This window comes from Cavia porcellus, unplaced genomic scaffold (genome assembly GCF_034190915.1).
Source record: "Cavia porcellus strain 051 isolate PalLab524CR breed Dunkin Hartley unplaced genomic scaffold, mCavPor4.1 scaffold_4, whole genome shotgun sequence".
In the NCBI taxonomy this organism is placed as follows: domain Eukaryota; kingdom Metazoa; phylum Chordata; class Mammalia; order Rodentia; family Caviidae; genus Cavia; species Cavia porcellus.
The window spans coordinates 110,347,293-110,491,471 of NW_026947487.1; the positions used below are offsets into that span (position 1 = coordinate 110,347,293).

At 39.9% G+C, this 144,179-nt stretch overlaps 1 long non-coding RNA gene across 1 annotated transcript in view; it reads right to left on the reverse strand.

Moving 5' to 3' along the window:
* Positions 1–136,719: 136,719 nt before the first annotated feature.
* LOC134475633 (uncharacterized) overlaps positions 136,720–144,179 on the reverse strand; it is a 7,702-nt gene continuing 242 nt past the window's right edge. Inside the window, exon 2 of the long non-coding RNA XR_010046808.1 lies at positions 136,720–140,754. This is a non-coding gene — a long non-coding RNA (uncharacterized LOC134475633). The remainder of the gene's footprint in view (positions 140,755–144,179) is intronic.

Sequence of the window (144,179 nt, forward strand, 5' to 3'; positions counted from 1 at the left end):
TTCAGTATTACAGATTTGTAAAAATGTGATGATGGACACTGCACTAGAAGGTTAGGTAGGGGAATTTATCTAACTTTCCACTCAGTAAACAGGTTTAAAAGTATTTCTCCTCCGTTGGGATTGTACTGCCACCACGTTGCAAGGTCCTGCCAGATTTGGAACAATGTGTAGGCAATCAGTGTGTCCCAGTTTGCCAGCTCTGCAGTGAGTGAGACGCCAGGACGGAATGTGTTCATTCCCGCTCACTCCCCGCTTTGGTCCTTCTCTTTCCCTCTTTCCCTCTTTTCCTCTTCTCTCTGCTTTCTCTCTCTCTCTCTCTCTCTCTCTCTCTCTCTCTCTCTCTCTCTCCTTTTCTCTTTCCTTCTCTCTCTCTCCCTGTCAGTACCACCAAATAATGGTGAATTCTAAAAAGAAAAAAAGGATTTAAATTGCCACTGTAGGCCTTCGTAATCTGATATCAAAATTTTATATTTTCATTTGCTTCGTACCAGCTTTAAATGTACCTGCTATCAAGGGAACACTGCATGTCTGTCTCCATGAAACACTGAGTGTGCCTCCTTCGTGATGCATGCCAAAGCTCTCCCATCTAAGGCTTATTTTTATTATTAATTTCGAGTCTCTAGTTGCCAATCACACGGTAGCATTGGAAAATAAGGCAGCACGTTCTCTTGCCATGAATATCTTCCTAGACCCAGACAGTCCTTCCTGCCATGGTCTCCCTTTCCTTTTCATTCTGCAGGATACCGCATTGAACTGGACAACAGTATTATTGCTTATATTATTTCTCCTCTAGCTTCCAGAAACACCCAGTCCTACAAGTTTGTGAGGCAGCTCAGAACATGTGAATAGAAACAGGAAAAAACCAAACATATGCCAGGGCTCACATCTTACCATGTTGCGGGTGCTAAACGAGATGCTTTATACTGTGTTTAGTTCCTATTCTCAACTCTAAGAGGATTATGATCTTATTTCCATTTTGTAGGTAATTTGGCTGTGACTCAGAATTTAAGTAGTTTCCCCAGTTTAAGCCGTGTGTTGCTTAGCATTTCCTCCTTGTAAGAAATACCCAAGTTAACAGACTTACAAAGAGAAAAGGTTTGTTTTAGCTCACAGTATTAGGGATTTTAATCCATGAGTGGTTTGTGCTGCAGTTTGGGTAACCTGGCCACACAAAATGGAAAGAGGACACAGCACAAATCAGAAGACAGTTCATCTTATCACAGGGAGGAGAGAGACGGGAAGGAAGAAAACTGAATAAATACAAAACAAAACAATAATTAATTTACTGACTTCAAGTTGTGGTGCTTTTAGGAAACTAACAGCATAAATAATTATAAAGCCATTACCTGATGCTATTTAATTCATTTTATGTACTCTCAGAAAGGGAAATAATTACATTATTCAACCCTATTCATCTTTTCTACATTCAAGGAAGAAAATAAGGCGCTCTGATTAATTCCACATTTCCACTTTTCCTGCTCCTGCTTCCTCTCTCCTGCGTGCTTTGGGAAGCTGAAGTTCCCGGAGTGTAATCCCCAAGCTTCCTGCTCTCTGACTTCCAGTTGCACAGCAAATATCAGTGAGAGAAGTAGAGACAGAGAAAGCTGAAGGCAGAAGTCAAGGTGTCTTTGTCCCTGTCCCTTCCCTGTCTGTGATGGTCTTGGCAATGGCCACATTCTTTTATCTGCAGCTCCTGTCACATGGCTGCCCATCCTCCTCACTGCAGTAGCAGCTTCTAGCCACCACAGTCCTTCAGGTTTTGGGGTAACAGCCTCCAGCAGTTACCAGTCCCTTGGTGACTCAGCAGCACATCATTAAACTCTCTTCAACTGGCTCTCTCATTGTGACAACCACCTCCTGCAGGAACCCCTGCCTGTTAGAGTAATGAGCCCCAGAGGTATTCCCAGAGCTCATCCTCCAAGCCATAACAGCATAGGGCTGCTCATGTATTTCATCAGTCCAGAGAATTGCTCCTTGAAGGGGCAAATGGACCTTGGAAGTGTGGCCAGCAGAGGCATTGCTCTGACTTATACCGACAATGCAGGGAGTAGGGGACGAAGGTCAGGTGAAAGTCAAGGTCAGCACTGGGTACCAAACCAGCAACAGAATTCACTACTATCACAAGGTGGGCTACTATTCATGACTGCCCTCGGGAGTGTACAGAAATGGAAAGCTACATTTAAAGCACAGAATTATTAATTCAAATATTGGTGATCACAATTTTGCAAACTTAGTCTGCTGCTCACCCGTATCAGTCCTGCAGAGTCCAGTGTGCAGTGTGCCACTCACCTGTGTTGAAGCAAAGCCCTCATTAAGGGAAGTAAAATCCTGGCACTTGAGATGTGGAATTAGGTGATGCACAATAAAGGTTGAGAGCTCAGACTTTTAAAATCTCTCTTTCCTCAGTAGAAGCACAGAAGTGGAGGATATTAAATTTGGACTGAATTTATTTGTGGCATATACTCTCTTGGGATTTGGTGTTTAATAAACTGACTTTAGCACTCCAACAGGGTATTAACAACTTCTGTGCCTGATTAAATTAATTCCTTCAGTGGTACCTACAGCAAAAGAAGAAAAGGTAAAAGGAAAAATTTCCATGATAAATTGTGAATGAATGGGGCCAAGGCTCAGGGAATGGACCTAACATATGTGAACTACTCAGCTTCCCGTAACTGTACCCTAGAAGGGGCCAGACATGACCTTCCCAGAGCAGTAAATGTTTCAGTATGAGGTCAGCACCACCATCTGCCCAAAGCTTTTCTGGATGGGGCCTCAGTAACCAGATGAACAGATAAGCACCCGTATGCGTGCAGGGCTCCTCCTTCTCCAGTAGCCCCAGTGCTTGCTCCCTCATGATCCCTCATCCACAATGATCCCTCATCCACAGGGGCCATGGTGGCAAGAACAGAGGCCATGAACAACCTCAGTAGCACAAACATCTCTCCACATCTCATTCAGCCACTGCCAAAACTCCACGTCAACCTACCAGCAGCAAAAGCTTATGCTAAAGCCCGATGAGCATCACTCCCCAGATCTACCAGTCACTAACTTAGTGGCAGATTGATTGCATGGAGCTTATTTCATCATGTGAGAACACGACATTTTTTCTCAAGAGAATATATCTAGAGTCCAGATATGGATTTTCCTCCCTGTCTCAAAGGTTCTGCTCAAACCGTAGCATTGCCTCTGCCCAAGGAACTCATTTCATGATGACAGAAGTACAGCAATGGGTTCATCTTGGGTCTTACTTGGTGCCTTATCAGCTAGAGGCAGCTGCATAACAGGATGGTGCAATGGCTGCTGGTAACTCAGCCTCTGTGCAGTTAATTAATGGCAAAAAACTGAAAGGCTGAATGGCCGTGCCCTAAAGCAAGCAAAACGCCACAGATGGGTGGCTCCTGAACGATACCTTAGGTCAGGGGAGGAAGGACTAAAATAGGGGTGTACACATCTCACTTGTATTAAGCAGTCTTCTGATGGAAATTTTGTTTCTTGGCCCTAAAACAGAAGCTCTAAGTATCCGGAGAAGGCAGTGCTGCAAAATAAAACACTTCAAAGCAACATAACCATAATTCATGTTCATCAAAAAGAACAGTTTATGCTTTCGTTGTTTGGTCCTTTTTGGCCATGCCTATATCTTGTAATCTGAGCAACTAATTTGGAGCTAAGACTATGTAATCCATTAGCCATTGCTAATGTCCTATTATTCTGCTTTGAAATTCTATATTATTGTTTTTGGTTTTTTTGTTTTTCTTTTAAAAATAAATGGACTCCAAAACTAAGACTTCTTCCAAAGCGTGTTAGGATCCTCAAATCTTTTATCAAAAGCCATAAGAGGCAGAGAGTGTCTCTCTACTGACTGGAGTGATTGATCCAGCCCTCCAAAGAGAAATTGTGGGGTTGCCCACAATAGGCAAGCAGGTCTTCCTCTGGCATTTAGGAGTCCATGGGGGCACCTTGTAGAAATCAGGAATAGTGGCTACCATGGAAAACCACAGCACACTGAGACAGAGGGCACCACTGAAGACTCGGACTCTGTGAATTTAGTCCTATGTGCTGTCAGAAGACGAGAGAACACAAAATGAGGGAAATAGCGTTGTTAATAGAGAGTCAGGATCAGGGTCACTAACAATGGTGCCTTTAGTAACTTCTTTATGCTGTATTTTCCTGATAAAATGGACACAGAAGAAAGATGGTGAGTAAAGTGACAGTGATCATCTAGAAGAGAGTATAAATGCATGGATTTTTCTGGAAGGAACACAGTAAGAATTGGACATTTTGTGTTTCCCCTATGTGTAACTCTTTTGGTTTGAGTTCATCAATTTACCTGTCTGTCTGTGTCTGCCTAAAAAGAGAGATAGAGAGGGAAACTGAGCAGGTGGAGGTGTGGACCTCGGACTCCCTGAGCCTTTGGCGTCCAGCTGACTCTGACAATTAAAGGTGAGAAAAGAGAGAAGCTGGGATCCTCATTTTCCTGACATCTCCCATGCCAGGCTGTGTTTTGGCTGCAGCTGTCTACCTAGAGCCCTGGCTCCTGCCAAATGACAGTGTCCCCACTGCAAAAGCTCACAGTGACTTCCAGGCCAGACCCTGCCTCTTGCTGCGCAGACCTTGGCCCAGAGACAGCTTCCAGCCAGGACTGTGCTCCGGGTGACTCACCATCGCCTCGCTGGCTTTCTTGCTCACCTGCACACCTGGTCTCTCCGTCATACCCCCTCCGCTTGCCCAGAGTGTGTCCTGCATTTCCTGCCAGGAGCCTGCTGGAGCACGTTGTTATGTCTGTGCACAGCAGGTTAGCTATACACAGATTGATTCAAGACTTTAGAAACGGTGCTGCCTCTGTAGAATATTATTACAAAATATTATGCATGTAAGCTAAAAACATTTTAGGTGTTTGCTCAAGAGATATCTTCATTTCTTCTAACAGGTTAGCATTTGGTGGTTCTGTAGATTAGAATTCACTTTTTGCAATGATTTCTTCAATAACAATATTTACTAATCAACTCCTCAGTGCTTCCTACTAAGGAAACAAAATGCTTACTCTTATGGAGTTTGTAGTTTTGCAGGGGAATTTTGATAATAAATAAGTACTGATGTTTCTGTTTCTGGGAAATGAAGAAGTCGGGTGGTGCCATGGAAACTGGAAGAATCTCCTCCAGTTTTCAGGGACAGGACATGAGTGGGAGGGGCTCGGGAAATGGCCCTCCCTCACTCTTCCTCACCTGCTTTAGCACTCCTGTTGATTTCTCCATGCACTCCAGGAAAATGGCGTATTCCCAGCCCCAGAAGGCAAATATGTAGGGTTTAAATTCAGTTATAGGTATTACATTCACATGACACTGAGAAGCATTCAGTGAGATCTGCATGGGGACCTGTAGTGTGTCTTTCCAGGAGTGTTCTCTTCCTAATTAAACAACAAAAAAAGGTACACAAATGTAAATGCCCCTTATTCGTGGTACAAAAGTCATTATAAACACCTGTTGCATTAGTCATTTTCCCATTGCTGGGGTAAAATATCAAACAGACATAATTTAAAGAACAAGTACAATTTGGCTCCTGGTTTTAGGGCATTCAATCCATAGTTGGTTGGCTCCAAATTAAAAAAATAATAATAATAAAAAAACATTAGAAAGCCATGCTGAAGGAAAGCAGCTCACCATATGATGTCAAGAAGTATGGAGAAGAAGAGAAGGACCTAGGAACAAATCATGCCCTCCATGTCAGCCCCAGTGACACACTTCCTTGAATCAGGCTTCACATTCCAGTGGGTCAGAGGACCCATTTATTAGCACAGCAGAGCCATCATCTAATCACTGCCCTAAAGCCCAGACTCTGAGCTCATCACATATTGGGAGACATTAAAAATCTAAAGCATAATATGTGTGGGCTTTGAAACTGCAGCCAACAACTTCTAGTTCTGAGGTGACAAGATCTGGTCATGTGCTGAAGCCAGCAGAGCAGGAAAGAGAGCAGAGTCAGGGCTTGGGTGGCATCACTAAGCTGATAAACCCGGGACTCTAATCACCTAAGCAACACAGCATGAAGCATGCAACTAGGCAAGACCTCAGTGAAGCCATCATAGCTAAGATGAGACCTGAAAGAGAAAAAAGTAACCAGTAGCTGAGAAATTGAAGGGAAAATTATTCCAGGGTGAGGGAAAGCAAGAATAAAGATAAGATGGCTGGAAAAGACAGGATCTCCGGAGGCTAAGTAGCTAGCACCTAATTGTGTACACCGATTATGTCTATCAGACAAGGATTTAGTATTAATTTTCTAAAATTCTCTCTCTCTAATGTTTGCTACATATATTTTTGCTTTTAATTATATTTGGAAAACAAATATGAAAATGTATAAAAATAAATTCCCCAAATTCCATGACTGCCTCAAGCTCAAGAAATTATTTGTTGCATTATACTCACTATAATTTAAAAACTGGAATCCAAATTTTGTTAGGAAAATATACTTACTAAATTTGTGATTCATCTTAGACCAGTATTTGTGATTGATCTGATTCACTGAAACATAGTCCCATAAATATCTTATTTTCTTTTAATAACTTTATTTACGCTACTGTAAATACAAATGAAATCAGATATCTCAGGTCTCCTTCTAGCTTTTGCCACCTCGAATGGACTCTTATGGAATTTTCCCTATTGTTTGTTCTTACAGTGCCTGTGGGGCTGGCTGCGTCTAGAGACGGCTTCACAGGAAGTCATTAAATGTGCTTACTGCATCCTTTCATGAGCCACCAGCATCATCTCTCTAGTAACCATTAAGGCTCAGAACTGACTTCAGGTTTGTTCTTTGGGACCAGAAAGCATCTAGGTTTTTCAGTAGTAAGCAGAGAGCAGGATCAAGTAGGAAGCTTTTTGAACTCTAATTTCCAAGGTTTAAACAATTCTCAGGTTCCAAAATATCAGGGGAAAAATCATGTACAATAAGGAGTTTCAGGTTTGTGCTAATATTGTTTGAACAAGATACCGTGCCTGTATCTTGTACTCTGAATAACCTACTATGAAGACAACAGTATGCAATGTGTTAATTATTATAACTCTCCTACTAACTTTTTTTGAAACTCTGTTTTATTGTTATTTTTATTTTTTTTTCCTCAAAAAAAAAAAAAAGAGTTTCCCCATCGTGGATCCTCCAGCAGGTCCCCTGATTTAAAACTGTGAGTTTCCGTGTTCTGGGATTTTCTCTGCTGTCCTCCTCTCTGTGTTCTTTGTCTTGTACTTCAGTAAGTGCAGGAAACGTGCTTTGCCTTCACCCTACAGTGATTCCAGCTGTCTAAAGTTCATTACAAATCCAACACAATGTCACTGTTGTATTTCAGATATCTTATTTATGCATTTCAACTTCATAGCTATACAAACTGTTTCCATCTCAGCTATGCAGTAAAAACTTGATGAGGCCCTGTTTAAATCAGGTGTGGTATAAAAAGAGCTATGAACACATTAAACAGTGTTAAACAAACTGCTCCAGGATGTACGAAGGCTGCTCCCTGCATGAGGTAGCTGAGAGCCCAGCCCGGGGTCTCTCCATTAAATCTGCTGTGTTCAGCACTTTATAGCACTTGTATAAAAATTCTGTCTGAACTAAGATGAAGGATATATGGCCTCATTGAAAATGAAAGGTATTTTGGTTTGTTTAAAGCCTTGGATGTTTTGTGTCTTTACAACTTATCAGTTAATGTACATCAACAAACTAGATTGCACGCACCCTGGTTTTGTCTATTTCTTTATGAAAATATAAAGACTTATATGTAATTGATACAAATGTTAAGATCCTAAACAATAGCCTAATATGCTATATTTCTGTGATATTATTTCTTACTCTAAATCACTAGTTATAAAAAGTTTGTCAGTAATTAAATGTAGACATTGCTCTTCAGAAAATCTTCCCCAGCATTTCAGGATGTTACTGCATATACATTTTAGTGAACAGATGCATTCTCCTTCCTTTTTCCTAGTCACGTAATAAAAACTTCTTATCACACTTGTGCTGCTGTTGCCAAATAGCAAACCTCTTAAAAGCCTGCTGGTGAAAACCACACTCAGATTTTTAATTCATTTGTATAATACACAACATTATCCCTGACTTACGAAGAAATGGTAAATAGAAAGACTCAGGATAATACATGGTTAAAGGGCCACACTTGCGGATCTTTGTTCTTTGTAGTTTCATATGAAAACCACCAGTTATCACGCCCTTCTTATTCGCCACATCCTGTAACAATAGCTACCTTTTGGGGTCCATAGTTCCAGTCTCCCCACACCCTCGCCAACACATCCTTGTCATCTGCTGCTGTGCTCAGAGCTGTCCTGACAGGGGAAGGTGGTGCTGTGTCACTGTGGTTAGGTCTGCATTGCCCTGGCAATAGTGACACTGACTACTCTTTCATATGACTCTTGGCTGTTTGTGTGTCTTCTTTAGAAAAATGGCTATTAAGTCGTTTAGCCCATTTTTAAAACATATTATTTAAGTCTTTTGCTATTGAATTGTAGAAATTCTGTATGTATTTGGGAGATGAATCTCTTATCAGACATACTGCATATAAATATTTTTTTCTCTTTCTGTGTGTGACCTTTTGATTCTGTTGATATTGCCTTTGCTGTGCAAAAGCCTGATACAGATCCATTTGTTTCTGCTTTTGTTATCTGTGCCTTAAACTACCATTTTTTTCTCTCTCACTAATTCAAATCACTATTATACTGTGTGTCATGTATAAAATTATACATAATATATTAACATTTAAAATTGCGGGGAGTGGGAAAAAAGCACTAAAACCACATGGGAGAGGGGAGGCAGGACTCAGGCTTCCTGATGGCTAAAGGATCTTCTAGAATGGTTCTTCTTGGTGAAACAGGCATCAGGAACAGTGCAGGCAGGGTGGGAGCTGCAGGGGTGCCTAGGAGCAGCCCCAGATGGTCTTGGGTTCAGGGGTAGGATCCTGTGTGTTCAGGAAAGCCCAGGTGACACTAGGCAGGCTGGGGAAAACACGAAATATTCCCATACCTGGCCAGGAACTTACATCAACCCCAATGTTGACTCTAGGTTGTGAAGTCTCCCCGCTAGATGTCTAAGGTCGTGTTTGCTGATGGCACAGTGCCAGTTCTTTGTCACAGAAAGTGGATTCTGCCCAAGAACTGGACTTTCCCTGACTTCAGCTCACCCACATACACACGATTTTAACTTCTTCTGCAGAATGAGCACCGGCTCTGCATGTTCTCAGAACGAGATTGCTGATAGTGTTCGGAAAGGCCAGTTTTGCCCTTGAGAAGTGCTGGCCTTTAAAAGAGACAGCTTAGGTTTGAGTTCAGAAAACCACCTAAGGAGCAAGTTCCAGAAGTCTAATCATGTGTGGACACTGCTTCGGTGGCCAGAACAGCAGGCACAGTGGGTACAGACTGGACACAAGAAGTAGGCCACTCTGGCTCTTCTCTGCCCTGGGGGCTTAGGGAGGCCTTGAGAGCCAGGCACACTCTGTCCCTGTAAAGTCAGAAATGCAGCCGAAAGTTAAAGTCACAGAGCGAAGCCTGAGTTGTCCACACTTCTGTACAATATTCAAACAAGGACACATCCTGATGTCATGGAGCTGAGTGATCGGAAGGGAAGGAAAGCTTACAGAGGAATCAGGGAAGTAATTCTGCAGGACAAGATGTTTAGATAGAGTGGAAAGACCTACTCCACTTTCGAGCCTCTCTTCCAAAAAATAATTAAAATAAACCTCTGCTTCCAGCCTAATACCATCATGGGTATCTCCCCGGTTACCATGAAAAGTCAGTTATAATTAATTTGTGCCCTAAACTGTTCTTAGCTTGTTTTCTGGGTAAAAATGTTGTCTCCATGATTAATTGAAATCTCCACCAGGACGGTCACAGTGTTGGTCATTTTTCATACTCCCCAGTGTTTAACAATGCTGAAAATAGAAAATTTAATTAATAAACTCTCATTACATGAATGATTGAATCGCATTTTAAAAAAATGTTTGCTGGTATTTTGTGAATGTTGACTTGCCTACTCTGTCACCCTAAGGCAAGAGCGTCTCTTGAAGGGGGTGTAACTTTTAGGCCACTTTTCAGGCTCATCTGCCAAGGTTGTTTGTTTTCTCTAAGCATTTGAACTATAGCTATAATCTAAGACACATAACTCTAGATCCCTCTCAACCAAGAAAGCATTGTTTGCTTAGTGAAGATCTGTAGGGAATGGAATTTCCCACAAGGCTGTTGGTGAGCAGTGGCTGTGTCATGATTGATGTGAAAATGGTGGATTACACCAGTTCCAGCGTGCACATGCCCCACAGGGCCCTCTGCATCAGTTCTCCTGCAAGCTGCCGCAGAATGTTACTCGCTTTGAACTCTCTTTTGTTTCCAAGCTGGTAAATATTTTTAGGCAACAGCAAGAATAATGTGAGCATATATTAAAAAATGGCTGAGTTGGTATAAACAAAATTTATTTAACATCAGAAAATTGCATCTGTGCAATTATCTGATACACTGTGTTTTAACACAAACAGACTATTTACAATTACAAACACCTGTTGACAGATTTCTAAGTGTCAGTGACAGCAGATGATGCTAAATTAATGCTCTATTCCTGAATTTAACAGTTTTTCTTAAAGGAAGTAATTATGGCCATTTTAAAACACAGTCCTGAAATAAAATACTGACTCCTATGGAATGCATGTTGCCTGAAAATAGCATAAATTAAAGTTTAAGAAGAAACCTAACTAGAAGTAGTTGATCAACAGCATTGTCATGCATTCCTAGAAGATTATTTGTGTGACTGGGTCTGGGCAAAAGTTAAAGCCTGTCAGGTATTTTAACATGAGGAAAAATATTTTATTTTGAGATTTACAAAGATGCCTGCAAATTCTTCTTGTGTTTTATTGTCTGTCTGCAACATGTATAATATTTGTAATCTAACAGGCTATATATTTATTGCTCATAAACCCAAGCCATGTCCTATAGTTCACAAGAATTGCTCATGGGCACTTGGACTTTTAACTGTGTAAACTAGAAAATGTGGGTCACTCCTGGACCCTCACTGTTGGGATCCTGTCTCTAACACAAGCACAGTCACCCTCAGGTCAGCTCGGCTGAGACTGTGAGTTCTATTTTTCCCTCAGCAGTTTGCCCTGTTAGGCTTCGCTGTTAGCTGTTTGGAGGAGCCTGCCAGCCCGCAGAAAGGAGCAGGGCTTGCTGTTCCTGGTCCCTGCTCCTGCAGAGCCTGTCTACTTCCTTTTCCGTGGCCCTCACCTCTCCTGGCTTCTTCACTCTGACAGCAGCAGCTCATGTCTGTAGCAGCAACTGAATCACTCTAGGGTTTTTCCAGTGTTTGCAACCTGCCCTAATTTTAATAATCCCGAACAATTCCAAAAAAGAATGGCTGTTTTCTGAAATTGGGGCCTGCAATAGTTCAGTTGTCTCTATTCCTTTTCTTCAGTTATGTAGTAATTAATTGATTGTACCTAGTTAAGAATTCTTTACGTCAGATTTCCTCTATTAAAATAACTAGTAACTTTGTCCCCTAATTGGACCCTGCCTGATAAAACATAAACCTCTATATAATGTCTCATCCTTATTGTAAAGGGCATGTTCACTCCTTTCCTATCCAGCTGCATTTACTCTGGCAGGGCATCTTCTTTGTGCTCAGCACCGTCTTAGACAGTGGACACAAGAGAGTGACTAAAACATACAAGATTATACTGTAGAATAAAGTTTGATTTAATAGTACTAGACACCAGACACTGTCCAGAAATCTTGAGAACTTTCTGGTTGTAACTGATTAGCGTACTTACAGTCAAGCCACTAAAAACAAAGCATATTATACATGGCAGGATAGCCGAGAACTGCAAGAATCTATCTAGCCTCGGAGGCTTCAAAGACAGTGAGAAGTGGAGAGGTTTTCTAACAAGTATTCACTCCTGCAAAGTGCTGCTATGAATTATCCCTCCATTGCAGGGCAGTGAATTTTTTGCCTTAATTTGTAGAAGCTGCCCTGGCTTTCAGTTTAGCTCATTGAATTGACACAAAGAAGGAAGCAAAATAGAAGGAATTCTGAAAAGTTAAAAAAATATCACTTGGAACAATGGAAGAGAAGAGTAATGAGGGCAGATTGCAATGACTAAATGTATTTTTATCTGGTATTCAACTAAACGCGTTTGTGATGTCTAAAAGTAAGTCATGCAGAAAAAAGAAAAAATAATTATAGGAAAGATAATATATAATAATTAACTCGCAAAAAATAGTTTGCTTTAAATAATGGGATACAAGAAAAGCAGGATAACTTGAGCTGATTATACAGACTCAGTTTCTCACATGGAGGTGGAAGGAGCATTATCATTTAAAATTCACAGCCCTTAAAAGATGAACAGACAAAACATGTAATTACTGTCTGCCAACAGTATAAGGAAAATAGTGCAGTGGTGTTTGTCTGTTTTAAATTTATAAATTCTATGTGTTTCTCAAGTTATGCAATCCATTGACTTCTGTTTAATTAAAGGAGTCTGAAAATTTTTGTTCATCTTGGAATTACTGATTATCTTTTACAGTTATACAAGCAGTGGTAAGAGATATGTGTGCATAAAACAATTGCAAAAAGTTAAAATTAAAGACCTTACAGGTACAGAACAATCTCAAAAGAATGTAGATGTGTGGCTTACAAGTACAAAGTATGATCTTTGATTCTAGAACAGTTCACTGTGTTATGGGAATTAAACATAGGTATGGTCAAAATCAAGTAACAAAACTCAGTATTTTGTGGCCATTGGTTCACAAATGGTCAACCTTTGAAGTGACCAGAAAAAGTATTTCACCCAGATACTTTCAATCTTACCAATAAACGTTCTCCAAAACATTTTCCCTATTCCTATATATTCAACCCTTCTCCTGTTTTGGAAGGTGTATGTTCATGTTAATCAGTCTTGTTGATCCTCCGTCTAACCACTGATGGTCTTGAGATGGAAATAATCTTTTAGAAATAGGCCTGCAGGGCTGTCTGTCACATTCAGCATGCAAAGTCCCCTTTGTTACCAGCAGCAAGGAGTCCATTTCGGGTTAGAGTAAAATATCAGGTCACTGTATTTGATTGACAAAGCAATTTCTCAGAGGTTTTATACCACATTTTGACGTTGTTGTTGATGTTCTCTGTGCCACTGTTATATTTTGTCTGTTCTTTGAATGGCTCATCATCTGAAGTTATATATCTTTCTTGATAACTGAAAGCTAAAAAAAAAAAAACCCTGAAGAAACAGCAACTCACAATTATCACTCTGATTTCTAATGTTAAAACTGTATACTTATATTTTAAATAAAAACTATGAAGTTGTTGAGAACATACAGCTTCGAAATAAAAGTATCATGTAGAGCAAAAATTAAACAAAGCTGACCCTAGAGTTATAATCATAGGAGACTGACTTATCTAAAGACTTCCTGAGACTCCTGTTGACTCACGGGGACACTTCTGTCTGGTTAGAGGTCTCCCAGAGTGTCTCAGTGGCATGAGAGCCAGAGTTATAGTTGGCTCTCTGGTCCCACTTTATCTGAGCTGAAAGCATAAAGCTTTAAATCCAGGAATGTCAAAGCTGATTTCTCAGTGGTGATGACTTCACTTTGATGCTGAGAGTAACTTGAATACCACCCTGCAGCAGCCGCTCTTGTTGACCAAGCCAATGTCAGCTTTTGACCTTCAGAGTTCAGTACAGCAGAGAGCCATGCTGCAACCATATAGTGACAGGGTTACAGAAGCACTGTGTGAGGGAACTTGGTACAATACCTCTTGTGGTTTTGGGGATGAAGTGAGGCCTGGAGTCCTTAACTTAATTATCAAAACTCCACAAAGCATTTTAACTAGCAATAACCATAACCTTCGCGTGTGTTGGGTATTCAATGCATGTCAGTCCCTGAGGGATACCCGCTTTAAGATGTAATTCTCACGTTTTCCATGGGATGCAGGCACTGTTAGCATTCTCATAGTACAGGGAAGAAAATAGAGCCACATCTCAGTGGTGGAATTCACTGTAGGTCTCACATCTAGAATACGAAAGGAGTAGAACTGAGACGCTTGGGTCTCAAGGATTATACTCTTAAACACTGTAATATATTTATTCATACCAACCAACAAGAGGTGGGAAAGCACTAGGTCAGTAGTCAGGGACTGAGAGAGCTACAAAGCTCTATCTTTGCTCCACTGAAGATCAAATTCAAATAGAACAATTGGCAGACTTTTTCATCAAAGATCGGATGGTATATAATTCTGGTTTGGAGGCACTCATATAATCTCTGTGATTGTACTCAGTATTGTCATTCTGGCACAGAATTAGCCAGAGAAAATATGTAAAAAGGGATGTCTGTGCTCTAAGGAACCTTTCTGAGTGCTGAGTGCTGAGTACTGTGAGGCTCTGTTTGCTGAGTGCTGATTTTATTCATCAACCCCTGCTCAATCCTTGGTTAGAATTTATATAATTGAGACAGGAGCCCTAATTATGGGATCTAGAAGCCTTGTGGAATCACAGAGAGAGGAGTGATTTATCCCGCCTGAAATATTTAGCGAAAGTAACATTTGAGCAATATATTGAAGCATTAATAAAATAGCATTCAGCTCGCAAGAAGGTAAAGGCATTCTGGGTAGAGAAAAGCTGACAGAGACAAAATCTCAGAAACAAGGCATTGGGAAACAGGTCATTTAGCAAGATTAAGGAGCATGCACGTGCTAAGGGACAGAGGAAGAGAAACAACAGGCCTACAGGGGTTAGGTGGGATAAACAGGGGTGGGAGACGGATACAGGTCTACAGCATTGATAAGGGGTTTGATTTCAGTTGTCAAAAATGGGAAAAGCATTTTTAAAACTCTTAAAAAAGGAAGCATCTCTACACTTATTATTTAAAGAAATGCTTTTTATTCCGGTTTTTTCTGTGAGTCTTTTCAAGGAGAACATATAGAAAATGTATTTTATTTTATTGTACTTTAGTTTTGTTTTATTGAGACTGAGTCTCACTATGTAGACTAATGATCTTCCTGCCTCAGCTGCCTGAATGCCAAGATCACAAGCACGTGCCACCACACTTGGCTGTTAGAACATATTTCTAAAATAACTTCTTCGTGTTGAACCTATCCAAATTTAAAGTTTAACCCCAAGAAATACAGTGTAAGAAGAAACAATGAAAAATTCAAAGCATGATGCTGGCTTTTTAACTTGGGACAATTTTTTTTTACAGTGCCCTCCAGATGTATTTTTAGTTCAATTAGTCTTTCCCTCATGGATTCATATACAGCCTGTAACAGCATTCGTGAGTAGGAAGTCTGTGTAACAAGTTTTCATTTGCTCCAATCCCAATAAAATATTTGATAGAAATTTGCATGCAATCAAGTCTATCATACCATAGCATTTAAAACTGTACTTCACATCGAAAATTTGGGAAAATGATGGATATCATGTTGACGTCTTGTTCTGCTGCCCTTTGGTGCAGTTTGATCTGGGACTCTGGTGACTGGAGCACGTGGACAAAAGTGCCATGGCCTGGGAGTCGGGATGCGGGAGGCTGCTTCAGTGCCTGCCACCAAGGAGCAATTTCACCTTGAGTTTCCTGGTGCTCGGAACAGATTACATGCTACCGTAGTGCATCAGAGTATTTCAAAAGCAAAAAAGTCTGCTTGTACAGGATGGTGGGCTAGCCCAGCCATACTTTTATGACTTCAAATTTATAATCTTCACCACCACACTCACATTTCAAAATGGAAATTTAGGAATTAAAATAAGACCCTTTAATAATTGGAATGTATTAGTGTTTTCTTGTGAACTGGTCACTAGGACAATGTAATGTAAACCTCCTTACAGTCCTAATTCCTACTATTATGGAAAAAGCCACCAATTTTCACTAAGACTCACATAAAGTCACACTGGCATGATATGTTTTTAATAAACCTGCTGGTTAAAATAATTGCCTCTTTATACCATACACTATAGCTTAATGTACTGCTAATTTACACCTGCAAGCATATTGGGTGCCTCATTCTTGGTATTAACAGAGAACTTAATGCAGTATTAATTAGATACAGTCATCTTCACAATAGGAGTCACAACTTGAACTGCAAACAAGTTATTCGTTGTTTTAACTGGATCCTTCCTTCATTTCTCTCGGGATAGGTAGGGTGACTGGAGGAAACTCCTCAGGCCCCTTAATGTGGTAAATTTCATTGATTGATTTGTTTAATATAAAATAAAATCATGTTGGATATATTTCTTGATTCAGGTTCTACTATTGTACCAAGAATTCTTGCAGCTACATTTATATTGAGACAGTAGTCTGTAATTTTTCTTGTAATGTCTTTCATATCTGGGCATTGCTGATCTCATAAATCAAATTGGGAAGTCTTTTCTCTCATCTCTGAGAGAATTTGTATGAATGGCATCATTTCCTGTTATCTGTAAGTGACAGTTTCTGGATTTACAGTGTGCTTGTCTGTGCATATGCATATATTTGAAGGTCTTTGGTGATACATTGAATTTCTTTAGTGAGTGTGGTGCGTGATCAGAGTTTCTATTTCATTTGGTAATACATAAAGTCTGTCTTTTATGAATGTGTTTATTTAAAAAAAAGTTTTCAGACTTATTGTCACATTGGCTTCTGACTTTTTTGAATGAGAAATCAGTCATCATTGATGTTTTTGTTTCCCTTATGTAATGAGGCATTTTCCTTCAGTGCTTTTTATCATTTCTTTGTAATATTCCCTTGTTATCCTATTATCAGTAGCAATCTCTCTTCTCTTACGCTGGTGCTGATGGCTATGTTTTTTTCTTTTTTCTTAATTTTATTTAAAGAAATAAGTAAAGGGTACAAGTAATACTCAATTTCAAAAAAAAACAGTAAGAAATAACTAGTTAATAGATACATATTGTCATCTTAGAAATAGTTGTTCAAGCCACAAAATTATAGCATACACAGTGGACATTCAAACAGACTGCAAACACTTGTGTTCAATGATCCAACAAAAACTTAGTAATATGGTCATATATATTACAAACCTACACACACTTGCAGTTGTATGCTTTAGAGCACTTTGTTTTCCTCTCTTTTATACAATAACAACTCTCACAGTTCTTATTACTTGTTTTTTTGGAAGAGAATAAAACTAAACATGACAAAACAAAGCAGTCAGTCAAAACAAAGGATGGACATAATACATGATGTAAAAACAAAGTACAAGGTGATCAACAGTGGCTACCATAATGCCTCTTGCTACTTCAAAATGAATTGCCTATATTATCAGGTATAATAAAATTAAACAAAACAGTACAGAACAAAACCAATAAAACATAAACAGTGGAGACATTACAGGACTTCTAAAAAAGATAATAGTCAAACCAGAATGGGCATCATATTGAATCTTATTGCCTTCAAAGTAGTTGCCTAAACCCTCAAACTTGACACTATCAAACAAAACAGAATAGAGTAAAATCAGTCAAAACAAGATGGTGAGAGCAATACAGGGCTTCAAATCAAGTTGATAGCAAATCAAAAAAGTTACTATAATATATCCTGCTAATTTTTAAAATTTTTTCCTTAATTAAAAAATAATAAATAAATAAATAAATAAATAAATAAATATTTTTTTTAAAAAGAAGGAGATTGGATAGAAGAGGACATAACAACATAACAATACAGGTCAGAACAGAACAATTTAGGCAACATAGTGTTTCACCACAAGACAACCTGACTTAATAGAAGTTAACATAGTGTCTCTTTCTTTCAAATATTTGAGTGTAACTTTTTATACTGTAGCAGCAAACATATCAAGACAGTGTGAAGCCATTCAAGAGGATGAAAGTATTACAAGGTATTTAGAACCAGCTAACAGAAAACGAAAAATGGTTTCTATAGTATCTCTTTGCCTATAAAAATTTTGTTTATACTATCACATATAATACAATCCAATAAGATACAACATGATAAAACCAATGGAGACAGAAGAAAAACAGTTTGATGGGACTTCAAAACAAGATGATATTAAGTCAGCACTAGCTATTATGATGTCTTGTTTTCTTCAAAATATCGGTTCATATTATCACAGACAATAATATCAAACAGCCCAGAATAAAACCATTCCAATTAATGAGTGAAAACTTCATAAGGCTTCAAAGTAATATAATGGGGAATCATCATTACCACATCCTTTTATGTATTTACATCATTTCTTACACTAGGGAAACTACTTGGTATTCATACATGTGAGTTTGTCTTACTTCACTTATGAGTATGGTCTCAAGCTGTGCCCACTTATTTATACATATCTCAATGTGATCCTTCTTTACAGCTGAGAAGTACTCCATTGTATAAAAATATCAGAAATTTTTATCCATTCCTTGGTTGATGGACACTTGGGTTGTTTCCAAGATCTGGCTATTACAGATTGTGCTGCTATAAACATGGGTACACATGTATCACTGTGGTATGATGCCTTCAGTTCTTCTGGGAATATGCCTAGAAGTGGAACAGCTGGAAGAAATGGGACTTCCAATCTAAGCATTTTGAGAGATCTCCAGACTGAACTCCACAATGCTTGCACCAATCTACACTCCCACCAACAGTGCAGGAGAGTTCATTTTTCCTCACAGCCTCTTTGTTGTTGTTGGTTTTCTTGATCCTGGCCATTCTTTCAGGAGTGAGATGGTATCTCACTGTGGTTTTAATTTGCATTTCTCTAATGAGTAATGATGATGAACATTTTTTCATATATTTATTTGCCATTTGTATTTCTTTATCTGAGAAGTGTGTATTCATCACAGATGCCCATTTTTGGATTTGATCTTCGAATTTTGGGGTCTGATTTTTCTTAATTCTATATATGTTTTAGACAGAAGTTCTTTGTCTGAGGGACAGTTCACTAAGATTTTTTCCCAGTTTGTGGGTTTTCTTTTCAATATGCTGGAGATTTCTTTTGACATGAAGAAATTTTTAATAAGACGTGATCCCAGTTATTGATTCTGGGAAGTATTTCCCATGCAGTTTGAGTCCTGTTCATGAATACTCTACCTACCCCTATGTCTTCAAGGTTTTTACCCAATTTGTCTTCCAATAGATTTAGTGTTTCTGTTTTAATATTCAGATCTTTGATCCATTTAGATTTTAATTAAGTACATGGTGATAAACATAAATCTTGTTTTAGTTTTTGGCATATGGAGAACCACGTTTTCCAACACCATTTATTAAAGAGACTGTCCTTCTTCCAGTGAATATGTTTGGCCCCTTTATCAAAAGGTGGTTGAGTGTGTTTGTAGTTGTAGTTCAATCTTCAAATCTATTTGATTGATCTTCAGCTCTGTTTTGATTCCAATACCATGTTGATTTTACCACAGTAGCTTTGCAGTAGAACTACAAGTCAGAGATTGTGATGCCTCCTGCTTTGCCTTTGCTGCTTAGAACTGTCTTTGCTATTCTAGGTCTCTTCTCACCCCAGATAAATTTTAGGAGTGATTTGTCTATATCTATGAGGTATGTTGATGGTATTTTTATTGGGGTTGCACTGAATCTGCATAAAAGTTTAGGAAAAATGGCCATTTTCACAATATTTATTCTTCCTATCCATGAGCAAGGGATGTTTTCCATTTTCTGAGATTGTCCTCAATTTCTTTTCTCAGTGTATTATAATTTCCCTATATAGGTCTTTCACTTCTTTCATGAGAGTAATTCCTGAATATTTCATTTTTTGGTTGCTAGTGTGAAGAGTGTGGCTTCTCTTATTTCTCTGTCAGTGATTTTGTTGTTAGTGTATAGGAATGCTATTGATTTCTGAGTATTGATTTTGTATCCAGCTACATTGCTGAATATATTCATTATATCTAAGACTCTTTCAATGGAGTTTTGGGGGTCTTCTATGTAGAGTATCTTGTCATCTGCAAACAATGATAATTTAACTTCTTCTTTTCCCATCTTTACCCCTTTTATTTCTCTCTCTTGTCTAATTGCTCTGGCTAGTATTTCCAGTACTATATTAAATAGGAGCAGTGATAGTGACATCCTTGTCTAGCGCCTGATTTTAAAGTAAGGTCCTTCAGTTTTTGGCCATTTATTATGATACTGGCTGTTAGTTTGTGATGGATTGCCTTTATTATATTAAGGTAAAGACTATCTATTCCAATTTTCTGTAAATTTCTTACAAATGAATGTGGGATTTTACTAAAAGCTTTTTCTGCATCTGTAGAAATGATCACATGACTCTTACTATTGGCTTTATTGATATGGTGGATTACATTTATTGATTTACGTATGTTGAACCATCCCTGCATGCCTGGGATGAATCCCTCTTGGTCATGGTGTATAATCTTCTTGATGATTTGGTGCATCCTATTTGCCAATATTTTATTGAGGATTTTTGCACCCATATTCATTAGGGAGATTGGTCTGTAGTTCTCTTTTTTAATTGGGTCTGTCTCAAGTTTTGGTACTAGAGTCACATTTGCTTCCTGGAATGACTTAGGAAAGATCGCTTCCCTTTAAATTTCATTGACAAGTTTGAGGAGTGTCGGCATTATGTCTTCTTTGTATTTCTTGTAGAATTCTGCAGTGAGGCCCTTCTGGGCCTTGGCTTTTCTTTGTAGGTAAGGACTTAATTACATTTTCAATTTCATTAATAGAAATTGGGTTATTCAGAAGTTTTACACTTTCTTGACCTACCTTTGGTACTTTATATGTTTCTAGGACTCTGTCTGTTTCTTCTGTGTTATCAAACCTTTGAGGGTAGAGGTTTTCGAAATAGGTGTTGATCTTCTGTATTGTAGTGATTTTGCCTTTTTCATTTCTTATTGCATGAATTTGAAATTTTTCTTCAAATTTTTAATCAGGTTTGTGGGGGAATTTTCAATTTTATTTATTCTTTCAAATTACCAACTTTTTGATTCATTGATTCATTTGATTGTTTTCTTAGTCTCTAAGGCATTGATTTCTGCTTTGATTTTTATAATTTCCTCTCTTCTTTTGGCTTTGGGCTTGACTTGCTCTTCTTCTTCTAGATGTCTGAGATGTAACATCAGGTTATTTATTTGTATTTGTTCCATTTTTAAGATGTGGAAACTCAGTGCAATAAATTTTCCTCTGAGGACAACTTCCATTGCATCCCATAGATTCTGGTAAGTTGTATTTGTATTTTCATTTGCTTCTAGTTATTGTTTAATTTCTTCTTTAATTTTCCTTGTGACCTACTGATTACTCAAGAGTGTGTTATTCAATTTCCATGTGTTTGTGAGATTTTGCAGTATCTCTTATCATTAATTTCTAATTTCATAGTGCTATGATCCTATAACATGCAAGGGATAATGTCAACTTTTTGGCATTTATTTAAATATGTTATGTTAGCTAATATATGGTCTATTTTAGAGAATGCCCCATGTACTGCAGAGAAGAATGTGTATTCTGATGTTTTTGAATGGAACACTCTGTATATGTCTAACAAGTCCATTTGTTCACAAGTGTGACTCTGTTCTATTATTTCTTTGCTTATTTTCTATCTAGTTGATCTGTCCCTATGTGTCAATGGTGTGTTAAGGTCTCCTGTTATAATTGTGTTACTGCTAATTTGATTTTTCATTTCTGGTAATACTTGCTTTATATAACTGGGTGCTCTGCAATTTGGTGCATATATATTTGAGATAGTTATCACTTCCTCTTGAAGTTTCCTAACCAGTATGTAGTGACCTTCTTTATCTTTTATGATAATCATTGGTTTAAAGTTTACATTGCTTTAAAACAGAATACCTACTATTGCTGTTTTGGGGGTTCCTGTTGTATGAAGTATTGTTTTTCATCCTTTGACTTTCAGTCTGTGATTTTCCTTTTGGGTTAGATGGGTTTCTTGTAGACAGCATATGGTTGGATTTTGTTTCTTGATCCATTCTGCCAGTCTGTTTCTTTTAATTAGTGCATTGAAATCATTTACATTAATGGTTACAACTGTTATACTTTGGTTTATTGTTGACATGTTATCTTTCTGCTGTTGCGTCTTTATCTTTCTGTTCTGTTTAATTGTCTGCTTTGCTTAGTGGTTTTCTTTTAAGTGTATCTAAACTGTCTTTCAGTATTCTTTGAAGAGTTGGCTTGGTGATCATGAAGTTCTTCAGCTGTTCTTTTGTCATGGATGTATCTTCTTTCTCCATCCATTTTGAAGGACAGTTTTTCAGGGTACATCAGTCTAGGTTGGAAATCATTTTCCTTTAGGATCTGGAACACTCCACTCTATGCTCTTCTTGACTTTATTGTTGTGCTGAGAAGTCTGCTGTGATTCTGATAGGTTTTCCTTTATAAGTTCTCTGTCTTCTCTCTCTGACAGCTCTTAATATTATATTCTTATGTTGAATATCTGGGATGGTGATTATTATATTCTGGGTGTAGTTTTATTTTGGTTGTGACTATTTGGAGTTCTACGTGCTTCGCTGATCCTGATGTTGGTTTCTGATTTCATGTTTGGGAAATTTTCAGCTATTACTTCACTAAATATCCTCTTGACATCCTTCATTTTGTCCCCTTCTTTTTCATTTATCCCTATCAATCTTATGTTGTTATTCTTTGCATCATCTTGCAGTTGTTGAATTGTTATTTCCTGATTCCTTGTTATTTTTAAAAGATCTTTCCTTTCCTGTTCACTGACTGCAATCTTGTCTTCGTGGTCTGAAATTCTATCTTCACTTTCATTGAGGCAGTTTTTACAGCTTTCAATGGAATTTTTGATTTCCTGTAGATCTCTTTGCATCTTCTTTATGTATTTTGTTTGTTTCTTATATTGTTCATCCAGGGATTCTATCTTTTTGTTTAGTTCCTCCAATTTTTTAACTGTGTCTTCTTTAGATATGTTCAGCTTCTCCTTCATTTCCTTTATCATTTCTACTTTTACCTGAAAGATTTTTTCTAGTTTGAATTCCTTTAAAGCTTTCCAGAGTAGCTTCTTTATTTCAGTTGCTATTATGGTGTATGGCATATATTTTCTTCTATGTACATAGCTCCTAAGGTTTCTTGGGATGGCCTGGAGTTTTGAGATTGTAATTTGGTCTTTTGTTTTGTCATTTCCCTATATTTCTGTGTTTCAAGTGTTTCATGTGTTATTCCAAGGCTTCCCCAGGTCCTGTTGGAAATCTTCTTCTATGCCCTCAGCTCCTGGGATTCTGGCCACCCAGTTGCTGGATTGAGAGAGGGTCACTAGGTGTGGCACAGGCCAGCTCAAGCCCAGCCTTTGAAATTGTTGGCACCCACTTGCTTAGAACTCCAGAGTCCACCAAGCATGGCTGGTAGCATGCAGGCCATTGCAGGCATGCTCAGAAACCTCTGCAATGGTCCAGTGCACCCAGAAGTCACTAAGTTCCCCGTCTGGTGTCAAGCGAGGGTCCCAAACTAGCTGGACACAAAGGAAAGTGTGGGGCACTCACCCCAGGCTGCCCAGCCTCTGGAGCTGATGGTACTCCCTTCCTTTCTTAGAATTCCAGAGTCCGCCAAGCCTGACCAGGAGTGGGGAGGCTGTTGCAGGCCCACTCAGGACTGGCCACACTGGTCCATTTGGCTGTGTTCTTTATTGTGTGCAATCCTTTTGCAGATGGGTTTCCATGAGAACACTGAGGTCTCAGGTATCCACTGACTACAGTGAATTGCCCTATCATGGATGTCCTGGGATGATACCAGCAATAGCACATCCTTGGAGAGACTGAGAACAGTCCCTACAGTCATTTTATGCAGTGTTTCATCTTCTCATGAAGATTTTGTTGGTAAAGGATCTGTGAGAAGTTAGAGAAATTTTCCTGTGACAGCCTGCTCTTCATAGAAAATGCAAAGGTACCGTAACAGAGTTCCACTGGTCCCTGGTCAGTCATGTTGTTATGTGTGTTACAGGGTATTGTCTTATTAATTGGGCATCATTACATAATTTAAACATTTATGTCTATTAAAAGAATAGAAATACATCTCCCAGTGTCTATAAAGTCTGGCCTTCTCCCTTCATTCTTGGGGTTAATAATGCGGACCTTTTGTTTTCATCATTATCCAGGAGAGCTTCAATATTTCATGTGGTGTTGATCTAACTGCAGCAGATTTCCTGTTATTTAATCTAAAAATGACTTTATATAATCTTCAGTTTTGAAGGGTATAACTAGAGTTATGTATTAAAATTTATACTGATAGATTCTTGCAATGACTTAGAAATATCACACTGCCTTCTGTCCTTTTTGATGAGAAATCAGGCATCATTTTTATCTTTCTTCCTCTCCCATAATGTATGATCTTTCTTTTGCTGCTTTGACTATTTTTTCTCCATTTTTGACTTCTGCAATTGGCCTATCACTTTTTCCTGAAACTTCCCTTTGTACTTAATGTTTTGGTATTTGCCAACATGATGGATTTATACTTTGGTGTTTTTTGCCAAATTTTGGAAACATCCATTATATCATCAGGTAGATTTTGTCACATTTTTTCCCTTCACTGTGTTGATATTACCTTACTCATCACATGCCATTTTGCTTCAAGTGTCCCATCAGTCATTGATAACACTGTTCCTTTCTTTAATCCTTTTTCTTTTTCTTGAGCAGATCAGATTCATGATTTCTGTTATATTTCCAAATTCACAGACCCATTCTTCTGTCTTCTTAAATCTGCTAAGGCCATCGATTAAATTTTCCATCTTATGTATTTTACTTTTTAGATCTACAATTAATATTTGATACTATTTGCAGTCTGCTATCTTTCCCTAATTTCTTCTAATGCCTTGTTAGGGCCTTCTAGACCTGCATTTATGTCCTTGAAAATATTCTTAAATACATATTTTAAAATTCATGTTTGCTAATTAACATATCTGAGTCATCTAGGTGTTTGTCTCTGTGCAAACTTTTTATCATATTTTCCAATTATTTCACATATTTAATATTTTATTATATCTAGGATATGAGTGGTATAAGGATTTTGAAATATGTTGTCTTATGTTACCTTCCCTTTCCAAATTTCAAACCTTGAACTTAATATTAAATCAAATCCTTTTAATGTGCTTCTTGCTTTATACTGCTAATGTTGTGCTCACTTCAGCAGCACAATATACTAAAACCAGGGCTATAAAATTCTAGTAATGAGGATGACCAAAGGTTTCATTATTTGGGGTGAAACTGGGAAGCATTATCATTCAGGTTTATAGAGAGGTAAATTTTTACTGCTAATGTTGCACCAAGGGTTTTTGACATCCACAGCAACTAGAATCTCTTCTCAGTTTTTTCAAGTGTTTTATTGTCAATGTTGATTTACTGTCTGTAGTAGCAATTTTAAGATATTTCCTGTAGGTACAAGTCAAAAGATCAGCCAGGGATTTAGAGATGCTACGGACTTTGGGGGTCCCCTTCTGTGTTGTCCTTTTAGTATGCTTCCTGGGATAATATTCTACATATTTAGAAAGTCTACATTTCATTTTTCTGACCCATAAACTCTTACGGTTGTGGGTTTCTCCTTGAAGTCTTGTTCTCCCCGAAAACAGAGACAGAGAAGACCATTCTCAGGGTCTCCTTTAGTTTCAAGTGTATTTACCTGCAGCTTCTGTCTGCTTCCAGTCATTTTTCAATGCAGTCAAATATAATTTTCTTATATTGGTGCAGAGTGCTGGAGGGCTGGTCTAATTCAAGCCACTTTCCCATCACTAGAAGCTATTCATATACTTCTTCTCAATTCTCATGTGAAGCTGTGAGACATAGACCCCATTTTTGTGACTAATAATACAATTGGTATTTATGAATGAATCTGGGCCTCTTACACAGTCTCCTTTTCCCAATTTTCTGCCTTAAATTCCTTATGCTCCGATGTGTCCTATTTCTCATGCCTCCACTATTTTGTCAACTTCACTTTTGTGCTTCTGAAATTCAGCTCTCCAATGTGTCTTTACAGTGACCAATTTACCTCTCTATAAACCTGAATGATAATGCTTCCCAGTTTCACCCCAAATAATGAAACCTTTGGTCATCCTCATTACTAGAATTTTATAGCCCTGGTTTTAGTATATTGTGCTGCTGAAGTGAGCACAAAATCCCTGGGTTTTAAAGTTAGAAAGTCACTTATTACCTCCTAAATTCTAAATCCAAGTTAACTTTTCACTGTGTGATGCCTCACCCACCTGTATTCAGACCACAGCATTCTTCTCCCTTCAGCGTATTGTGTCTTCCCTGCTGTACACCTTTCTTCCTTCAGTGTTCTCTACTTGCCAAGCATGCTCATCTTTTCTAGGTAAAAATCACGTTTTCCTTGTAAAGTCTTAGGATTCATCACACTGGGGACTGGATGAGCACTTTTGAGCCATCATTATGCTCCTTTATCTTAGTTTTCTTCTGCCTTGTATTTCAGCAAAATCATCCTCCTACCTTTATAAACATTCTGCAGAAGGAGGGCATATGGCGCTGATCTGTGTTTGCAGTGCAGTGCTGGTAACTCACTGGTGCGACTTCCAAGCAGCACCATCACCAGTTGTACCCGGGAGGTGCCATCCTCAGAGCAAAATTCAACTCTCCCTCCCCCCACAGGCTGAAGAACTCAGCAGCTGCTCCACGATGCCTGGTCAGCAAATGCCCAGAGAACATACTTAACCTACTTAAATCATATTTAGGTAAAACTAAAAGGGACTTGGTGTCCTCCATCCACGTACCTCATTATCACATTCTCGGGTCCTCTGTGTCTAACAGACACTCTGTGAGCTCAGACTATGCTCTTAGCAGCTCATGGTTTACCAAGTTCACAGTTAGAAATATGAAAGCTCAAATGTCAAAGCTTCTATCCAGGTTTACGTCACTTTTGTAGTAAGCATTCGTTTGCCCAGAGAGGATCTATGTGTCCTGAGTTAATCTTGTCCTGCCTAAACCAGATCAAGATATTTCCCTTGGTATTAAAGCTAGACAGAAAATGACCTGGTATTAAGATGAAAATTTTTTCACCTTTTTGATAAACTTAAATTGCATTTATTCCACATATACAATGTGACTTGTTGAGACGGATACATCAAAATAATTCCTATAATCAAGCTAATAAAATCATTTGTATCTTAGTTGTGTGTGTGTGTGAGAGACAAGAATATTTGAAGTGTGCTCTTAAAAAATTTCAACAAATTATTGTCCTTGCTACTTTGTTCTTTTAAATTTTAAAGAGGAAAAAAAGCAGTAAGAAACCTGTTGTGCTGATATCACTTCTAGTCGCTCAGTGCACTGAGTCCCATCAGCCGTTATTGATGCTCCGCTATAAGACTTTCTGTCTAATTTCTACTTTGCATTAGCTCTCTAGTCTATAAATGTGTTAATTTATGGTAGCATTTAAGAGAAACACATATTTAAGAACAAAAATATTCAAGTATATATAAGAGTAACTATGATTGCCACACTGTAGATTGCCCTCTAGCATTTAACTCATTTGCGAGTCTGGAAACTTAACTAACATTTCTCAGCCCTATCACTCCATTATCTACTCTGTTTTCATGAGTTTGACTTTGTTTCTGATTCTGTGTGTAACTGGGATCACACTGTCTTTTTCTTCCTTTATCAGGTTTGCTTCACTCAGCATAACGTCCCCCAGGTTTACCTATGCTACTGGAGATAGCAGGAATTCCTCCATTGCTAGGGTTGAATACACCTCATTGTATGTATATACCATTGCATGTTTTCTTTGTCCATTCATCAGCAGGGAATATGTAGGTCATTCCCACATCTTGTCTATTGTAAATAACGTTGTGTTAAATATAGGAGTGCAGACACACCTTTGGACATGTACTCAGGAATGGGATTGCTATATATATATATATATATACATACATACACATATGGAGAGAGAGAGAAACCTCCATAGTGTTTTCCATAATGGTTGTATCACTCTACCATGGGAATAACTTGAATAGCAAAAAAAGATGGGAATGTGGAATAAATTTATGCTTACCTGCTTAAAAAAGGAAATCATGTGTCACCAATACCATTCAATTTTTGCCTTCAACAATAAAAGCTAGAAAAACATGAATATGTCACAATGTATCTTCCCAGCTTCTTCTGCATAGTTGGAAATCATGAACCTTGCTCTGTCCCATAAGGATAAAGACCAATGACTCAGCTTGCTAAAAAGTCAGGGAGGTGGATAGCTCTCCCTATCCTCCACCTTAGAAGACAGACATTACATTGGCACTGGCAGCATCTACTTTGCAAGCGTAAGACATCACCCCCAAATATCATAAAAATGTCAGCTTTTATATCACTGGACTACTAAACTAACACCAATTGTTGCTTTACTCTTTTGTTGTATGAGAAATTTAAACTTCTCTTTGCTTAATCAGTCAATTTCAAGCATACAGTCATTTACAGCAATCCACCTTTCTATCTGAAATGTGAACACTGGTACATGTGATGTTTGTGTCCCAAACTCTGTCCTCAGTTTGTTGGTTTGTTTTTCACTTTTTTCTGTTTTTTTTTTTTCATTTAATCATTTATCTTGTTATATCTCCATTTTCTCTCTTGCTTGGGTACACTGAGCCTCAGCAAAGACAATGGTAAGTATACTTGAGTATCAGATGCACCTACACTCCAATCCTGGACTTTGCCACTTGGTTTAGAAGTGATCTTTGTTGTACAGTTTCTTGAAGCTTTAGCTTCCTAATCTGAAAACAAATATTTTTGAAAGTTACTACTGGGGCTGGGGATTTAGCTCAGAGGCATAAGCACCTGCCTTGCAAGCTGGCAGTCGTGAATTCGATCCCTGGTACCGATAAAAATGAAAAAGACAAAAAAAAAAAAAAAAAAAGAGAGAGAGAGAGAGAAAAAGAAAAAAAAGAAATAAAGTTACTACTAACCATGCTTGTTAGCAGGCAGGCACCTGAAATCCCAGCTATTTAGGAGACTGAAGCCGGAGAGCCATAAGTTTGAGAGCTGTGCGGGCAATTTGACATTTTTCTCAAAGTAAACTTCAGCAGCACCATCAGCTAAACTTGTAGCTGTGCAGGATTCCACCTCCAGCAATGCACCCTCACTCCCACAGTGCTTATTATAACTGAGTCATTATTCTTGCTATTGTGTTAAACATTGTATTACCACTTCCTATCATAGAACCAGGAAGTGATATATCAAATAAAAGACAATCACCAACCAGTAACTAATTGATGAAACTAGATTCACACCCAATCTCCTCTAACTCCTCTACTTATGTGATTTGTTCTATAAAATGGTGAGAACATTCAAGGAGCTATAATTCGTCTAAGAAGGCACAGAGAATAACAATGTAAAATGTCAGTCTGCTGTGACATTTTACACTTCTAAAACCGTGATTTCAGAGGAAGAGGTAGAATGACACCTTAAATCTATAAGAGTGTGTATCTTTTGGGGTTTTATATTTCACTCATCTGAGAATTGTTTTAAAAACTCAGGACTAGCCCTAAACCCACTGGAAATTCCTCTCTGCACACTCCAGTGCCTTAGCAGTGCACACACTTGTGTGTGCTCATAGATACACGCATGGCTGTTCATCAAAACCCAGTCCGAATGCTGGCTAGCTTGTGATAATTGCTCCTGTTGCTCCAGTGATGCCAGTGATAAATACATTGTGCTGAAGGAGAATCTGATTAACCAGGTACCCAAGTCTCTAATGATGCCGGCCCCAGGCATCATGATAGTGGTGGTGTATCTTACTATTCTTGTTTATAAAAGAGAATGTTAGACAAATGAGGCTGCCTATGAGTTTGCTATTAAACCCTTGAGGAGTATGTATTACAATATTTTATTTCACCCAGCATGGAAATAGTAGCCAATCTAGAACTAACTAGGGTTTCAATAAAATCAGTAATCCTGTCAGCCATACCGCCAGCCACAGATCTGAACAAGGGTTTTTAGTGAGAGAGCTTCCTGTGCAGTGCTTGTTAAGTCAAGTGGAAACACAAAGCTTCCTGGGTAGAACATTCTAGAATTACTGAAATTAGAATATTCTGACATTTCCTTCCCCTTGCATTCCTAAGAAGATGATTCATAGAGGAATAAATTATAACAATAAATAGTGAGGGTTCTCTGACCAATTAAGGTTGCCATCTGTTTAGTTCCTTTAGAGAATTCCCTGGAAAAAGTCACCTTACATTTGATTTATACCACCAGGGGAACTTTCTGCTAAACAGAAACTACAAGTTTCTTTCCTTCTGATTTGAGACATATTTTCAGTGTGAAACACAATCTTCCTAAATATAGGATTGATGATACAGTATTTTTAAAAAGAAACTCTAACTTCTAAATGATCCCTGACATCTACTCCTTAGAGAAGAGGCTTAGTTTTATATCTAATAAAAAGAAATGGAATAAAAGATCTGAGTAAAATTATCATGGACCTAATGAAAAATAAGTAATGAGTAATGGAAGTTCACGTGAAGAGCTAAAGGGAAAAGTGGCCTTGATCGGATGTGAACTGGAGGATGCTGCTTCAGTTTCAGGCTATCAGGATGGGGTTTGCATTCCTACTCTCCCTTCCCAGCCAGGGGACCTTGTGCAAGTCCCTTATCTTCCTGGAAGCTGAGGTGACATACAGAAAGTTCATCTCCTCCTTGAAGCCCCAGAAGGGCTGAGTCCTCTGTACCTGGCCCACAGTGTCTGATCAAAAATAGTAACTCAGTGCCCCTGAACAGAAGCCAGTCTATTTACTGCCAATTTATTCCTACAAGCTATCAGTATATGTAGAGTGCCAAAGTGTGTGTTGCAGAACATATATTGTAAATCTAGTAGTAAAGACTGCTCATTTTAGCATATAAATATACGTATATAAAAGTTTTTAGTGTAGATGAATCAGAGTCATATTCCTGAGTGTCTCACATGACAAGAAATTAGTGTCCATTGTTGATAGTTTACCATACCTTTTGTATGCTATATTTATATTAATGTAAACATGGAAAACATGCAATTTCTCAAGAGAGCACTCAAGCTCATATTGTCTTAATTTATAATTACCATGTCACAGAATGAAACATTATTCTAAAAATGGTCTGAAAAATGGATCACAGTAGCTAAATTTTATTTAGTGTTTCCTAAGCAGATAGTTTATTATTTAATATTCAAAAGACCTCTGAATGACTATTATAAATGAGCTTTAATGGATGAAAAGCCTGGGAACCAGATGGGTTAATGATCTACCAAAGTCATAGGGCTGTGTAACAGCAGAGAGAGGAGTCAGAGCCAGGCAGGGTGACTCTGAGATGCCACTCTGAGGATAGTGCTCTTGAATTAAGCTAATTTGTATCCGAGAAGTGCGGCATCTTTGGCCCTTGGTGCAGTTCCATAAGAGACTGTGAGGTTGAGTGAGTAAATGTCATGTGATTTTTTTAGATGAAAAATCCAAAATATAGTTAAGAGCAAAAAATGACAGTTGATGAAAGGGAGAGATAGTGCTTCAGCAACAGGCAAGGAGATCAAGAGACAAGTGGTGAAAAGGAATGAAAAAGTTAAGATGTGGTATGCACATGGGCCAATTCCCATGATGCATGTAATCATTGTGCACTGAAACACGGGCTAATAAAAATAAAAATAAACATAAAGGACTCCACACCTCCACAGAGCTCCCCATCCAACATGCAAAAATCGGTTTGTTCTGTCAAATAGGTCACAGATTATGAACACATTATACAGATGAAGTCTGTGCTCAGGGGCCTGAAATAGACTTTAACCCTTGTATCTGTGGTGGATTTTTCCTAACTTAGCTGTAAAAACACAGCATTCTGTGATACAAAATTCAGAATGCTATGAACTGTCCTTGTCAATCAAACATCAATATGAATAAGAGAATCTTTTATTTTCTACCCAGAAAAACGTCTGAGAACATCAAAGTTGAAGAACTGCAAGATATATGCTCACTTACTATGTCCTCTTGCTATTGATTTTTCCTGTGAAAATAATCGCAGCTTTAGCTCTGAAGGAAAAGTAACCAAAGTTAACTTATGCTATCATGCTTGCCGGTTTCCCTTTGATGAATAAGCAACCCCACAAAACTTACGAATCTTAAAACAATTCATTTTCTCTAAAAATACACAGAATATGAGCAAATTTTGATTTTTTACTTTGCCCATTAGACATTTCGCCAATATATGTAAATATAAGTTTATGTATTGATTAATTCTGCCATGTATTTTCTTCAAAGCTTAAAAATGTGGTCTCAAGCAAGTAATTTTATTTGAATAATAAATGAGATTCAACTTTCAGATCTCTGACATCATGTTGTACAGCAGAAATAGGGGATCTATTCATTTTCCTGTAAGAAAAAAAAGGCAAAAACTTGGCTAAAAATCACAACATGCACAATAATTATGCATGAAATGTAGAGCAAATCATGTCATTTAGGCTTCATGTTGCCCATGCTTTTGAACTAGGTCTTCATGAGAAAATGCCACTGGATGGAGGGGATGCTAATGAAACCAGATGCTCGAATGTATCTGTCAGCTCTTTTTAGGGCTTGTTGATTGATCAACTACTAAATAACTAATGGTCATCCAAAAGTTGATGCCTAATTAGATAACCATTTGTATAAATAATTGACAAATTATTTTTTGCCATTCAAATAGCCAAGTTAGTTAGAAAGATGCCATCCATCATGGTTATTCAGACTTAAGTTGGTTAAGAAGTTCTGTGATGTTTTCAATAAGTTTTAAGGTCTAACTGACTAGAGACTAAGTTTAGCTCATCTGAAGTGTGAACTTCAGAAACTTGGATTCATCAATGTGTGGGGACCCATTTCAAACCATTGGTGATATGAGGACTATTTAAAGCTTACGACATTTAAGATGCCATGCATTAAGGAAAAAACAAACAAACAAAAAAAAAACAACAAAAAAAAACCTTCTCAGAAGTTTCCTTATCTAACAAAAAGCAGAGAGCTGAGAGAAACCAAGACTATAAAATTCCATCTTTTGAGCAGTTTGTATTCCCAGAGGAAGGGCCAACAGTGCAATGACCATCAACCCTCTCCTTTGGACTTTTGTAGCCCTGAAGAATACTGAAAGACCACTCAGCTCTATTTAGAGCAACACTGTCACCAACTTTCTTTTTCATCTGGGCATGGTGCTGTAGACCTGTATTTCCTAGAACTTTGGGGGCTGAGGCAAGACAATCACAAGTTCAAGCCCAGCATGGACAATTTAGTGATGTAATGGCTGAAGAGCTTTCCATTGTGTATCTGGCTCACATTTTCTTTATCTATTAGATGATGGACAGCTAGTTTGTGTCTTCATTACTTTTCCCTCATTGTCAAGACAAAATACCTAATGCCCAATATGAAAGAAAGAAAAGTTTATTTAGTTTACAGTTTGGAGAGGTATCAGTCCATACTCAGTGGGCTTCAAGGCAGGGTGGCATGGCTGAAGGGTAGTTTTTCATGGCTGCAAAACACAAAAGTGAAAAGGGAAAAATGCGGAAAAACACACTGCTTTCCCTCCCTTATACTGACTTTGCCTCTGGATGGATGCAGCACTCACACCACCAATCCCAGTGCTAGACAATGAACCAATCAGAAATGCTACACTCAGCCTCTTCCATGATTGCATGAGGCTTGGGGGTAGGGATACCCAAACGCAAACCATAACAGTTTTGTTTTGTTTTATTTACTTCTTGGCTATTGTGAACAGTACTACAAATAATGTGGAACCACTGATGTCTCTGTGATGTGATGAGATATATTTCCTTGTATATATGACCAGAAGTAGGATTGCTCGATCATATAATAGTTCTTTTTTTCAATTTTTGAAACAATATACATAGTATTTTGCATAATGGCTATATTAATCTACTTTCCTACCAACAGTGGGCAAGGATTCCCCTTTCTCTGCGGCCTCACCAGTACTTCTTATCTTTAGTCTCTGTAAATAACAGTTAATCTTATTAGGATGAGGTGATACCACATTGTGCCACAAATTTTTATTCTCTATGGTTTTACAGTTTATCTCTCCTAAATAAAACTACTTGTTCTTTCTGTGGAAGTCACTTCTCCCCCACTCCTATCCTGTACTAACTTTGGTATGTAAGTCTTTAGTTTAACCCCTGTAGGAATCAAGGACTACTTTCATTGGCTCCCATGTGCAAATGGCTAGATCTTTCTCCTGTTAATATGTTATCAATTTAATTTGAAGGCCCCAATTACTAAGCTTAAGAAGTCTATTCCTGTAGACGAAAGCATCAGTTCAGGAATTTCAGGAAAATGCTATTTTGGAGTGGATAAATGGATTATGAAATTAGACAGACAGAGTGAGTTCCTGCACACCATCTTGAGCCCCTGGAGAGTTTAAAAATCATCGATCCTAGTGGTCAAGGACCTGCCCAACATCCAGCCACACTGGACTGGGCTCTGCACACTAGACTCTGGACTACCTGGGCCATGCCCAATGATCTTCTTTCAATCCAGGGAACTAGGGTACTGGAGGAAGTGAATTCCTAGACACCCTTCGGGACCCAGGGAGAGTTTAAACTCACTCCTAGTGGTCATCAGTCCTAGTGGTCAAGGACCCACCCAGCTTCCAGCCACACTAGGCTGGACTCTGCAGTTTTTGGGCCTGCATGGACAATGCTCAGCGACCTTTCAATCCAGAGAACTGGGCTGCTGGAGAGGGTGAGTTCCTGTACACCATCCCACACCCCAGGAAACTGTCACCGGCCAAGCTTCCAGCCACACTAGTCTATGCTTGGGAGGTTTTGCTGCCAGACTAGGTTACAGCCAGTAACCTTCTTCAATTAGGGGAGTTGAAAGCATGTGAAGTGAGTTCCAGGACATTGGTCCTTGCCCGGGGAGAGACTTGGACCATCATCCACAGTGGTTAGGAGCCTGCCTAGCCTTCTGAAATACTGGAGGTGGCATGGGAGGCCCTGTGGGCCTAAATGAACCACACTCAGCAAGCTCCATTCAGTCCCAGGCCTAGGGCATGGGAGACAATTTCCAACACATCCAGGGGAAGCCTTGGAACAACACTTAAACATGGAAAATAAAAGAACATGACAAAATGAAAGACCAAAGTGCATTCTCAAACCTCCAGCCCATCCCAATAAAGCCTAGAAGCCATGTACATAGAAGAAAATATATGCCACACACCTGAAATTTCTGAAATAATAGCAACTGAAATAAAGAAGCAACTCTGGGAAGCTTTAAAGGAATTCAAACTAGATATAATCTCCCAGATAAAAGAAGAAATGATAAAAGCAATGAAAGAGATGCTAAACAGATATAAAGAAGACACAGTTAAAAAATTAGAGGAACAAACCAAAAGATAGAATCTCTGGATGAACAATATAAGAAAAAAACAGAATACATGAAGCAAATTCAAAGAGACATACAGGAAATCAAAAATTCCACTGGAAGTTGTCCAAATCACCTCAATGAAAGTGAAGATAGAATTTAAGACCTCAAAGACAAGATTGCCACTAGTAAACAGGAAAGGAAAGCTCTTTTAAAAATAGCAAGGAGTCAGGAAATAACAATTGAACAACTGCAAGATGATGCAAAGAAAAACAACATAAGATTGATTGGGATAAATGAAAAAGAACAGGATAACACAAATGATATCCAGAGGCTATTTACAGAAGTAATAGCTGAAAAGTTCACCAACATGAGAATGAAAACTAACATATGGATTAGTGAAGCATATAGAACTCCAAAAAACCATAACCAAAATAAAACTACACCCAGACATATAATAATCACCATCCCAGAAATCCAAAATGAGAATAGAATATTAAAAGCTGTTAGAAAAGACAGAAGACCTATAAAGGAAAACCTATCAGAATCACAGCAGACTTCTCAGCACAAACAATAAAGTCAAGAAGAGCATGGAATGACGTATTTCAGATACTAAATGAAATTGATTTCCAACCTAGACTGATTTACCCTGCAAAAGTGTCCTTCAAAATTAAAGGAGAAATAAGATATATTCATGGCAAAGAACAGCTGAAGAACTTCACGCTCACCAAGCCAATCCTGAAAAGAATACTGAAAGACCCTTTAGATACACATAGGAAATAAACCACTAAGAAAGGCAGACAATTCAACAGAATGGAAAGATAAAGATGTAACAGCATAAACATAACATGTCAACAATAAACCAATATATAAAAGTTATAATCATTAATGTAAATAGTTTCAATGTACCAATTAAAAGAAACAGACAAGCAGAATGACTCAAGAAACAATACCCAACCATATGCTGTCTACAAGAAACCCATCTAACCCAAAAAGAAACTCACAGACTGAAAGTCAAAGGATGAAAAACAATACTTCCTTCAAAAGGAATCCCCCCATATAGTGGGTGTAGCTATTCTGTTAGCAGACAATGTGAACTTCAAACCAAGAATGATTCTAAGAGATAAAGAAAGTCACTACATACTAGTCAGGGTAAAACTTCAAGAGGAAGAGATAACAATCATAATTATACGTACAAAAATTACAGAGCGCCCAGTTATACAAAGCAAGTATTAATAGAATTGAAAAAAAACAAATTAGCAATAAAAAAATTATAACAGGAGACCTTAACACACCATTGACACCAAGGGACAGATCAACCAGACAGAAAATCAGCAAAGAAATAACAGAACTGAATCGCACCTGTGAACAAATGGACTTGATAGACATACACAAAGTTTTCCATCCAACAACATCAGAATAAACATTCTTTTCAGCAGTACATGGGACATTCTCTAAAATAGACAATATACTAGCCCACAGAACATATTTAAATAAATGCAAAAGAGTTGAAATTATCCCATGCATGTTATCACATCATACCACCATGAAATTAGAAATTAATGATAAAAGAAACTGCAAAAATCCTACAAGCACATCAAAATTGAATAATACACTCTTGAACAATCAGTGGGTCACAGGGGAAATTAAAGAAGAAATTAAACAATACCTACAAGCAAATGAAAATACAAATACAAATTACTAGAATCTATGAGATGCTATGAAAGCTGTCCTCAGAAGAAAATTTATTGCACTGAGTTCCCACATCAGGAAAACACAACAAATAAAAATAAACAACCAGATGCTATACCTCAAACATCTAGAAGAAGAAGAGCAAGTCAAGCCCAACCCAAAAGAAGGGAGGAAATTCTAAAAATCAGAGCAGAAATTAATGCAATGGAGACTAAGTAAACAATCCAAAGAATCAATGAATCAAAGAGTTGGTTCTTAGAAAGAATAATAAAGTTGGTAAGGACCTTATTTTAAAAAGGGAATAAAAAGCTCAATTTCATGCAATAAGGAATGAACAATGTGAAATCACTACAGACTCTGTTGAAATACAGAAGATATCAACACCTATTTCAAAAACCTCTGCTCTCATAGGTTTGATAACATAGAAGAAATGGAGATTCCTAGAAACATATAAAATAAAAAAGCTAGGTCAAGAAGATGTAAAACTGCTTAAAAACCCAATTTCTATTCATGAACTTAAAAATGCAATTAAGTCCTTACCTACAAAGAAGTGCCCAGACAGATTCACTTTGGAATTGTACAAGATATACAAAGACGTAATGCTGACATTCCTCAAACACTTCAATGAACTATAAAGGGAAGCAATTCTTCCTAAGTCATTCCAAGAAGCAAATATTACTCTAGTACCAAAACCTAAGAAAGACCCAACTACAGGCCAATCTCTCCAATGAACACAATTGTAATAATCCTCAATAAAATATTGGCAAACAGGATTCAGCAAATCATCAAGAAGATTATATACCATGACTAAGTAGGATTCATCCCAGGCATGCAGGGATTATTCAACAAACGTAAATCAATAAAAGCAATCCACCATATCAATAAAGCCAAAAGCAAGAGTCACATGGTCATTTCTATAGATTCAGAAAGAGCTTTTGATAAGGGGCAACATTCATTCATGATAAGAACCTTACAGAAAATTGGAATAGATGGTCTTTACCTCAATATGATAAAGGCCATCAGTGACAAACCGACAGCCATCATCATATTAAATGGCCAAAAACTGAAGGCTTTTACCTTAAAATCAGGCACAAGGATGTCCCTTATCACTGCTCCTATTCAACATAGCACTGGAAATACCATACAGAGCAATGAGACAAGAGAGAGAAATAAAAGGGGTAAAGATAGGAAAAGAGGAAGTTAAATTATCATTATTTGAGGATGACATGGTACTCTACATAGAAGACCCCGAAAACTCCATTGAAAGCCCCCTGGATATGATAAAGAAATTCAGCAATGTAGTTGAATACAAAATCAATACTCAAAAATCAATAGCATTCCTATACACTAACAACAAAATCACTGACAGAGAAATAAGAGAGGCCACACCCTTCACACTAGCAACCAAAAAAATGAAATACTTAGGAATTAATTTCATGAAAGAAGTGAAACATCTATATAGGGAAAATTATAATACTCTGAAAAAGAAATCTAAGAGGATCTCAGAAAATGGAAAGACATCCCTTGTTCATGGACAGGAAGAATAAATATTGTGTAAATGGCCATTCTCCCAAAACTTTCATACAGAGTCAGTGCAATCCTAATGCAAATAGCACCAACATAACTCATAGATCAAGAAAAATCACTCCTAAAATTCATGTGGAACCAGAAGAGACCTAGAATAGCAAAGGCAATCCTAAGCAGCAAAGGCAAGGCGGGAGGTATCACAATCCCTGACTTGGAGTTATACTGCAAAGCAACCGTAATAAAATCAACATGGGACTGGAATAAAAACATATCTGAAGATCAGTGGAAGAGATTAGAAGATACAACCACAACTACAAACACACTCAACCAATTTATCTTTGATAAAGGGGCCAAACATGTACACTGGAAGAATGACAGTCTCTTTAATAACTGGTGCTGGGAAAAGTGGCTCTCCACATCCCAAAAACTAAAACTAGGCCCATGCCTATCACCATGTACTAAACTAAAATCTAAATGGATCAAAGATCTGAATATTAAAACAGAAACACAATCTGTTGGAAGACAAATTGTTAAAAATCTTGAAGACATAGGAGTAGGTAGAGAATTCCTGAACAGGAACCACACTGCACAGGAAATACTTCCCAGAATCACTAACTGGGATCATGTCTTGTTAAAAAAGATGCTACATGTCAAATTAGTCTCTAGCATAGTGAAAAGTAAACCCACAACTGGGAAAAAACCTTAGTGAACTGTCCCTTGGACAAAGGAATTCTGTCTAAAACATATAAAGAATTTAAAAAAATCAAACCCCCAAAATTCAAAAGCCCAATCCAAAAATGGGCATCTGAGATGAATACACAGTTCTCAGATGAAGAAATACAAATGGAAAATAAATACATGAAAAAACATTCATCATCATGACTCATTAGAGAAATGCAAATTAAAACCACACTGAAATTCCATCTCACTCCAAACAGATTGGCCAGGATCAAGAAAACTACCAACAACAAATGCTAAAGAGGCTGTGGGGAAAAAAGAACTCTTCTGCACTGTTGGTGGGAGTGTAGACTGGTGCAACCAGTGTGGAGGTCAGTCTGTATATTTTCAGAAGGCTGGGATTGGAAGTCCCATTTGATCCAGCTATTCCACTTCTAGGTATATTCCCAGAAGAACTGAAAACATCAGACAACAGTGATATATGTGCAACCATGTTTATAGCAGCACAATTTGTAATAGCCAGATCTTGGAAACAATCTAAGTGTCCAACAACTGAGGAATGGGTAAAAAACGTTGTGGTATTTTTATACAACGGGGTACTACTAAGCTATAATGAATGATCACATTGAGGTATTTATAAATAAATGAATTCAACTTGTGTCCATATTCATAAGTGAAATAAACTCAAATGTATAAATACTATATAGGCTCCTGAGTGTAAGAAATGGTAGGAGTACATAAAAGTTTATGGGAATCATGATTCCCCATTGGTAGGAGTACATAAAAGTTTATGGGAATCATGATTCCCCATTACATTTCTTTGAAGCCTTATAATGTTTCCATTAATTAGTTGGAATGGTTTTATCGTGGGTTGTTTGATTTTATTGTCTGTGATGGTATGAACAGCTATTTTGAAGAAAACAGAACATTATAATAGCCAGTGCTGATTTAATATCATCTTACTCTGAAGTCCTACCATATTTTTGTTCTTCTGTTTCCATTGGTTCTATAATGTAGTATCTTACTGGATATTATCATGTGTGGTAGTACAAACAAATTTTTTATGGATAATGAGATAATATAATAGCCATTGTTCATTTTCTGTTATTTGGTTTCTGAATGCCCTGTAAAACTTTCATTCTCTTTAATGGTTTTATACTATTTTGTTATGTTCGATACCATTGTGTATGAAGGTATGCTCAACTATTACAAGGAAAGAGACATTATGGTAGCTATTGTTATACTGGATTGTCTTGTGGTGAAATACTGTGTTTTTAAATTGTTCTGTTCTGATCTGCTTTGTTATGTCCTCTTTTGTATTAATCTCTTAAAAAAAAGAAATTAGACAGATATCAGAGAACATGATACCATGGTAGATCTCAACTCATATGCAAAAGGCCCGAAAGTTTCATCTTCCAGAAGGAGCCTGAGACAGCGCCAGGATCCTAGCTCCATGGTGGAGCTGCTTTTCACGTTTAATTTGAGCTCCGTTCCTATTTTCCGCTGAGTAGATAATACTGATCCAAACAATTGACACTAAAAACATTCAAAATTTGAACTATGAAATTGTCTTCCCCTTAGGTACTTATTCTCCAGCTGTGTATTCTGCAGAATGAACACCTCTGTTCAATTTTAAGAAGAAAGTTAATTTCAGCCTCTTCTCTTTTCCTTTCTGCACAGAGACATTCTGGTATTTAAAGTGCAGCTAACAACTTTTCTCTCTCGCAGAATTTTCAATGGCATCTGCATGAAAATTAAGAAATACTTTGGGAAAGTAATTTAATTTTGCAAATGCAAAGCTAATCTCTGTTCATCATACAGGCAGTAAAACATAAGAGATTTCTATAAGGGAATTCTCCATTTCAAAACCCTTACAGAAATGAATTGTAATGAAGTCAGCAATCTTAGAAGCAATTGCTGGGTGGTGGAACTTCCTCAAAACACATTCATTTGGTCAGGAATTTAAGCTGTGTCAGACTCAGATGTCACTGTCCAAATGACAGAGTGTTTACAGTGATGTTATGATTCTCAGGTTTTTTCTCCTTCCATGATTTCTGGTTCCTGGAGGAAGACAAAAAGCCTCAAGCTGAGAAAAATCAACTCAGTAAAAGGGAGGATGTGTAGCCTTTGAAGAAATACTTGTGTTGTTTATATGCTTTGATCCTTGGAAGATGGTTATATACCCAGGCTTTTAAAAAGAGTTCGGGTCCATGGGGCTTTCACCAAAAATTGCCAGCCAACCTTGAAATTCTTGGGTGAGAAAAGATCCTGCCTTCCAGGATATGGTGCAAGTGGCTTCAGGATGAGAGCAGATCAGAAGCAGTGTTGCCATATTAGTTGGCTGTTTTTCCTCCTGGGTTAAATTTTGTAAATGCACATTCCCTGATTTCAACTCTAAGTATATGGCAAGGAATTTTTAATCCTTTCTTAGCTGAGAAATCTAAATAGTGCCTTAATATTAAAAAGGTTAAGGTTAAGTAGTAAAGAGAATCCTAACATTATTGGAACTTACCTCCCACATGTGTTGATGTTATCTCTTGAAGACACTTCAGGGATAAGATTTATTATTGCAGTAGCACTTGAACCATTTATTTTCTTCAATAAATAAGTGATGCAAGAAGTGTATTTTTATAGAGGATTGCTGGAATCTAAAGCGAGAAACACATATTCTTATACCACTAAGGTTTAATTTTAATTTATAGTCAAGTAAGTTAGTACTACAAAGAAACCTTTCTGTCCCTTTCCTGGTAGTACCTGATAATCAAAAACACATGTAACATTTCTAACTTCTGCTTACCCTTTTCCTAAGGTGAATGTGAAATGCTGGGATTTTTTTTACTTTCCTTTTTTAATCAGTATACTTTTACAAACTATATTTCCAAGACTTGCATATTTTTAAAAATTTAAATTCATTTCTAATAACTAGGGTTCTGAGTCCTGGGTCATATAAACATATCTGAGCCTTAGACTCTACTCAGATACTGAACTACACATCCCAGATTAGACAAATTCACACTTATTTCTGGCTTTGTATCCCTAAGGGTGGTGGCTCCTTTAGCCTGGACCCTACCAGGATACCAACAGAGCAAAGGCACAGCTACAGTGCAGGCCTTGTGGGGATAATACACCATGAACAGGAAAGATAAATCTTGGTTGCTATGAAGTATGGATAGATTGCTTATCATCAAACCAAGTATTAGCAAAAATTAACATCATGCCATATAAGATTATGATTCCAAAGTTACTGAGTTGCTAGTATAATCCCACATTGTGCTAAATCCATCCCAAGTATGATTTTCTTGTCAGACATGATGTAATCTATAATCTAGAAGACCTGAGATTGCAAACTCAGCATCATTCTACGTACAACCCTAGGGTTTTGTATGGGAATAACAAACCACTGTGGTGCAGTTTTGGAAGCCATCACACTTGATTCTTCAGCCACTAAGTAGCTCTTGCTGTTCCTTGAAGACACTAGACTTTCAAGCTTATGAGTGGTGCTGTGACATTCAGAAGGCCCACGTCGTCCATGTGACTCTTCATTTGCACCGGAACAGGTCTCCATGCATGGTTTGAGCCCAAATGTCACGATCAGCTTAAACTTCCTGGGCCTTCCCTTACTGTCTCATTTTCTTACTACCCCTTTTACTTTAAAAGTTGCTGCATTGGAGGCTTTGTGAGGTCAGGGGTGTTGGCTCCTTTCTGCTTCTCCAATGCCTGGGACAGCCTGGGGCCGATAGCAGCTGCTCAGTACATAGATGAGTGAAGTAAGCATCACACCTTCCACAACCCGCTTTGCAGTTTTGACTGTCATTCACCATGGACAGAAGGAAACGTAGTTGTATTTTCCTGGTTTTTATTTCCACAGCATCTTCCACAGTCATTTGGAAACAAAAAAATGTTTCTTACCCAATGGGAATTTAGTAAAAATTTATTCATATGATGAGTCAGTTTATATCAAAATATTTTAATGCCCAATTTATTATGACTCTCTGAAGAGTTACATTGCTTAATAACAAAGTGGCCTAGATTGGATGTGTTGAAACAATATTAAAAGGTCATGGGTCATTGGTAAGATTGACTTTTGTGATATATACATCTAGCAAATGTAAACCAGGACTGTTCCTTGCAATTAAAATTTTGTAGCTATATGACAATCACCAGTGACAGCACTCTAAATCCTGGATGTCTACAATAACCACGGTTTCCCCTCGGCCAACCTTCAGTTCCTTTCATGTTTTGAGTTGGGATTTTCTGGCTTGACTCAGAAGGAAAAGTTCCATGGTGCTTCTTTGGCACATTTGGATTCTATGCCTGAGACAGCTAAAAGCTAAGCAGATGACAAGAAGACACGCGTCTGCCCTCCCTGGTGTCCCTGTGCTTGCCTTTTCCCCACCCGTGACTCTGCTATGCACAGACTGTTACCCTAGCAAATATGGCCACAACACACACCCAGGGCTAGGAAAGGCCTGCGCTTCTCTGTGCTCCCTCCTAGTTTAAATCCCACAAGTCATCACTCTGTGAGATGTAAAGGCTGATTCTTACTTTTGGGCAGCCAAATCCAGAGTGGGAAAGGGTTTTGTTTTACTTGGGCTGCATTTCAAATTCAAAGACTTGGTCAGATGGTGTATGTTAAAATCAGAAAATAGAACATAAAAACTCAAATCTCTGGTGCCTCTTGAAAAATCAGATATGACCACACTGGGACTTCATTTTTGTGTAGCAACCCGAGGTCTGTTTGATCCAGATGGAGAATGTGCTCAGTTTGCTGCTCTCCTAAACTCTTCTCACGGCCTGACACAAGAGGTCCAGAATCTACACAGCTGAATAGCGTATGATTTTGCCAGCCTTGTCTGTTCTTCCCAAGGAGACTTGGTAGATGGTGCAAATGGGTGGTTGTGATTAAACAAAGGTTTTTATCTTTAGAACTGTAGTCCATGAAGTCCCCATGATCTGGTTGTGGCATTCTTAGATCAAAACTATTTTCATAATAATGTTGCTAGTCAAAGTCCATTATGGAAATATTTGCCTTCAAAATGCAAAAATATCGGTGATAAACTGCTGGAACTGCAGCACCAGTCAAGGCAGCAGCAACCAATAACAGCCAATATTGTCAGTTCTACACACACCCATGGAAAGGTAAGAGAAGCCGAGATTTGCTTAAGAAAGCCACTGATTAAGGAAAGCATTTTAGTCAATGAAGCTAAGTTTTATCAAATCTTGACCCGTGAGGCACAACCTTGTTGATCCTGTGACAAAAATTACTGTACATAAGCCATTTTAGTTGCATGCCAAAGGAAAACATTTATGTCACTGCTTGAATTTTAGAGTAATTACCTTTGTTTTTTTCCTGAAAGAACAACTAATAGACAAAATAATGTAGTTTGCAAATACTTTCTTGAAAATATTTTTTGTAATAAAACAAGAAAAATACCTAACAATTTCTGTTACCAGTGATAATCTTGAGCTCTTTGGTAAGAGAAAACATAGAATTTGGAAAATATATATCTGCCACCATGAGCTTGATAGCTCTTCCCCAACATAAAGATTTTCTGATGAAAATGTTCAATGCTCATGATATGAACAAATTATGATTTTTTGATATTGTGGGCAACAGGTAAAAGTCTGGAAGAGTAAACTAATATTCTTCCCAAAGCCTAAGTTATGGAGTTAAAAGATTATACTAAATGAAAGATATACTGAAAGAAAAACAGTGTCTTAAGATTCAAAAAGTTAATTGATGTTTGTAGGTTTTCAGATTCTAGGTTGCAATCAGAAATGGCTGGAAGTGTAGCCCAGTGGGGAAAAAGGTCTTTGATTCAATTCTCATAAATAAGAAGAAAGAAAGAAGAAATGACATTCCTTGTCAAGCTTTGATGTAGTGTTGAAAAAGAACATCCACAATGATCTGAAAAGATTATGTGTATTCAGCTCCCTTCCCAGGGCTCCCTACAAAAATGTACCGCAGAAGCTGGGTGTGGTGGCATATGCCTATAATCTCACCACTCTTAAGCTGAGGCATGGGTAAATCCTCAAGTACGAGCCCAGCCTAGGTTACACAGTGAGTTCAAGGCCAATTTGTACTACGACAGACCTTGTCTCAGAAAGAAAAAAAAAATGCATTGCAGAAAATTAAATGCAGAAACAAATAGGAAAATCAAGTTACTTTCTATTAAAATGAACAGCAAAACATGAAAAACTTTGAAACAATTCCATTCTTCATTTGTTAAATTTTTAATTGCAATAATCTTTATATGCTATAGAATTTATGTTAACAATTGGTTTATACCTCTTATTTTAAGTTAATTATTAACCATATACTTAAAGACACTGGTTTAAATTTCTCATACAATAAACATCACTACATCTAACCTACATTAACTAACTTTTGAAAGAGTTTCAAAAACTTCTAAATTAATAAAATAGTCTTGAAATAAAAAGTCTGTGATGTGTTGCCTGAGCACATTATTGATAATCCCATTTATTTTAATGAAACATACATTATACATGCTTGTTTTATTATTTCTAAAAGGAAAAGAAGAAATATTATTTCCTGAATGAGAATCAATAACATTCAGAAAATTTTAATCTTTCAAAACCGCTCATAATAACCAGGTGGATGCCATGTATAACTAATTAGATATTGATAAATATTCAAAAGGCCATTTCTCAGTGGCTGCTCTTCACAGATAAAAGAATTCCCCCAGTTTTGTTCCTTTTCTATTTCATTTACTAGGTGGATTCCCTCTACTGAGCTAGCAACTGGGCAGAAAACTTTTTTTTTTTTTTACTTTTAATAATTTGAAACTGTATCCAATATATAAATGTGTGTGACCTTTATCATATATAACATTGGTTCCTTTGGAAGCCCTTCCCTGGGCTTTAACAAAATTTAGCTTGTCATGTTGTGATTCTATTCCTGGAGGCTGAGTTACATGGTCTATGTTAATTTCCTATTACTAGTGTAACAACAACCACAAACTTAGTGGTTTAAAACAACATAAATCTGAGAGTTCTGTAAATCACCAAATGAATAGTTTTCCTCAGTTAAAAGTTAGTATTTTGGTACCATCAAATCCCCTTTCTGGCTGCACAGAAGAATCTACTTGCTTCATCTGGCCCCTAGAAACCGTGGTCCTTATTCTCAGATGAAGCAATTGTGCACACCTCTGCGTCTTTCCCTTCATTCCCTAATTCCTCTGATTACAATTAGGAAAGTTTAAAAAAAAAAAACAAAACTCTCATGGTTTTATTGAGAAACTAGGATAATCTCATCTTGAGCTCTTCAGCTTAGATGCCAAATCCCCTTTGCCTCATAAGGTGACACACACAGAGGTTCCAGGAATTCATGTGTGCTCCTCCTTTGGGAGCCTTTATTCTGCCCATCACACAGGCAAATAAAGCACATCAACTACTTCCCTATAAACCCCCTACCTGCACGCCAACATGTCACACCCAGCAGTCCCGTGGAGGGGTAACTAGTTGCTTGTAGTAAACAATCATTCTCTCTGTTACCGCAAATGTCCGGAGACACAAAAGAAAAATGCTGTCCTCCTGCAAACTAGTTGGACGTTGGGGAAACACCAAATCATTTTGGTGGGATAAACGGTGACCCATCAGTGGGAAATTATTTCATAGTAGCCCATCCCTGTGAACCTCTTTTGCTATACCTTTAACTATTATAATTCCTGAAAGAAGTTGTCTCCCATGACAGATATACCCTCTATTTTGGAGCCTTTCTCCCAAAAATGATATGATAGGAAACACATGAAAGCCCAAACATGTAACCAAACAGGAAAACAAAGAGCAGAGACATAAACAAACACATAACACCCTCTCCATTTCCTACTTGTGCACATATCCACATTTATTTAGAGACAATTGGATCGGACTGTTTCCCGTGTTTAGTTTAATACAATTCGGCACCATAAAGTTGTCAGTCTTCTCTAAAGTTGCATTTGACGTTTGCAGCCTGTTTTAACCAAGTTGGTCAATTACGGCAAAGCGTGCTCCCAGACCCTGGGTCGGCCCTGTGCTGGGGATTTGGGGAGCTGCGTGATGGTGAAGGACGGATGTGACTTACTGGCCTGGAGTCTCCGTGGTGCTCAGCTCAGCACAGCCCAGTCCACCTGAGGAACTGAGAACCAGACCCGGTGCGGGAAGATGCAGCTGGGAGTGAGGTTAAAGGACAGGCAGGAGGTGCAGCGCCGCCTTCAGGAGCGAGGCCGCTTCCTTCTGCAGGCGGCCTGCTGCAGCTCCAGGGGGCGTTCACTGTCAGGTCTACACTCCCCGTGCCCTGCCTGGTGGGCTCTGTCCACCCGGGAAACCAGAGCTGTGGCTGAGGAGAGCAGGCAGAGCCACACGCTGTGTCCAAATTGTGTGATTTTTATCATCTAATGGAAGTAATTTTCAAAAACAGGCCACAGTGTCTTTTGCGTGGCAAGTGTAAAGGCTTCACTTGGGCTCCCTGAAGAAGCCCCTCGAGTCCTCTAGTCTTCTGCCTGGGAAGTTTACATACACAGAGTGGGCTCTTCAGGGAGTGAGTTTCATGTCACTGAAGGCATCCAAGATGAAACTGCAAGAAAACTTTCCTAGATGTTACTGGGAAGTTTCCACATGAGACTGTTAACCTGTAACCCTGCTGCTATGATTTGACTGTGGTGTTAGTATCCCCAAAGGTTCGCGTGTTGGAGGGCTGCTTCCCGGGGAGGAGGATGCTGGGGACCCTCACGCTGAGGGGCCTGCTGAGAGGCCTACGCAAGGGAGCACTGGTCCCCGAACACACTCCCACTACACAGTGTTGTTCTGAGAGTCCATCCTGCCCCCCAGTCTCTCTTGCCTCCTGCTGGTAGATGCCAGCTCTTTCTCCTGCAGGCACTTTTGCCAGTCACTGTGAGGTCCTCTCTGAGTTGTGCTCGTTGAACTTTCACCCTCCAATATCGAGAGCTAAACCAAGCTCTTTTCTTCACAAAAGTAGCCTGTCTCAGGCATTTCATTATAGCATTGGAAAAGCACCGATATATTTGGTTTAATGAGATCTGTTTCCTACACGCCAGTTTTGTGCTCTTTTCCTTTCTTCTTTCCTTATTTTTTTATTTTTGCTAGTGCATATTTGCCATCCATAATGATCACATTTATCATAGGAAATGTGCACCTGTACACATATATCTTAGTTATTCTTTTTCCTATTTCTCTCCCCTCCCTTCAACCACTCCTCTGCTCCCCATTTACAAATGCTTTGTTTCCATTTTTCACTTCCATTCTCTTTTTTTCAGACTTCTCCCTTCCTTCCCTCCCCCCTTCCTCTCCCTTGCTCCCCTTCCCATTTGAACTTGTTCTTCCTGCACATCAACAGCCGGCCTTCCCTGTGCTGCTTATTTAGCCTGTGTGTTTCCCACATAACAGCAACACTGTGCTATTTAACCTCGTATGTCTCATTTATGTCACTGGACATTCAGTCCACAAGCACAGACTCTCTGTGAATGTTGATTCAGTTATGTGATGTCCTTTTAAGAAAGTGATGCCAAATCAAGTCAAGAAACAAAAATCAGTTGAAAATATGTCACAAACCTAAATGTAAAAGCAAAATCTATAAAATTTAAAATAGAAGATCTTTGTGACCTTGAAGCACAAAAGGCAAAAGATTGCTTAATAAACCCAGAAAAAGAAAAATGTGACAGAAAAATACTAACTGAACATTAGCGCAAGACATTCAGAAAACAAGGCAAGTAACAGAATAAGAAAAATGTTTAAATATTTTAATCTATCTTGATTTTAACAAAAAGCACTTGGGTCCAAATCATATAAAGAACTTATACAATTAAAAAAACAATGAATTGTGTAATAAATTGAATAAAAACTTTACCAAAAATGTAAGAATGGCCAATAAGTAAACAAAAAGATGGTCAATTTCTTTAGTAATCAAGTAAATATAATCTTCCAAAAAATGTACACACACTTCAGGAAAAGAAAAATTTTCAGCAGATGCCATTGCCCTCCTATGGAGGACCCTAGAGGATGTCCCATGTCACAGAAAGACCCCCACACAAAAGAAATTGAAAATGTGCACGCAGCAATCTCCATGGCCAGGGTCACCCAAGCAGCAGCTCACTGTACTAGCAAATGTCTGCCTCCACTTTGAGAACTTTAGGAAGGTTTGGAGGCCAAAGGTAATATGTCTAAATCTCATGATGTCACCATACAGTTATTACTAAAATATTTGCATGAGTTTTTCTTCTCCTGAGGTGTGTATAGAGCTTTGCTTTGTATTATAAACAGAAGGTCTTTATTCCACCTTATGCTTGCATCAAAGTATAGCTGACAACAAAAGCCAGCAGTCACTGCTGGAAACCAGGGGCTGGGTTCTTGGGGCTTCAAGCTTAGATGGGACCACACCACTGGCTTTCCTGGGTCTGCAGCTTGGAGGTGACAGATTGTGAGGCTTCTCAGTCTCTATAGTTTTCTGTGTCAACCACTCTTAATATATGTCAGCCTGTCTGTCTGTCTGTCTATGTATCTATCCATCCATCTCAATGACTGTTTCTTTGGAATCTCTAGTTTACACATCACCACATTCATGATTTTAAGGAGGATTCTTCTAACTTTCTTAACACATACCATGATCACACATAGCTTCCTAAATAAACACCCACAGACTTTCTTCAATATAACAAAATCCAGTGCATAATTATTTCCACTCTGCTAGGACTGAGCAGTCACAACACTTACCGCACAGCAGCACAGGTAAGCTTTGTAACTTTGTGCATCTGCCAGCATGTCCCCACGTATCACCTTTAAATTGTGTTTTGTATACAAAACAGCGTTTTGTACTGAAGGGATAAATGGCTTATCCTTAATCAAAACAAAATCAAAGCAGAATAAAATAGAAAAATAAAATAAAATTTCCCACCTCTGCTTTGTATTTGAGGAACCGAATATAAAGTTATTAATTTAGTGGTTGCCTCCAAGTCACTAATGAGGCAGAAATGAAGTCAGGAGCTTAACTTACACTTGCTGATTTCACACCATTATGTCTGATTTCCAAAACACTTACCAACGGAGCATCAGCAAAGTCACTTGTAGGTGATGCCATTTCTTCAGTACGTCTACAAAGTCTCCTCTAGGGATAAGGAAGCACGCCTGGCTATTTAATAACAATTCTAGGTTGTGCTACATAAATTGTCTTGATATCACTATTTTTTAGCTCAAGATATACTGACATTAATTCCACATTTGTGTGAAAGTGTCTGCTAGCAGTGTAAGAACTGGTCCCAAACCAGAATTTGAATCAATATTCCGTCATTTTGCTGATGAATAGCCAGACAGCTTTGGACTTCAGTGGCCTCGTTAAAGCAGACAGTTATATTTTTACTGAATAGTTAAGCATATTGACAAGAAATAGCCACACGAAGCCCTGACATTCTTGAGTCGCCCTTGCACTGGTTTAAAAGGGCTGCTGTGACCAGGCAGCGCCAACTGCGTGGCCGAAGCAGAAACTCATCATCTCTCAGCTCTGAAGCCTGGAACCCGAGGTGAGATGCTGGCGGGGTCGTTTCTTCACGAGGAAGTGAGGAAAAGACAAACCTGTGCCTTGCTTCTTCCCTGGTCTTCTGATGGCTGCAGGATATTTCTCCTCTCATCTGTGCATGGCTCTGTCACTGTGCCTGTCTGCACCCTAATTTCCCCTTTGTGCAAGATCATCTGTCTTATTAGGGGCCCCTCCACTCCAGCATCACCTCATCTTCTAAATAATTACATCTGCAGTGGCCCTAAGTCTCCAAATAAGGTCATGCTCTGAGTTCCTGGAGTTAAGACCGCAGCATTTGGATTTGCGGGCAAATGGTTCAACTCCAGGTCCTCTTTCTAGCTTCCCTTTAATACACTGTCAGTCACAAAAACCTCAGGCATCTTCCCCACGGTCTCATTATTAAAATTAAAAGGGGGGGGTGCTTGTCCATCTGACCCCTTCTTGGGACCTGGGATAATCCTAACTTTGAGCGGAGCCCACCTCTGGAACTACACCCCAGGGGGGCGGTCTGTGACCTGGAGCACACTGGTCCTGACCACAGCAGGTGCACCACGCTGCTGACGCTCCACCTTCCACCAGTCCCAGCTGTGCTTCCAAAGCCAGACCCCTCCCAGCCAGGAAGGGCCTTCCCTTCTCCAATAGAAGGTCCAGGGATGAGGTTATAGAGGCCCTGTGTGCCCCAGGAGCCAGAAGCAAGATGAGGCCAGGTTCCTGCCTCCCACACTTGCCTCTTCCTGACCTGTCCTTGAACGCAAGGACAGATAAATGCCCAGGTCTCCTGTGATCTTTCCATTGTGGACCATCCTACTCTCATCTCTCCCTCTGTCCTTTCTTTAAAACTAACCCAAGGTTCCTGTGTGCCTGGCCCGCACCCTGGTGTCTTCTCCTCACCAGCTGTCCCCTTTCTGTGGACCCTGGCCATCACTCCCACTGCAGTTCCCACTTGGCTGCCACCCACTCTTCTGTCACCTTGGATGTCCCCACAAGAGCACACTGAGCTTCCTTCTCACAGCAGTCCTGCCCTGTCATCACTGCCCGCCTGTTAGACCCCACACCTGTGCACAGGTGCGGACAGACAGGGTGTCACCTGACTCCACCAGCTCCAGGACCCACCTGAGGTGTCAGTCATGCTCGCTGCTCAGTGATTACCTTTAGTGACTAAATGAACACACAGTGTTCACAGATGGCCTGGGGCTTGTGGCTTAGGAGCACTTAGTGACTTTCGGTTTTTATTTAATGTCTGGGCTTCTCACGATCTTATTCAAACACTTTGACAAAACTTTTCCTCACTGGCAAATAGCCCACAATTAGTCTCAGGGTGTAAGAACTGGAAAGTAGTTCAGAGATTTTGTGGGCGGTAACTGTTTCAACTTTTAAACTGACAAATAAGGTCCAGAGATATGAAATGACCTGTCTATGCTCAGCAAGCTTTTGACAGAGTAGAGCTTGAATCTCCATCTCTCTTTCTTGTTAATATCTAACTGTTTCAGCAAAAACCAGAAATGCACACTGTTTCCTCTGTCCAGATTATGCTCCGAGAGATCCAAGCCAGAGCCAGGCCACTGGCTGCTGTTGATTTTATCTTGTATTCCACAGGCTACCTTCCCTTAAAATAAACTACTCAAAATGGCATAGCAGACACACATATTTCTAATTTCACTCAAATAATGCAATTCAACCTGTTTTCCCAACCCTCAGTCCTCTGGCTTCTCCCGCCCTAGGCTCCCTTTAAATGCATCTGTATTTCTGCCATTCCAGCAGGAATTTTTCCATCTCTGGACTGCAGGATCAGCCCATGTGCATGTTTATATCAATGTGCAATCAATCAAAGTTTGTTCATTTTAAAATAGTTTTCTTTTTAAAGCCCAAAGCCATTTTGTGAATTTTTCCCTCAAGCTCTAAGTTTTGAATTGCTGGTTCACATCCATTGGTCACTTCGGAAGGAAACTAGAAATCTTTCTGATTGCAGATCAAGATTTCCCTTTCTTAGTATAATTGCTATTATTTCATTCTGAATTCAAAAATAGTCTAGTGCTATGGAATTATAAACAACAGTTCTGTAACGAGTTTTATATGAATTGCTGATACATAGCAAGGACAAAGGACATCTGAAAAATGGCTCTTCTGAAAAGAGCAAAAGTTGAATGAGAACCTACAATAAACCCAGATGTGACCAGAGTACATTATGCTGGTGCAGTGCTGTGATCAAAATATTCTGCATTCCTGTGTAACATAAATGAAGGCTTAACATTTAACCGCAGCAGAAATCAATAGAAATAACACAATGTTTCTTGACAGGAAAACTTGGAAAATAGCAGCTTTAAAAACCCTTGAATTTCTAAAATTTGAGATGTTGGCAATTGTACTTCTGTGGCTTAGAATTTGATTTCAGTTTTAGCCATACTAGCAGCATGACCTATGACCGAGGAAGGCAGAATAGATCTACCAGGAAGGAGACTCCATGGTTCCTTACTAGTTACTAAGGGGACCCATTATCTCCATTCTATTAATGGATCAGGCTGGGTTAATATAAATGGAATGGCACACTTGTGTCCTTTTTGTATCATTTCTCACCCTCTGCACAGTGTGTGTGAAACTGATTCTACAACATTCTGTAAGAATGGTTTGTGTTGCTCACTGTGTGATGCCCTATTGAATACACCCCAGCTTGTCCACTGTAACACTGAGGTCACTCAGGTTGGTTTCAGTCTAGACCCATCACAAAATGCTTCTATGCACACTCTCACCCGTCTTTTGGTGATGCTCTTGGAGCGGTAGGTCCTGGCTGACCAAGTACACAGATATTTAACCTCACCAGCTATTGTCAGTTTTCAACCAGACCATGGTGCCTGAGGTTTTGCAGCAGGGTATGAAAATTCTCATTACTCCATTTTTCAATGACATTTAATTATTTTTGCATGATTTTTTTCATTTTAGCCATTATGGTGAGCAGTCAACACAATCATGCTATAATTTGATGTTTTATTTTTTCACAGAATAGGTCACTGCAGGTGTTTTCCATGTTTACTGGTTATTTGGATAACCTCTTCACTGAGCTGCCTGTCTCCACATCTTGGACATGTTGAAGAGGTCTCCTTTTATTTTGACCTGTTCTGTAGGAATTCTTTATATAGACCTCATCTTTCAGCCAAGAAGTGAATGGCAAATTTTCTCTCTATTATTAGCATGCCTTTTTATCAGTGATGTTTTCTGATACATAGTGATTTAGAATATTTTACCATTTTTATTGACACAAATAGTATATGCATTTGTGCAGGACTATGTAATGATTGATGCATATATTCATCCTATAATATTCAAATCAAGGTGAATGTATCTGCCTCTTCCAACATTTATCATCTTTTCCAGTGAACTCACTTAAATCCCTTTCTTCAAGCTTTCTTGAGGGATACATTTCCTCATTATTTCTGTGGGCCCTCTACCATATAAAAGAGAACCAGACTTATTCTCCTATATAATTATATTTTAATACCCAATAACCAACGTTAAATTTAAATGTAGTTTGATTTATTAACATCTTCCTCTAAAGATAGCGCTTTTTATGCAATATTACAAAATTTTTGCCTACCCTAAGAATGCGGAAATACTTTCCTGTGCTTTCTTCTATAAACATCATTGTTGTGTCTTCCAACAGGGCTACATTTTCTCTGTAACTGTAGCTGTGGCAAAGATATTTTAATAATAACCAGCAAAAAAAAAAAGTTACAAAAAAATTTGTAACTTTAGTCACTGTGCAAAAAGTCGTATGGTACAAAGGCAAATATTTTTTATTCTCTTTATGCAAAAAATAAGGAGAGAAACAGCTTTGGAGGAAAAAGAGAAAATGATGTTTCCCCTTGTGTATAAGCCAGTGTTGTGATCCCAAAGTCCTCACCAATCAGCCCTTTTATTTTGCGGATCTCCACGCAGTGATTCTCAGCGGGCTCTGACTTCCTCCTCCTAGGAATGCTGATGCAAGTGTCCAGGAAGTTTCTGGTTTCTTAGTTTCCAAAGGTGAAGAAACGACTTAGCTCAGAAGCAACTGAGCTATGAAAGCCTTCTCTGAGCAGTGGAACTTCTGTAGACGGTTGACACATTCTCCTATGTCTTTATAGAGAGGAGATAGAGACCCTTAAATGTGAACCATCACACGATATCATATCTAGAGTGTCTGAAAATATGGAACATACAGATTGTAAACAAAGACGGGTGAAATATATGAAGCTGTGGGTTCCTCAGCTTACTGAAATGAAGTCCCTGAAATAAACTATGGAGAACTTAAAGCTGACAGCGGGAGGCACCTTGCTAAGAGTCCTTGGCTCACCTCAGTACCCTTACAGAACTCCACTTAGGAACATACTCAGGTTTTCCCCATAGTATGCTTTGCAATGATTTTGCAGTTGGTTCCTTTCAGATAAGAGTGCTCCTTAGAATTTCTTTTCTTGCAATCACATTTCAAAAAAAAAAAAAAAACTGTTTATTTCCATGCTCTGAAAATTGGTAATGTGACCAAGCTCATCATCTATTTGTGTTTGCAAGAAATGGAATGAGACTATTATGAAGTGTGGAAAGGGAATTATTTGCAGCAATAACATGAATACATTTAGTCTATGCTTGATGGATGGCAATGTCAACTTGGTAGATAAGAAGCCAGGAAAATGCACAGAGCTGGACCCTGACAGTCACTGCGGTGTGAACTGCTATATAATGCTGGCTAAGGGGTGGAGGGGAAATAACTGCTGTCACAGTCTCCTGATAAAGACACTAAAGCAAAGATATTTTAGTATCTTGGTGCTGATGACTGAAGTAAAATAGTCCCTGAATATGAGGAAAGGGATTAATTATACAATGAAGGTGAAGCTGTGCCTGATAAGGCATCAGACATGAGATCTCTAAAAATTTCAGCATTAGCAGAGGGAGAAATAGGCTGTATAAATCATCAAAACATAAACAGATTTCATTTTCTGGTCCTTTGGGCTGTGCACTTCCACCTTCTGTTAAACATTTTGCTTGGCTGGAAAAAGACCACAGCAGCAAAACCTGCCCCTTCCTGACCCCTGGCTGGAAGTGCCATCTTGGGAATATTCAGTGCGGACCACAGGTGAGGCTGACAGTGCTGTGGGCCATGCCTGATGGGTCATCAAAGGGTAGTTCTGGGACACTGGGCCCAGTGGACAACCGCACCTGCTGCTTCTGTTTACCTCGGTGCCTCTGAGCTCTGCAGTTCACAGAGTTCAACATGGTGGGACCTGCCCTGAGTTTTGCTGTTTGGCTGCAAGGTAAACTTTCTGAGTTCTGAATATCTTGAATAAATTTCCCCACCTGCTTTCTACTTTGTGATACTAACTCAAAGCAGGAAGAAAAACCCAGAAGCAGAGTCAAGACTGAGTGTGTGGTTTAAATTGTGATTCTCAGAACCTCTGAGAGGTCCTCTATAATATGGTGTGGTTCCAAAGAAATATTCTGATTTTCAGGGCTGGGGATTTAGTTCAGTGGCATAAGCACTTGCCTTGGAAGCAGGTGGTCGTGAGTTTGATCCCTGGTACAAAAAAAAAAAAAAAAAAAGAGAGAGAGAGAGAGAGAGAGAGAGAGAGAGAAAGAAAGAAAGATTTCCAAAGACAAGTCCAAAATAGCCTTTCATGGAGCGTTGGTAAGTGTACATAAATCATCTCAACTCTTTTTTTCATCCCCTTCCCCTTCCTTTCTTCCCTCCTCCCTCCATCTCTTGATTCCCTTCCAATCTGAGAAATATCTGTCCCTCTGGTCGCCATTATCTATCTTTTCTTTTGCTCTTTATTTATAAATTGGATTCTCACAGAGAAGAAAACATGTGACATTGGAGTTGTGTGTCTGATTTATTTCACTTAACATTACAGTCTCAAAGTGCATCCATTTTCCTACAAATGATGCCACATTTGTCTTTCTTTATGGCAGAGCAGTAATTGTTTTCCTGATTTTCTGAACTTCAAATACAAATTGTGAGGATACAACTATTTGAATAATAAATCTAGAATCTGTGAGACTATGGTAATGTGACTGGAACATGCATTCTCCTGATTGGGACTTTATGTCTTCCCCGCCAGCAGGCCACCTCTCCACAATGACAAGGTCTCTGTAAATGCCTCACCTCCCTAATGAACCTATTAATTACAGAACTCAGAGCACAGCTCTGCCCTCCTCCCCAGGCACTCGCTCCCCTCTGGGTTCCCTTCTCTGGGAAAGGCTCCTCACCTCCAGCTCTGTGTGCCTCCTCCCAGCTCCCAGCACTCACCCACTCACCTGCGGCCCCTGGACCTGAAGTTGTGCTGTTTGGAGGTTTCTGTCTGCCTCCCCTCCCCCACTGGGCCCCAGGATGGCAGGGGTCATGTGACTACTTTGGCCTTCACCACTAGTGTCTCTTCTCACTCGCCTTAATTACCAGCACACTGCACCCATGTGAGATTTCATGGAGACTTGGCATTAGCTGGTGTGAAAGTGAATGTCATGTGCTAAGTGGGTCAGACTTTGCTCAACTGTTTGGACAAAAACCAGTCTAGCTGTTGTGCTGAAGGTACTTTTTACAAATTATTGACATTTAAATCAGTAGCCCTCAAGCCAAGCGGGGTACATACACTCCATAATAATGTGGGCTTCATCTAACCAGGTAAGTGTCTGAAGAGCATAGCTGAGGTTTTCTGCAGAAGGAAGAGGAGCCCTCAGGACTGCATGGAGATCCTGCCCAAGCTTTCAAGATGGCAAATTTGCCAGCCACTGCCATCACATGCCTCAGATCCTTTAAAATCTCCTGGATATCAGATGCCTCTTAACTCCTCCAATTGAGGACACCCCAAAAAGAACATCTGTCCCCTCCCACAAAGGACCTCCCCTGCTGGGCAATGACATCACTACATCTTTGGTCCCACCAGCCCGATCCAGGGGAATTCTCTCTGACAGACTCATCTGTTCATTTTCACTATCAGTCCACCGCCATGTCCTGCCTCCCACGTACCTCTGGAACTCATTTGGTTATGGAAACCATTCTGATCCAAACAATCATCAGTGTTAGTGACCTCCTGAAGTGGCATCCTCTGCCTGCATTTCCGTCCTCCAGTCGTTTCCCCAAACCTCACCATACTCACGTCCTCTAGGGTGGTAACCTGCCAAGGCCACGTCCCTGCTGCCCTTGACAAGGATCAGAATCATTGGCATGACCTCCACAGCCATCCAGCTGGGCAAGGACAGGCTGCCACCCACCTGCCAGTCCTGACCTGTGTGCTCCATCCGACTCTGTTACTTTTCATTAGTCTTTGCCAGTATCCCCTGCCTCTGGCTACTCAGCATGGGTGTTTCTATCCATTTTTGAAAGCTCTCATTCGCCCTGCCCCTCCCTGATCTTCAATTATCACAGCTTCCCATCCTGCCATGATTCCTCCATGGAGCTCTCCTGCGTACTTACCAGAACTAAAACTTTGTGGTCATTCATTAAGTTATTTGCTTCCTTGATGATTCCGTCTTCCTGTCCCTGTGTAAACCCCAGTGAGGTCAGATGTGCTTTCCTCAACTTTGTGTCCAGAGCATCAGAACCAAGCACAGGATTAGCCAGTCTAGGGCTATCATTCCTATTTAATCATTTTTTTTTTTTTTTTAAAAAAACAGCATTCAAAGTATCGGAAGAACTTGCCATGGAAGAATGTGGACACGAACGTAGGTCTTTTGATTCCAAATGAATGATGCTGTCCTGTGTTTTCTGCCTCACGTTTCTTAAGCAGAGCAGCAGTCGGCAATTTCAGAAGCACCGCACCTCCCCTTATGTCACTCCTATGGTTGTTCATCATCACCTCTGTAGACAATCTTTATTAATTCATTAGACATCATATAAACACATCAGTCATACAAATGCCCCTCACATAGATTCATCAACTCAGCTTTTTCCAAGTACTAAGAATAATATTTCCCCATAACACCTCATAATGCAATGGAAATGCTTTTCTCTAATCCTGTTCTGTGCAGAGAAGATGCAGAGCACAACTGCTGACTTTTAGGTTCTCTCATGTAGCTTTTTAATATGGAGTCTTTAATTCCACATAAAAGATAAAGATTCAAAACTGTGATGTGAGTACTCAGGTTCTTTGCTGTGTTCCCAGATTGTCCGAAAACAAGGGATAGCCTTTGAAGAGAAGGTAGATGGTCTCAGCAATCACCACAGGTGAGAAGGTAGGCTGTGGCTGGTGATTGCGGCCTCTGGTCACTCTGCAGTGGCTTTTATGGCACCAGATGGAGCGGCCTGTTTGTCCATTCCCACAGGTGCGTGCATGGCTTTGCTACAGAAGGATTAATTTCTGATTGTTTTGGCTGCTGTATGCAATTGCATCTGTGGGTTTCATAGAGCTAGGAACACACTGTACCCCATTGGTGCCATTGGAACCATAGATCAGTATGAAGACAGCACTTTTTCACCTAGACATTTGTCCCCAACAGGCCCTTGGGTCAGTTCAACGCTTGGATCCTCTATCCTGCTGATGCCACCAACTCTGCTTCCAATATCTGTGCAGTTCTGAGGCTGTGTGTACATTTACATTGCTCCTTGTGACCTTCAAATGGTCTTCTTTCTCTATTCTGTGCCTTTTATTGTCTTAAATAACCTCCACCATCTTTACCCATTTTTAATGCCTTAGAGGATTCCTGTTCTTCCCAAATTGTACGACCAAGAAGTTAAATAGGGGGTTGGGGATTTAGCGCAGGGATACAGCACCTCCCTTGCAAGTGCAGGATCCTGAGCTCCATTCCTTGTACCAAAAAAGAAAAAAAAAATAAGTCAAATGATAATCTATGCATATTTGAATTACTCACAGTAGTACTTAATGGTAAAATAATGTATTGGATAAATTCAAAATTTGAAACCATTAGGCATTAAAATAGATTCATTAAAGTCTCACAAAGCTTCAAACGTAAGACATCCTTGTCTACCGCAGGTCAGATGTGTCTCAGGTCCTTGGTCAGGTCATGGTCCATGTGACTGAGGGGTATCAGAAGTGCTGAACTGGCCACACTTCAACCTTCCAGCTCTGTTCTAGCTCTCACAGGTGCAGTGACTCATCAGGGAGAATTTGATTTGAAGGGTATTCCAACAATTGCTTTAAAACAGAAAAGGCATCTTATGTGAGCAGGACAAGAGAGCCCTGCTCTGTGTGGAATCACTCCTAGGCCACAGGCAGAGCAGGGTGAGACGTAAATCAAAAGCCACATAGTTATTGGTGATTCACACTGTTTATAAGAAGTGTCTGTTTATTTGTTTGCCCATTTTTGATTGGGTAATTTATTTGGGAAGTCTAGTTAGATAGATAGATAGATAGATAGATAGATAGATAGATAGATGAATAGACAGATAGATAGACAGACAGACAGACAGGTATCTACTGGTCTTCTGTCTGAGGAATAGCCATAAAATCATTTTCAATATTTTGTAGGTTTTCTCTTCACTGTGATTGTTGTTTCCTTTGCTGTGCAGAGCTGACCATTAGAAAAATGCAAACTAAAACATTAAGATTCCTTCTTACTCCAAGAAGAATGGCCATCATCAAGAAATCAAATAGTAACAGAAGTTGGCGATGCCTAATGGAAAAAGGAACACTTTTACACTGTTGGTGGGAATGTACAAGCACTATGGAAGTCAGTGTGGAGATTCCTCAAAAACTAAAACTAGATACTCCATTTGACCCAGCTAGTCCCCTTCTAGATGCCTTTCCAGAAGATTTACAGACATCTTATTATACTTATTCATATATAACCCTGTTTATAGTAGCACAGTTCATAATAGCTAAATCTTAGAAGTGGCCTATATGCCCGTGAACAGATGGATGCATAAGAAAAATGTGGCATTTATGCACAGAGGCATTCTCCTGCCATAATGAGGGGTACACTTGAGTCGTATGTGGGGAAAAGGGTGCATGTTGAGATCATAACATTAAGTGAAATAAATCAGACACGTGAGCTTAAATAGCCCATCATTTCTGTTATATAACAAACAAAAATATAAACAAAGAGCAAAATAAAAGCTAGATACTAGAAAGTAGTGAAACAGATTTTTTTTTCAAATGGGAGAGGGGATTAAGAGTGAGAGGGAAGAGAGAGAAAGATAATAAATACAAAAAGAATTGAGACACACTGTGTACATATACCAACTCCACACAAGGAACGTAAAAATTATGGGATGAAAATATTCACTAACAAAAAATGAAATAATATGTAAACAGAAAGTCCACTAGCTTCACAATGAAAAGTCAGAGTCCAAAGCTGGGCAGTTCGGGATAAGCAAGGCACAGCGGAGTACGCACAGCCCAGTAGCTGAACCCCAAGTCTGGGTCTGGTTTTCAGAAACTGCAGGGACTCCTTGCTAGGGTTCAAATGCCTGTGTTGTCCTAAAATTAATTATTTTTTTAAACCTAATTCCCAATGTCTCCCTATCAAGAGGTAGGCCATTTGTTTGTTTATTTGTTTGTTTATTTGTTTATTTAGGTGCTAGGTATAGAACCCAAGCCTTGCCTACACATCTACTCTACAACTGAGCTATGCATACTCTCAGTCCCTAGAGCTGGGCCTGTTAGGAGGTGATTAAGTGAACAGGTTTGGTGTCCTTACAAGAAAGCCCTAAGAAGGTCATTTCCTCCTTCCACCATGTGAGCGCACCACAAGAGCCACCTTGAGAGGGATCTGGGTAAAGAAGAAAAATGCCAGGTTAGATAGAGGAGGAGAGGCAGACTGGAGAAATTGTGCATGTAAATGCATACTTTTGATGAAAATGAAATACTTTTAAATCGAGCTGAAACAAAAAGCTATTGTTTTGCAGTTTTGTTTGAAAGAAGAGAGGCTCTAAAATGTGGTAAAGTGTATATTGCATCAGCATAAGTCACTGTTTAAACAAAATTTTACTTCTCACTCACATTTAGTGTTTTATCTTACCTTAATAGAAATTCTGTACAGTGAGGTTTTATGCACACACACAATTTTTTTGAAACACAATCTGATTTCAAGCAGTCATGTTTTTAAAGGGTAAGATAACGTTTTCAATCACAAACAAATTGGTTACTTTATTTTTACCAAGTTAGACTGAGGCCCCATGGGTTATCAAACCCCAAAGGAGCATCCCTCACATTCTGGCTGTATCAGTAAGTAAGTCTCTATCAGGAAATTCCCAAGTTCACTTTATCACTGCATCACTCAGAGTGAAGGAGACATCGATTCGCCTGACTGTTTTTGTCTCCTGGCTTGTCCTTTACTTTTAACTTAGTAATGATCTTCTCTGACACTGTGAAGGATAAAAAGACAGTCAACTCTACTGAGATGTTCCTTTACGATTTTCACCTTTAATAACATACTTGGAAAGGTTTTCCTTCCCACCCCCAAAAGTACAGCCAAGTCTATCAGTTTCAGAATGTCTTCCAGATCTGTGTGCTTTGTTTCACCCAGCATTCTGCAAAGGCTCCCTTTGAGACGGATTTCAGTGTCCTGTGGATCTAGAAATGCAGTTGCTATAAAGGGTATTGCTCCCACCACATCTCCCACTGATTTTCACCGGTCTTGGATGGGTCCCCATGCCATGGCACATGCACAATCACACTGTCAATCAGCAGGTCCTTTAGAACAATGGCGAGGGAAAGGGCCAGCCAAGGATAACCGACTTAGTTAAGAGTGGAAGTGAAACAAAGATGCTGCAATGCGCTTTGTGAAAGTGCCTCTTCCAGGTTGAATTATGTGCCCCCCAGTGGTAGTGGAACTGCAGTCTTACTTGAAAATAGGATTTTTGTGATGTGATCAGAGGAAGTCAGGGTCCTACTGGATTAGAGTGGGTCCTCAATGTCATGAGTGATACCTTTGTAATAGAAAGGAAAGTGGATCTGGGACACAGGGTTGCAAGGCACACACATAGAGGCAAAAGAAGGTGGGGGATGTAGCTCAGCAGCATAGGCATCTGCCTGACAAGCACAAGTTCCTGAGTTTGATTCCCAGTACCAGAAGTAATTAATTAATTTTAAAAAAGCAAGAGACCTCCAGAAAGCAGTGATGCTACCTCAATCTATGAAACACCAGGAGCTGGAGAAGGCAAGGGAGCCCTTCCCTAGAAGCTCCAAAAACAAGAGAGCACTACTGGTACCTTGATTTGTTCATGAGTGTGTGTGTGTGTGTGTGTGTGTGTGTGTGTGTGTGTGTGTGCATATCTTTCGAGAAAGTGTCTCGCTATATAGTGCAGGCTGGACTTGAGCTCACTTTGTGGCCCAGGCTGGTCTCAAACTTGCAATGAGCCTCCCGCCTCAGCCTCCCAAGTTCTGGGCTTGCAGGTGTGCACTATCATGTCTGGTTTTATCCCTTGACTTTGTGTTTCTGGCCTGTAGAACTGTGAGAGAACAGATTTCTATTAATTGAGTCACTTATTTTGGTCTCCTTTGTTATGGTGGAAATTAATAAGACATTCTGTGCTCCTATTTAACAATTTGCCAACTACTTTAATTTTGTTAAGGATGCTTCTGAGTGTTCCAAACTGAGCCGCTCATAAAATTTAGAGACCTCTATCAAGATTCAAACCTTATGACTCTCTCTGTTCCACGTGCTAAGCAAAAATCAAGCATAGAAGCAGAGAGTCAAAAACACAAAGAGGCCACATGAAACACAATGTTCAGAATCCACAGCTCTGAGCTGGAAGTAGGAGTGCGACCTGAAGCGGGAAGAGGTGCTGAGACCCCAGTTTGCCGGTCGCCAGGGATGGTTTCTGACCCCAGAACTACTGAGGATGAGGAGCTTGCACTGTTTAAGCCACTGTGCCTGCGGTGTTTGTTGCAAAGGGCCTAGAGAAGCACACATCTCACCATGCATTGAAGAGGTCGAACACAATTGCAATTAAGACCAGCATGGACTGGACTCCTGGAGTGACACAGGTATGATCTGAGCACAGCCGTTCACCATCTCTGGAGATGAATTGGCCACAACTCTCCACAGGTCCTGGAGAGGGAGCTCCACATGATCCTTAGGATTCATGGTTAGAAAGGGGACCAGAGGAAAACAGCCAGAACCAAGGAGTCAACTGCAAAATGCACAGACAGGGTGAGTGAGAAAGAGAAGGAACAAGAAAATAAAATAAAAAAAAAAAAACAGCCAATTTGAAACACACAGACAAAATATTGTGCAAGAAATGTGCTTCCAAACTGAGGTTCTAAAACAACGTGCAGAAATTTAATGCTAAGAGAGACACCCAACACGACTGGCACTCTAAACAGGTACTCACGTCCAGTGGTGTTCACTTCATAGAACTAAAACAAGGATACTGAAGCACAATCAACCAACAGTAGAAGGCAGTGTAGTCATTAATACGAAATATGCAATACACAAGAAAAGCTCAAGTAGAGTCACAGCTGAAAAGAGGATCTCAGAAGGACTCAGCAAAATATCAACATAACATTGAAGACCAAACAAAATGCCTGAACATACATCAGTCCTTAACAGAATATACCTATACCTATGTCTATATCGATATCTGTATCTTATACATCATGTCTGTGTTAATATACACATGCACAAGTCTGCTATCTAGTTTTACTCTTGCAAAACCAAATATGGTAGATCCCAGGACTAATGCTTTTCCTGATTAATAAAAATATCTTCCTTCTATAAGAACCCATTGTTACTCAAAAGGAAGACACTGGATTTAGGAATTTGCTGTCAGAACTGACCTAAAATGTGAAGCTCCTTAGCTCTAGCACATGACAAATGAGAGCCAGGATATTTGGAAGTTAAAAGACAAGAAAGGCTCCTGCCTTGCTGTGTGTTTTTCATCCCTGCCCTGAAAGGATGAATCAGTAGTACAGGATGCTGACCAGATGAGAAGGACAGCAGAGTTCTAAGTGGGGAAAAAAAAAAAAAAAGATAGGGAACCTAAAGGTAGAAACACGGCACTCTGAAAGTCGTTTCTAGTCACACTAGCAACATGAGGGCAGAGATTTGTTCATTTAAAAGATTCATTTTTCCCCCCAACAGCCAGTTATGCCATGCCTTCCCCTGAGAGCCCAATAAACAATTATCTTGGAGGGAATTGTGCTTGTTGGGTTGTGCAGCCTAATAAGGCCTCGGTGCCATCCTCACTCTCCGAGGCCCCGCAAGCCTCACAGGAGAACGTCCTGGACACTCTCTGATAAATTGATTTTCTAATTCCAGCTCGGCCACCGGCTACTTTCCGTTCTTTGGATTAACTATGTAGCCTCTAAAAATGTTGGGATGAGACCAGCTATTTTTTGCATCTCATCTCCTGGAGTCCTGCCACATGTATTATTTGTGATTACTGCCAGGAGCTCTTCACTGTAGCAGGACTGGGCTCCCCTCTCACAGTTCTCTGTAACTGAGCTTTCACCCGAATTCCCTGGCTCCTGGCTCCCGTCTCCTTCCTCAAATCACACAACACCAGGTCATAGTCACTGCAGCATCTTCCCCTCCTACCTGTCTTCACCACCTGCCTCCTTTGGTGAAAAAAAAAAAAAAAAATCACCTACTTAGAGGGCTCTTGTGACTAGATTGAGCCCACTTGAAAATCCTGGCTGCTGTCTCTATCTCAGAATGTGAAGCTGAAGTCCTATCCGTGGAGTTGCTTTTGTCAAATAAAATGGCCTATTTTGAGGACTTCCTAGGACACTGTTTTACCTGCCACAGGTATAATATGTTTGATTAACGAGAGGCCCTATAATCTCAGCACTCCAGGACATTGAAACAGCAAGATTGCAAGTTGAAGGCCAACATGGAAAAATTAGGGAGCCTTGTCTCAAAATTAAAAATAAACTGGAGGTACAGCTCAGCATGAATGCCCTGGGTTTAATCCTCAACACCCCGTGGTCGGGATCTGGCAATGGAAATTTTAAAATTTATGTTAAAATTCAGTCATTCTGGGGATTCTGTGAAGCATACCCACTTCCATTAAACATGAGTACTTAAACAAGTGATTTCCCTTCCCACATGTGGTCAGAAGCATATGATTACCAAGTGCATTTCCTTAGGTTCATGAGCCTTTGCTCAGGAGAAAGCTGTTCACTTGTCTCATGAAAATGTAATTAGTTTAAATTATTTTATATGCCATTATCATAAAGTCTCTGTGGCTTGTAAGCCCAAGCTAATCCAAAAGTAACAAATTAGAAGTGGCAAATACCAATCAACAGTGACAAGAGACATCTGGGAACAAAGAGGCACTAAAACATACTGCAAACACTCAGCATTCACCACTCACACCTCAGTAACAGGTGAAGGTCATTTGTCGCGTGGGCGGACCTTGACACTGGTGAACATGGCCTCCTATTACTGGAAAATGAGTGAGTTATATTTAAAATATTCTTCTTCCTGAGTTTGTGTAACAAATGTGCATCATTAGACAAGTCTGACTTTAAAGATGATAGAGTAACACACAATGTAGGGGACGTGCTGGCAAATTAGTCTGCTTCCACCGTGCCCACTGAGAAGGAACTGGACCGTGACGTGACCTTCTGTGCACACGTGGGTTTTCACTGTGGAAGGGATGGCCCAGGCTGTGAGCATCAGCACCCATGAGGGACAGACCAGGGCAAGGAGAGAAGACTGGAGCAGCTCCTGGAGTATAGATGTGGGGTGCACCGAAGTTGCCTCTGCCAGCTTTGAGGCTCTGACCCAGCTCCCTGCCGAGAAGCCAGGCCCAGCCTGAGACTTGGAGTCCCCAGTGTCTCTGTCACTTTCCTCTCTGCTGGGACACAGTACCCAACACCCACGGCATAAAGGATGAGAGGCTTCTTCTGGCCCACATTTTCCATCCATTGTCAGCTGGCTCCAAGGCAGAAGCAGCACGGTGGGAGGGACTGCGTGGAGAAAACGTGCTCATGTCATAGAAACCAGGAAGCTCAGAGAGAGAAGAGAGCAGTCGGAGAGTGAGACGCACCCTTCCAGGTCAAGCTGCCAGTATCCTGCCTCCAGCCGGGCTCCCCTCCAGCTGCAGGTGAGCCATGAGCCCTGATCCACTGACGAGGAGCACACGCGCTACCCAGTCACCCTCAGCCTACACACGAGGCTTTCTGGGGACACCCCTGACCTAAACATAACACCTACCGCCTTCCCAGTCATTTCACTTTAAAATTTATTTTAGCCTAAATTAGTTGCAGTGAAATTCCCTTTCGGCAGACCAAACAATTCATCACTAAGATAAATCGGCAAAAATCCCCATCATTTGAAAAACAATCCAACCATCCAAAGGGATCGATCCTCCAATGACTCCAGATGGTTGGCAAATTGTATATATTGTGTGGTTTGCCAACGTGCTTTTTGTTCACTATGAATGTATTTCAATAAGCTATCTAAGCTTTAATTAGAACAATATGGCTCCCCACCTCAATACCTAGCTCTTCACAAAATAGATGTCTGCAATTTTATTTCAAAGATGATCCAATAAGGGAATTTGATCAGAATGAGTTGAAACACAGTGTTTTTCAAATAATGTGCTTATAATTAGTTTTAATGTGCCTCAACACATACCTTTATGAAGTTGAAAAATTAAATCATTGTAGGAATTACAGATTTCAAAGAAAGCCCAGAAACCAAAGAAAGCCTAGTTTTTTTTAATCAGGAATCTATATTTTTAGAAAAATAAATCACATTAGCATCATAGACAATAGGTTTTATTCCTGGAAAAGGTCATTAGTATGGTTAAAATTTCAGAATTTTGAAGTTCATTTATCAGTTAGGGTCAAGATAGGAATACAGAGGTTGCTCCCCACAATTTGATAGATTGGAGGTGTTGAAAGATGTGAGAAGCAAACAGGGACAGAGGCAAAGGGAGATCAGCAGGTATGGCTGAGTTTATGCAACACACCCAAGGTTACAGATATCAAGCAGGAGGCCAGGCCCACCTGGGCATAATTAGGGAGACACAGCTACAGCCGAGACTCCACACCAGATGATGAGCAAGAGGGACCTATTCATGGCTTTTTGACTGGCTACTCTTAACTGGAAGGCAGTTGGCAACGGAGCCCCAACAGGATAATGTGCAGAAGTCAAACCCTGCAAACTGAGCAGTTCACAGGAGAGCGGCAGAGGGCTCCAGGGTCAAACAAAGACCCATCACAATGATTGTGCAGATTTCTGCACCTTAAAAAGGTGTCACAATATGTGGAGTGACAGAAGGAATTGCTAACTGCCCCCAGGGATGTTGGTATGCGATATAAATAAATATATGACTAAAATATACAGGATAATCCAAAAGCTAAAAAGAGAAATCAACAAATATCACATGTATTTTATTGCCAGGGGTAATAACCTGCCCTGTGGGCAAATATATTACAGATTGTCATGATGATTATACTATTGTCACTGGTTATTGCAAATTCATAATTTTAGCTTCTATTGATGAAATATGGTATAAAACATCCTGATTGCCTTGCCAAACCCCTCTTCTCTCAAAGTTGTTTAGCCTTTATGATTTTGATGGGCACAGCCCTTCCCCTGTTGGAAGGTTGAGTCAAGATACATTTAAGCCACTCACATAAATCCTGTTTGTCTACAACAGTGACTCAGAGATAGACTGCAGCCTAAGCAAAGGTAACTGTCACATGACATTCACTTGGCTATGGAATTGGTGTAGGTATGGTCCATTGAAGTGTTAGTCAGTGGTTTTAAAAGTGAAGTTCTATTTTCCTATGCACAGAGTCAGTGAATTAGCACGGGGTCTGAATTCTTTCTTGTAATTTTCCAGACACCATGAGAGTACTCAGCATGAGAGTACACACACAACATCCTACAGGTACCCAGAGAAGACCAAACAACTGGATCATAAAAAGTGAATACAGTTTTGATCAAACCATGTCTGAATTCCATTACTTTCATATGTTTCAGTTATGTGTCAATAAATCCACTAAATTCTTCTTCTTCTTTTTTTTTTTCAATACCAGGGATCAAATTCAAGACCTTATGCTTGCCAGGCAGGCGCTTGGGCCCCTGAGCTAAATCCTGGCCTCCACTAAATTCCTTAAATTAAGTAGAGCTTGGCTTTTGTTTGTTATCTGCATTTGTTGTTGTTGTTGTTGTTGTTGTTGTTTTGTTACTAGTAACCAAAACCAAAATGTTATGCTTACTTCTATGTACTTCACATGGACTCTTTTACTAAATTCTGCCAAAAGTCTGAGCAAGCAATTTTTGTTATTCCTTCTATTTTACATTTGAGGAAAGTCAGGAAAAGCAACTTGCCCAAATTCCTCATTTGTAAAGAGTGAATGGTTTGGGTCTGACCCACCTGTCTTTAGAGCATGAGCTCTGATCACGGATTTCCCACACACACCTTGCTCACCTAAACATTTCTTTAGCATGGAGCTCTGCTGGCTTTCTATTCTGAGAGATGGGTTATAAAGCCTATCATAGGAAAATTGTGGGCAGGTGGGTGAGTGTGTGAAGGTCTGTAATCAAACCAAATTAAACTAATGATACAAACAAATTTAGAAACTTTTACCAAAGCAAAAGGTTATTCTGTTTTGTTTCAAAAATTAAGGTAAAGAGTTGGCCTTAAATAAAAGCTATGAGTATTGTAAAATATAGAGAGCATGATTTCAATTTACATCCATGGTTTTCTCAACAGATCACAGTGCACATATTAAAAGTAACTCCTACATAAGTCTTTGAGCAAAAATACCACGAACAATATTTATACAAACACATATATACACGCATATTCCTAGATATGCCTGTGTACATGTGTGTAAGTGTTACGCATGTGTAACATGTCTAGTATTATGTGGTTATATGTATGTGAATTATGTGCTTCAGGTTTAGGAAGCATATCAGACTTTATCCTCACACTATATGTGTGTATACGTGTGTGAATCACATTGCTGTGATGGTATTCTCTCTCACAATGAGTAAATGCACTCACTTAAGTCTCCACACTATTGCTGGGGAAGGGAAAGCATGTGTCGCTGTCCAAGGTACCTGTAGTCCTTTCTAGTTCTTCATACAGGATGATTCAAACAATTGGGCTGGATTTCTTCATGTTCCCAAAATATCCCCACTTCTCTTCCAGTAGCTAAATTCCTAAACAGTCTGTGGATGTAGAACACTCGCCACAGTAATAACCTATGAGAAATCTTGCTGCTAGCATCTGAGAAAGGCACTGAAATATATCAGTTTTTTAAAGCTTTCCTGTGAATAAATATGTACTGCTCCTTGGAAAAGGTCTTGCCTTAGAAAAGAGTCATTGGTAGAATTTAAGTTTTTTCTTTTAACCTATTGTGAGCAATTTGACTCTGTCATACAACTTGTTTCTCTAAATAGAAAACACAGTTTACACTGAATCTTTCAATAAAAGCAAAGGTAGAAGCTGCCACCTTGATACTGGTAAGCCCAGCTCCTCAACCAGGAAGTTCATGCAATATATTTCTTCTCTTTAAAGAAGCTGATGATTTTTTTCTCTTTAAAGAAACAGTAGCAATCCGAACTTTCTGAGCCCACTAAATACTATATTAGTAAATGTTAGTAAAATGAGGCCATTCCTTCCTCATTTGGGTATATCCCAAGTCCAATTTCCTACCAAGCTGGCCAGTCCCCAGACAGAAATGGCATCCCAAAACTCAGTTATGTCTCTGTTAAGAAACTTTGATGATCCTTCCCAATGGCATTCACTTCATAGGTAAACATTCTGTTTAGCAAACATGTCATTTAGACACAAGTGAATCTCCAAGGTAATTCGAATTTCCATCATAGGAAGTAAGTCGCTGGAGCATAGCCTGGAAAGGTCCATCTCCCTCCCTTCTCCCTTGATCCCCCTTGGCTTCCCACTGCCATACTATAATCTGTTCTCCTTTGCGATGCCCTTCTGCTTTGCTGCCCTGCCTCAGAGCCAGGTGACCATGGACTAAACCCTCCACAAACTGTGAGCAAAAATGAACTTTTCAGTCTTTAGGCTTTGAGTGTCTAGTATTGTGGCTCAGCAATTAGAAAGTAAAGCAGAGGAAAACAAGAAACATAAAATCACCAATAACCTAAGACAGCTCAGGCTGCAAAGGAAGTCTGGGATTTGAGAGTAAAGAGCTAGGTTCTTAGACTCAGCTTATTTGACATCTGGATTTGCTACCTGTGTGTGGACCTGTACAGCTTTTTATAAATCTTGGAACCATACTTTCTATACTTGGCTGTTCCCAGTTTTAAAATAGGAGCAATACCTATTTCAAGGTGTTATCTTGATAAAATTAGAAAGTAATATGAAGCTCCTGGATCTTCTAGAATGTCTGCAAGTGGTGCTGATAAACATTAAGCTCTCAGCCTCCTTCCCCCAGGCACACACCCCTCACTGTGGATGTCTCCCACCTCGGACTTGGAGCTGTATCTTTGGAGCCAAGGATGCTGAGTTCCACTCCATTGAACTCTTCCTGTGATTGCTGATATTCTAAAAATGGGATCAAGTTCCACACCCTAAACCCGAAGATCACTAACATGACAAGATAATCACTCTCATGTGACACTGCAAGGTGACTGTGTTGTGATAGGGAGGTACCTTGAAGGGATCTATGTTCACAGAAGCTCTTAGAGAAGAGAAAGTCAGAAATTTAAAGGCTAAGAAGGGCTCAACATACTGTTGCTGGGTGGGCAATGGAGGGGGCCAATGAGAAAGAATGTGAGTAGTCTGAGGGGCTGAGAGGGAGGCCTTCAGCCCACACCTGGAGGATGAAGACTGAGAACTGAGCCCTGCAGCTGCAAGGAATCAGGTTCTGTGGATAACCTGAGTGAGCAGAAATCTTAGTTCACTTCTGCTGCTATAGCACATTAGCACAGACTGGGTACTTTTCAAGAACAGAAATGTATTTTTCCCAATTCTGTAGGCTGAGAAATTGAAGATCAAGGTCAGTATCTAATAAGGGCTTTCTTGCTGTTCCCTCCATGGTGAGAGAAGAAGGACAAGAGAACAAGTCTATCCACCAGGCTCCCCTGAAGGGGTGTCTAATTCCATTCATGGACAAACCACACCTTAAAGGTCTCTATTTTTAATTATGCCATAATGGCAAATGCTATATTTAGGAGGTGACACCTTCAGAACCATGAAAGCCAAGAAACGGACACTTCCTCAGAACCACGACATTGAGGTCAGCCTTCCAACAGCTTAATTTCACCATTGCCAGAGTGGAGCAGAGGTCCCAGCTGAGCCATGAGAAAATAAACTCCATGTGCCTTTAAGCTGCCACATATTCAGCAATATAAAAATAGCAGGAGAAAATTGATGAGAAGGATGAGATTGAGCAAATTTGAGAAAAATCACCAATCAACAACTGGTGAATCTGATAAGAGGTCTGAGCCCTCTTCATTGTTCATGAAACTTTTCTGTAATTTTGAACTTGCAGCAAAATAAAAAGTTACAAACAATGTAAGCATGGAGTTAGATAAACCCTCTGTTATGGTTTGATAACTAGTGGTCAACTTAACGCCAGCTGGATTACATCAGCATGCATTGAGAGAAGATGCTCCACCTGAGAAGGGTTGGCAGGATAAATAGGTGGAGAAGAAGAGAGGTGTGGAGAGGGATTGAGGCGTTACGGAGGCATTGTTAGTTCTCCTACGAGTTGCTGTCTGAGCTGTTGGTTCTCCTGGAGAAGCTTTGGTCTTCACATCGAGCATTGCTTCCTGGCTCCGGAGGGGAAGATATGTGCTGCCTGGTCTCCAGGGTGAACTCCTCACGCTGCTTCCTGGCACGATCCTGACTGTGCTTGTCGTCGGAGCTCGGGGCCTCCGTGTCGCTGAGGACAGCTGTGGTTCCTTTCAGGACAGCCCCGCTCTTTGTTGTGAGTGTGACTTCTCAGCTCCAGTGTAGAACCCTCATCCCACTAGCACAGCTCCTTTATCCTGCTGGCATGGACTTTCTGGTTTCCACCGCTGACTCTTGGGTCTTCCCGGCATGAATCCGTAAAAGAGACTGGCGTGAGTCTTTGTGGGCCCTGGACTTCCAGTTGGACTCATGGAGGCATTGTCCTGAGCTCTGGATTTTTATCTGGACTCATGTGGGACATTGCCATGGGGTTTAGACTCTTGAGTAAATAAGCAATGTCATTGGTGTTGCGGATAGATTTCCTGCATTCTCCTGTGTTAACTTTCAGTGACCATTATAAACATATTATAAACTCCATGTCCTGACCTGAATTGTTCTCGTGTACAACCCCAGACTACAACAGAAATTTGGTACCGAGGAGTGGGGTCATTTGCTGTGACTATACCTGGCCATGTTTTTCAAGAGGCTTTGGAAATGGCTTATGGGCAGAGTTTGGAAAGGTTTGGACATGTCGCCTGGATGCATAGAGCTGGAGCAGGCTAGGCTGTTCTGTAGAGGAGATTCTGGTCAGAGCTCAAGAGACCAGAAAGCTGATAGAAAGCCTGATGGTAAAGACCAGGCTTGGGAGGTTTCTGCTGGAAAGGACTGCATTGGTTGTTGGACTCCACATGATGTGTGTTATGGCTTGGCAGAAAGTTTATCTGCATTTTGCTCCTGCCCAGAGACTTTGCCTGAGACTGACACAAAGGGCAATGGACTGATTAATTTTGAAAAAGAAATTAAAAAGCAATCGAACATTGAGGCTGTGGCATGGCTATTGTTGGGGGCTTTTAGCCAGCTTTATGTTTCGAATCAGGAGCAAAGAGCCCAGCAGGATAATTTCCAATACTCTGAGTTTGGCCCGAAGGAAGATTCCAGGAAGGGTGTGGATTGTAAAGACAGAGTTGAGATATTGATTCTTGAGGAGAAACAGAGAGATAAGAAAGATGGCCGCGGGGCATCCCAGGAAGCAGGTCCCCACCCTGTGCAGCTTCATCGCAAAGATGAAAAATTTTGCTCAGAGGAAAAATCTACGGAGTGCCATGCTCCAGAATGGCGACAGAGGCCAAGTGAGGTTCCAGAATGGTGACAGAGGCCACATGAGTTTCCAGAAAGGCGGCAACATAGAGAAGCTTTTCATCACAATCAGGTAAACAGAGCCCTGGGATCCAGGCAACTGACCCCTACAGCCAAGAGAGAGAAACGCCTGGCTACTGCTTTCAGCTAGCAGCAAACCTTGGCGGCATCCACAAGGTGCTGATTTTAGGTGCAAGGAAAATGCACAAATTCTGAGGATAAGAAGGCTTCCACCTCAATTGCAAAGGGCCTGGCTGGCCAAGCTGTGTGCCCCTGAGAGGGCAATTTGTGAAGATGTAAGTGTGAAGCCGAAGGTACAGTGGAGACCCCAGAAGTTTGGAAAAGCCAGGAACGTGGATGATCCAAGGAAAGCTGCAAAAAGCAAGCAGAGAGGATTTAAGAGAAAAGCTGCGGGAGTTGAAATCACTTTAAGTGCCCTGGGGGTGGAATCACCCAAGGCTTTTGGAACTTGCAACCAGATTGCTTCAGATGCTGAGTGTAGAACTCTAGGACTTAATGTTTGCCCTGCTGGATGTTGGAATTGCTTTGTTTCGAAATCCTTCTATTCTCCTGTTTGTAACTTTTGGAATGGTAATGTTTATCTTGTGCCTTTGCATTTCAGAAATGTTTAACCTTGTTTCTTTTGTACAGAAGCTTACAGTTAAGAGTTTGCCATAGATCTTGGAGGAGACTTGGGACTTGGACTTTTCAGCAATGTTGAAGCTGTTAGGACTTTGGCAACTCTTGGAGGTGGACTAAATGTCTTTTGTATAAAGGATGTACATGAGTCCTGGGGGCCAGGGGTGGAATGTTATGGTTTATGTTTGTGTCCCCCAGGCCTCATGAGTTTGCATTGTTCATTTGTGATGGTTCATTGTATAGTGCTTGGATTGATGGTGTTGGTGCTCCACCCACATAGGGGTGGAGCCAGGATGTGATGTAATGGCAGGAAGAAGGTGTGTCTTTCTCTTTGCTGGTTTGAGTTTGCTGCTGGCGGCCGCCATGAACTGCAGCCCAGCCATGCCTGCCTGTCTTGGAGCCAACTGAGTATGGACTGAAACCTCCAAAAACTGTAAGAAATAAACCTTTCCTTTCCCAGCCTTGGGCTTCAGGTATTTTGTCTCAGCAACCAGTAAAAAGTGACTAAGGCACCCTCTGATCTCTGTGTGACTGCTCCTAGATAATGCAGACTGTAGTGTCCTCCCTGATGATGTGCACGGGCTGGGGTTGTCTGCCGTGTGTGCACCGAGAGCTAGGAGAAGACAGCAAATTCTCAGCCTGTCGCAGACAGTGTGAGTTCAAAAGAAGGCTTATGTTTTTAGTTTTGGCATTAAAATGTTGTTTTGAAAAGAAAGATCTCTGCTAGATTTTCCTGTAAGATGGTGATGATGTCTATGGGTGATATCACAGGACATTAATCTGGGATATAGTGAGGTATTAATGCTCAGATCAAGAAAACCAGCAGATCAAGAAAAGCATGACAATTCCCCTGTCAATGGTAAAAACATATTTGGGTGAAGGGAGGAGGATATCCATACAATCACCCTGAGAGCATTTAGTACACCAGCTTTTTGAGTTATAACTCATGTATGGTTCATTTTCTGTTCCTGTAACAAAATTCCTAGCTCTGAGTACCAATGAAGAAAAGCTTTACTTTAGGTCACTCACTGTTTTGGAGGCTTTTATGATTAACACCAAGAATGACCACTGAAAGTCTCATGTGCTCCGAGGCTGGGATTTCAGAAAGTAGTTGGATCACAGGGTTGCTACAGCCGGGTTACTCTTAGAAGGTGAGGCCTACATGGGCGTGGGGCTCTGGAGGGGGGACCTGCGAGGGTTTCTAGTGTCTGCTTCCCCACTCTTTTTTCTTCTTTCTGCCACCTTGGCATGAGCCACTTTCCTCCCCCAGGTACTTCCTCCATGTTATTTTTGCCTTGGAGACAGCCAAGCATGAACTGAACCATAAACAAACCTCTCCTCTTGTAAGTTGTGAATGTTGGAAATTTTGTCCCCGTGTTGAGAAAGTGGCTAAGACAGAGGCTGAAGGTATAGATCAGGTGACCTCACATGCTCATCCTCTGGTGAAGGCCCAAGGTAAGTCACTCCTCGAAACTAGCCATAATCCCTGCCAGGGGCAATGCCCTAGTGCCTCCCCCTGGGCACCGCCTCTCCATGCTGTGATCCTGGGGACCAAGGTTTCAGCACAAGCGGAGATTCACACCCAATTCACACCCAGCAGCACAATAGTGCTAATTCCTAGTCCATGTTCACCAGCCTTTAGTAGCCCCTGAAAATAAAATACAACAAACATGGATAAGCAGAATCTGCTCCCTATTGATTTCTTTATTTTGAATTTACTAGGAAATATATTTGAAGAAGCCTAGAAATAACTCAAATGTTGCTCAAGTTATGTTTTAAAATACCCTTCAGGCCAGTTTTCTCTATTTCCCTCAGTTCTGTGTTTTTCATAAACTCCTTGGAATAACTTTCATCCTTTGCCTTCTGTGAATAGGAGCCTAAGATATTTTGACACTGATTATCAACATCAGTTTTGATGCGATGCCATCTACCATGCACTGTGGGACTTCAGCATTTCTTCCTGTTCTCTCCTCCTTTTCCCTAAGCTCATTTGAATTTCAATATTTCCTGACTTTGTGGGAACACTGTGCTACTACAAAGCATTTCAAACAGGAAAATCAGACTTTCTCTGTGCGCCATTGCTCTTCTGTCCATGGGAAACCAGCTCTCTTGCTTTCAATAACTCACCAGTGACCACAGGACTGGACCCAGGGACCAGCTGAGTTGCTGTCTGTTCTCTGGGGGCTGCAGCATGAGATAAGCAGGGCTGATCTCCCCGTCGTTCTTTCTGGTTTTGTGCAGTGTCATGATTTCTTAGAAAATACTTTCTGGGGCTGGGAATTTAGCTCAGTGGCATAAGTACCCACCTTGCAAGAGCGCGGTCGTGAGTTCAATCCCGATTAAAAAAAAAATTAATTTGCAGTGGGCGTATGAATCCATATCTCTCAAATTTCTGGTCAACACTCCTCATTTGGACTTTCATGTGTTTGTGAGTTAAAATTATTCCCTCTTGCAAATGGCAACTCTTTAAACATGGGGTGACAGCTTATGCCCTCCCTTTCCCCAGCTTCTGTGAGAGTAACTCCTACCTGGTTATCTTCTGTAGACCAACTCCAGTTAGTCAGCATCACTTTGTGTGAGGTCGTGTGTGTGAGTGTGTGTGTGTGTGTGTGTGTGTGTGTGTGTGTACTATTAGCAGCAGTAGTAAGCTAATGTATACTATCAGAATATTTCTGAAAAAGAAAGAGTTACTATTATTTCCCCTGCCTATGATCGAGCCTTCACGTGTCTCTCTTTATAAAAATCAACCAAGCACACATTTTGGTCTTTACTGTACATTGATGGAGTCTTGTATGTTTGTGTCTTTAGGGGGCAGGGTCACACTTTTATTGAAGTGTTATTCTGTCAGTATGAACATTCAAATGCCATCAGAGAGAATTTCTAATTTGAATTTCACTGAAATAACTGGACCTCTATAATCACTAATTCTGTAGTTGCCAAGTGTTACCAGATATGCATCTGAAACCATGGCCTTTGTAACAAGGACCTCAAGAGTCTTTGTCACTCAGCTGTCACTAGGCTGCCCTCTATTCATATGCTAATACCAATACACTTATTTTTATTTGTTCTCTTACAGCATCAACCACTTAAAAATAAAAAGGTCATTTTAGGTCTCAAAAATACAGCTATTTGATTGGTAACCCTGTCACAATCAAAATGAAGGGGTTCCTATATCATAAAACATCAAAATTTAGTCATATTCTGGACCAATTTGTAGTTTGAACTATTACTAATGTTCCCATTCTCAGAAAGTTGTGCATTTCATTGTAGCTAGCAGGTCCAGACTTCCAATCTCAGGGAAGACCAACACCCTAGTAATTTCTTGCCTTCCTACTGCCTGAAACAGTTTAGTCACAGTATTAAACTAACAATGAGTTATAGTATCACCCTAAGTTTACACAGCCAAATGGAAACAGAGCTACAATTTTAATGTTATACATTCACTTTCTAGATTTCTGTTATATCAACACATTCAAAATGTTTAATTGCAAATCGTAGAAGAATCACAGTAAGTTAATGTTTAATCCTCTCGTATATGAAAAAAATTTTAGTGTGCTATCCAGGAAAGTTCTCTATTTCAGTCATCTTAAAGAGCTATAATTCCAGTTACCTGTATGGAAAATGCAAATTTGTAATTTTTAACAAATATGGACTTCATTTTTCATTTTGGAAAAATGAACTATTTTAATGCCATTTCCTTTCTTGCCTTGCTAAATGAAAACGTTCATATATTTGGCAAAAGAAGGCTGCACTTGAATCTATATTTTACAACTGTGATACAGAAATCAAATATAAAAATGTGTCTACAGTGCAAATGCACTTCAGTCACTACAGAATTAAACTCACAGCTCTGGGCAGTTCAGCTGACTTTCAGAGGTTGCTGCTTTCTCACTGATGTCTCTCTGTGGCTGTGACCAGCTCTTCTTGTTAGTTAAACTTTTGATAGGAAAATACTTGGAAATAAATGACATCCATAGGGAAACACGCTGCATAGTTAAAAAATAAAAACCTACTTCCCAAAACAGGCACCTGAAAGGCTCCAGGTGAGTAGTTTTGCTACTGCACTTTTAGCACAAATAGTATGTTACAAAATTTGTGTTCAGAGAAACTCTTAACTTTTATGAAAGTCTAACTCTTTAATAAGAATGCTATCACCAATTCACTGTCCTTATTTTAATCCATTATGAATGCTGTGATTGACTTTAGCTGGTTTTTTTCTAATCCTCAGATCTAAAATATATACGGCTAATGCATTAAATCTGAAATATTTAATGCACACTTTCAAAAATGCATTGTGGGGGCTGGGGGTTTAGCTCAGTGGCATAAGCGCCTGCCTTGCAAGCAGGCAGTCGTGAGTTCGACCCCCAGTACCAATAAAAAGGAAAAAGACAAAAAAAAAATGCATTGTGGAGGACAGTAAATATTTCAGCTCTGAGCTCAACACGAAGCCCCTTTCTCCCTGATACTAAGATAATCACCCACATGCTTCACGTTCCTCCTTGGAACCAAAAGCAAAGCAGAAAGGGCAAAAGAGGACAGATTGCAAAGCAGAATCACTGCAGTGTGAGTCCAGGATTCCGGGGCTTATTACACGCGTGGAATTCGGCATCCTCTTGCACTTTCCTCCAGTGTGAAACCAGTGTCGTGATCTCACTCGTAAGCACACACCCATGCACGTACAAACACTGTGCAATAGCAAGGAGTAATCATAGCAGACTGCTGATGACATTTTCTTCTGGGTGTTGGAGCTGGAAATGAGGAGAGGCAGAAATTGTATTTTTACTTCGTTGACTTTTTAAAAATATATTTCACATTTAAAATCACAAAAAAAAAGGAAAATAACTGATTTTGACACTGAGAGCCTTTTGTGAATGTTTTGCTCATGGCTAATAATCATACCACCATTCTTGGGCCTAAGATCTCATGGCTGGTACCAAGTACTTTCTCGGGTTCCTTGTGGCAGCTGTCAAGTTGGTAAGAGAGGTAGACATTTTCACTCTACTGACTGGTGCAATAGGCTTTCAACAAAATCCATTAAAAACATGAAACATTTCACAAGCACTAGAACTCAGGCCTTCTAAAAGTAAATAAGCAGTTCTTTCTTCTAGAGATTGCCACTAGAATAAAGCAACCACTTTTTCTGGAAGCATGTTGTTGCAAAAAAGGCTCAGTAAGTGATGAAAATGTTCCAGAAGCAAAATGAAGTCAACAGGTGTTTTTAGAGCTACCACAGGCTAAACTGGAGCAAGCCTAGGCAATTATAGCTGGAGTTTAACACTGGCCCATCAAGGTTTACAACCTTAGAGCATGTTGAAAAGGTGGTCACTGCTGCCAATTTCAGTACTTTCTAAGCTCCAGTGAATTATTATTATGTGCTGTGCCCTCTTAATTCAGATGAGGTACATATTTAAAATTATTGATCAGGTCTTTGCTCCTCTATTTATCCAGGGCATCCTTTGTTTTGCCCTTTGATTTTCTGTCTGGTTTTCAATCATATAAAGATTTATTATATCTTCTCTGTGTAATTACTCACTGTGCAATTGGTGTCATCTATGACTATCTTAAAATATTCATAGTATGTTAATTGTGCTGCCTAAATAACAGCTCTCAGCAATAGCATATTCTTCTTAGAATATCACTCAGGTTTATTACACACTAGCTGTATCTTGACCCCTCACTAGCATTCTCAATATTGGAACGGTGTGAGATGACCCAAATATCTCTGCCTTCAAAGACACAATGCAAGCAATTGCACAGAAATTAGTAATTATGGGCTGGGGATGTAGTTCAGTGGCATAAGTGGTGGGCAAGGTCCTGGTTTAATTCCCAGTACCAAAAAAAACATTAATTATTTGTAATGTAGCAGGTGTCAAACAATACACCAAAATAATGAGATGATTATATACATACCAATGGCGTGCTTCTTTGACAGTCACAGACAAAAATGGGCAAGTTATTGTGTAGTTTCTACTACCATAGATACATGGGTACAAAGGCATGTATGTCAGGAAAACACCACTCAAGGTTCCAGGAATGCACAGCCTGACTAGAACCAAAGGCACAAAAAGGGAGCATTTTAATAAAGTATGGTCATTAAGGTCACTGCTCTAATAGGGATGAACACAGATGACTATTTTTTGGTGTTGAAGATGGCACCTAGGATCTCAAAAGGATGCTTCAGATGTGAGTTGAATGGAAGATCAAAGTGACCACCACCTGGCGAGATGACGCTCGAGACAAAGTTGTAATAAACTGAGCTTAGATCGCGGCACTGGTGAATGAAAGTCACCCCTGAGTAAGCAGACTTTCTTCCCCTTTTGCTCTGTACCAAGTTTTAAAATGCCAATTTTTCAAACTTAATAAAGAGCCAATTCTGTGTGCTTTTCGAAAATTCAAGTTGCTATAGGAAAATCTTATCTCACTTTGAGTTTTAATATGCAAATGCAGAAGTCTTATTTTAATGACCACATTACATTACAGAGTCTGCAGAGAAACTAAGGCAGCAATCACAGGCCAGAGGATTACAGCCTGCAGAGGCCGGCAGCCAAGGAGCAGAGATCTGAGAAGACTCTTCCAAATCCAACATGTTACACAAGTTTTATGCCTTAAAGTTATCTAGTGAAGATTAGTAAAATGGATCCAATAATGAGCTTTCCCTAAATAACTGAAGGGTTTTATCTATAAGCTAAATTTCAAAAAGCACATTTTATACACCAGAAGCTTTTTGAAAATTTAGTCTGAAGAGTTATATACCTAGAGCATTCTAATTTAACTGTGCTATTTGGAATATTCAATATTAGTATGTTGATTCATGAGCATGATAGGAACAAAACTTCATAAACAGTAAATTTCAAATTATTTTTTCAACTGAGTATCAATTTAATCTTCCTGAAATTCTTGTTATATTAAATAAAATTAATCAACTTAACCAACATATAATCAATTTTGGCTTATCTAAATTAATAACATTAAATTAATGGTTTTTGATTGCTAAATATTTTAACACCATTTTTCAAAAGTTCTTGGTTCCATTTTGATGCTGCAAACTTATAAAGGCATATTGCAAGAGATTCTAACCAATATAGATATTTACTGTGTAGTGAATTCGTGTCAAAATAGTGAGGAAAAGATCAATTCTTTTTAAAACATGGTATTAGTTTAATTGCTTAGCAATATGGAAAAAGATAAAGCAAAAGCATACATATACTAGAAGAAAACTTAAATGAGTTCTGCTATCAGTCAAGACTAGAAAAGAATTTCTTAAATATGAATCAAAAATGAATCAAAATCAAGAAACAATGAGAAAAGTTATTGTTTACTCCATAACGAACAGTTAAAATATAAAGAGCACCTAAAAATCAAGAACATTCTATGATAAAAATGGAGAAAAGCCATACACAGAGATTAAATACACATGTACAAACTCTCTCTCTCTCTCTCTCTCTCTCTCTCTCTCTCTCTCTCTCTCTCTCTCTCTCTCTCTCGTAGAAATGGCTTTTACTCAAAACAAGAGAAACGCAAAGCTGACACCCGTAAATATTGTTTGTCATTATCCCCTGAGGGAGTCGTACTGACCACTCACAGGTTTACCAAGATTTGAAGAACACCTTTGATAGGAATAAAAATGTCCTTGACAAGGAAACACTAAGTGTTGCTGATATGGATGAAGCAGTGAAGGGAAGGAAGTGAAGCTGCGGCTGGACGTGGAGGGTGGTGCACAGCTGCTGGGATGGTTCGCCTTGAGGGTCAGCTCAGCTGCCCTGAGAGATGCTCAGCTCAGCAAAGCCTCTGGGAGGGGCCGGGAGGGTCACAGGGCGTTTGGGCACCATGTCCGGCCTCTGACTCCTTCCCCGCTGCCTCCTCCTTGCTCACTCTGCTTCTTGGCACCAAGAGCTGAACAGTTTTCCTTTGTTATTCCCTTCTGCCATGTTTCTGCCCTGGAACCACCCAACTATGGCCTGGAACTGAGTTAAAATACACCTCTCCTTTAAATTGTGCATGTCAGGTAGTGGGTTACAGGGAGGATAAGCTGATAACACAGCTGGAGAGGGAGGTGCAGCAATGCATAACATCATTGCATCAACAATTGATTTGGAGATTTGGGTCCATATAGGGATAAGATTGGCTTTATAATACGTTCCACGGGGATCCCACCTAACAAAAAAGCGCATCTAAAAGGAATCAAAGCAAAGTCAAAATCATACTGGAACAGATAAGCCTAGCCACCAGAGTAGCTTACCAGAAAATATTTATTACAGGTGAATTTAAAACTTGACAGCATGACTAGTGGGATATATCCTAAGGGTAAAAACAAAGTTAAGACATTTTAAGTTCTTTTGGGTAACACTGGTTGTCATAATATCAACACTGTTAATATGAAATTATTATATATACACACAAGCATGATAAACTCATCCACACATCATAGACTAGAGAAAATGATTCTAATCAAGTTTTAATTATAAAATACATATGAATGATAAATCCAAGCATTTTAACCTCTAATTCTGAATTTAAATTAGAATTATCAGTATGTACTTTAATGATTTTTAGCAAATAGTCCCTATGCGGAGGAATATTTGTTCAAAGCAATGAACAAAAAATCATTTTCTGATGATATTGATGAACAGCTTGATTTGGAAACCATCACAGACCCTGTAAGTGCACAGGGTTGGACAGCACACTTAAGACCTTGAGCGCTGGGATGCAGTGCTCCACCGAGAAGGGAAGTGTGGACAGGAGTCTTTTGCAGGCTTCCCCCAGCAGCACCCTGCATCCTGCTGCCCACGTGCTGCTTGGTCCCTCTGCAGGGGGAACTGGAATTGGTGCCTATGAAGAGGTCAGTAAGGATGAGTCCCAGCAGCCTCGGTGGGGAGCCACAAAGCTGGATGGAGGGACCATTTGGAAGCAAGAGAGAAACAGCAGCACTCGGGTAAATGTGGAGATAGAACTTTTGAGGATTAATACAGCCCCTATGAAGAAGCACTCCTGCAGTTATCAGCAGAAGCCCACAGCTGCCCCATGGCAGCGTGGAGAATGTTATTTTTACTCTTACAGTTGCAGCAAGACTCTAATTACTGACACTGCAGATGTCACCTTAATCACAGTTTTATTTAATGATCACATTGGGCACTGCTGTGTGATGTGGGATTTTTCAGAGTAAAACATGACAGAGAAGTGGAGGAGGAAAACTCATCTCCTAACGTAGGATCCTGCCCCTCACGGGGGCTGCACACAGTTAAGAGAAGTTGGCAAAGTGTCCAATTCACAGGGAGAGTGGGTGGGATTTAGACTTGGGATTTGTAGTGAAAAAAGTAAAGAAAATGATACACTTTAAAAACACAGGTTCATGCTTTTCCTGCCACTCATTATAGCAAATAATCATCATTCATACTTGCATTTCTCACCACATAGAAATCTGTTAGAAATATAACCCCATTGTGTGGGAAAGTTCATACAGATGCTCACAGTTTGTGCATTTTCTGAATGTTCGCTGTGAGACTGAACTAGGCGAGTCCCAGGGGCTTGCAGTGTAAGAGAGGGAACTAGGAGGGCTGGGGATTTAGCTCAGCGGCATAAACACCTGCCTTGCTAGCAGGCAGTCGTGAGTTCGATCCCTGGTACTGATAAAAATGAAAAAGACAAAAAAAAAAAAAAAAAAACCAAAAAAACAGTGGGATCTAGTGACAAAAGCAGACGTTAACTGCACGTGAACAGCTGGGCTCCCAGCAGTCACTGAAATGTGTGATCAGAGTGACTGAGCCAGGGGTGGTTTACAAAGCAGGGTCACTTACTGTAGTGCAGGTCAGAAAGGCTCAGTCTGGGTTCTGCCTAAGGAAGTAGCTCTTTCCTCTCCTTCATTCTCCTGGCCAAGCGGGGAGCACATGGAGATCCAGGCTTTCCCAAACTGCACAGTAATTCTGGGACTCAGAGCTATTCTGGTTCAAAGCTTGAGCAGTCTTAGAAGAGAACCTGAAGAGGAGGTGAGTGATCCTGCACGATTGTGTGTGGTGGAGGTGCCAAACAGAAGGATGAGCCTACGGAAATATTAGCTCCAAATGCTGAAAGACAGCACCAAACCTGCACGCCGTGGTTTGTTATGTGAACAGAAGACAATAATGGAGAATTGGAGAAAATTTTAAAAATTAGGATAACAGGAGAAGGGTACTATGAACCCATTTATGGAAAACTACTTGCCTGAATTTCGGGTGACAATGGAAAGCCATTTCAGAATTACTCCCCCAAAAAATGCTTTCCAATTTACACTCTCAAACTTATCTTGTTGATAAATCTTGCTACTAAACATAGGACATTTTAAAAATGGAAGATGCAAATAGAACACCAGAAATAGGGCTTCGACTGTCAACCAGATGTATGATTGGGAAATGGGACCCATATTCGGTGGCAGAATAAATGAGTGGACTCTGGGGATTTTACTCCACGTTCAAGGACAGAGAAAATTTTGTCAGAATACAAGTTTCTAAGTCAAATCAAATATTAGTAGTGAAAATTTAGATTTTGAAAGAAGAAAACAGACTCTGTCTCTAATAAATTTTAGATGATAATAGGTCACCTAGGTGAAGATAGCACGTCAAGAAGGAGAACAAAAACACAGTTAAAGTGTTCATGTTCAGGGCCTGACCCAAAAATTTGTGAGAGAGATTGCCATATAGTGAACGCAAAAACTATGTTTATCTTCAAAAGCATACGTTTCTTTACCCAATGAAAATATAGAATGTTGAAGTTTAACCTGGTCAAATAGAGAAACAGAATCTTGGTCAAAACATACCTTATAATTTAGAGGTAGCTTTTAAAACATTGGAAACTAATAAAAGTTTTCCTTATACTAAGTGGATGCTAAGGAATCGTCCTCAGGATGATCAGTGATCGCCGCTGCTCTGGGAGGCTAATGATGCTCTTTATGGGAATAAAGCTGCCTGAGCATCAGGCGTATGGCAGAAGGCAGCTTGAAGAGACATATTTGCCCTGCTTAAGCCTTTAAAATCTTATAAAAATAGCAAGTGCATCTCATCTGGCTCCACTGAAATAACATCCCTAAAAGGAAAAAGCACTTCCAGAAGGCTGGAAAACAAACCCCTCCCCGGAGGTTGGCCCTCACTTTGTGAAGAAGACTTCGTGTCAAAGCTCTTGGGGAGTTTTATGTGGCACCAGATGGGGCACATTTTTCCTTTTATTGCCTTCACCTCTAACTGATGGGTATCCAGGGAGAGCCTGAGTCATACAGTGCATGAAAGCATCTTCACCCACATTCTTACAAGTTCTTTGCAAGAGCTTTATTTTCAGGGAGCCTATTTCATTGGCAGGAGTAGAATCAGTGCCATTAAAATGAACAAATCACCTTGCCAATCACCACCTCTATATCTCTACCATGAGCTTCCTCTTAATCTATGAAGGCTTTTATGGCTATCTGCCTGCCTCCATGGAATTCAGATGGGTGCACTCTTATGGAAATTTAGGTAATTGGGGATAAATCCAACTTCTAAGATCAATGCAGGAAACTACACTTAAAATTCAACTTTGTCCCCAGATTCCCACTTGGGAGGCAAATGTCACCTGCTTCAATGTACTGCCTATTACTAGACAGGATTATCTGATTTATGGCCCCATCATCCCTGTGGTTCAAGTCAACCCTTAAAGGAGGTGTGGATAATTATCATTGGTCCCCAAGTTAACATAATAATAGGATAGAGGTGGAGACTAGATGTTGATAGGTAGCGCAGGCTGAATATGAATTCATTATGTAGCCCAGGATGGCCTTGAACTCATGATGATCCTCCTGTGCCTCAGCTCCCCAAGAGCTAAAATTATAGATGTGTGCACAGCAGTCTGTATGCAAGTGTTGTTCGTGCCCACCTCATCTGCCCTTTGTAACTGCCACTGCAGTTACCTGTTGAAGGTGTCCTACTGATTCTTTTGAGGAGATGCTCTCCACCCCTACATGGAAGACTAATAAAAGTTCTGGGCAAAACAGATGGAATGGAGGTGGCAAATAAATACCCCACTTCACTGTTCTCGGTTGCATCATTCTGAGGGCTATCACCATATCCCAGTGTTTGTCAACAGGATCAGTCTCTTTGGCCCAAAGAAAAATCATTCTATAAACATAAAATTTATCAGCTTTTTCTACCCTCCTTCTGCCCTCACTTTATCTTACTCCCTACTAATACTTTCTGGAATGACCTCCCAAGAAAATTATTTGCATTGAACATCTGCTTAGCAGGAAACTGAAGTGGCTGACAGCAACACAAGTCCATGGAGACATAGGTAAGAATCTAATGGCTCAGAGAAGACAGGGCCTTCCCTACCCCTAATAGTGGCTCTGATTATGGAATTTTCAATAATGAAATGCAGTTGAGCACATGGCAGGGAATGAACATGACTCTCCCCTGAGCTCTGTCCCTCGACTCCAAGGAAGAAACACAGCTGGATTGTTGAGTTGTATTTTCTGCATGCCTTCTTCCTCTTGTCCAGGCTATGAGTGTGTTCTCACACAAAGAAAAGCAAGGCAAGTGTTTTGCATGATAACAGGAAATAATTTCTTTGGGACAGAGTATAAATTTCAAGTTTGACCCCAGCATCATTCAGATCTTCCTGGAACTCTCTTGTTTACGTACTTTCACAGAATTACATTGTTACTGTTATAGTTTGTGTGTGGATGCCACCCCATCCAGCCTCATGCAATCATGGACACAGCTGAATCTAGCCTTCGTGATTGGTTTGTTGTCTATCCTGGGACTGGTGGTATGAGTGCTGCACCCACCCAGGGGCAGAGCTGACACACACCGTGAGGGCAGGAAGGAGGCAGGCTCCCCACTCCTTGTTGCCCTTTCTCTCTTGCCACTTGCAGCCGGCCCTCAGCCATGCCATACTGCCTTGGAGCCAGCTGAGTATGGACTGGAACCTCCAAAAACTGTAAGAAATTAACTTTTCTTCCTTCATGTTAGGTACCAGATATTTTATCTCAACAATGAGAGAAAAATAACCAAAACAATTACCTACTCATTGGTACCCCAGTTTATCTACTTTCATAGGTCTAATTTACCTACTTTCACAGAATTTCAAATTTGAAAATTAACTTTAGTTGCCATTTTATATTTTAAAAAATCAAATTAAATTTACATAAAGTCAGGGCTGACACCCTTTACAGGAATCGAATCAAATATTTTCAAAATCTCTGAACTTCACTAAGCATATACACAGAAACAAAAAAAATATCTCTAAACCAAAGCCTTCCTGACACATGGTTTTTTTCAACATTGTTTATTCCCTCATCTGGAGATTATCTATCAAGAAAAGTAGACTGCCTTGTTGTTGCTCATCAATGGAATGGACTGTGGGGTAATTTCAGTCCTGACCTCTGCTTACGTGTTGATTATGTCTTCAGCAGCAGCCTCCCAGCCTCTCAGCTGTGTCCTCTTCCAACTCTTTCCCCTCTGGCTGAACTTCACAGTCAAAGTGAAATTTATCTCCTTAATTTAGTACCTGCTTTGCTCATTTCATTTATCAGTGTGTGGCTGACTTCTTTCCACATGGCGGACATTTGGGTGTAAATATTTTCTGTTCCCCATGTAATATGTAGCGCTGGGTACCTTTCATCAGGGATGGCATTAAGCTATGCGAAATGATGGACTGTTTTCCTTCATGTTACCTTCCTCCAGGTAAACTGCTCTGTGGGTTAGTAACTGGTTTTCCTTGATTTATTTTTGAAGGTTACTCCATATCCCTTCACATAGTACTTTTCTATGAATTATGCATGCTGCTAAGGTCCAGCACCCAGCAGAGGCAGTAGACTGCAATTTCTCCCCTTGTAATTTGCATTAGACCACCAAAAATGACTTAAGCTTCTAAATTTTTCATTCAGAAGACACAGCTTGATCCTCAAAGGGGAGGATTTTGTACCACCTGATAACATCATAATTGAGCACCATTAATTTTATTTTGAAATTGATATTTTTGAATACTTTAACTGTAAATTTGATATGCATACTAAAACTCAAACACATAAAACCTGTATTAACCCCAAAATACACAACATGTAAAGGATGAAGATTGCTTTCCTTTATTTATTTATTTTTTTTCTGAGACAGTCAGGTAATTGAGGGGAAAACAGTGGAGAGGTAGGAGCAGGGAAGGAAGGTGAAAAGCCTCTGAGTGCTGCTCACTGACATTAGCTTTGATCACCAGACGCTGCCATAGCTGGTTTGTCACACCCACCTTGGCGTGCTCTTCCTTACTTCTACCCTTCCTTGTGTCAATGAGCCGTGGCTTAGCCTGTGTCTATTACTGTCCATCCTCTTCTGATGGTCACATAATTTTTTTTTATTATGTTGTTAAAAGAACAGTGAGATCTCAAGGAAACATGAGCCAGTGGTTGTCAAAGTGTAACTACTTGACCTGCAGCGTTAGTCTCACCCATCTCCATCCCTGACCTCTGATCACAGCCTGTGGTGTTGGTTGTGGGGCTCAATAAACTCTTCAAACCACTTCTGGAAGACTTTTTCCCAGTGCTGGGAACGGAACCCAGGACACATACCTACTATGCAAGCTCTCTACCCCTGAATTACAGCCCTCACCCTGTCCTGCAGGGCTCAATGAGAAGAAAATTAGGATCGCTCCCCAATCTAACTGCAGGATGCCTTTGTGAGGCCAGGTGTGCAGCTCAGCTGTAGAATGTCCAGCAGGCAGGAGGGCCTAATTCCATCTCCAGTACTGAAGAGAAGAAATTGCTGTGGTTTCAGTTTAGTTGTGCTTTTGCTGGTTTTTCATTTCCCACAAAGAGTGAGTGCTGCATTCTTTAAAAAGCAAACAAAAGGGTGAAATCCTTTCAAGCACATTCTCTCTTTATAATTGCTGAGGCACTTTGTATCTGTCTTTAAATAAGTGACTCTAAGATTCAGCAGGGAGGAGGGGTTTTAGTAACTGTCAGTTACAATTTGTGACACATTAGCTCCAGGAACCACACAGATTCTTTGTACATATATGCGTAGAGATGTGTTCATGTTGGAAGGCAGTCCAGTCTCCCTGCCCCCAAAAGAACATGAATTCAAGTAAAAACTGAGTTTAACTAAACAGGAAAAAAATGCTAATGGAAATCTTGCTATTAACTTAATACATCATGAAAATGACTTCAACTAAACACGTTTTAAGTTTTGTTTTCTCACATCTGTAGTGTGTGTATCATAAGCTTCTGAGAGAAGGAAATATGTTTCTTACCAGAAAAATACTTTGCTCTCAATCATCAATGTTGGTTCATAATTTACGTTTTCTTTCTATTTTATAAAGTTCCTTCCTAAATACTTTTCCAACCCTTACAATCAGGCAAATGCATGAAAATCATCACAGTGAAAAGCATTATATTCAAATCTTAAGGAAGCTCCACTCGGTGACATTCTGCCATGTGCTCTACTTTGCTGTTTTTTCCTTTTTCATGTATATAAACACATTTAAAAAAAGAATCTACCCAGAAGGATCACACAGAAGTGGTATATTTGCTTAAGCAATGTAGTGGAGTGAAATACTTGCATAAGATACATATATTTTTATTTACTTATATGAAAACAAAGATAAGGATTTATTTTGGGGGGCAAAGAATGATTTTATCTAAGTCAGATATAAATGAATCATACATTTCCAATTGCTCTAAATTTTCGTTTTGAAATGTTTTTATAAAAACTCTACCTTTTATCACATGCTCTTTAAATTATTAGAATTAGATTATTCAAATTGCATTTATGAAATTTTAAGAGAATGTAATCACTTAAAGTTTGAATGGACTCGTGTGTCAAATTTTTTTGTCTTAGAAGACTTCATAATTAATTTTTAATTCCAGAAACCTTTAGAAAAATTCATTTAATGATCATAAAATATACTTTTCCTCTTTTATAGCCTTTAAGAAAATATTTGAAATTTTGATACAGGCTCTACAAATAAAAATGTTGTGAATCACTACTAACCGTAAGGAAATAAATGAGGCTCGTTACAGAATGCTTCATGCAGATGAAATTTTAAAATCACTTCTGTGTTTCCCAGGCTACATAAATTCCCTTCAAGTCCAGTGAATTATAGAGATACCAGTATATCTTGAGTATATTTTATAGAAGCCAATACAATACAGAAACCAAGCTAAAACAGAAGTCACTAGAACATTGGACTATGTTCCACATAATAAAATAAATATCCACAAATACACACTGATATAAATGATTCATTAAGGAAATAGATAAATGAGAGAGAAGAAGCAAATCTTCTAGAAGACTTCCAGTTAAGCACAAAGGAATCATCAACAACAGTAATAATAATGATCAGCAATCACCCAAGTCACAGTTAGGGGTGAAGCTTTTAGGAGAAACAGGCTGCACATATACCCACCACGTATGTCTCCCCCAAATATTAACTGATTGTCAGGATGCTTTTAGTGTGACTCTGAAAATTCTCCAATATGCTTTCCCTTGGCTGTAGATCATACTTAGGAACTTGCTTCCAGCAATAGAGTAAGTGGGGGAAGGAACCAGTAACATGCAGCTTTTCCACAGTAGAGACTCTGGCGGCCTGGCTCTGTCTGAGACTGAGCTGATGCTATTTGCTCTCCACGTGTTGGACCTAAAGCCTCTGGCCTCCGTTTCACAGTGACTCTGCAGTAAGAGCAGCACGTGGAAGCCTGTCGTGGCCCTCACCATTTTTGTATTTCTTGCTCACACACAGCACCCAGCCTGAGCTTTACGGTCACACAGTCACATACATTTATGTCCTACAGAAAGGCACCACAGCCCGTGTCTGTGGACCCTGGAGCATCTTCCATGTAGGGTGGAAACATGTGGGTGAGCACATTTTCCCCTGAGGAGAGATCTCATTCAACTCACAGCTCAGACATCAGACCCTTCAACACTGAGGAAGAAAATAGTCTTGAGAAGAAATGTTTTGTTTTCATTTGTTTCTTGCTTAGGTCTTAGACAATCTTTTGTTGTTTTTCAAAGAAAATACTTGATGTATTTCTGGAATAAATGAAAGACAAAATTAATTAAATTAAATAATTTAATTAATAAATTAAAATCATTTAACATTTTACTGAAAATAATGATATCAGGATTGAGAAACAAGTGATTTTTTGAGTCTGAGCTTTATGTTAAGCCAAAATAATAAGAGCTATCACTCTTCACAGCAGTTAATTTAGAGTTGCACGTAGAATTTTTCTGTGGATAGTTTGATCCTCACACACAAAGTGGCCACGTGTCCTGGCTCATCCCTGCTGTCCCGCACACTATCTGACCCCTGTGTCTGGCTTTTCTCCTGGATTTTCATATTTTAATGAAGAATGATTTCGATACTAACAGTCACTTAGCTCTTCTGAATTTGTTGAGTGACCTTGTCCTCCTGTTTCTTCCAGAGCCTGCTAAGGGTGTGTCTGAGTCCCTGGTGCAGGAAACAGGTCTTACAGAAACCTGTGGCTAAATCTGCAAGACAACCAGCTGTGACCTTTCCAAGCACATTGTTGAAGGGAAGTAATTAACACCTCCCTTTCAAGAACAGCACACAGGGCACTTGATAATCAAATTAAGTACACCATGACAGGAACCTCTAGTGACAGGGACCCCATTAGGTTTTGTGCAGTAGTGGAGGAAAGCAGGAGCCCTGGCCCTGCTGGTCACTTCGTATCCCAATCACTTTCCCTGACATGGCTGGAGGAACACAGTGGCTAAGCTACCAGACTCAAAGCAGGGAGTCACGGGTCAGGCAATTACAAGTTAGGGACATAAAATACTGTGAAAAGATATAATAGCATCCTCTTTCTCCAGAGCTTTTGGTCATTTATGTGTGTTTAAATCTCTTTTTATCTCAGTTATTTTCATGCTTTTCTGTTTTATTACAACATGCTTAAAAATAATGCATTTAATTTAAAAACATCAAGAAATTTGATGATGTATGTATACAGGGCCTCACTTTCCCCAAGCCCAGAAAGAGCAAAAGACAAATTGGCAGAGAAAGATCAGCATCTATTTCAAAGATGGTTGTTATTTTGAGGCCCAAATTCACCATTCCTCACTCTATTCCAGGTACAGGGCTTCGTAGGTAGAAACTGCCATTAATTAGGGTTGATCAGGTCTGATTCCACACTTCATACTCACTTAAGAAGTGAAGCAGCTTCCATTAGTGTGATAATATTTCCCACACAACAATAGTGGCAGTATTTGTGTTGTGGCAAGAGCACTTCAGAAATTAAGTGAAGCCTTTTTGCAGCACAGTTATCACAGTTTTGTGGAAAAATTATTTGTTAATATATGTCATTAAATGAATATATTTTATTCCATTAAATTATTTGAACCAAATTTAAGTTTCATGACATTTATTTAATTGGATAATAAAACATCTATCATCATCATGTAAACTATTTTAAATTCAGTAAAATTCTGTTTTGAGGAAAATGTTATTTGATTTTGTAGCTGTAATATGAATAGAAATTAACACAGAACATGGCATCTTGGTACAAACCATGTACTTAATAAATTAAGAAAATTAAGAATTGTGTAGATTATAAATGTGTTTAAATTTGACCACACAGTGTATATCATTTATCTCTTGTAATCTAATGAGCTGAAACTTTGAAAGCTTTGAAAACTTTTGGAAACTTCTGAATATTTTTATAAAATTTGCAGACAGAGTGATCATGATATTGATATTCATCCTCACAAAATAAAGCAAATACCCATACTTACTGGCAAATGAGAACTAAAATATTGTAAACATTTGGTTTTGTTATTCCTGTTTATAATGGGGTAAGTTTTGTATGCTGTGCTCAAAATATACTGAGAAACCCTGCATCTTGGTGAACTCTGTAAATCTAAGGAAGCATTCAAAATCATCATCCATCCATACAAGTAACTTGTTGACAAGTTTTGCTTATAAACATAATTGTACCCGCTCCAACAGTTCTGTGTAAAGGCAAACAGCCAGTGACTATGAAAATATTTGGGTTAAACAATCCACAAATGGACATCTGAGATGAATACACAGTTCTCAGATGAAGAAATACAAATGGCAAATAGATACATGAAAAAATGTTCATCATCATGAGTCATTAGAGAAACACAAATTAAAACCACACTGGCTTCCAGTAAAGGTGGCAGATAGATAAGAGCAGAATACAGAGGCTCCCTGAGACAGACAACTCAGATGCTGAAATAAAACATCGTGGGGAGTCCTAGACACAGGGAGATGGATCCTCTCGATCCAGGAAGAAACTAAAGCAAAAAGAACCAGTAAAACATGCAGTTGCTGGGCTACTATTGAGGCAGCTAAGATTCTGTTTTCTCTTGTGCCCGAATTCCACCACTTTGACTCACAGGAACCGCAGAGTCACTGAAGTGCAGTCACACTGAAGTTGGAGGTCGGTAAGCCCAACGGACAATGGAGCAGGCAAGGGACCTGCATTGCCCTGTGGTGAGTGCCAGGAAAAAGAACCCTACTATGGGAAAGGGGCACCAACAGGATGATATTTTGGACTCAGGCAAGATTGGCAAGAACAAGGAACAGCAGTGACTTCAGTCAGTTGTTTCCTTCCCAGATGAGATTGGTGGAGTATGCTTGGCCTGGGTCATGCCCCTGGCTGAGACACAATAAGTTGTCCCAAACTAATTCCCTACACCCAATGCACACTAATGCAGTGAAGGTCTCAGCAGGTTGACTGACCCAGAGGGGAGGAGCCAGCATACTCTGCCCCTGTTTGCACCTCAATAACACACTGGAGTTGGCAGGATCACCTAGCCAGCACACTTCAGAAGAACCATAACCAACAAAGAAAGGGACTGGGATATCCTGCATACACCTGTATGGAAGTAACCAAAAACATGACAAGAGGAAGAAATATGAAAAAGTCCTCACCCCCCAACCCTGAGAACATTGATAGAGGAGAGGGAAATACAAAAGAGACTGAGGGGAGCAAACATGCAATACCAGACACGGCATCAGTGGACATAAAGAGGTATCTTCATTACCTCATAGATGAGTTCAAAATTGAAATATTTAACCAAGTAAAGCAAGATATAAGTAGATTAATAAAAGAAAAGCTAAGAACCTCTCAAGAAGACACAGACAGAAGAATGGAGGACCACAAAAAAAGGAGAGAAACATTCAATGAAGAATATAAAGAAAACATAAAATACATGAAGTAGGTTGAAAGAGATTACCGGAAAATAAAAAACTACATTGAAAGCTGGAAAAACTGCTTGAAAGAAACTAAGGATAGATTATCCAAACTGGATGACAGTTTTGCAATGTGTGATCATGAAAGGAAAAATTTCTTAAAAATAACAAGGAAACAGGCAGTAATAATACAAAGACTAGAAGATGACAAGAGGATCTATAACTTAGGAATAGAGAGTGTGAATGAAGAGGCAGGGGTACAAACAAATGAACTGCAAAGGCTATTCACAGAAATAATTAAGGAAAACTTCCCAAGTATAGGAAAAGGAAATGACATTCAGATGTATGAGGCATACAGAACTCCAGCCACCTACAACCAAAACAGAGCCACATCCAGACATATAATAATCAAGATTTAAGAAATAAAATATAAGAACAGAATATTAAAAGCCATCATAGAAAAGAAATAGATCACCTATAAAGGAAAAAACCCATCAAAATCACAGCAGACTTCTCAACACAGACTATCAAATCAAGAAGAGCTCGGAGAGTATTCCAAGTCCTGAAAGAAAATAAACCCGAGCTCAGATTGATGTACCCTGAAAAACTGTCTCTAGAAATTAATGGAGAAACAAGATGCTTCCAAGGCAAAGAGGAACTGGGGGGGGGGGGGGATTCACAACCACCAATCCAAGTCTACAGAGAATACTGAATGACATTCTAGAGAGAGAAAAAAGTACCAGGATTCCAGGAACAGTGGCAGAGAGGCCTCAATGAATGGAGCAGAAAGTGGAGTGAAGAAGAAAAGTAGACAACTAATGGCAGAAAAGAGCAGAACAGAAACGAGGCAGAGAAGGTTGGCTATAATCTCTAATATAGATGGCCTTGATACAGTAAAAAAAGAGAGAGAAACACAGGTAGAGTAGATCAGGAGAAAGGGTCCATCCAGATGGTCTTTATAGGTGCTCTTTGAGATTAAACAAACCTGCTTTTATTTGTTTAACCTCAACATAAATGAAGATATGGATAATTGCATGTATGTTTAAGTGTATAGGATTGATAACCATACTACTAAGTTTTGTTGGATAGTTGAACAGAACTATTTGCAGTCTCACTGTCTGAATCCCCACTTTGTATCTTTCACCTTTTTATCTTCAACAACTATTTGTAAGAGCACAATATGTAATCATCACCTAGTGATTTCTTACTGTTTATTTTTTCTTTAAAAGTATGCATTATTTCTACCCATTTTCTGTTTTGTTTAGTCTTTCTTTAAATAAAATTTAGAAAAAAAAACATGCTGAGACTCCATCTCACTCCAGAAAGAATGGCCAGGATCAAGAAAACTACCAACAACAAATACCAGAGAGGTTGCGGGGAAAAAGGAACTCTCCTGCACTGTTGGTGGTACTGCAGACCAGTGCAACCACTGTGGAAGTCAGTCTGGAGATTCCTCAAAAACCTGGGATTGGAAATACCATTTGACTCAGGTATCCTACTTCTAGGCATATTCCCAGAAGAACTGAAAAAATCATACCACAGTGATATATACACACTCATGTTTACAGCAGCACAATTTGAAATAGCCAGACCTTGGAAACAACCTAAGTGTCCAACAACTGAGAAATGGATAAAAAGTTGTGATATTTTTATACAATGCAGTACTACTCAGCTATAAAGAATAATCACATTGAGATATTCATAAATAAATGGACGCAGCTTAAGACCATACTCATAAATGAAATAAATCAAACTGACATGTATAAATACCATATAGTCTCCTAGTGTAAAAAATGGTAAGAGTACATAAGATTTTATGGTAATCTTTATTCCCCATTACATTGCTTTCAAGCCTTATAATGTTTTCATTCATTAGTTGGAATGGTTTTATTCTGTTTTGTTTGATTTTATTATCTGTGATGGTATGAACAGCTATTCTGAAGAAAACAAGACATTATGACACCCATTGCTGATTTAATATCATGTTGCTTTGAAGTCCTACCATGCTTTTGTTCTTCTGTTTCCACTGGTTCTATCATGTTGTATTTTATTGGATTTTAATATGTGTGATAGTATAAACAAATGTTTTATGAAAAAGGAGATAATGTAGTAGCTATTGTTCATTTTCTGTTTTTTGGTTCTGAATGCCCTGTAATACTTCAATTCTCTGGAATGGTTTCATACTACTTTGCTATGTTAGATACGATTCTATGTGAAGGTATGCTCAACTATTTCAAAGAAAGAGATATTATGGTAGCTACTGTTAATATCAGGTTGTCGTGGTAAAGTACTGTGTTGCTTACATTGTTCTGTTCTGATCTACTTTGTTCTATTCTCTTTTGTCTTAATCTCTTTAAAATAAAAAAAAAATTGAAAAACAAAAATATTTGGGTTAAAATGGTCATCAGTCTGAAACTAACAGACTCAGGTAAGAGCTCAATTTTGCAGATTTGTTCTGATTATTTTTTAACTTGGGGCTAAACACTTTTTCCCCAGGCTTAAAAATATGGGTTATGGAAATGAGTTACATAATCATGTAGATATTTTACATATGCTAGCCATTAGATGCAGTTTTGGAGCAGAATGCAGTTTTGTTTAAAACATTAAAATAATTTTTAGAAACAATAATTCAGGAAATACAAGAAACACATTATTAAGCATATAGACAAGAAGGAAAAAATACTTGGGAATTAAGAAATATCCTGCTCAAAATTTTTTAAAATGTTTTCATACTATAAAAGGCTTCTGTTTAATATCTATGAATTAAATAATGTATTAATATATCTTTTTTCTATATCATAGAAGTTCTTTTATTAAGAGAAATAATTTTAGAAAAAATTACACTATGCATCTACTAATATAATGGGTTCGATTTGTCAATACATATTTACTAAAAATGAGACGAGTTTAACTACTTTAATATGTTTCCCTCTAGAAAGTGTCATCCAAAAGCTTTGCATGGTAAACAGTAAGAATGAGAGCCCTGAACCACAGACTTGGGGCGACAGTGCTGGGTATCTGCGTGACTTGCTCAGCACCATGGAGCGAGGTCCTGAGGTCAGGGAGTTGAACCAAAGCTTTGGGGATGCACTGAGAATCTGCCACTCAAAAACCCCAGGTCATGCCACATACCAAGAAACAGAGACACTGTTCTTAGTGTGCTTCCTGGAGTTAGAATATGAAAAGAGAAAAAATAAAAGTCAGTGCAAAAGTCCTTTAAGAAGGAGAAAAATCACCGTAACACAGAAATACTCAGATGGGGCAAAATATAAAATTTTAAGGTAAGGAAACGCAGCGATGATACACAGAATAACAGTGCTGTTCTGACTGTAAAGGCTTAGAGGACAACGACTCTGGAGGAGTTTTGAACTACAGTTCAGAGAGAAGAGATGAGTCCCCACTACAGAGACTGGGGTGGCACGTTCTGGGTTGGCAGGTAACCGTGTTGATGCATAAATCATAACTGGTATATCCAGAAGGCCTGAGCTAGGAAATACTGAGTTTGAGACAGCTAAATTGGATGCCAGATTAAAAGGTTAGATTAAAAAATACTAGACAAAATGGAAGTAATACGGCTTTGTGTTTGTTTGACCATTTTTAATTTTGTTTTGTTTTTGTTGTTGTTTTGTGTCAGCTTTTGGTGGTACTGAGAATTGAACCCACAGCCTTCACACTGAGTGCTGTCCCTGTCCTCCCAATCCCCTTCTTGAATTTTGAGACAAGGCCCTGCTTAGTTACCCAGGCTGTGCTCCACCCTCCTGCCTCAGGCTCCCAGAGTTCTTGAATGAAAGCACCCCTAGTTTGTATTACAGACTCTTAAACAGAACAGAGACAGAATGCAATTCGCTAAATCTAATGTGCAACCACTTACTCATTCATACATTCAGCGAACATTCACCAAACTAATATACGCAGGATAGCAGGAGCCGCTGCATGCAGAGGAATACACAAGGCAAAATCCTGTCCTCCTGGAAGTCTTGTAGAGAAAACAAAACAGTGATTTATTTCATTCTTAGACTCAATAGAGAACAAGGAACAGAAACAAAGCAGCACATGGAGACTAAAGCAGCAGTCTAAGTTTAGATGAAGTGGCCAGGGAATAAAGGTAATGCACACAGAGTTTATTTTCTCTGTATTCAAACGAGGCATCCACACAAGGCTCGTACCAGGTAAATGTGCAACTTTAGCAACTTGTCCAAGGACACACAATAGACAATGGTATTGCGACTACAGATTCTGACCCTGTGGCTCTAGCGTAAGTTTCTAACCATCATATTCAGGCTCCTCCATGACTTTGAGGAGGTGCCTATGAACTAAGACCTGGCTTAACACATTAATCATGGAGCCATAATTCATATACTTCGGTGCCGAGCAGCTTGAACCAATAGTGATATATGCATGACTGTCCCATGCGTGACTGTCCGAAACATGACTGTGCCCCTAGTCCCACCAGTGGTACGAGCCACCCAATGGGACCATTGTGGGCAGCAGGAATGTGTGAAGGGAGGGAGGCAGCCCTGTGACTATGAGAACAAAGGAAAACGACACCAGAAAACTGGGTGTATAGCCCTGATCTGTGGGTACATGTGACATGTTTAAAACACAGCAAAATTTCCCAGCATGGCTGACACTGAATTAATAAATAGGGAGTGGAAAGCAAAGCAGTCAGGTCCTTGAGGCACTGTGGTCTAAGGGAAGGAGAATAGATGACAGGTGTCTAGGTGTGGGAGCAGAAGGACCAATTAGCTTTAAGTTGTCCAGGCCACAGGTGTGGCTGCCTTCCATTAAGCTGTTGTTGATGGTCGCATTCATTTGTGCTCTGTCATCTTGCAAAAATACCACTGTGTAACTGTGCAGGCAAATACACATCTCAAGATTGCCATCATGATATTTTCATATGTGTGATTCTGGTCCATAAACTATGAACTAGAGCGCCCTGGCTTAATTGGTTGGAGAGCCCGGGGGACTGGTGCTGAGCTTCCTGGAGAGAAACAGCAGCTTCCCATCACTCTGGTCCTCGGTCCCTTAGGTTTTCATTTGCTTTCTTGGTCCCAACAATTAAATTAGCCATTCTTCGCAAAAAGTGTTTCCTACTGTGTCTTACCAGGGGAGAAACTGGTCATATTCAGAATTGATGTTGAAGGTGGATTAAACATTAGCCACGGATGACTGCGGGAGAAAAGAAGGTGCGCACTTTGTTGACAAGGCCACGTGGTAATTTTCTGCCGTTGGCACCGCCTGAGAAAGGGAATGAGCACTTTGCTAAGTATTGCCTCTAATGGCTTAGTCTTTGTGTGAGCTGCTCGCCTCTGCCTTGGTGGGATGTGAGCAGGAAGAATGCAGCCAGCCACCCTGTCACACGCTGGGACACCCACTCAAAGTACCTCAGTGTGAACTCAGATCGAGTCCACATCCAGAAACCATATTCAGAGCCTTTCCCGTAAGCTAAGACTCTTGACAAAGAGAACTAACCGGTAGAAAACACGATAAATGTCCCCAAATGGTAAAATTCTTAATGTGATCCAGTCACACAGTAGAAAAATATCAATTCATTAGAAAATGATATTCAACAAATGAAATTAAACAGTTTGATAAAACATCAGCAATGCTTTATCATTAAGACTGACTTTGGTATATTGGTAACAGTGATTAGGAGATTGAACTTTTATGTTAAGTACACCTAGATTTAAATCCCAGGTCAATCACATGCTGCCAGGCTTGGTGACTTTGCTGAAACTTTCTACGCCTGTATTCTCACCTCTCTGGATTAATACTGTGAATAAATGGCAAAAGTACTTGGCCATCCACAGCCAGGATGGAATAAATGTACTTATCCTTCAAAAATGGTGCCTGTAATGTGTATGTGTATGCATGTATGAAATACACACTATATATCGATTTAAATACATTTTATTATTTTTATCTCAAATACAAAAATTTTAAAATGAGTTAGAGATTAGCTCTGGGTGAAGGTAATAGGTTCAATTCTCAGTACCACACAGTTCATAAAATATAGCTCAGTACCTTAGTACCTCAGTACATAGAATGTAGCTACTGAATGCACACACACAAACACGCCACACACACACACACACACACACACACACACACACACACACGCTTACCAAGATGCATATGTGTAATTAATTGAATCACAAACACACGAAAGAATCTTTATTTTACAGTGTATACAAAATATGAATAGTTTATCTCTGGCTGGGTTTATGGGCTCATGTCATTCAGTTTCTAAACACTTATTAAGCATTTGTGATCCAGATATAAAATGCGAGGGAAAAGGGCAGTGTATGTGATGGTTTTTACTGCTTTATTCTTCAACTTTTCTACAATGAGTTTGCACTACTTTTTAAACACATTAAATTGTTTTTAAGGACCCTATAATTTCATAGTTACCTCAAAAGAATGTTATATTTATTCTGCCTAGCATGGTGCATAGAAGGGAAATACCAAAAATAAATAAATGACAGAATATGAACAGCTATTTTGAAGAAAACAAGACACCATAATAGCCAGTGCTGATTTAATATCATCTTACTCTGAAGTCCTACCATGCTTTTGTTCTTCTGTTTCCATTGGTTCTACCATATTGTATCTTATTGGGTTTAATTATGTGTGATAGTATAAATGAGTTTTCTACGGAAAGTGAGATAATATAGTAGTCATTGTTCATTCTCTGTTATTTGGTTCTGAATACTCTGTAATACTTTCATTCTCTTGAATGGTTTATAATATTTTGTTGTGTTTGATACTACTGTATATGAAGTTATGCTCAACTATTTCAAAGAAAGAGACATTATTGTAACTACTGGTAATTACAGGTTGTCTTGCGGTGAAATACTGTGTTGCTTACATTGTTCTGATCTGATCTGCTTTGTTATCTTCTGTTTTGCATTAATCTCTTTAAAATAAAACAAATTTAAAAAATAAATGATAGAAATAAATACATAGGTATCGATAGATGACAGATAGATAGATAGATAGATAGATAGATAGACAGATAGATAGATAGTACCTGGGTCCATCTAAAATGAAACTGAATCATCCTGAATCTGCTTCCATTGCACCAGGTAGGATTTTCTCTTTCAAGTGTTTAACCAATAATACTCAATCCTCCTTCTGTGTCAGATTCCACAGTGACATGAGCAATGTCTAGCACATGTATCTCCTTTTATCAGAGCCTTTTATAATAGCCAACTTTCCCTGGCCCCCAGAATTCCTAGGGTTGTTCCCCAGCAGGACTTTGCTTCCCAGAAGCAGCCTTATTTGTGCAAGAGCCACAGAGTAACTTTGGCTCAGTTTCCCACTCTGTATTCTGTTTCGTGGCTGAAACAAGAATTATGAGGTATGTTTTTCATTTGGCCTCTTCCCATTATGGATTGCTTCGATGTCCTCAAATTGGTCTTTATAAAACACACACACACGCACACACACATACACACATGCACACACACACATGCACACACACACACATGCATGCACACACACGCACACACATGTACACCCTACTATCCTTCCTGCATTTTTCCAAAGTAAAACACATTGGCAGTTACTAAGCACCTTTAGAAATGCAGACAAGCCATTTTGATATGAAAGAGCATTATAATGGCACAAGAAGCAACAATGGGGACATATCCTCAAAGGGATTTTCCTTGAGGGCCATTGCTTCATCTCACAAAAAGGATAATACCTGGACCAATTTCACATAGCTATTACAAGGAGTATCTGAAATGTTATCTTAAGCTTCTGGAAAAATTATCCTCCAAAAAAAAGTCAGCTTTATGCTTATCGATAGTAATTTGAAATACGCAGAGTGTCAGGGTGAACTACGTACTTCTCTCCTTACAGATAAAATATACTGCATGAGTTCAACAGCATTTATTCAAATGCCTCTCCTGAGAGGCTACCAGGGCGGCTGCTGCTGGAACATTTGGGCACTAGAAGCAGAAAGCCCAAGAAGCCCATGTCTCTGCTGGAAGATTAAGGACCCTCAGCCCCCTGTGTTGCTTCCAGCACCCAGCGAACCCATCAATCTCTCCTGCAGGCTATAGAGCCATTGTGTTCTTTTTGCAGGAGTTCTGTAGAGCCATCACGTTCTTTGTTTTATGAACAGGAGGAACTGAGCTCTTGTTGCTATATACACTCATACCTGACTGCCAAACGATAGCTACTTTAAGTCTCAAGCATGTGAGAGCAGAAAATCTGGCTAAACACTACCAAATAAGGAAATTAGGCCACTGGTCACCCAAAGAAATGAGGTCACGGGAAAAAATGATCAGCTACATCTTCCTCATGCTCCAAAGGTTGGCTGTCCATGGTGAAATCACACACACACACATCAAAGGGATGCTCCAGAGCCCAGAACAAAGACAGTTCATCAATATGCATTATTTATTATTGAGAGAGAGCTATCAATTCCATTTTTATTTTATTTCTGTGGTTTTCCCTTTGTGCATAGAGTTCCTGTCAGAATTAATCATTTCTTTCCCCGTGGTTCACAGCAAGCTGTTTGACTTCACTCTGTCCTGTGTTGCCATCGGTATATATCAGTTATTCATAGTCTGTTCTCCTCTCTAGCCGCAGTCAAGTATCCAGGACAGTATCCCACCCCGTGGGGAGACGCAGGCTAGCGCAGTGGAGCCCATCACAGCACCTTACTAGAATGATCATCGTAAGGCCAGTCTATTTATTTCCCTAAAAGTAAGTGCCTGGCCAGGCACAGTGGAGTGTGCCTGTGATCTCAGCATCTAGGAGGCTGAAGCAGGGAAGACAGCAAATCTGAGCCTGGCCTGGGCAATTTAGAGATGTAATGAGGCCATGCTAGAGGAAAACATAATTTGAAACTATAAAAGAGGCTGTGGAAATAGGCCAGGACGAAGGGCCTGGGTTCAATTCCCAGTACTGGAATGTTTTTTAACTGTTTACAAATGACAGTACATTAAAGATTTGTAAGAAGGAAGACTGCCTCTCCCCGGACCAGAAGAGTCCAGTGTGAAATGTCTCTGCATTTCAGATCTAGTAGCTGCAGGCTTCTCTGTCCTCAGCAGGTGCAGCCAAGAGCAGGGCCGATGCCTGGGTCCCTCTGCCTCCTCTCTAAGTCACAGCATACTGAAGCCGTCCGTTTCTGTCCACTTCTACGGCTACCATTTCAGTCCAAACCACCAGCTTCTCCCTCCTGAACCCTAACAAGCTCCCAAGGCTGCCCTCCTGCCAGTGCGGCCCTGCACCTCCAAGTTGGCACCCATGTTATAGTTGAGAGGGACTTTATCAACATAGAAGTTGCATCATTTTCACTCTGCACACTCTTCAAGGGCGTCCTGAGCTCATGGGATGACCGAGAGAGGACACGACTCCTTCACGTGGCCTTCGCACGCCTGTGAGCCTGCCCACTGACTTTCCTCCAGCTGTCTCTCCTAGGCCCCTCCTTGAGCGTGGCTCCCCCTCCTCTGCCCTGGTCCAGTGTCTTTCCACCCCGCCCCTTCTCTCCACTCGACCTCCCCACACTTACTCTCTTCCTTCACTGACTCCTCCACCTTAAGAGCCCAGCTCGGCTGTCACTTTCCAGATGGGCCTTTCTGTCCTCATGACCAGGTAAATCTAACTATTATGGACTCATGTGGTCCCATATATTTATCCTTTCAGTTAGAGTGTCACAGTAGAAGTGTCAGCCTTATTACCTGAAGTCATCCATTTGGGGTAGTGTGAATGGGGATAAAATAATCCTATCACCCTGTGCGTCAGTCATTTCACCTGTAGAATGAGAACAGGGCACATTTTATGTGTCTGTGTGACCGGGTAATAGAGCACTCAGTGGCTGCTTAAACACTGCTCTGGGTGCATTTATGACAGTGTGTGTGGGTGAGATTATCTCTATGTCTTCAGACCTAGTGCAGCAGGCTGTTCTACCTGAGATAGACAAGCCTTGTCCTATCAGTTGAAGACTTTAATAGAACAAAAGCACTGGCTATTCCCCCAGTGATAGAGAATTCTTCTTGGTTTTCTGCTTTCCAATTGAAACGTGAACATTTTATCCTGCCTTTGTCAATGGGAACTGTATCATCTCCAGGGTGTTTATCTGGCTACCTCTCCCTGAAGATCTTGGGTCTTATCTACTTACAAAAATCACAAAAGCAGCCAATTCTTCATAGTAAATACCCACTATGTATGTGTGGGTCTGATTAGTTTTATTTCTTTGCAGAGCCCTAACTGATACAGGGTTGTTAGACAACTTAAAAGTGACAATAGATGAAAAATGCCCATCAAATTGTCAGCACACCATGGCTGGTTACTGTCATACACATGGAATTTGAAGAGAAGAAGACAAGAGCCTCATTGCCTGCCCACTCCCCAGTGGTCACACCTGCAGGGCCAAAGCAGAGTCCTGGCACAAGCTTAGGATGGACCCTGCTGGCTGTGGTGGACCAGGGCCAAAGTAACTTTGCAAAAGGTTAGGCTCTTTCTTTTGCACGGTGTGTCTCTTCTTTTTTTCTATCCAGTGTGAGCTGTAATTGTCAGGGATAGGAGCAGGACAAACACAACCTGGAAAAGAAATCAAAATATGAAATGAGAGTCACCTGATCATTTGTCCTGAAAAGCTAGTGTGACAGATGGCAGGTGTTCACAGAGAAACATATACTGAAATCCCCGGCTCTGGGAATTTTGGCTTGGCTGACAGCCAGAGAGATCACTTTAATAACCACAGGACCAGGGGCCTCCATCACTAAGATAATGATGAGGTCTATCTGTGTTCTGCTGCTACAGACCTTGTGGTGGGCATTGACCAGATTCTGCAAATGACCAGATTCTACTGTTCTTATAGCTGCATAATATTCCATTGTTTGTATATGTAACATCTTTGCTTTATTCTTTCAGCCAATTACAGATCTTGGCAGTTGTATCTATTGCTTTTTTTTTTTTTTTTTTTTTAAGAACTCCTCCCAGGGGACTGATAAATGTCACTGCACCTGCATCTGTGCATAAAGTCTTTGAAAATTTCCATAAATGGAAGACACAAGGAAAAATGAAAGACTTCTGTCCACGGATAGAAATCTCTGCATGAAGGAACAGTTGCTTTGCTGAGTTTGGGAGAAGGAACTGTCCCTGGAGGACCTCAGGTTTTTTTCCTCTCACTCTGGTTTCTCCTAAGTCCTATCCTGGCCTCCAAGAGCCTGTGGGCCCTGCCCTACCACTGACCCCATGCTGTGCAAAGCAGCAGTAGGATATTCAAGCTCTGGAAGATGCCCTTTAGATGAAAATGACCTCAGAGACTCACAGCAGCTGGCAGTGGCCAGCCAGGGTCATCTGCCCTAGAGCAGCCTAAAAACTATCACACTTAGGGGAAAATAGCATCCAGAGGCCTGTGGGCAGCCTGATGAGGAGACCAGAGATGAGTTTCCTCCAGGCGAGGCTGGACTGAAAAGAAAGCTGAGTTTGCAAAGTGCAAGGGGAGCCCATGAGCGATGACCTCTGCAGGACACAGTGATGTTCTTCTGGGCTCTCCACCCACCCTCAGGGCCTAAGGAAGGCAGATGCTGGATGCCCTCTGGCCACTTCTGTTGGGAGCCGCGGCCGACACCGGTCGCCTTACTTGGCGGACGTAGGGCCTGTGGGTGGGAGCGGAGCCTGAGCTAGATTGCCCCTCCCATCGAGTGAGCCAAGTTGGCGCCTGCTTCCTGCCCCCTAATTGTGCTGGCGACTTAAACAACCCGCTCTGTAAGATAGTCTGCCTAGCAACAGCTGATGTTAGCCAGTCAGCCCGCATCGCGTGCTTTGAACTGATTGGCCACTGTTACCCTATAAAAGTAAATGCCTCTCCCGCCACAAGAGAGAAGCACAGAGGAAGCACAGAGAGAGATAGAGAAAGTCCACCGGCGAAAAAGGGCTGGTGACAGAGCGGAGGCCTCGCGGGGCCCACGCGGAGACAAATAAAGGCAAGGTTGCACACCGCCAGACTTTGTCGTGTGTCTTTCCTGCCGGCCGGGAGCGACCCCGACACACTTCCACCCAGAAGTTGTGTCCAGGGTTCCCCAGAGTCATCCCCTCCAGCCTGGCTACCTGGAACCTTTCTCTCCTGTGACATCCACAATTATTGCTACCCAGTTAAGCCTGGACCTCTTCTTTCGTGGGGACCATAAGGAAGACTCACCTATCAGGACACAGTCAGATCCATGAACAGTGGATTAAAAAAAAAAAAAAAAAAAAAAAGCCCAAAACATCATGGTCCCAAAGTTCTGTGGGACAGATGAGTCACAAATGCTGACTTAGTCACCTTGTGACTGTAGCATCCTTGTGCATTATCTGACCCTCCAGGCCGCAAGAACTGCCTCATCTCTACAATGGGCATAGCAATAGTGTCTACTCCATAAACTTATGTTAGTGTTCAATTTAGAAAGGATCCTTTCAGGGGCTGAGCACACAGCATGACAGTCTTCGAGAGAAATGGTAGCGATTAGTATTAAGCAATAATCAGCTCTGCACCCCCGGGTTACATCCTGGACCTATTCATCATTTTGGTGCCAGTAAAATAGCATAAACTTTGTCTCCAGAGACCGCTTCCCTGTACTATGGCAATAACTTAATTTGGCAAGTGCCATGTGACACTGATAGAGAAACTGACGGTACTGCAGTCCAGGAGCAGGCCTGCAGGAAGGGGTTGCATCCCGGGTCCCTGCAGCAGGGCTCAGAGCCACAGCAGAGACAGCTGGCTCTTAGGGACAGTGGCAAGAGAAGTTGCGGTGGGGAAGGAGCCACAGGGCACTGTGTGGAGGGCATGGCAGTGCTGTGTGTGGTGAGTCCCCACAGAGCTGAACAGGCCGCCTGGATGACTCAGAAAAGCAGAGAAAAGATGGAGCAGTCACCTTCTAGGTGTGAGGGAGGGAGAGACAGGGGCCGGCAGGGAAAAGGCAGGCCGTGAGTGCTTTTCTCTCCAGGGTTAACAGGAAACCAATGGGGATTACAGCCCTGCGGGGCTCCTGTGCTGCCCACTGTCTTTCTTGCTGCTCCGCAGACACCAGCCTGTGCCCTGCAGTCAGCAGGGGCTCCCAGAGCTGGCCGGGATTTGAGCTAAGGCTGGAGGCCTTTCTTTGGTCCTTGGTCTGCAAGTGTCCCCATGCCTAAGCAAGTTGGCAGGACCTACCTAACAACCAGGGCCCTGTGAGGGGAAGGCGAAGGGGAGCTCAGAGCTGTGGCCTCCTGCGCCTGTTGAGCTGGGCTGCATCCCTGCAAGGTCTGACTTCATCCTGCCTGTGTTACCTCAGGTCGCTCACTGTTGCTATACCCATGTTACAGACAGGGCAACCAATTCCAGTGGGCAAAGACTCTCAGATAAGGAGCCAGGGTTAAACCCAGGTCTTTCTGACATCGCAGGCTGTGTTAAGTTAGAGACCTGATGGGCCTAAGAGTTTCCTGGTATAAACATGTGTACCTTCAGATACCAGCGGACCCTAAATCACACAAGAGATCAAGAAAGCTCCTTTCCCTTCATTAGGATGGGCCCTCAGCTTTCTGTGTCTAAACCAGTTACTCCTTCAGACAATCTTGCAAGGGAATTCCATTTTCATCTCCACACTAGTGTTTTAGAAACTAAGTCACAGAGAGTTCATGACTTTCTGAGCATCATAAGAATTCAAATGCTGGAAGTTGGGTACAGTGTCAGTGCCACACAGGATTCTGTTGTACTAGACTTCCATCATGCTGTAATTGCCTTCTGTCTAGCCCATTAAGTCAGGAAAGCACAATGAAAGCTATTAAAAATATTAAAAATATATCAAACGAAGAATGAAATATTTCTAGTTTAACTCTAAAGCTCTCTTAACTGTGCCATGTTCTTCTCTCCCAGGGAAAGTATCTGATTTCCACTGTAAATGTTTATGTAAGATTGTTTGGAACACTTTTACCACCTACAAATTACATGGATGGACATTTTGCAGAGTTGCATCTAGAAAAGTAAATTTTCTCTAGGTAGCATGATAATAAAAAGAAGCACAAAGTGCTGTTTGAAACGTAATGAATAAAAGAACAGAGCTCGCCCCTCTGTGACTCAAAGCCAGTGGTTGTGGTTTATGATAAAGCTGGCATCGTGCGACTTGTGGGGAAAGTACCGGTCAGTAAATAAACAGCATCCAGAAGCCTGGAGACCACTGCACAAAAAATAAATAAACTGTGTCCGTACCTCAAGTAGTACAACAGGGTAAATACCAAGCACATCGGAGGTTTAGGAAACTTGTGAAAATCATTTGTAAATGATGGAGTAGCTGCATCCTTTTCTGATAACCTGACCCACATACCCATCCACCAACTCATCTTTAAAAGCTCAGGAAATAGACCCAGAGCATCTTGATGCCCAGAGGCAGATTTTCCCATGTAGTTTGTGTGATCCCAATTGTATTTATTTGTAAAGTTTCCAAAAATTTATATACTGGCTTCAAATTGAACATCTATGGCAACTACATTCTGTTCCATATGTTTATGGACATATCAGATTTAAAACGGATACACTGAGATTCCACCTTACCCCAGAAAGAATCATCACTGAAGAATCAAATAATAACAAATCCTGGTGAGGCCGCAGGAGAAAAGAACCCTTCTACATTGTTGGTGGGAACGCACACTAGCACAACCACTATGGAAAACAGCATGAAGATTTCCCAAAATACTGAAACTAGAAATTCCATTTAAACCAGTTTCTCCTTTCCTAGGTACCTTCCCGAAGGAGCTAAAGACATCATGGTGCATGCATACCCATGCTTACAGCAGCACCCTTAATAATGGTTAAGTGTTGGGAGCTGCCTACATGCCCATCAGCAGAACCATGGATAAAGAAAATGTGGTGTTTACACACAAGAGAACACTACTCTGCTATAAAGGAAGATAAACTTGGGTCCTTCACTGAAAAAATGGGTGTACCTTGAGATCACAAGCTGAAGTGAAATAACCCAGACACAGAAGCTTAAATTTCATATGATTTCTCTTATATGAGAAACATGCAACTGAGAGTCAAAATAACAGACAACAGGAGGCAAAGAGACAGAGGAACCAGAGATGGAGAGAGGGGGAAAGCAGGGGAGGGAAAGGAGGTGAACAATGGAATTAACATGTTTTATGTACATGGACCAATCCAAGGAATGTAATCAGCATGTACTGAAAAAAATGTATAATTAAAAATTTAAAAAGTCAGAGCTCAGCATGATGGCACAGGCCTGTAATTCCAGCAACTGGGAGACTGAGGCAGGAAAGTAGCCATCAGTTTTAAACCAACTGGACTACATAGTAAGTTTAAGGCCTACTGATCGACATTGTAAGAGCTTGTCTCAAAAAAAAAAAAAAAAAAAAAAAAAAAAAAAAAAAAAAAAAACCCTATAAAATACAAAAATTTACAAAATAAGGTTAAATATAATAACAGTAAAATATGATTATTATGAATAAAAGAGTTTAGTGTAAAAACGATTTTATACACTGCATGTTACATTTTTTATATTATTTTCATGATGTGCACTTTTTTCAGAAAAAAGTGGGCGATATCTCCTGCTTTCTTTGGTCTCTACCTAGGAGACAATAAGGAAAAAGAGCCATGGGTACTGTGGAGGCCGCTCATCTCAGGCTTGGGTCTGTCCCTTTGCAGTTAGATGACTGAGGGCCTCATTCCTTTTAAAGAGCCATCAATTATCATTCCAAAACTTGCATTGTAGAATGTGTGGTCTGCACGTCCTCCACTAGCTCAGAGGCTCCCACAGTGCACACGTGTTAGCATCTGTGCATGAGTTAAAATCCCTTTAAACAACAGCCCCAGTGCAATGGCGAGATTTCCCTTCTCTGAAGTGCGAGGCATGTTCAGCATTTCCACAGCAGGGGCTCCTCCAGAAGCATTGAACTTGCAGCACGTTCATGGAGCCTCACAGCACACAAGGCCCTGGAAAAATGAGCACATAAAGGCTGTATTTCGTGTTCTTGCCATAGTATGAGACCAGAAATTTGAAAAATAAAAGCCTAAACTATAATGGAAATAGTTAAATCAACTGAAGGAGGCAGGGAAGGCATGCGATCAGGAAATCCACAGCAACCTGTTCTCTTAAAACTCAGGATTCATACTCTATTTTATGAATATTGCTTTTCACAAAACCGTTTGAGTGAGTCAATCTTATAGCTTAGAAGATGGCCTCCCATTTCCACCACAAGAGAGGGAGGAGAGAGAAGGTGAGAACTGATGACCAGTAAACCCGCTGCAGCTAAGACCCTGCCGTCCTACCTGTTATCAGGCTTCAGTCACCATTCAGGATGTGAGGGTGAGAGGTTCCCGAAAAGTGAGGGCAGGCATGGTGGTCAGGGCTTCCCTTTCCATTCAAGACTTCCTTTCTCAGGCCAGGAACAATGAATTCTCCAAAGTAGGTGGGATGTAGTTGCATGTAGGGATCCTTAGGAGCAAACCACCTTACTTGACACCCTATTGCCCGACAGGCAGGAAGCCACACCTCATCAATCCATGATAATTCATTATGACCTTGAAGGAGGACTTACTCTATTCCACTTTGCAATAGTCACGTGAGGTAGGCTTTATTGTACCCATTTTAAATATCAGAACATGCAAAGATTAGCATTAGCTTAAGTGATTTTACTGGAGGATGCATAGTTCAGTTCCCAGCTGGGCTGGAGTCAAAGGCAGGTGTGTGTCATGGCACATTATGGTTCAGTGGGAAGTGGTGCCACTCTGTCATCTTGGCCCTGCTGCCTCTGCAGCAGGAAACAAGGGGCATCTTTGGCAGGACTGGCCCTCAACAGGCCCCTGAGCTCATAGAACAGAACAGCGTTGTCACAGGACTTGCTCTTTACTCTTTTGAAATAATTTGGTACTCACACAAACACAGTGGTCTCTCTCTGCAGGCCTAAAAGAGTTAATGCATATGTAAGCCTGCCCCACTTCAAATGCCCTTGAACCCTGGGAATGTCTGCATTAATATGTTTGTCCTTGAAATGCTTTATTTAAATATGAAGGAGGTTCATAATAGTCATTGCCTGTTAAAGTACAAGATTAGGGCTGCTGGCCTTAATTGTACTTGGTAGGTCTTGACATGAACTTTGGAATCACATGACAAAGTAGTAAAGGAAAGATCACGTGATCTCCAGAAAAGGAAAAACTACGGCAAGGTCGGGGCTAATTTTGCAGTGTTACTCTTTAGCGGTCTTGGCGCTGCTCACCCTGCGGAGAATCTGGGGGACTTTTTCTTTACCTCTGATGAGGACCATTTCAGTCTGCGCTCCATTTCCCAAGTTAGTGTATTTTATAATGATATCCATCATGCCTGTTTGTCAGTTTATGGCAGCTTAAAGAATTGCCTCAAGGCCAGTAATGAGAAGAAATCTTTCCCACTTCCTGTAGATTGTTTTATGTGTGTCACAGTTTTCTGCACCAAATAATAAAAAATAACATTGCTTTCAAATCTGTCCTTTATCTCGCCTCTTTTTCTTTTCCCTTTAATCCTTTACGGTTTATTTCCCTTGGCTTTAACATGCTTATGCTACTGTGTTTTTGTTCATAATTAACAAGACAGAAAAAACAATAATGTATTGTCAGAATGAAAAGTTTTCCAAAGGTTTCATTTTGATGGGCCTTTCAACTAATCAAGGGGAATTGCCTGGAGATTCTAGTGTATATTTAGACATACATGCATTTGTACATACTTTATCTATCTGTCCATCCACATTATTTAACAAAAGAGTCAACATTGGCAGCAGCTGGACTGCGCATACCTCCTGCTGGTAAAGTAAGGATCTTGGTGGTGCATCATACCTTCACCTGCACATGAAGCCAAAACCAGAGAGGATTCAGCAAGTCAGTCTAAGCGAAGGTGCTCCTCATACAATAGCTATTGATCTGCTCTCTAATGCCAGAGGGGGATTTAAGGCAGGCAAGGAAAAGCAATGCTTGGTAGCAAAGGAAACAGAACATGCAGATCATCTGTAGGGTGGTTAGCGAGGTACATTTGACGAATCTGAAAATCCAATGTGGCTGAAGCAGAAAGCAAAGTGAATGCTGTTTTGGGTACTTGGGCAGGCTTATGCAGTTTTCACCTGAGAGAAAAGACTCAGCTTTATTCAAAGAACACAGTCAACTTATGGCCCCCTTAAGTACAGGAATGAAAATCAGATTTGTGCTTTGAAAGATTATTCTGAGGTGAGGATTGGGAGTGAATGAGAGAGGCTGGAAATGAAGTGAGTAAGCAGGTAGAAAGCTCCTGCTGTCCTCCAGGCGAAGGAGGTGAGGCTTCCAGAACAATGTGAGATGGGAAGGCAGGGTGCGGACAGGTGACAAGAGCCATGAACACTTTAGGCTGGAAATGAAGTGAGTAAGCAGGCAGAAAGCTTCTGCTGTCCTCCAGGCGAAGGAGGGAGGCTTCCAGAACAATGTGAGATGGGAAGGCAGGGTGCGGACAGGTGACAAGAGCCATGAACAGTTTTGAGAGGTGTTAAAACTCAGATTTAAACCTTCAGTGGTTGGCAATACGAGTACAGGGGAAGGAGGTGTTGAGAATTTCTAGGACCCTCAATTTGTGTAACTAGGTGCAGGGACTAAGCTCTTACAGAGTGGGTAACGGGAAGGTAAATCAGAGAATCTGAACAGTTTCCTGTGGGTAGGTGGATTTATTTCTCCCCAGGAGATTCGGGGGTAACTGACATGTGGGTCTGATGACCACGGAAAGCCTGGATTTCTATTTGAATATTGCACAGTTTGTAATCAAAGCCATGTTCACAAAGGAGACCCCAAGTGAGGAAGAATGTACAAAGGGAGAAGAAGGGGTCGTGATGAGAGCCATGAGGAAAGTCTGGAGACGGTTACTAGGGTGGATGTGGGCAAAGGATACAGGGAGAGAAAGGCCAGAGGGCAAGAGGCAATCAAGGCGACACACAGTGGACCCCAGTGTGAAACACTGCCATGAAGTGAGGTGCCCGCTGGATACTACAACACTGCCGGTGGCCTCAGTAAAGGGGCTTTGGTGGACTTGTTCCTAAGAGATCTCCCAAAGAGAAGAGGACTTGTCCATGGCATAAGTTCATAGACTCTCATCACAGAGTAGGTGACATCTGAGTGGCAGGGTAGATGGAGAAGGAGGACAACCTTAGTGAGTAGGGGAAGTGAGTGCCTCTGCGGGAGGAAAGGAGGTCTCCGAAGAGGTGGAGGGAGGGGTGGGGGTGAGTTAGCGGGTGGCTCTTTAGGCTGACCAAAGAGAAGCACAGGACAAGCACAAATTAAAGGAAATTTGAGCACTGGGACCCAGTTGCAAGCTCCCCATCTGATTTTCTTGGTGAAAAGATGTGGAGGTCAGGCTGACTCAATTGGGTTAGATTGGACTGGGCTGGAGAGGGAAATTGGCCCCAAGTAAAATGAAAACAATAAATAAAAACACTAAAAACCTAGAAGCACGCAGAAAAAGCAAATGAATTGAATGCAAGAAGAGAATGATAACTCTGAATTGTTTTTTCTATACCTTAGTATGACATTTATCAAACTAAGAGACCTGCTGTCCGGTAGCACACACCAAGACCAAAATCTCAGCTCATTCTCCCCAACCGTTGCAGCTTTTATTAAAAGTCTAAATCAGCATGTCTTAAAGTAGCCTGCTTAGAACGACACGGGATGAATTGTTCTCTAGAGCCTGCTTAGCAATTTAGAAAAAATATAAGTCAACTGAAAAAGCAATAAGCAATTTTTCTCAGCAGTCTGGCCATCTCAGGATGCATCCTGCTCCAGTTCTCAGCTGTCTCCTGCTTCCTCGAGTTTCACTACTAAAAAATAACATCGCAGGGCTTGTCTTCAAATGAATATGTTGCTGGCAATGTCTATAGAAGGCAAATAATGAATCAGAAAATATATTTAAATTGTTTGTGTAGATCTTTAGGGTTGATTAATTTAATTTGCTTAAGTAAAACTAAGTAAAACAGTATCCAAGAAGGTAACATTTGAAAATATGCAGTGATCTGAGATTTACAAAATGTACCAATACCTAATCCAAGGTAGGATTAAAACTTGCATTTGATACTTAGTCTAATATTTTATTTGGTGCCTACAATGGTAATATTCCACAGTTGCTCTATTTCCAGTGAAATAGTCCAGTCAAATTGTTTTAGATTATTTGTTATATTCTTAGGAATTTGGAATGGTTAACAATAATGATCATTATTTTCAATTTTGAAAATGTCTTTGAGGTACTTGGAAAATGTTGTCACCAAGGATAAGTCTAAAGAAGATTTAAATACAATATCTAAGATGTGTCCGTTTAACTTTATGGTATAAATGTAATGGTTACAGAAACAATTGTGAAGAAACTCTTCAAAAGGAGAGAGAATCTACTAGGATGGGGAAAGGAGAAAAGACAGAAGGGAAAGGAAAAACAGTGTCTGTATCCAAGACACTACTAATTCCCATTAGTTTGTTGGAAAGGAAGGTTTGTGCTCATATTGTTTGGTCAATTTTTTATGCCTAGGTCTGAGCAACTACATTCAAGGTAACAATGCACAACATATTAACCATTGTTACTCTCCTACTATCCTGTTTTTAAATTTTGTGTCATTATTTTTTTCTCTTTCAAATATAACAAAAAATGAACTTGGAGTGTAACTTTTAAAAAACAGAACTAAATGATGGATTGAACACTCAAAAAAAAACCTTGGAAACCTTCCCAAATTCTAGTTATGTAAGAGTAAAAGTAGTTTTACACATTGAAGCACAAGAACCTAGTGAATGAGTGAAGGAATAAGAAACACCTTATTTTGGAAACTGGGAAGCAGAGTGAGCCTCTGTGGATGTGACCGGCCTGGAAAACCTTACTCTGCTGTCACCTGTGTCGTGGAGAACCAGACTGCACTGCACACTTTAAACAGCTAAGGAAAGTGCTCTGAGAGTTTCCATCACAAAGCAGTCCTGATGGGATCGCAGTAAACATGTGCATCAGCTTTGGAACTGTGCTGCTTTGAGGGTGACCCCGCCATGAGAAGAGTAACCCTGAGTCGCCTGTGGGAAAATGGATGTGCGCTGACACCAAAACGTTAAGTGAAATAAATCAGACACACAAGCTTCAGTGTCACAGGGTTCCTTGTGGGTGAGAAATCTAAGCACAATTAGGAACCAGGGAGGTAGATCTGTGTGAATGGGAGGAGAGCTAGAGACTGAGGGAGAAAAATGGGATGGAAAGAGCTGAAATGAGTTAGGCACATGTGCCAGCTCCTCACAAGGGATGTAACCAGCATGCACTGCAAACCTGTGTGAGAAAAGATAAAATAGAAAAAGAAACGATGCCTGAGGAGACTGATGGAACGTGACCTGAACACACCACAGTACACACAGGAATCCAAATGCATTGCTCCATTTAATGTTTCTATGTAACTTAATTCACATTTTTAATGATGCAGTTTCCCACCAATCTGTCAGCCTCCCCTTCCATTTTTAATCCTGTTGTGTAGAATGTCACTGCCCTTGCTGGGTGACAATCCAGCTCCTCTATGAAGATGCTTCAGGGCCACCTTCACTCACAGACCTTCACAGTGGGTGGGAGAAGGAAGTGCTCATGCTGTTTGTGTTTCTGAGCTCAGGGTGCCAGGGTTGCCAGGGTTACTAACTGAGGGGAATTACAGAGGTTCTGAGGGTAGCTCAGTGAAATGCAGATAACTGTGAGATGGGTGTTATTTGCCAGGGTCTTAAAGGGAAAGCATTTAGGAAAAGTATTTTAGAGAAAGAGAACTGAGAGGAACATGGGCAAAATAATTGCAATGGCTGGATGTTTAAAGGGAAAAGAAACAGTGACTGAAATATTTTGGCTACCAAAAAGTTTTGGTTAAAGCTAAATCTTGTAGCAGCCCTGGGAAAACAGACGGATCAATTTGTGCCCGGAATTCTCCAACTGCCCCACGATGAACCCTGAGTAGAGGGGAAAGCAGGAAGATTAGAAACTGGGATGAAGGAGGTAAACAGGTGGGCAGGTCCTCCCCGTACACTTGGGAAGAGACTTCCACTGTCTACTGTGGAGAAGCAGGGAGCTCATGCAGCAGGAGGAAACTTTAAAACCAAGGCGATTGTTATCCTGAAGAATCAAGAATAATCACTAGAGCCAGGAAAGAGGGACAGTATGAAAGAGGAGACATTAACACAGCAAAGACCAACCCCACCAAGAGAGTCACGGGAAACTCAACAGAAAAATTAGAAACTTTACCAAAAATGAACCAGCCCTTGAGATGCTTTAAGGCATGTCAAGAAAATGTTTAATTATTCTTTTTTTTTTTTGCTATGATTGTATTTAATAAGTATATTCTCTCACATGCTTTTGAAAATCTAATAAAAAGAACACGTTTACTTTTTTAAAAAAGCAATTTAACGAAGAATATCTTTTAGAAATTAGAGGAATTCAAAAGAGAAATGTTAAAGGAAAATAATGAGAAAATTGTAGAAATCACTTAGGAGGCCGAGTAGAAATACGAGTGCAAATGATAGGGAAGCTGTCCGTGTGTGAACACAAGAAGAGCTCGCAGAACAGACCAGGTAAGTCTGCAACACAGACTATGAGAACACAGACTCAGACCAAAGTGCGCTGCTGCAGACTTTCACAGCATTGTGAGATGGAGAGAGAAACAGAAAAACGGGTCATGTGCAAAGGCTGAAGAATCCAAGTAGCTGAGCACTTCTTAGTAACCACAGGGGAAGGGAAAAGCCAGCAAGTGCGGTGTCACCTGGCTCCTCACCTGGTGTAAGTACTCACCCCAATGAGGACTTTTTAAAAGGGAGAAAAAGTGCCAAAAACTATAGAAAAATGTAAAACCTCACTGATAGAACTGTAGGGGGGGGAGGGTGAGGACCTGCGGCGGCTGAAAAAATAAGAAGTATGAAATATAAATCACCTTTATTTTGGGAATATGGGGAGAGACGCCCCCGACCCCCTGGGGCGTGGAATCTCCACCCCGGGGCGGGAGATCTCTCAGTGGAGCACATGGAGTGAGGCACATAAGTAGCCTCTGCCTGGGGTGGAAACTAAGGGGGCATTAGGGAGGCACAGGTAGCCCATTGGTCTTAGTTTGGAGCCGGAGGTAATTCCTAAGGGTGGGGGAGATGGGAGCTCCTTGGCTTTACAAGGTACAGTATCCGGCCTGGGCCAAAACCCTTTCACTCACAATGCCCAATTTCTAGTGAACTAACTAGATATAAAAGAAGCAGGAAGATGTGATTCAGGTCAGGAAGAAAATCAGTTAATAACAACAGGACAGAAATTACTGAGATGTAAAATTTCTTGCTGAGGGTCCTAAATACTTATTAAAGGATATTTGATAAGACTGAGGATTTAATGAAAAATATAAAACTAATGAAAAACAGAGAATAAGAACCAGGTGGGTATCTTAGTGATGAAAAATTCACGATCTGAAATGAGTGGTTCACTCTGGATTTAATAGCAGATTAGACACTTTTAAGACCCACAGAACCACCTGCAGCCTTAACTTCCAGCAGATTCCTCCCTGATTCTCTGGGAGTCTAGAGACATGGAGAGGTCCATGTACTCGGCTAGAGATCCCACGGAGAGCAGAGCGGCTGCGCACCTTATCACCCAGCCGTCCTGGGCTCTAAATCACCCTCCTAATCTAACCTCTTTAATCCAACCCTGACAGCCAGGAGACCACAACTAAAGAGGACACCCTAAGTCAGAGTGGCCGCAGAACTCCCCAGTTGAATCAAATCATCCCATAACACAGATAGAGCAAATAAAATAGGGATCCTTTTGAGCCACTATTTTAAAAAACAGGAAAACAGATCAACAAAAATATTCACTTTCTTGGAGATACAGCTCCAGTTTGCAACTATTTATCATTGAAATACTTGGCCATTGGAGCAGCCTTATTAGCTAGCTCCTTCTCAGTCTAACTGAGCCTGTCGTACTATCGCATTAACCTCCTTCTCCTCCTCCTCTCAGCCTTCTTCCTGTAGACTTCTCAGATTTTCTTAACCAAAAGAATGTCCCTTGGCGTCCCTGAAACCATTTTGAATCACTATCTCCAAATACAAGAGATGCATATGTCCTCAGGCAGAGAGGATTGTGTTCCCATGATGGGGACACTGGAAACTCACAGGAGATGGAAGGCATCTTCTCAGGACCTAAGAGAAGGAACAAAGTATAACATATGAGGGTGCAGAAGGGAGCACCAGGCCGTGTGAATGCAACATGGCATGGAATTTATTGTGCCTGGGCGCAGGCAGACAGAGAGTGAAAGGCAGTCTGCAGAGAACAAAGAGGAAGTGAGTCCCTCTGATAGAGAAGGAAAGAAAGTGGGGGACATTAGGCAGGAAGATGTTAATAAACATCTGTGGTCAAAGTCCCCTAGAAGTCTTGTACCTCAGCAGGCAAAATCCCTGAAGCATCCAGTGTGAATTTTTGGGTGTCTCCAGATATCCCCAGATGTGCTGAGACCTGCAAAATATCTTGGCCTGTCTTATCTCATTTAAGCATCCGTGCCTGCCAAAGACAGCTTTGGTGTTGAGCTGAGCTCCCAGATTGTAGTGCCTCTGAGGGCCAGCAGGTTGGGGGCTGGGGAGCCAGGTCCCATTCCAACCTTACACAAAGAAGAAAGAAAACTGCTTCTTGGCTGTGGAGTAAAAAGAGCAAACCCCAAGGCCAGGGAATACATAGTAAAGATATGGCTCCCATCAAAAATAATACTATGCTTACGTGAGCTGGCATGTGGAATGTTTAGTCACCGGATATAGAATGGGAAGCTACTGGGAGACATCACTATTTCAGCTGCATTTTGAGTTAAATTGCCTTCTGCTGGCCCAGCCACCATTTTTAGCATCTGTTTCCATGGGAAAATGTGTTTCACATTAAAGCAATCTATTAATGGTCCTTTACGGAGAAAGCTCACATTTGTAACATCACAAAGCCCATTCATTCATCAGCTACATTGCAAAATTTCACTTGTCCAGATCAACAGTTTTTCATAAATCAGGGTTAAATAAGACAGGTAGGGATGACCCATAACTCACCCAAGTATCTCTCCCTCCGTAGCACCTTCCTTCCACGTTGTTCTAATATATTGCTATTGCTTTTCCACTCATGGCTTATCTTCCTATCTAGGTAAGAAGCATGCTGATAGCCAAGGACCGTGATTCACACCCTCCTCTGGATGCTTTTAGCATAGCGTCTGGCACCTCACTGGATATCCCCACACTTAGGGCTTAATTTCTGTTTGGATCCAGAGCATCGCTCATATAAAACAGTGGTATAGTATAAAACCAAAATTCCTCTATGATTTTTTTAAGCACTCAGGTGTATACATCACAAGACTAAGACTGTTCTGTTTTGAGTGATCCAGCGTCCACCATAGACAAGCAAAGGCCCAGTGACCTGGGATTCAGGGATTCCTGCCCTGCCCTCATGTGAACACAGCTATCAGAGCAACTCTGAAACCACTTTGTGGAGAACAGAACCAGAGCTGCTTCATGGTCCCAGCCAGCCTGAAAGCCAGATATTATGCACAGCAGGGGATAAAGATGTGTTTGGAAACCCCAGCAACTACCTGTGGGATCAAGGATATCTCTGACAGCAGGAGTAGGTAAATATGACCCTCCTCTTCAAGGACAGGCTCTGAGGTTGCCTGCATTTCGAGAAAGCAAGTATTTTGGGAGGACTAGGACAGGCGTGCAAAGAGCAGTTGCTGGAACTCAGGTGAGAGCCTTGGGCCCTGGCACCTTTGGGGAACCAGGAGCACCCCCAGTGAGAGCTTCCTGTTTCAGAAGTTCTGTGGGGACATGTGAGGGAAATAAAGGTAGCCCCATGTCTTCTGACCGCTTCTGTCCTCACACCTTCAGTCTTTTGTGCTCACCATTCACACTTAGACCTGTGCATTGCCCTGTGCTTCATTGGATCCCAAGTTGGTGTTTTATTTTATGCACTCCATAGTGGGCACCAATTTTTGTTTCACAATAATCACAGCTGTCATCTATTGACTGAATATGATTCATATTCTGGGCAAGATAGAGGAGAACGATTCACAGGGAGGTTAGAGGATCACAATGCCAAGAATACAGAAAACAAAGAGAGTCAGACGGCCATACCCTTTGAGAAATTGATCTGATGGGATTCAAACAGATCTATGGATTTTTACCTCATCCTGATTATTTAAGAGAATGCTGTACTTTAAAAATTCATATTTAAAAATAAATGCAAGCTGTACACCATGAATTTCAACTTTCACTGAATCAAAAGCTAAGGGCACGATGAATATATAAAAGCCAGACTGGCTTAGAGTTACAGGTCAGTAATTAAGAATAAGAGGAGTGAAATCTGTGTAAACATTGCTCTGGACATTAAGTGGTGGTGGGAGGATCCAATGTATATTCATGGAGTGTGGGAAAAGCACAAAGCTCTCTACATTGAGTTTATGATTTTTATAAATTCAGTTACGATGATGAAGCATCACCATGATTAAATATGTCTGCAGTAGATTTGCCTCTAGAAGTTGGATCTGGAGTGTGTGCTTTCTCATTCAGAAATGATCCAGTATGAAAGACACTAACTCTCAGAGAACACTGAAAAAAATGATGACCCCTGTCTGAAATTTATTCCTCTCTTCTTTACTAATCCTTCACTACCTCTCTTGTTCTTGCTCCTGTCCATGTATGAATTTCCTGCGATAGAAATGCCAGATTGATTAGATGTGTCTGTAGGCCACTTGGAAAACAAAAGGGGCTCAGAGCACCCCTGGAAGAGATGCTAAGATCACCACAAATCACCCTGGAAACCCAAGCCCAATGCTGCAAATACTTGTCCTGCAACCAGATGCAGAGAAGTGGATTCCACCTGGTGGATGAGGAAGAACTCGGCATTTCTAGGACTCTGTGGGGCTTGACTGCTTGGAAAGATTAACTAAGGCTCTTTAAAATATGTAAGAATGAATTAATCCGTGAATAGTTGAAGAAACTATATACAGGCTGTTTCAGGATGAGAAAAATTAACATCATCAAAGGAAAAATTAACAGCATCTTTACCACTTGAAGGATGCCCAGGTTGGGGATGATAACTACTTCATTTTGAGGTCCTCTAGGATGAAAAGGAGGAAGCACCATGGGAAGAATGAAAGGAAGCAAACTTCAACCCCAGGAAAGACACTCACTTCTGACAAGCTGAGATGGAAAGAAATGTTTAAAATCTGATCTTTATCTGCCAAAATCAACACAGAACAAAGAAATCAATATGAAATTATATTCTCCACCCAAACCATCATCTAACTTCAGACAATTCCTGAGAAACACACAGCCATGGCTCTATTTTTGTAAACATATTAATTATAAATGCAAAAGACAAATATTCCATTAAAACATAGAAATGTACTCTGCTGGGTCTCCCCCAGCACCTGCTCTCAGTAAGCAACTGCCTCTTGTGGAAGAGAAACTCAGTCAACAGTTATTTGTGTAAACATTTATACAAATGGTAAGATCCCAGAACAGAATAACAGAAAGAAAATGTAATTCACGTAACAAATATGTCATCCACCACTCTGATGATAAATTCGGAATAAATACATTAAGTAACAGGAAAAAAGCTTAAGAAAGATGGTGACAACACATTTTGATGTCCCTGCTGTGAAAAGTACATTCTTTGGAACTCCCTCAAGATCTATTTTTCCATAACCAGGTTAAGTATCACTGACAGGTATATTTCATAAGTATGGTGAAGGCATTGAGACTTGCAAAAAAGCACAGTGAATCTTATCTGTTACGTCACAGTGGAGCCGTGATCTATTCCAAGGGCAGACACTCACTCTACCTTTGAAACAAAGGGACAGACTCATTCATCCAACTAATCAATATGAATCCCCTGGTCCAAAAAAGAAGTATAAATCAGCAGCTGCTCCATGGTCAGTTTTCACATCCACCCCTCCTCTGAGCTAGGAAAGGGGGAGCGCGGGAAGTGTGTCAGCAGGAAAATGACTCCAGCTTTTCTATTGACAGACGTTAGCACTGGGCTAACGTCTCCGCGGCAGCTGTGTTCCAATCAATGCTGCTAAGGTAAGGAAGGAAAGTCTGTGGGCTTTGCTACATCACACCCTGACATGCTGCAGAAGATGTCACGGTTTGTTAGAGAATGCGGAAGAGAAGGAAAATCACACCAACGTGGTCCTGGCCCATCTGGGTAATATGCACTTTCTCTTAAGGGATTCTTTGGCTTGCACTTTGTCTTGTTAAAAGTTGACCAATCACTGGTTTCTTTGGATGGACACAAATACATGTCAGACATAGTTCTCAACTGCTGCTGTCCTCTCCATTACAACTTCCTGGTCCCTCGGAGTCAGCAAACAACCTCCTGACTTTGTTGGGCAGCTCTGGCTCCATGCTGCCTCCTGCCCTCTCCTCTCCTCTCCTTCCCTTTACGTGTGCGCCAGCTCATACATCATGCATCCTCAGCGCCTGTCTGCGCCGCAGCCCTGCACTGACCCGTGGAATTTAAAGATACAATAATTTTTTTCTAGCTCACTAGTCCATGGGACATGTAAAAGCAGGAACAGATTCTTTTACCCTGTGCAGGACCTTGTTATATGCTACCCAGATCACCTTGCAGAGGAAGATGCATTGTGCCTGCCTCTGGGACCATCTCAGTGGGACACTGCCTCACCTCAGGACAGACCTTTCCTAGGGTGGCCTGTGTCCAAGACCTGAGGGATGAAGGAGTTTAAAGTCCTGGCCCCCTACATGCAACTCAGGTGGTCTTGACTGACCACTCCAATCCCGGGGTTTAGGCAAAAGTGTCCCAGCCATGCTGCAATTCAGCCTCTCCAACTCCTCATTTTCCCCTTCACCCCAAAAAAGGTTCATCCCAAGGTTATTCCATACCAAGCATCCTATTTCCCAAACTCTGACTCAGAGTCAATCCAGGGTCACCTCTGTGTCATCCCACTGCATCTCTAGTCAGTGGTGCGCTGGCGATGGTCTTGGGCGTGAGAGTGGCATCCACTAACTTCTGTGCTCATAATGGCTGATGGCAGACTACAGGTAGATTACCAGCAGGCTAATAGAATCCCTGTAAAATGTTTTTCTTCAAGATGAGCCAGCTCACACCCCTCACTACCTGTAGTCCTTTTTAGACGGATATTAAATTTTTGCCGAATTGAAGAATTGTTAAGTGACAAGTTCTGGATACTATTTCATATAATCCTCGTGGCAACCTTGTGATGCTATTTTTCCCATTCTACACCTGAAAAAACAGGGCTTTTGGAATGAAATACTTTGCCCCACAGATTTGCCTGCCCTGCTGACCCTGGACAAAGATACAGATTCGAAGTATGCATGGATCCATCTACCAATTCAACTCTCAATTCAAATGTTTATTAATGATTTTTCATTTTTACAGCTGAGTTGGAAATGCTGATTAGGAATTAGCCCACCTGATAATGAGGGAAAATGTTCTGGAATCACAGTGCTAAGAGACCATATAGTGGCAGTGAAGGGGTGGGGAAGAGGGTAGGAAAGCAAGCTGTTATTACTAAACTATGATGTGTAGATGAGGAAATGAAGGAAGCTGAGGCCAGGGCGGAAGAGGACACCAGGCTCAGATCCATGTCTTTCTACCTGAGGTATTTAAACACTGGATTGTGTTGGATTAACTATTTCAACTTATCTACGTAAGGCTAGCTTGCCTGTGCTGTTGCTGTTGTTTCAAGGAGACAGGGCATGTTCCAATGAACGCCCTAGCGATGCTAGAGATTTCAACATCAGGAGAAAGTAGAGTGTAAAATGACAGGAACGCACGATACAATGGCTGTATTCCTTCGGGTTGTAACTCCTGATTTGTTATTAAATCAACAAATGCTAATCAACATTTTTAAAATAGAAAATATATCGGAATGTATCCAGTAACTTAAAATAGAACATTTCATGATGTTTTCCTGTCATTTATCTGTGTTTATGCACACATGTATACATTTACACACAGTAAAGTGTGGTGAAGGATATAAGGTTATGGATGGCTATATTTTGATTTCCTTATCTGCTTTTTAATTATGCTGACTGTAAATATTCAAGACCCTTATCAAATTTGACTTGAAATGCTCTTTTCAGCATTTGCTATGGATTAAGAACTGGTGGTTAATTACCGCCAGCTGGATTACATCAGCATTGCACTGAGCTGAGCTCAGATATCCCACCTGGGGAAAGTTGCCAGCATAAAGAGAGAGCTGGAGAAGGAAAAGGAGAACGTTGATGCGTTACTGAGTTGAGGCATTAAGGAGGCATTGTGGGTTCTCCTACGAGTTGCTGATTGAGCCAGTGCTTCTCCTGGAGAAGATTTGGTCCTCACATCAAGTGTTGCTTCCTGGCTCTGGAAGGAAAGATGTGTGCCACTTCGTCTCCAGGATGAACTTGTCACACTGCTTCCTGGCGTGTACGCAACTGTGCTTATCATCAGAGGAGCTCAGGGCCTCTGTGTCACTGAAGATGGCTGTGGTGCTTTCAGGACAGCCCTGGTCTTTGTTGTGAGTGTGACTTTTCAGCTCCAGCATAGAACCCTCAACCTACCAGTACAGCTTCTTCACCTCGCTGGCATAGACTTTCCGGCTTGCACCGCTGACCTTTGGGCCTTCCCAGCATGGATCCAGAAAAGAGACTGGTGTGAGTCCTTATCGTGGGCTCTGGACCTCCAGTTGGACTCATTCGAGGCACTGTCATGAGCTCTGGGTTTTCATCTGGACTCATGTGGGAAATTGCTCTGGAATTTAGGCCCTTGACTAAATATTCTATGGTTTTGGTGTTGTGGATAGATTTCCTGCATTTTCTTTTATTAGCTTCTGGTGACCATTATGAGAATAATGTTATAAACTCCATGTCCTGATTCTAATTGTTCTCTGCAAAACTCCTGACTAAAACAGGATTAAAGAAAATTTATTCAGACCCTCGAATTGAGTTGTTACTCAGTCAATGCTAATGAGCTATTGTGTACAAAGAACTTGCCTTTTATGGTTCAAAATCCATAGCCAGTAAAGGCAGTTATCGTAAATAATTAAAGCTCATCAAACAACTGAAAACAGCCTTATTCTGTTATGGTCCTAATTACCATCACATTTTTTTTTTCTTCTATAAAATTCTGGTCTACGTAACATTTTATTAACAAATTCATGAAATAGTTATCAACACTGAAAATTAAAGAAATAGACTAATATAAATTAATCAATATAAAACACCTCTTGATTATAGACAGACACAGAATCAGGCAATATGCTGTGTAGCAATTTAGGGAAATGGCAGTGGAGAACGCAACTCCGAAACAAGGTTGCTTGGGAAACTTCTCCACAGGTTTCTTTGGAAATGAAAAGAAAATTGATTTGTGGGAGAGTTTAACTTGGGCACTCAGAAAGGGTTTAGTTAGAAGAAAAGAGAAAGAACTTTGGGACAAATTGGGCCCTGGGGGATTTTTATTGAGAACTGCAAATGCCATAACCCAGCAAGAAGGCAATTCGGTCCATGAATCATCAGACTAAGGTGTTGTTCACAGACACAAATTCAGCTCGCAGCACAGCCCCTGCGCTAATCACTCTCCTCCCCATCATCCCTCCCTCCTTCCTCCTCTTAAAAAGTGAAGCAAGAGTCTTCCATTTCTGCCTTTAAGACCACAAAGAAAAGGAAAACAGATGAAAACAGAAGTAGCTGTTTAGGCGGCCCGTAGAATATGGAGAATAAATGAGTCTCCAATAAGTAGTTTAGGAATTTGACATTTCACAACAAGGGAATGTTTGACTTTTGGGAAAATATTACTTTTCATTCCAAAATTGAAATTTAAATCAAACTTCATGTGAGAAAGATACAGAGAATAAGATCTTAGGATGATGAGCACCAAGAAGTTTGTAACTTGAACAACAAATTCTAAGATAACAATATGCAATATATCAACTAGTGATGATTTCTTAATGTTATTTTTTGAAATTGTGTGTCACTTCTATCCTTTATATTTTGCCTTTTTAAAATAAAAATAAATAAATAATTATTTTTTACTCAAAAATTGAAAATATAAATATGGGGTAATCAAAATATATGTTAATTTTGAAAATTTATTACAGTAAAGGAAACAATGCCATTAAAGCTCCTTATCTGTTTAGACACACTTATCTCACCTTTCTTACCACTCTCTAAGGTGATCCTAGAAGTCTGCCCTCAAGAGTATATTCGTAACATGGAATGAAAAGTGCTGTGCAGGCTGCCGCCCAGGTCCACGCAGTGGAAAGGCGGGCTTACACCAGCAGTATGTGTGTCCTCGTCCACCTTCTTCCACAACCAGGTCTTGGCAGTGTGTAAAATCTAGCTCTTGCTCAAAACCCAAAAATGACCATTAAAGATAAATGTTTTGAGTCAATTCAGAATATCGAGACAGCCGTGACACTGCAACTAAAGTCAGTCATGAGCAGGACTTCCAGAGTGATTTCAGGAAATGGCAAGAATTATAAGAGAAGTATGTTTGAAGTGAGGGGGGAATATTTTGAGGGAAATTAATAGCAATATGTCTTTTACTGTAATAAATTTTAAAAATTTAAATGTAGTTTTCATTGCATCTCATAGTTTTTTTACTTTGAATATTAGAAATTCAAAACTTTGAGAAAATATCCAAGTGTGGAATATATTTAAAATGTATGTAGCAAGGGAGAGATTTGTAACAGACCAATAGTCACTCCAATAATAAAATGGAGTTAAAGAAATCTTAAGTGCAAAATGTGTTTTAAAGAGATAAATGCACCAGAAAAACTTACATGTGATGCCTGATCTTAACTGTCAGCTTGATTGCAGTGAGGAAAAGCTAGGACATGTGTAAAGCACACCTTTGGATGCGTCTGGGTGGCTTGAGAAACCATGATCTTTGGAACTCTATCTGGTTCCTGGACCTTTCTCTCAGGCACTCTTTTTTGCAGTCTCTTTCTACCAACATAAAGTAAGGCACTTTGTGTTACCAGTCCCTTCACCATGATGCTTCTGCCTTGAAACACACTAACCGTGGACTGAGCCCTCTGAAACCACAAGCCAAGCAATCATCACCTCTAAGTTTCACATGTCAAGAATTTTGTTCCAGCAAGGAAAAGCTAACAAATACAGATCTTTTCTTATTCTTTAACTGCCATTGAGTACATCTTTGTTAAACTAAATGAAATTTTTCCAATGTGCAAAAGCTTTTTGATAAGATGAGTTCCTAGTTGTTGATTCTTTGCAGTATGTCCTCTGCAGTTTGGCTGTGTTCATGAATTCTCTGCCTACACCTATGTCTTCAATATTTCTGCCTACTTTCTCTTCTACTAGACTTAGTGTTTCTGTTTTAATATTTAGATCTTTGGTCCATTTTTACTCTAGTGCATGTTAATAGACATGGGTCTAGTTTTAGTTTTCAGAATGTGGAAAACCACTCTTTCAGCACCACTTATTAAAAAGGCTGTATTCCTTCCAGTGAACATTTTTGGCCCCTTTGTCAAAAAGAGGTTGGCTGAGTGCCTTTGTCATTGTGTCTGCATCTTCTAATCTATTCCACTGATCCTCAGGTCTGTTTGATTTACAATATCATGCTGATTGTATTACAGTGGCTTTGTAGTATAATTTCAAGTGAGGGATTGTGATGCCTCCTGCCTTGCCTTTGTTGCCTAGGATTACCTTAGTGACTCTAGGTCTCTTCTGTTTCCAAATTAAATTTAGGAATGCTTTCTCTAGAGTTCAGAGGTATGTTGATAGTATTTTAATCAGGATTGTACTAATTCTCTATAACAGTTCTGGGAGTATGGCCATTTTCACAAGATTGGCTCTTAATATCCATAAGTAAGGAATACTGTTCCATTGTCTCTTCGATCTCCTTTTACAGAGTACTGTAATTTTCAGTGTATAGACCTTTTACTTCCCTTCTTCGATTGATTCCTAAACATCTCATATTTTTGGGTGCTATTATAAAGGTGATTGTTTGCCTAATTTCTCTCTCAGTGAGTTTGTTGTTTGTATCCATGAATGCTATTGATTTTTGATTATAGACTTTGTATCCTGGCATTCCACTGATTTGGTTATTAAATCTAGAAATCTTCTGGTGGAGTCTTTTGGGGTATTCTATTTAGAATATCATTTTTTCTGTGAATAATGGTAGTTTAACTTCTTTCTTTCCTATCCTTACTCCTTTTATTTCTCTCTCTTGTCTCATTGCTCTGGCTAATGTATCCAGAACTATATTGAAGAGAAGTGATGATTGTGGACATCTTCACCTTGTTCCTGATTTTAGAATGAAAGATTTTAGGTTCTGTCCATTTAGTAAGATGTTTGTTGTTATTTTGTCATAGATGACTTATCAGACTGAGGAAAAGACTACCTATTGCAATTTTCTCTAGGGTTGTTTTTTGTCAGCTTGAGATTGAGGCCATCCATTATAATTTTCTGTAGGTATTTTTTATCATGAATAAATGTTGGACTTTATGTAAAGCTTTATCTTCATCTACTGAGATGATCATGTGATCTCAGCTCCATTAATATGGACTGTTACTTTGCCTGATTTGTATATGTTAAACTATCCCTAAATTCCTAGATGAATCCCACTTGGTCATGATGTACAATCTTCTTGATTTGTCACATTCTGTTTGCTAGTATTTTATTGAGGATTTTTGCATCTATGTTCATTAGGGATATTGGGTTGTAGTTCCCTCTTTTGGTGCATTACTTCTCTGGGTTTGGTATCAGGGTAATACTTGGCTCCAGAAATAAGTTAGAGAGAATTTCTTTCCTTTCAGTTTCATCGAAGAGCTTGAGAAATATTGGCATTAAGTCTCCTCTAAATTTCTTGTAGAATTCTGCTGTGAATCCATCAGGACCTGGAGTGTTTTTGTTGGTAAAGATTTTTATTACATTTTCAATCTCATTAACTAATATTGAGTTATTCAGAATTTTGTATCTTCTTGATTCAACTTGGATAATTCATATGTTTCTAGGAATCTTTCCATTTCTTCTATGTTTTCCAGCCTATGTGAGTATTTTTGAAGTATGTATTGATCATCTGAATTTCCACAGGATCTGTGGTAATTTCACCCTTTTATTCCATTGCATGAAATCCAGGTGGTTTTTTGTTTTGGGGTTTTATTTTGATAAGTTTGGCAGGAATTTATCAATTTTATTTCTTGTTTCAAAGAACCAACTCATCAATTCATAAATTCTCTGTGTTATTTTTGTTAGTCTCAGTTGCATTAATTTCTGCTCTGTTCTTTATAATTTCCTCCTTTTTATGCACTTTGGACTTGACTTGCTCTTCCTTTTCTAGAATCTTGAGATGCAGCATCAGGTTGTTTATTTGTGCTCATTCTGTTTTTCTAATGTGAGAATTCACTGCTACAAATTTCCCTCTTCAGATTATTTTCATTGCATCCAGTGAGTTCTGGTACATTGTATTTGAATTTTCATTTGATTATAGACATTGCTTAATTTCTGCTTTAATTTCATCTGTGACCCATTGGTTGTTTGAGAGACTGTTAGTTAATTTCCATGTGTTTATGAAGTTTTGCAGTTTCTTTAGCCTTTAGTTTCTAATTTCACTGCACTGTGGTCAGACAATATCCATGGGAGAATTTCAATTTCTTTATATTTAATTTAGTATATTCTGTGGGATAGTATGTGGTTTATTTTAGACAATGTCCCATGTGCAGCTGAGAACAATGTATATTCTGATATCGTTTGGTGGAATTTTCCGTAAATGTCTATGAGTCCATTTGTTCACAGGTTTGATTCAGTTCTGTATTTGCTTGCTAATTTTTGTCTAGCTGATCTATCTCTTAATGACAATGGGTATTAAGGTTCCCCACAAAATTGTGTTGTTGCTTGTTTGATTTTTCATATCTATTTATATTTGTCTTATACAGTTGGGTGCTCCCATATTTGGTGTATACATATTTATGAATGTTATCTTTTCCTCTTGAATTTTTCCCTTAATGAAGATGTAGTGATGTTCTTTATCCATTTTGATCAATCTTGGTTTGAAGTTCTCATTGTCTGTAAACAAATTAGCTATCCCTGTTTTTTTCTGGGATCCTGTTGCATGGAGTTCTGTTTTCCATTCTTTGTCTTTGAGACTATGAGTTTCTTTTTGAGTTAAATGTCTTTCTTGTATACAGTATTTTGTTAGACTTTATTTTTTGATCCATTTTTTAAATCTGTTTCTTTTGATTCATCAATTCAGGTCATTTATATTGCTAGTTATTACTGACATGTATTGGCTTATCTTTTTGTTGTGTTATTTTTTCGGCTGTTTGGTTCCCTGTTTCCTCTTCTGTTTAAATGCTTTTGATGCTTTCTGATGATTTCCTTCTATCACTGTTCTTAGAATTGTGGCCATTTTTATTTCTATTTTAAATAATTTTCAGTACTTTTTACAGGTTTGGTTTGGTGGTCATAAATTTTTTTTCAGTGGTTCTTTATCACAGGAGTATCTTATTTTTCCATTAATTTGGAAAGATGGTTTTGCAAGATACATCCTCTTTGCTTGGAAATTGTTTTCTTTCAGAGCTTGAAATACTTTATCCCAAGCTCTGCTTATCTTGAGGGTTTGTGTTGTGAAATTGGTCATGATTTTAATGGGCTTTCCTTTTAGTGATCTGTTTCTTTTCTCTGACAGTTTTTAACATTCTGCTTTTGTGCTGAATTTCTGAGATCTTGATTGTTATATGTCTAGGTGTAGATTTATTTTGGTCATGGTTGTTTGGATTTCTGTACCTCATTTATCTGTTTGCGAGATTATGTTCCTGCACTTGAGAAATTTTGTGCTATTACTCCTGCAAATGGTCTTTCTAAGTCATTTCTGTTGACTTCTGCCTTTTCATTGACACCTGTAAGTATTATATTGCTTTTCTTTACATCATCTTACAGCTGTTGAATTGCTATTTCCTGGTCACTTGTTATTCAATTTTAGGATATCTTTCCTTTCATGATCACTGGCTGTCTAGGTCTGAAAGTCTATCTTCAATTTCATTCAAGTGCTTTTGTCAGCTTTCTGTGGAGTTTTCAATTTCTTTGATATATTTTTTGAATCTGTTTCATGCATTCTATTTCTTTCCTGCATTGTTCATTTAATGTTTCCATTATTTTCCTATGCTCCATTGTTTTACTCTATGCCTTTTTTCTCTAGATATGCTGAGAAATTCCTTTATTATGGTTGTCATTTTTTATTTACCTGAGAGATTGTTTCTGATCTGATTTCCTCTATAGCCCTATAGTTAGTTTTCTTAACTTCATTTTCTATCATTTCAGAAATTGCAGGAATGGATCTTCCAATTTATTCCATGTCTGTGTCTCCTGGACTTATTCTGAGTAGGCTGAAGATTTCAGGCTTCATTTTTTTCCTTTGTCTTATCAATTTTTATTTTGTTTTATTTTGTTTTCTTGTAAATTTTTGTAGTAGGTAGCTAAATCATTATTACCAAGTCTTCTCTATGGAAAATCTGTTGTTCAGGGATGTCTTCTATGTGTAGGAAGATCTAGGTTTGTGTCTGTCCCAAGATCCTACCTTCCCAATTAATTAACAGTGGGATGTTAGTGCCTCTTTGGCTCAGACCCCATCCTTTGGTGTTGGGCTATGATGAGGTTACTACCCAAGAGCCTTTCACTATTGTTACAGAAGGAAGAACAACTGATTACAACAGATACAGCATCCTCACTAAAGTAGTGCAATTAGCAATAACAATAGCATCAAGCACAATTTAGAAACTGGCAAACTGTGCTAACTATTTTGTACTTCAGACCGTAGAAACAAAGTCTATAGCTATATAACATAACTGATCATAAATTAGGAGTTTGTATACCAAGTGTTTCCTCTTAGTAGAGAACACTATGGTGAGGAAATTTGTGAAGGGTTTTGTACAAAACAAACATAACTAGAATGGCAGAAGAAGCAAAGCTGGAGGATAGTGGATGATCATGCAAGGTTTGGAAAACTAAAAAAGGGGGCAAGGAAGAAAGGGAATATTTGTGAGGTTATCTGAATTAGGGGAAGGGGATTATTTTTCTGTGTCTCGAGTTCTCCCAAGTGATTTAGAAAACAGAAAAAATGAGAAAAGGGGAAAAATAAAATAAGATAAAAATTAAGTTAAATTTTTAGAAAAATTGTAAAGGGGGTGTGAACCCACCCACCTACTCCTGTTCCATGGGTCTTTGACCCTAAGCACAATGCTAGCTCACCTAACTCATCACTTATTGATTCTTATTTCAAACTTTTCAATTTCACCAGACTCACCCCTCCCTTCTGTGTGGCCTCATCAGGGTCCTATGTATGTGACTGGCATTCCCTGTTTCTGGATCCACTGATGTACAGGAAGGGGCCGGTCACCCGGATTCCTACAGCTGGCCTGTTCCTGATTCCCAGATTCTTCCAGGACGGGTTGCTAGCCCTGCACTGCAGGAGGAAGGGCCAGAAAAGGTAATTTTGTATAGGAGTTTTTCATAGCAAAAATGACAGAACATAATCTACTGATTTAAGGACTGATCTCCATGTAGCATTTTACAATACAAATTGAAATACTTGGGTGATAGATCAGTTTACTTGGGAAGAATTAAATGATCCTTGCTTTTAAATGTATTCTCTTGAGTCACACAGGGAGAATATTACATGTAGGGACAGCTTTAATTACAAGAAATAATTACAGGTGCATACAAGGCAGTTCCTGACCTCAGATGATAAATTATGCTGAGAGACAAGGATGCCCTATGGGAAACACTAGTGCTTTCACCTCTGTGACATTGCAGAAAATGTCAAGTCTAGAATAATAAACTCAAGGAAAAGCATATTTGACAAATACCATTTTATAGGGACTAGTTATATCCATTTATAATTTGCAAATGGAGTTTTAATATGTAAATATATATTATAGATTTCATACCTACACTTCATTCATTTGCTAATAGTAAGTAATAGAATCTAAGATGAGAAAGTGGATAAGTTGCAAAGCATTTTCCCTAAATTTACATAACTCGGAGGCATATTCCACATTGGAGAACTTTCGGAAAATCCATATTCCATAATTCCTTGTGACTGATAAATGCTCATTATTTGTAACTGCTTATTCCATTAGCTGTTAAGATACCTTGGTATCATCTGGGGAGCTTTACAAATATAAATGTTCCTTCATCCATGCAGAATGCATTCCAAGACTCTTAATGGATTCATGAAACCAAAGACACAGTAGTACTAAACTCTATATTTACTGTTTATTCCTATTCATTCATGCAAACCAGTGATAATGTTTAATTTAAAAATTAGGCACATAAGAGTAGTGTTAATAATACAGGACAATTGTAACAATACATACTGTGATGTTATATGAATGTATGTGTTTTTTCTCCAAATGTCTTAGGGTACTATATTCACTTTTGCTCTTTTGATGATATGACATAACACATGAAATACTTTGCTGCTTCTCCTTGGCATAGTAGAATTGCCAGCACCATTGGTCTTGTGCTTTTGAGCCATTATGAAATAAAATACAAGCACTATACTACCTTGACAATTGATCTGATGACCCACAAAGTGACAAACAGATACATAACACATAGAGCATGGTTACATTGTACTGAGGGATAATTTACACCCTGAACAGTTAAATGGACAACAGAATGAGATCTTATACTATTTATAATACTCTGTGATTTAAGACTATGAATTATTTATTTCTGGAATTTTCCATTTAATAGTTTTTGACCATGGTTGACCACTGGTAACATAGTAACCAAAAGATAAGGATGCCATGGTAGTGATGCCAGATTTTGCCTTCACAGTTTATCTTTTAATTTTTCAAGGGATCAGCCAAAAAGTCTGTGTTTTTAAACGCTGCCTAGGTCATTCTAATGAATATCCAGAGTTTGAGAACCACAGTCTTCCCTTCAGTTTCACTGATTCAATTAGCACAGGTGTCTGTGGCTTTGCCTCCCTTATTCATTCCACTGCAGTTCCTTCTAGAAGACTCTGAGGATGACTCAAAGAGACTCAGCTAAGAACCATGGTCTGATTGTTGCCTTCTCTGGTTCTAGCTCCGTCATCCTGAGTCATGCTTTGTGGCACCATGGAGGGCCTCTCTAGTAAGTTCCCTTCCCCATGACCACATCATCTTCTGCCCAGGGGTCTTTGAGGTCCCCACTACTGTGTAAAGTTTCTCTCAGATGGTCAGGATGGTTTCCTGGCCCTGGTATAAAACAGCACACAGAGATCTTTCAAAATGCTCTTTGTGTCCTTGAGGCTGGCTGCTGTTCTGATTTCACAACACCTGCCATCATCTGCCAGGCTTGTTTGAATAAGAATCTTGCATTCTGCTATAAATTTGTTCTCAGTTTTGAGTAATCTCCAGTAAACTCTTCTCATCTCATTTCTCTATATACTTCCTCCTATTTTATGAACCTACCCATTCTCTTATTTTCCAATCTTGAGAGGAAATCTATGTCTCTGAAACACAGAAGTAACATCCTACACAGATCATATACTTTCACGCAATACTGGATGTTTAAAACTGCTCACATGCAAGATTTGTCAGTTCTTGCAAATAAAACCCAACTGAATTCTTCTCAATAAAGGAATAATTAATAAATTTACAATCTTACATGTTATGAAACATTAACACTAAAAGGATGTGCAACTGTTTGTACCAATGTGGAAAATCTGTGTTCTTAATGAGACCGAGTGATAGGATATAACTTTATATAGTAATATTACTATAATAGTCAGTTTTCAATTGCAAGGACTAAACACCCAAATACCACCAACTTAAAGGAGTAGAAGTTTGCTCTGCTTCACAGTTTCAGCATGGACGGCTGGTCCCATTGCTGTGGACCTGAGGTGGGGCAGAGCATCACGGTGGGAAAGTGTGGGGGAGGAAAGCTACCTGATTCATGGCATGGCAGCCAGAACACAGCACACAGGGGCAGAGGGCCAGAGAGGAAGATGCCAGGGAGTCGACACAGTGCCCCGCGTTATGCCCCCATGACCCACCCAGACAAACCCTGACGCGTCCCTTACCAATTTCCTAGGTGCCTCTCAAACCAGTCAGGCTGACAAGATTTACCCTCACAAGCTCCATCTTGAAATGAAAGTAAAAAATTGGTAATCTATAAGAAAAACACACAGTTGTATATGTAAATATTTCTGCATCTGCACTCATAAACACGTAAGTATATATAAACATACATAAAATTGGGTAAAAAGTAGCTAAGAGCCCTCCAAAGTGTTGATAATGATTATTGAGAAGATGTACAATTGAAAGAAGGGTAAGACAAACACTCTTTACCTTCATCACCTCCACTAGTCCTGCATTTTCACCTGTATTTATGAATAATTTTAGAAAATTTTTAATTAAGTGAAAAAACCATTACATACAGTATTAAAATCACTGCTAAATATGGAAAGATTTTCAAGGTATGGTTGGAGGTTGTCATTTCCAAATTTTCTTGTTGGACAAACCTTCCTGTAATGAATCCAATGGTGCATTCCCAGGACAGGTTCCATATACCCCAAAGCCTGTACAATTTAGATACCTCTCTTTAGGACAAAACTGATAACAATTAATACAAAATTACATTAGGATCAGAAATCACAATATATTAACTATTCAGAGTTGAGGCCTGGTTTCAAAGATCAATGCTCAAAACTGTTGTAATCTGGAGGTGTCCCCAATTTCACTTTCCCCCAAGGATGGCTCCACCCCACCCACATCCACCTAACGGAGAGTTTACTCAGAAGCCAAAAACCCTTCCACATAGTCTACTTTACGTGTTCTTTCCTCAGTTAGAAACTACTAATATTATGACTCAACTCAAATACTGATTTGTTGGTTAAGCACAGCACTCTGTTTCATTGGAATTCATTGCTTCTGCCTTAGTCTCACAAGACATTTTCCATGGAATTCTATCATTACACATAACATAAAACAGCACAGTAAAGCTTGGAGTTCTAATTGTACCCATGTGGACTATCTGGGGCTCAGGTGGATCTTATTGATCTCTGATCTGTGTGCATACAACAAGGGCTCAGTAAATCTTTGTGGACTTACATTAGGCTGGATAATTGCAGAATTATGTCACTGGAAGTCAGTCTTGTTAGAAATCCTGTGGAATGCCAAATGTGGCCTTTACTAAAGGTTGTATAAGAGAATCACTAAGTGGCTGTTGTATCCAAGCATCAAAACATACTCATTTTTTAAAAAAAATTAAAATCTTAATAATTACACACATAAAAATGAGCAATTACAATTTTACTTAACTCATTAGTTAAAGAGAGAATCAATAAGAGGTTAAAATTAGCTCAAAGAATTCCAAGAAGACACACACACATAGGCAATCAGGAATGCCAAATTAATTTACAAATAGATACAAAACAAGTAAATAGCCACAAAGCAACAATCAATTGTATGGTACCAGACCAAATTTATTCACAGTTTTATGGACAGTGATCATGAGCATTACTATCAGCTTTATACAGAGTTGCAAAATAGCTCAAGCCAGGGAAAGCGACAGTTAACCTGAAAGGGTAGACCAGAAAAGATCCATTTATCATTTTCGCTCATTTCAAAGTCTTTCACATTTTACTACCAGCCTCTCTCCCGTGGCCATCATAACTTCGGAGATTATTCTTGGTCACACAAGCCGCAGCTCTAGCCGCTCACTCCCTTTTCATTGCCCTTTGCCTCCCTCTCCGTGAAAATGTCAGCTTCCCAAGGAAAGAAACCAAGTTTGTCTTTGCTTTACATATTAGTTCTTCTATCAACAAATTAGTATTTTTGTCTCTATGATAATGTTTGGCTCAACCAAATCCCTTGTGACATGTGTTTTCCCTCCAGTATAGTTTTTGTGAACCACAGAAGCTAATGATGCTTCTTTTCCAAGTACATCTTTGCCTTGAAAATAAGCTCTTTGGCATCGGGGAGCAATGACAGTTTGCTGTATTGTTCATGTCACTGAGCTCAACCAGTAAAGAGCACAGAACAGCTTGGTGTGCTTGTCTAAGGTTAGACACATCAGATGACTAAATCCGTCTTTACCATTTGGTGTAAAAGACTTCATTAACACCCCTGATTATAAAATGTATTAGTTGTTTCCCACTCCTGGGTATAAAAAGACTCCTATGTATGAAGATCCAGGTAAGAAATCTTCCCTCTATTTCTACAAAAAAATGTCAACATAAAAATGGACCCAATTCTGTGGAAAAAAATAATACGGAATTTCAATAGAAACTGTTGGAAAATTTTAGTGCCCAACCAAAGGAATATAGAGTTGGAAAACTGATTCATTAATTACATGTATTGGCACGCAGCTATTTTTAAAGTCTCACTTTGAAAACTGTACTTCTAAGAGGAAAAAAGTATATGACCCGTTAAAATGAAATTTAACATAAAAGATTTATGCCTACTTAAAAATATATAATCATTGAAATAAGGCTTGACTGGTAATGATGCATATTGAAAAGGATTAGATTACAGGATATTTTCTATTTTTGATGTATCTTTTGTGTTGTTTCATCAATGACATTTTTAAAAGGGAGGAAGAACAAAGTGGTGTTCTATAAACTTTCTCCATAGCCTGTGACCTGGGTACTTATAACAGAGCAGAGTAAAAGGTTCAGTTATGTTTTGTTTTTCTAACAGACATCTGATGTCCTCCTCCTGGTGTGATTTCCATTATAGCTATTTTCAAATTGCTTGTATTGAGATTAGTTACTTAGTAAGAGTCTTCTTGTTCTCTTAGTCACTGACACAATTTTTAAGTGGCCTGAAATGTAGAATTCATCCCTGTCCTTTAAAGGCTGAGCCACTGTGACTTTGAAAATCCCCAAAGGCAATGGCATAGATTTTGTTGATAGCATCATTCATCAAGGGGTGTTGGGTTCCTATTCTGCCCTCTGAGCCTATTCATAGGACAGCACACAGGATGGCAGTGAGTGCTGTGACTTGACCCTGGATGGGTTTGGTGACAGATTATGAACCTGAAGTCATGGTCACTTGGCTTATTCATGGAAGTTGGCAGGTGCCAGGAAACAAACCCTTGGGCAGCCCTGTGTTCTTATTACAATCAGGTTAATGGGAAATGTCTCACTGATTCAATGACATTTTGTACCAAAAAAGAATATCCTAAATTTACTTCATGGTTTTTAAATGCTTAGATTCATTTCCCCACCTCCTGTCATGTTCCAGCTAAGAAGTTTAATCAAGCTTGTCTGCCTGCACCCCGTGTGCTTTGAAATCTGTCCTCCTTACTTCTTTGTGTGCATAAGTTCTCTATGAGTATCATATGCATAAAATAGGATTTGCATCTGAAGCATAGACTTTCAGAGCATTGTGTTTGCCCCTCAGAGGCAGGTAGGTGTCTCCAACAAAATTTGGATCAGAAGCTGAAACTAGCAATACCACACACTAAATGAGGGGATAGATTTATTACTAACATGACCGATTCGCTCTGGATGGCTGGAGATGCTTACAAGCAAGTATGAGCAGAGAAAAAGGACAGACAGTATTTATAACTGTTGCATCACATGATTGGGGTTCAGGCTCCTGTGACTGGGCCAGGCTTTGCATAGTTTGAGCTCTGTTGGAGCTAAAGGAGGGAAATCTTGGGTGTACTCGACATCTCCCCAGATGTGGGGCAAAAGAGGAAGGTGGAGTGATAGAAATGAGGAGCTGGCAGCAATGAACCAGCCTTATAATAAGTGGAAATTTCAAATACGCTTCCATTTCCTGTGCCCTCTAAATAGTGTTGGCCTCTTCCCTAAAATTATGAAATTCAATTTATGATAAGGAGTGGAGTCACAAGTAAAACCTATTACTCCATGGGACAAGATTATTGGAGACAGATGAAGGGATGTAGGCCTGGGGAGTGTGAGTGCAGGACCATGTTCAGAAGGAGAATCAGGAAGCAGTGAGGGAGATGAGAACAAGCAAACAGGTCCCCAAAGCATCAGGAGAAAGAGCGCATGCCCTGCCTGAAAATCCTCCAAGAGCTCAGACATGGCTATGCTGTCAGAAGGGTCTGAAAAATGAGCATAGACATATCCACCCAGAGTAAGTCCGAAACAGCCTTCTGTACAACACCCAAAAAGAAAAGTGTTCTACTGAAGATTTTAGATAAGAAAACAAGAAGATTGTACATGCACTTTACATAAACTGCCTTGAAGCCAATTGAGGAAAGAATAAAATGTAAACCAGACCAGAAGTAAGGATGTTCATGAAAGGATTTTATGCTGATGTCTTTGCATGAAGGAAAAAAAAAACATATTATGTACATTTGTTAGTAGCGGCTTAATTGAAAGGGCAGCACAAGTGCACACTCATTAGTGCAAATAGTATAAAAGGATATACAAGGAAAAGTAGGTCACCTCCTGAATCCAAAGTCCAAAATCCCCTCTCTAGAGGCAGTAACTATTGTAGCTTCTGGCATGTTGTTCCATAAATACCAATTGCTTTGTTATGAGCATAGCAACTGGCTCCCCACCTAATCTTTCAGAAGTATTTACCTATTAGAAAGCCTACTTTCCATTTCCAATAGACACAGAGCCAGAAGTGCCCCTAAAAGTAAATTAACAGCCAAGGAATAGATCAAAGTACCCAGTGACTCTTAGACCTAGTTGAATCACTTTTTAACAACTTGAATGATTTATTATGTTCTTATCAATTACACCTCCCGTGAGGCTTCAGTTCCTTCCATCAGGCCTTTGGCTCCAGGTGGCCGTCTGTGTCCCTGCCGAGCTTTGCAGATGGTCTTACCTTGGCACCAGCCAGCAGCAGCTCTGCCTAAGTGGGAATAACCTAGGACTGCACGAGTGACACCTCAGTCAGTCTGTCTCCTCCTTACTTGAGGTCAGAATAGTTGCCAGGAGAGAAAATGCCTCGGCAATGCTTTCATTTCATTTTTTTCTATCTCAGTAACAAAAGATTCAAGGAAATAAATCATCAACACAAAACATTTCAATCCTGAAATAGTTTCTTGAGTTGCCATTCTGAAATGCCTTTAAATATGAGATGCTTGGAGAAAACATAACATCTTTAAAATAACTGTTCTGATTATCAGACATACTGATCTTCATTGTAGACAAGAGGAAAAGCCCCTGGAAAGTGAAAAAATCATTAAAACAATCAGTATGCCACATTCCAAAGGTGGCCACTGTTAATGTCTCCCGGGCTATGACCGTGTATACACACTCTATTTTTTCCTCAGAACTTTGTGGGATATTTTTTTCCAACGTAATAAATTTTCTTCAAACTCAAACCAAAAGAGGGTAACTGATTAAAGTGAGCTCTTTGTGTCTTTGTCCCCAAGCAGGGAGCCAGCTGTTTCAGCAGGTGTGGGAATGAAGTAGAGTCCCACGCAGCAGGTGTTCAATAATCTTTTGCTTGTACCTTCCGTGTCCTCCGGCGGTGCTGTGAGCAACAGAAACTTCTGGAAACCCACTCTGTGGAAGGGGGAGATTAAGCAAGAATGATTTACACCTGTGAGGAAGATTGTTTCCTTTCAGACTCTCTTTAAATTGTGGTGAAGATGGATTTGCTTGGGACCGCTGTTGGTTCAGCTTTAACTAGGAAGATTATCTGTGCCTGTTTAACGCCAAGCTGGCTCCTGTTTCTCCACCATTGAGACTGGGTAGATCATCCCACCAACCCCCAGAGGGTTCAGATGCAAAAGGAGGAAGGCACACAGAGCTTGATACAGTTGGAAATCTTCCCGTTTTATATTCAGCATTACGCTTTTATATTCAATAAATTAAAGTGCTCTTTTTTTTTTTTTTTTGTCTTTTTCCTTTTTATTGGTACCAGGGATCGAACTCACGACAGCCTGCTTGCAAGGCACGTGCTTATGCCGCTGAGCTAAATCCCCAGCCCCAGTTAAAGCACTCTTTAAAAAGTAGTTTCTGATGGAATGTCGATGAACTGGGTATTTACCACTATACTATCGAGTGTCAAATGTTGTTCTAATATACTTGGGGCTATGGAAGACTTCTAAAGTACGAGTCAACAGAGGAAATTTAAGCTGTGGGGTATGTTAGTGGCTAATCTCGGACACATGTGCCTCAATGGGCTGTTTGCTACCTTTGAAAGCTCTAAGGTGTTTGCCATCACGGACATAGCACCATACTTTTAAACAAGTTATTTCCTTATGCTTACATAAAATCAGAGTGCTTTGTTTGGCATCAGTAGACACTGACATGTCGGTACTTTTTTGAAAAGTGGCATTGATATTATTGAACATAAGGCAAAATCAGATGTATATGCTACTAAGAATCGAAAGTAGGAAAAGCGACTCTGCTAAAGTTCTTAGTAAGATGAGTAACAAATTTTCAAAATCTAAAAATAAGCATTATGCATAATGTTCAAATCAACCATATCTTTGATAATCTAATTGTCTAGGTTTTATTTTACATATTATAGGGCATACTTCAAAAAAGTTGAATTTACCACTCTTTTTGACAAGTTTGACTGGTGTTAAGAAATTTTTACTGATAATGTATTATCCTAGAAACATAAATTAACTTTTAATATTGGTTTTGTATCCTCTAATTTTCCATCTTGCATCAAGTTATCTCAGGATAGCAATAAGATAAATGTAACAATCTCAGAGTCTGAGAAGAAAATTATAGACCCTGGGAATAACTTTGGACATTCTACTCCCACAACAGAAAATCCAAATAAGGCTCTTAAAAACAATTTAGAGATAAAAGTCAGATTGTTGTGCCTTATCCCCTAACCAGATAAACTGACAAAGTTGAGAAGTCTCCCTAACCAGACAAAATACTACACAGTTTTCTAAAGAAAATTCTTTAACCAATGGGCCACTGACTTCAGCCCTTCATGTCCTGTCTGCATTCCATCAAAGCCTATGACTCAGTAAAGAAAGTGCACAGTTGAAGTTGAATAGATTTGCCTTCTTATTGGCTGTCTCAAAAAACTGACTCATATTAGAATTCAGGTACTATAATTCCTTTTCTTCAACCTGACTCCTGTTCATTTATGCTTTTCTTAATCCTGTGTGTCTTCAGTTGTATCTTCCAAATAATGTAGATACATTTTTAGAAAAAGTAACCCAGAAACATTTAAAATATAAACATGGTTTTAAAACTTCACAAAGAAGAAAAATGTATGTGATAAGGGTAACTTACAGCCTGGATCTCTGGCTCCTTAGGCCCTCTGCCCATCGTGCACACACTGAGATCACATTTGCACATCCTGCTGGAAACCCTCCCATATGCACACACACACACATGTGCTTATCTATGACAAACCTTGTTTCCTCACACAGAGGATGACAGTATACATACTGTTGGTGTTTTTAACTTATGCACATAGCACAATTTTTATAAATAAGGTTATATTCCCTTGTTATCAAAGGCACCCCAGGTCACTACTTAAGTTTAGCAAAGCCACTTTCACCTAAAAAAAATCATAAACATGTCACCAGTGTCTTCTATGTATCCCAACGTTGGGAGAGAAAGAACCACTAAGGAGACAGATGCAGCCCTCTGCCGTGGATCTGCCCTGCCCTGGTAAATACCAATTGGTTCCAAAACGCTCATGAACCCACTGATTAGTATTAGACTCTAGGCTACAATTTTTGCCTATATGCACAAATACCATTTGAGACTTGCTCAAAAGTTTTGTCATATTCGGTTTTTGTCATTGCGATAGCATTTCCTAACATAGTTTCTCCAATCATTTGTCCTGAAAAACTAGGTGTAACACATTTGCAAATATACATAATCCACTAAAGCCTCTCATAAAAGAAAACCAAAACTGTTCATTAATATTTAACTAAGAATATATTTTAAAATACATTAAGCATATGTGGCTGGCTATAGATTCCTATAAGTTTGATTAATCCATATCACAATTACCATCACCAGGGAATATCTCCCTATGGAAAATATCCTTAAATAGCATTTGCCTATATATAGACCTTGTGCCCTAGGCAAAAAGTGAAATAAAATCCACCTGACTTAATCCTCTCTATTCCTTCTAAATACAATACTCACAAGCCAACAATTAAATTCTCCGTAAGCTTCGATTGTAGCTATTATAAGTCAAGCATCTTAGGAGATGAAAATGATAGAAACTTAGTTGAAACTAAAAGGGCCATAACTTAAGGTACAGGAGGCATCAAAGTCCATTAACATGACTAATGTCTTAGGCTACTCTTGTCTGCTGTAACAGATCATCTCTGTGAAACTGAGCGATTTCTAGAAAACAGAAATGCACGTGATTCACAGCTCAGGGGGATGGAAAGTCCAAAATAATGAGGCCAGCATCTGGTGAAGGCCTTCATACTGGGTCACCCCGTGGCAGAAGGTAGGAGGCAAAATCCCACTTTTATAACAAAGCTGCTGTTCTGAAAACTGTAGTCCATGTGAGGATCCTGATTCATGAAGTTGGGGGGCCACAGTCAAACTGTAGCAGCTACTTTAGAATAAGAACCGAACCACATCTGGGATCTGGCCCTGCTGTCATTCATCTTTCAGACATGATTTCCCTTTTGAGTTAGTAAATTCACCTCCAGGATCTCTTGATGCCTTGGGATGAAAGTCAGAACACCAGGAAACCTGAACTTAGGCTGCTTCCTCAGGTATCTTGAGTTCTTAAACCACATTTTGTATCGAGTCTCCCATCTCTTCAGAGTTAAGAAGAACAAAAACCACCTTCCTGACTTGTGCCTTCCTTCATACAGAGTGGTTTGGACAGTCAGTCTCTACCTAATGGCTATGTCACAGGCAGCCACAGAGTAAAAATTATGATAAAGTCTAAAAGCTATAAACAATAGTAGCATGTTATCACGGCCCACGGATTTTGATTTTTCTCCAGGGGGCTTCCAAACTGCTTCCAGCTCAAGGAC